General features: G+C 36.4%; 1 protein-coding gene across 2 annotated transcripts; it reads right to left on the bottom strand.

The window, feature by feature from the left end:
• Nucleotides 1-32,526: 32,526 nt before the first annotated feature.
• Nucleotides 32,527-139,238, bottom strand: LOC131070904 (PIGF/3-ketodihydrosphingosine reductase fusion protein). 2 transcript variants are annotated; one of them, XR_009112421.2, is made up of 9 exons: nucleotides 138,861-139,238; nucleotides 138,655-138,720; nucleotides 138,485-138,527; nucleotides 137,872-137,926; nucleotides 137,585-137,633; nucleotides 117,035-117,102; nucleotides 116,202-116,310; nucleotides 33,679-33,863; nucleotides 32,830-32,963 (listed from the first exon to the last, which is right to left on the bottom strand). XR_009112421.2 is itself a non-coding variant. In XM_058006576.2 (8 exons), exons 1-8 carry the CDS (start codon nucleotides 139,017-139,019, stop codon nucleotides 32,850-32,852), a joined length of 663 nt encoding a protein of 220 aa, XP_057862559.2. In that variant the 5' UTR covers nucleotides 139,020-139,233; the 3' UTR covers nucleotides 32,527-32,849. The 2 variants fall into 2 exon arrangements, 1 of the variants encoding a protein (XP_057862559.2); XM_058006576.2 differs by lacking the exon at nucleotides 33,679-33,863 and having other exon boundaries at nucleotides 32,527-32,963; nucleotides 138,861-139,233.
• Nucleotides 139,239-144,179: the final 4,941 nt, after the last annotated feature.

Here is a 144,179-nt window from a genome sequence, read left to right as displayed (position 1 = left end):
GAAAGATGTCAATATGTCCTACTGGGATGAAAAAATGAAACTAAGATGGAAAGGTCTAAAGATACCCCCCTTCATTAGTAAAGGCCCCCCATCAAATTGGATGTTACGTAAGGAATGTAAGTGGCTTCCTCCTATTGGCAGATGGTTTAAATTAAACTTTGATGGAACCTCGAGGGGTAACTCGAGGAGAACGAGTCTTGGATGCAGCCTTCATAATTCAAATGGGGATGAGGTGGCCTATATGGCCCTCCCCTGCGGCAAATGTACAAATAATGTAGCAGAAATGCAAGCACTTGTTGTAGGAATAAATCTAGGTATTATACTCAATATTAAAAGGATCATCATTGAAGGAGACTCAGCCATTATCATCAATGCCCTTAGAAAAGGGGCAATGCTTGATTGGAAGCTAAATGCCTCTCTAGCTAAGATAATGACAAACATTAAAACATTTGACTGGGTCATCTTTAATCATATCTATAGGGAAGGCAACAAAAGAGTTGATTCCCTCGCTAACATGGGAGCTGATGGTAAGACAATAATCCATGTAGCTCTTAGCATTAGTCCTTAAAACAATATTTTACAACTAAACACAAAAAATATAAATAGTTTGCATACCACATGATAGTTGTCACATAAGAGGCTCATATACATAAAATCAGCAGGAGCCAACCCTACAATGAAATCCTCAAAATCCTCTGATTGAAATCATCTAAGGCTCCATAGTAATTAACTAACATACTTGACAATTTTATCAAAACCTTCTCATACACAGAAGACTACAAATATTTAAACCATAATTAGATAAATAAACATACACACTTATATATATATATATATATATATATATATATATATATATATATATATATATATATATATATATATATATATATATATATATATATATATATATATATATATATATATATATATAAACACACACACACATATATATACAAATTACATCCAGAAGATTAATATATATATATATATCAAAGGATGTATATACATATATACTATTCATATATATATATATATATATATATATATATATATATATATATATATATATATATATATATATATATATATATATATAAGTATGTATATATATAGATATAATATAAGATATATATATATAGATATATATACACATACACATACACACACACACACACACATATATATATATAAATATACACATAAATATACATATATATATGTGTGTGTGTATATATATGGATATATATATATATAAGTATATATATGTATATGTATATATATATACATATATATATGTATATATATATACATATACATATGTATATACATATACATATGTATATATATATACATACATGTATATATATGGATATATATATACATGTATGTATATATATATACATGTATATATATATACATGTATATATATATATATATCCATATATATATATATATATACATGTATATATATATATATCCATATATATATATATATATACATGTATATATATATATATCCATATATATATATATATATATATATATATATATATATATATATATATATATATATATATATATATATATATATATATATATATAACCCGAAACCAATAATAATAATTAGTAAACATTATCATATTTTAAATTTACACAAACAAAACCAAAACATACCTATAGAATATTTTATCTTAAACTTGAATAAATTAAATATACAGATTTATCAAGATTTAAGGAATAGATATCAATCATAAATACTATGCCCAGAGGCTTATAAGTCTCTCATCTCACGGAACAGAGGTCAATTATTAACTTAGCAAGCGGGGGTACTCATTTCTAAACATAGCAATTATATAATAATAAACCCCCAGATAGGAGTGCTTGATCATCAAAGCATGTATGATCCCTAAGAAATCCTGACCATTATGACAAGTCAGGGCTACGGTGTGAGGCATACTCATTTGATCATCCGCCAAAATTAATCACGGATACTCAACACAATTTTCTCACAAACGGTGCATCATTTAAGGATATGCACTATTTCTTAACCAATAAGATTCATCCAAAGTGGGCTATGGCTCGCATGTATTTAGAATGAATGAGTAAACTCAGAACTTTCACATCAATAACCCATTCGGCTATTAAACCAAGCTTCAGGTTAAAATTAAGAAGCTCTGTAATCCAACAAAGACCTAGAATTGAGGAATAATAGGTGATGGATACCCCAATCAAATTATGCAGTTTGAAGAGGCAAATGGCTTTTGAAGGGGCTATTACCAAAGACCATCTCAAGCACATCATGTGACTTCCCCATACCTTAGTGATTGATGTGGTTGAGAACATCTTGGGCCCGGACTTTCTCACAAATTCAAATAGAACTAGAGCTAACATGGATGTGGCCGCCATGTTTCTTGTTGTGACAGTTACATCCTCCAAAAATCGCGAGGATACAGGTGCTCTATGTAAAGAGGTCTTCATTGCCTCTATCTTAGGTGATCTGGAGCGGGTTTTAGTCAACATTGACAACGAATGGACTATCCCAAGGCCGCGAGACTATGATATTCTCATTCGAAACAACAGGTCGGTTCCTAGACTCCCTGTCATCTCCACGGATGGTGATCCCTTCACCAGGGAGAGGATTGAGGCAATCAATAAGAATGTCAACTTTTTGCTCTATTTATTTCAGGTGCGACACCCTCCAAAATCTACTTGGTTTGAGGACCTCCTCAAGGCTGAGGGCCTGGTTCTGGACGATGAGAATGCTTCTACCATGCCTTCTGGGTCGGAGTGAGTAGGCTCGGCCCTCGGTGAGTGCATGGGACCATTTTTGATAGTAAAACAGAGTTAATTTTGTATGGGATAATATTGTCATTAAATGTTTGGATTATATTGGTGATCCAAGTAGATTACTATTTCTAGAAAAATAGGTTTAGCTAACAGAGACCATGGCGAAGATATTAACTAGTATCGAATCTTAAAACCAAACTTAAGCGACCTACATGACATTAAATTAGTTTGATTTAACTGTTAATTCTAAAAGTTACTAAGACTAAATAGGCATGATGGAATATTTGTTTATATAGACATACAGAGGGGAAAATATATTAGCATTATGTTTTGGATACCTAGCAATTCGAATATATACTCTAGATATTTACAAGTATCTGGATGCATGCATTTATTGGTATTTATTCACATTGGTGGAAATCATATCGGGTAATATTGGCTTATTTTAAAACATTAAACACTGGTTGTAGTACACAAGTGCCAGTTGCTGAAGAAATCTATATTTTGATGTCCTTATGTCATATCTTAAGACTATGGCTTATATGTGGCAAAATGCAAAATTCGGGGTCTGGACAAAGGTTACATCCAACCTTGAATAATCATATACTTCGTCATCCTCTCTGCTATAAATTTACAGGGAAGGGGAGGTTGGAATGACCGAATCTCATTTACCTACTCTTGTTGTTGTAGCCTGGATCTTATCCTTTACTAGGGATAGCATCTAGGAGCAAAAACAAGAGTTGGTAAACTAGAGATTCATTGTTTGGATGGGTCAATGGTCGATCATGATTGGGCCCTGTTGATCACTATATTTGAAAATAAAAAAATATATAAAAAAATGTATATTCCCATAGGCGTGAAGACTGAAAGATGTTTTCGGCCAACAAATTGTATCGAGCACTGCAAAAGAAGTTTCATCGAAAGAGTATTTTCATCGAAATGAGGCATGTAAAGCACCGAACAAAAGTATTTCGGCAAAAAGTCACTTTCGATGAATGTAGAAAATCACTCATCGATACCCCAAGTTTCATCGAAAAGGTAAAAGCAAAAAGCAAAAAGGGGCAAAAGGTGATTTCGAAGGAATATCATTACCGAAGAAACTCATAAAGCACTCATCGAAATGCAATTTTTCATCGATAAACATGATGTCGAACAAAGGCAAAGTTGTTTCATCGACAAAGAGGGATATCGATGAAAAAAGGATATCGATGAACATACATAGGCCTTCACCGAAGAGAGAAACTCACCGAAAGAGTGATTTCGATGGAAATTGCAAGTGACTTATCGAAAAAGAGGTCTATCGATGAAAGAATGATTTCGATGAGTCTTAAAAGCGGCTTCTCGACATGAGCTTTTCACCGAGACAATAGTATCGAAGAAAATGAGCTTTCGATGGAAGATTTAAACACTCGGCCGAAGACAAGGGTTTCATCTATAACTTGAAATATGAGCATTTTGAGCGAACTGTACTTCCCACGAAAGAGTTAAAGGCCCAATTGAAGAGTGTCACATCTGCAATTAAGTTTAAACACTTGAGTAGCCGTTATAGATGCAGAACATTAACTGTACACAAGTTGCCCATACAATTATAGTTGAACTGAGTGAATTTTCGTAAGAACCAGATCGATGCTAAAAGATTGAAAATTGCGAAGAACTTGCGGAGACTTGCGAACGATAGCCAGAAGAATTGAGCATTCTTCCAAGTAAGTGTTGTCTCTCATATTTACTGTAATTATGGAACCTTCATCTTCTTCTTCTAAAAAGAGTAGGAAAGGAAAAGAGCTGAACCCTGAAGAGAAGCCCAAGAGACAAAAGAAAGAAGGGAGAGCTCTGACTCGGGATTTGTTAGACCAATGTCCATCATCTAGCGTAAGGTCTAAAAAGATTAAAAGTGAAGAAGAAGGATTAGAGGATAGATTTGAAAATCTAGGAGACATTTGGACTGAAATCAGAGGGCATGAGTTATTCTTATTTGGCTACAAAAGAAGGGATGCACCAGAACCCATAAGTAATCTATGGAAGAAGAACTTAGGCAAATTGGTAGTCCCAAATGTGTTTGTAGATGTAGAATTGATGAAAGCTCTGGTAGATTGCTACAACCCAAGAACCAAAACCATATGTGATTACAGAGGGAATACATTAGTAGTAATTAACAAATAGACTATTGATATGGTCTTTGATTTGGACTGGGAAGTAGAGGAGAATATCGATATGAAGAAACTTTCACAGGAATTCTTTAGTTTGGAAAATATCTACAGGACTTGGAGACTACCTGTTCACAGGCCAAAAGTGGGTAGGTCATTTGTTCCGTTTGGCAAAGATGACAAGGTGTCGTTTGATGTCAACCACTTCCATCCATATTTCAAGTATACATATTATGCTGCAGCCCAAGTACTAGGCCTGGAGGCTCATCCACTCATGGATATTGGGGTTATGGTTTTGTGTGCTGACTTACAGTCAAAAGACCCTAGGTCATTTGATTTTGCCACTTATGTTGCAGATGCCTTAAATCATGGATTAGAAAAGATGAAAGGGGACCTTGTGAATATTCATTTTTCATTGTACTCCTTGTTAATGCATATCATTCTTTATTGTGGACAAGAAATTAACTTCTGGTCAGATGAGTTCAGCATTAGATCTTATGATGAGAATGGTCTGAAGAAGCCAGTTCAGTTATGGGTATCTGCATGGGACCAGAGGTTCATGAACAACCAATATTGGCACTTTCAAGAATACTTTGTGAAACCTCTTAGTGCAGCTTTTGGGCAACACAGGGATTACACTTTGTCCCCTGAAATCAAGAGGTTCCTCAGACCAAAGGACTTCTCTCCAGAGTCACAGATTGATCATAATTGGGGTGATTGGTATTGCCATGATAATCACACAGAAATAAGGGTATTTGGATATGAAGGGCAACCCCACATGCTTCCGATTACGGTGCCAAACAGGGTGGCTAGCCTTGAAATTATCAGACAATTATCTATTGCCAGTGCTAAGCATCTTACAGACTTCGGTAAACAATCTATTGTTCCAGGTTTATTAGTCTTCTCTGATTTCATTGTTAAGAGTTCGAAAAGTTATCATTTACTTCAGAATAAATTAAACTATTATGGCATGACTCTGGGTGAGCCTAGGGAAAACTTCGATCCTGAAGGATATATAAGAGCTGCCAGGGCATCACAAAAACTCAAAGCTGGAATACATGTGGCCAAAATGCCAGATGACCTGATTAAGAACCTTGAAAGAGAGGAGGCCAAAGCTTTGAGAGAAAAGAGTGAGTTAGTTTGGGAGGCTTACAAATGGAAAAGGGTTAGGGGAATGATAGATGGAGACCTAATTGGAAATCTCCAAGACCCTCTGGAAGTAGCTAAAAGGCTGCTTCAACATGAAGCAGAAATTATGCACAGAGTGCCTTCGCACGCAATTCCTTCATTTCATTAATACTGAGAAGGACAGTCAGCCCCTAGCTCACATGTCACCAAAGTCGACTGCCAGTAGTATCCCACCTGATTCTCCTAGGGAAGATTATCCTCCTGGTTTTGAAGCAGAAATGAATATGGACACTGGCGAGATTAACATCAAGGATGTTGTTGATATCAGAATGACTGAGCATGAAGACTTCGTTGCTGATGATGGATTTGCCTCTTCTAGGGAGTTCCTCTCATTTTTGTACCAATACAAAGGAGCTCATGTAAAACAAAGCATGGCTGGAAGACCAGAGGAGGAACAGATGAAGACGTTACAGGATGAAATTGATGTCCTCATGAAAGACATGACTCCTGAGAAAGGGAGGAAATTATTAAAAGAGGCCGGTGTAATCATCTTCTCCGGTTGGGATATAAATTCAGCACTTTTATTTGATGGCTTCCTGAAGAAGCAAGATTTGAATCAACAGGTGATGCCTCAGGAGATTGACAAATTGTTCTTAGGCTTTGGATATGATCCAGACAAGAAAGCTCTCCTACAGTGGGCACTATATCCAAAGGGGAAGAGGCCTATCATTGTAGACATTGAAGAAACCTTCGGACACCTCATGGTTCATCAAGTTGGGAAAACTGATCCTAGGGTCACTGCAAAGCTCAACCTGGATGTTGCAAGATTGAACCTAGACCAGACAGAGTTTTTGGTCAGAGAGAACGTCACATATAAGGGGCTATATGAAAAATCTAAAGAGGAAAATCAAAATTTGCAGGGAAAAGTATTGCAACTAGAGACAGGGACTCCTATTAGCGAGTACACCTCATACCCCGCGGGACGTAGCTTGGACGATGTCTCTGATGCTCTGTACAGGAAGTATCAAGCAGAAAAGGCAAATAAACGCGCAGACAGTATCCAACAAAAGATGAACAAATTGGTCAGTGATATCATCGGACATCGGTTTAACACCATGCTCTTACAGGTTGAACCATATTGGAAAGTATACAATGGAATGATAAAAGCGTTAACAGAGCATGAGAGGTTAAAAGCACGACTACATGAAGTACTAAACAATGTCGATGCCATGACACCAGAGGAAAAAGCCAAGGGGACTGCGTATATGGAAAACCATATCAAACTTGAAGATACGCTGAGAAGAGATTTAAAAGAATTGGATGATGAGAAACCCGTTGGAATGCCTTCCGTCTACAAAGAAGGAGAAGTGATATCCCTGGAGGATTTGCAAAAAGAGCTCATCAGCGTCAGGGATTGGGCCTTGTCAGAGATAGATCGAAGTAAGGATATGGCCCCTACTGTTAACCAGATAATATTCAAGTATCTGTCGCTGGGAGATGAATTGAAGAAACAAATTCCTCGAATCAAAACCTTCAAAGACGATGATTACATTCATCATTTGGGGCTCCTGAATCTCTTTTTGCTTAAATTTAGAAATATTCAAATTAACGATTAGTATTGTGAAAAGTCGTGTCTCTTCGTGAAAAGCCTTCATCCTCATATATATATGAGAATGATTTTTGTAATGTAAGGTGATAGCGATTAGATAAGAAGAAGATGGCGATGTATGACAGCTTGTAAGTTTTACAAATTTCAATGGAATACATGATATGAACTGTTGATTTTCTTTGCGTATGTGTTGTGGATTATTACACTTTGTTTCGGCAATCGTCTGTTATATTATCTAAAGTGATAAGGTTATTCATATCCTTGAAATCAAATCTGTGCTTCATATTATAACGTTGAAACAAAAAATTTGCTTGCGAATTGTAATTGTTCCTTGCAGTACTTCATTGATTGATCCCTTAAGGGTAGGGTTAAAATTCATTCAATCAACACATGATATAAGCATCCAAATTGATCTCAAAAGAAATAATAACCGACAGGTCTACAAAAGGGTGGATTAAAAAACTGTCTCACAAGCTCGCATAATAAGTCTTGAGGAAAGTACAATGACTCTGTAGCCCAAACAGCAAAGAAGGCACTGGTCAAAATAGATTACACTCATCATTATATTTCACCATTTGTTATTTTAAAAGCAAACAGAAGTAATTAGGAAACATAGATCGAATAGCTTCTACAACAACAATCTTGAACTCATCTGCTGTATCTCCATTCAAGAAACTTATGCCATTCTAAGACTAGGAGATATCAGATTAAAACACTAAATCTGCTATAAAAAGCATTAGCTGAAGGAACAACTAGTGAGTAGGTATACCCGCCTAGGTCCTGCAGAGCCTAAAGTGAGAGAGTTAGTAACCAAATAGGTTCACTCTATATGTTGGCCAAGTCAATTGGAGGGTTTGATCATAGGAGTTGGCATTTCCTTAGAACCTATCCAATCTGTTGATTTGAGACCCAACAGATTGGCGACTCTGCTGAGGAAAAATCATTAAGACTCTGTTGTGGGATAGAACTCAGAAGAAAGAAGTAATTTATGTCCTCTAAGAAAGAGGTGGCGACTCTGAATTAAAAAAATCAATGCACGGAACAAGATCAGTTACAAAAGGACAATCTTTATCCCAATTAAATTTCTCTCAATGAAAGAACAAAAATAAAGAACCCATGAATGATTCCATGAGAGAAAGATACAACCAGTATAAACATGAAAGTAGCCAACATTCGCCCTTAAGAGAACAAGATAGAACAACAACTTCAAGCCCGGTGAATGAGGATTTGGTTGCAGCATATAAAGCTCAAAAGGGGCGATGCCAAATTCCCCCTGGTTTTGAAAATCACGAAGCACGGTCCAGACAATACACACCACCTCCAAGTATGGCAGACCCTGCAGATAGATTTACAGATTTAACTAGACAAATGATGGAGGCAGCTGCTGAGATGAGAGATTCAGGAAGGACTCAGGAATGTTTGGAGCTGTGTGCTAAGTTGGGCATAAATGTTGGTGAGGATGACTTTAATAAAGATGTAAACAAATACAAGAAAACATATGCTCAAGGAGTGGGTAAAACAAAGGGTAATGATTTCAAAGCTTATGAGAATCCCTTGTTTGGTAGCAGAAGGGATGATCGTGTGCAATCAAGTGCACCACCAGTCCAGCAAAGTTCACATACTCATAATCAGTACCCACCCCCTGGTCAATTTTATAACCAACATCCACCCCCTACTCAGTTTCAATATCAACACCAGAATCAATACCCTCTTCCTTATCAAAATCAAATACCCTTATATGGTAATGTGAACCAAAACTTTGGGAATCCTCATGGAGGGCATGGACTAATAAATATGGAGCAAATGAGGTAGTTTGATTTTTCAGGAATGATAGTGTACCCATATCCTATCCCAAATGAAATTAGGACAGCAATACCAAAGTTCATAGGAAGCAATGCAGTTTCAGGTGAGGCTCACTGTAAAGCTTTTGATGCAGTAATTGAGGATTTTGGGTTACCATATGAAGATGTCAAGATAAGGTTGTTTATGCAATCATTAATAGAAGGTGCAAGAGATTGGTTTAGGACGTTGCCTGATGCATCCATTAGAGATCTTACAGGATTCAAAGATTTGTTCCTTGAGCAGTATGGAGACCATAACAGCCCTGAGTTTGCTTTGCACGAAATCATTAGTATAAAGAAGGAGCAAAATGAATCAGTGATAGATTTTAACAAAAGATTTAACAGGGTTTTAAACAAAATCCCCAACAGGATGAAACCAGTACCTGAGGTGAGCATTCTGTATTATATCAATGCTTATGACAGTAAAACAAACTATGAGCTAAGAACCAGAAATCCTAGAGACCTCCGGGATGTTATGAAAGATGCCATTGTTATAGAAAACAACAGAAAGGCTGCTGGTAAAGTAGGAAAGAGAGAGGATGCAAGGTTATACAATCCTAGAGCACCCAAGGCTAATAGAGATGAAGATAAGCTTGACAAAGTTTTAAATGCCCTGAAGGATTTATCTGTAAGAGTAAACAAAACAGAGAATTAGCAATACTACCGTCCTGAGAGACCTAGACTACATGACATGCCTTATAACACCACATGGAAGGATGGAAAACCAGTAGACAGGAACCACAGAGACAATCAACAAATTCCAGATCCTTTAAAAAGAACAGTAAATTATGCTCAAGACGATGACATGTGGTGTTATGCTTGCAATATGCCACACGCTTCTTCTTTGTGTGCAGTAGCAAAAGGATTGCAAGAGGAAGAGGATAGCTATGAAGAACATGTGGATGATTCAACTGTTAATATGATATCATTTAGTCAGGAAGGAAGGTCAGATTCCATGAATATTGATCAATGCTCCGTCTTGCCTGTGACCACCAGCAAAAATGAAAGTGTTAAGCTCAGAATCCCTACTGAGGAAGAAAAAAGAAGAATTACGGCTTATGTCGTTGCACAAGCAAAAAGGACTTATGATTTAAGGAATAGGGTAGTGAATCCAGAGCAAGGTAAACCTACTAGTCTTTTTATGAAAGAAACTGATGAGACACTCAAGCGAATAAACAAAGGAGCTATGACTAAGGAGGTTGTACCAAAGAATAATAAGAAGGGTCCTAATGTTCAAAAGGAAGAAACAGTAAAACTCCCTTCATCACAACACTCTACCTCATTTGATATCTCAACTGCATTAACACAATTAAAAGTTTCTGTTCCATTGATGGAAATAATGAGGTTTCTTGAGTATAGAGAAAAAACTTTGGAGATGATTTCAGGTGTCCAAGAAGAAAAGACTAATGAACAAAAACAAGAGGTCCCAACAAGTGACAACAATGAACAAATGGCTCCAGTTATATACTTAGGGTCCACTATAACTAAAAACCCAACACAAGTAGACCCATTTTATCTCACTTTGGTGATAAACAACAAAAGGGTGAAGAATTGTATGATCGATTCAGGGGCAGCCATAAATGTCATGCCTGTTGGGGTAATGAAAGAACTAGGATTGGAAGTTGATACTACCTTTGGGAAATGCTATGCCATGGACAATAGATCAGTCCCAGTGGTTGGTATCATGAAGGATGTAGAGTTCAGATTAGCAGCCTGTCCAGAAGCATCATATAAAACAGATATCACAGTGGTAGATGTTCCACCAAACTATGGAATGTTGTTGTCTAGACAATGGTTGAATATGATTGGTGGATATGTGCAGCTAGATTTTTCATATGCTACAATTCCAATAAATGGACAGGAAATAAAAATTGACAGGGAACCTCGGTCCACATATATCATAGAAGACATGGAAGAAGCAGTGAACCAAGTATGTTTTTTACAAACTGATATAGACAACTTCCAGGTATAGTTGACAAAACCTAAATTTAAAGAGTGGATCCCCATTGAGTCATGTCTAACTGAAAAGGATGGTCAGATATGGAAAATGTTCTTTGATGGGTCTTGTAGCAAGGAAGGAAGTGGGGCTGGGATCCTTTTTATCTCACCCACAAGGGAAACTTACAAATATTCTTTCAAGTTGTTATTTGAATGTACAAATAACATTGCTGAATATGAAGCTCTACTCACTGGTCTTAACATAGCAGTCAAACATGGGATCAAATTGATAAGTGTTTTTGGTGATTCAGAATTGATAGTCTCACAAGTAAAGGAAAAATATGCCTCAAAACACTTAAGACTGAAACAATACAGGAATGTTGTGTGGGATACCATGGAGCTTTTTGATGCTTTTCAGATAACCTGGATAGATAGGTCAAAAAACATCATGGCAGATTTTTTAGCAAATATTGCATTAAAAGGCAATGATATAACGCTAACTGGGATATCTGAAGTAGAGATGAAAGTAAGACCATCTGTTCCTAACAACTTGTATAATTGGCAAGTGTTTCAAGATGATGCAGATCTGCTGAACTTCTTACAGTGTGTTGATCATTATCAGGCTCAAGCTATAAATTTTAATGACTTTGTGGAAAAAACTGAAGGTAAGGAAACTTTATTTGGACATGAAATTATACAACTGAAGTCAAATAAATTACCAAGAGGCCTAGTAGCATTAGAAAGAACTTTTAATGCTCAAGATGTGATTGAAACCAAAGGGTCAGCTGTTAAAGAGAGTGATGTTGAACAAATCAACCTAGGGAATGAAGGAGCCCCCAGAAATGTTTTTATTGGAAAAAAATTAACTCCCGCTATGAGGCAACAACTGATAATGTTGCTAAAAAGATACAAACATGTGTTTGCATGGTCTTATGAAGATCTCAAAGCTTACAAGGAAGATCTCTTTCAACATGAGATACCACTTAAACCAGAAGCTAAACCATTCAGACAAAAGCAAAGACCTATTAATCCAACATTGTTACCAAAAATGAGGGAAGAAATTATAAAGATGAAAGACGCGGGAATAATTGAACCATGCAGATATTCCACATGGGTTTCTAACTTGGTACCAGTCAGGAAGAAAAATGGGGATATTAGATTATGTGTAGACTTTAGAAATTTAAACATATCATCTCTAAAGGATAACTATCCATTGCCAAATATGGATAACATGCTGCAGAGGGTAACAGGGTGTGAGCTGTTGTCTATGATGGATGGATTTTCAGGTTACAATCAGGTGAAAGTTAGAGAAACTGAGAAATATAAGACAGCCTTCACAACCCCATGGGGCACTTATCAACCCCATTTTAATTTTTTTTATTTAGATTTAGAAACTAAAATTGAGGAATCTGGTGTGAATCAGGTTGGATGGGAAGAAGCTAACTTCAGTATTGAGAAAACAGCATGGTACACTGATATCATGTATTACCTTAAGCACTTAAAATGTCCAGATGATATGACCGATAGTCAGAAGAGAGCTTTGAAGCTAAAATCAGCAAGATATGTAATTGTCAATGGGGACCTATATTGAAAAAATAGAGATGGGATATTGTTATTATGTCTAGACAACTACCAGGCAGACAAAGTTCTTCATGAAATGCATGATGGGGTTTGTGGTGGCCATTTCTCGGCTAAGACTACGGCACATAAAATATTGAGAGCTGGATATTATTGGCCATGTGTCTTCAATGATTCTTATAGATATGTCAGAAAGTGTGAAGCTTGTCAAAAGTTTTCAAACAAAACAAAGTATCAAGGATCACTCCCATTGAGACCAATGTTGGCTGAGGAACCATTTCAACAGTGGGGAATAGACTTTATAGGGGAAATATCAGAAAAGTCCAGTGGAGGACACAGATGGATATTGGTTGCTACAGACTATTTTACCAAATGGGTGGAGGCAATACCTACCAGACAGGCCACTAGCAAGGTGGTGATAAAATTCCGTATAAGATTTTATATCTCTTTATTTATGATCTGTGAGGATAGGTCTCACAGGATATTTTATTGTGGAAATTTTCTAGCTTGACAGATAAAATTTCATTTGAGATAATTGACTGAACGATACTAACAAATCTGCCAAGTGTTTGAGAAACTAACCATGCAGGACAAATAGGTATATCTTTGGGCAATTAAGGGATACTATATACAATCAAAGAACAACTTCAGAGCCAAGCCGCAGGAAGTTGAGGGACAAATGATTATTGAAACTTGTAATTTAGGGCTTGTAAGGGAGGGGGAAAAATAGAAACACCCTCCCACCTGCTCACCCTGGCCTAGGGTGATGATGTGTTATTAAAATCTGAAACTATTGTATATTTAGATAAGATTAGCTGGACTATGGTCTCGGGCGAGGCCAAAGGTTTTCTCGCCTCCACTCTTTCCTATCGGCACTCGCACAAGTGGAGTAATGTAAAATTTCAAAAATGATTAATAAAATTCTTGGCTTCGGCCTCTTACCGATCAAAAAAAAAAAAAAATGTTATGGGGAAATTGTTTTATTTAATTATTTTGGGGAAAATTGTATTAATTAAATTCCTTGGAAATGGATTTTTAAAAAGAAATTTATTGATTTTTATGCTATTGAAATTCTGTTTTTTTTTTTTTTAAATTATTATAAAAAAAAAAAGGAAATAGTGGGGAGGCGGAGCCTGCTACCCACGGTAGCAGAGGCTACCCAAAGGTAGCCGCTGCTACCATAAGGTAGCAGCACTACCCAAGGGCAGTGGTTGCTACCGTATGGTAGTACCATATGGTAGCAGTGTTACCGTAGGTAGCATATGCTACCATATGGTAGCTGGTAGCCTAGCTACAATTTTAATTTTTTTTATTTTATTTTTTTATAAACAAAAAAAATATATTTAGATTTAGATTTATGGATATAAATTTAAAAGTATAGATAAACTTAGATTATTAAAAGTTTTTTTTTTTAAAATATGCTTTGGGGTAAATATGATTTCTTGTAAATTTTAAATATTGAAAATTGAAAATAAAGTTTCTTTAATTATGTAGATTTTATTTTTGAAAAGAAAATCTTCAATTTAGTATGCAAATTGTATTATTGAAAATTGAAATATTCTTTTAGTGTGTATATTTTAAATATGATATAATTACATGGTTTATATTTGAAGAATATATACTCATGTAATTATATTATATTATTATTATATATATTCTAAATTGGAATATAATCTAGGATATGGATACCTATTTACTTGGAATATTTGGATATTGTTCTCAAACATATGACTAGGGGAAAACTAATTCAATGTGATAAATTTAGCTTTTATGCAATGGCAACTTGAAATTTTCTTTATGATAGAGTGTATTATCTTATTTTCTGAAATAACTTTAGTTGCGAGTTATTTATGCTCTTGGTTGTTTTATGAAAAGATTGTTTGTTTCAAAATCTTAGTGTTAATGATGTTTTCAGTCGAGCGTTATTTCATTGCAATTTTGGTTGTGCTGTCATCATGTCATTTATGGATATATCCCCTTGGTCAGGTGTTGTTGTGTAACCTTGTTGATATGAGCCATTGTGTGTTTTGTTCCAAATGGTCAATCTTGGGTTAGTGATTGTGTATCCTTCACATGTGGTTTGTCAGGATTAGTTATGGTTGTCTGTTTCACCATAGAGTTCTCGTAGAGAGACCTTTCCTGTTAGTGTCCTATGAGAGAGAGTGGCTTTCGAGCGGGGGCCACGCCCGAAGTGGATGGCAGGATAACCCCTCGAAAGTTAGTTAAGAAGTGATAACCTAATAATTGATTAGGGGGTGGGTAGATTAAATATTAATTAAGATAATGTGCTTCGCACATGGTTGAGTGCTTGTATAGGCTCAGGATGTGGTGAGAAGGCCTGGAATGGAAAACCTATCACTTTGTCTTCATGAAAGGATTGGTAGGGTCTGCATGAGGCTTAGATGGAGCCGGAGGTTCGGAAGAGGTTACTAGGATAACCTAGGATGGTGGCCAGGACCTATGGAGGCCTACCAGGTTAACCACCTTAAGCCATGCGATGACACTCTCTCCTTAGAGTCACTAGTGTTTGTGAGTTGAGTCACATGGATTTTTGCGGAGTCATGTTGTCCTATCATACTTGTCTTATTTTGCTTGCTTGAGGGTCTTCTACTATCTCCTAGCAGGGTGGGGTGGTTCCATTTTGGGATCACATGGTCGGGTGGTAGTGCCACTTCCCATTGGATGTTCTAGATTGTATCTTCAGGCGAGGAAAGGCTTCCCTGGTGTTTCTTGGTTTGTGGTTCATGTACCAGCTCATGTTCGTGATCATTGTTCAGTTGAGACCTTGTGGTCATTGTATCAAACTTTTATGTAACCTTGATATTGTAACTTTTGGATTCCATGGTATTTTTGGAAGCCATGTATTTATGGATATTGTAATATTATATCGGTGAAATGTATGTTAATTCAGTTGCTTTGATCTTATGTATAAATGAAATATGGATAAATAAATGCATTGGAACACTTTGATTCTTTCATTATGGAATTTAGATGTATGTGTAGGTTTATTCTTAAGCATTTAATTTACCTAATTAAATAAACAATCGGATTAACCATGGTGTTAATATAATCTACGAATTAATCTTCGTTGGTAACCCTTAGGAAATCATGTGTTGGACTTCTGTTGTGTTATTAAACGTGCTATTGTTATAATTAATGCACTTAATCTTTAAAAAAAAAAATATTTCACCCTTTAGTTGCCTAGTTGTGTTGTTTTTCCTTTAGGGTTTCTAACGGGGCATTACATATACTTCCTTCTGAGTTTCACATGGAATGTACAATAACATCCTTTCTCATAAATATAGATATGGACTACCACCGTTTTCATGTATTTCATACCCTAAATACATAGTTTGTTGGCCTTGACCTATGAACAAATAAATTATGAATGCTTGTTCTTGTCCTTAACAATGCATTTCATGTGGATTAGGTAGCTTAGACAAACCTCTACTATTGGCAATTGCATGGGGACCTTTCCCACCTTTTCACAAACCTTCAACGTTTGATGGCATTCTTTGTTCTCTTAGACATGTCACTTTAAATTTGTTATCTCCATTGATTCTTAATATCTATCAAAAGTACTCATGACCTCTTTCCACTACTAACTCATACCAAAAGACCATATTTCATTATACCACATCCCAGACATGCTTAAAGAACATAAGCTTTAACTCCAATGGTATGTAAGGAAGGATTAGGGTCAGTCTCTATCAATTCTCCATTATTGATTATTTGATAAAAATGATTGTTAAAGATGAACATTTTCAACATAGTGATGAGCAATATGTTCATCAAGGGATTTAAATATCTTACCTTCTCAACGCTAGATCCAAACTTAGGTAATGCAAGATGGTTCACTCTATTGGATAATTGTGATGTTCAGAAACCTTTGGATACAATTTGCTAATCCTTACACCTGGTCATCCTCATAGGGTCTCAACAATATTAGGGTTTGGTAGGGGCTTTTAATAGTTTGGACTGCTTCTTTCATATTCACAATAAAAGAGACATGTATTTCACAATAACAAAACTATTTTACTATTTAGACAATCTTCTCTCAAATTATACTCTCTCCATAGTTCTTGAGCAATGTTGGCCTCCTATTAGCCTCTCATAGAGTCATATGGATGAATTTATATGGTGCTCTATAATTTATATAGTGTTCAATATTCTATATTTGACAATAACCGAGCACTCTTCAGAAAATTGGTAGTGAAATCAATGGAAGGTTTAAATGATGAGTTCTCTTATTCCCCATAACCTTCTCTCATCTTTCATGAAGTGTCAACTTTTGATAAAGATTTTAATGATTTCTTAAGACTCCGTAGAATATTTAGAATACCCCTATGGTGATACAAACCGGTTGTCTTGGCATTCCTCTAATAGCTTCAAAAGATCTTTGTATGTTTGATATATATACAGGTGAAATTACATACCACTTGGAGCATGCATCTTACCAAACTTTGAATGCATGGAGGAGGTGTTTAAGAGTCCCTGGAACCTCTCCAACCTCCATGCAATTTTTTATATCCTTTATGTGGTCCTTTAATGTGGCTCTTCAAAGAAGTTGAGTTTTCTCTCCACACTAAAGATGGAAGATGACTCTTCCAATGCCAACCAAAACCCTAACAAACTCAGAGAAAATGTTGTTTTTTTCCTATAAAATTAGCATGGAACTTATTGGATATTTAAGAGTTTTCTTTTCCTTTGCCAATTTCAATTGCATAAGAATTTTTACAAATCAGTTATGCCTTTATGAACATGGTTTAAGAATCCTAAAACCTATAACCAAGGATGATATTGTATGCCCGCCAAAATACCCTAAACAAACTAACCATCTAATATGCAAATAGAAAAAAAAAAAAAAAAAAATTAAAGCATCACTTAATGCAACATATTCAACTAATTTCTCATGTGCATTTACCATCCATTAACAAGATATGCATGTTTTCATCATGAACATGAACATAAAAGAACTATACGCAAGAGGAAATAAACACAACTTTGTAGTTAATCTTTCCTTAGGGTACCTCAACGTCATTACTTACAACCTCATCAAGATCATATCCATATAAGCATAACATCATATTTACTACCATGATCCAATGCATTATAACTCAACTAACCTTTCTCTTTTCATGCATACATAAAATACCTCACTAGTCTATCTATCATGAATAGATCCATTAATAATGCAAATCTCATTAAACCCCTAAGATTCGTTTTAAAACACCACTTCCAAATGTTCCTAATCCTAATCACTTATTCAACATCCTAACATCATTATTCTATTTATAATACTAATTACCACATTACTAATCCATTTCCTTAATCATCATAGACATTCCCATAACACTAAATGCATATCTATAGAACCAATTCCATTAATGAGCATTATCCAAGATACAATAAGAATACATCAATAAGTTCACCTAATATATCATCCACCATTATATATGAATACTATATCCATTTACATCAAGGAGCATAGCTCTCAACTACAAATACAATTACATCATGAATTCTACACATACATATGTCATATGAATCATATACACTAATCTGCTACAAGCATCCATCCATAGCTGAAGAGATAATAATTCACATCCAAGCACAAGAGCATCCAACGAAGAACATCCCAATGGAAGAAGGCATCAAACCACCCAACCATGTGGAACCAAAGGAACCACCCCCCATGCTAGGAGATGACACAATATCCCACACACACACTAGATCTAAGATAACACCTAACAACCAAAGGATAACACTCCATACATCACGTGGTTAAATCAAATCTCAATATAAATATAAGACCTCCAAAGGCTTCTCACAAAATCAAGACTCGAGGTGTTAGGGTCTACATGTAGGGAAGGAGTGTCATCGCATGCAATCATGATGGAAACCTAGTATTAGAATTTATGGAAAAACAACAATCTGATAAAGCACAATCCCAACTCCAAGCTCCAAAACCAAAAATCCCAAAAACTTCAAACAATGCAAAATTTCTCCAGCCAAGCCCACACCCAACAATCTCAACAAGACCAAATAAATAAAATTCCATTCAAAATTCATGGAACATGTTGGCCAATCAAAAGTAATTAGAAATATAATATTTCATACCAACCCCTACCCAAATTAGAGGTAAGAAAAATCTAATATCACTTAATTTACCCAAATGTCTCAACCAATAATAAAAATAGGGTAGGTAGGGCAAATAATTAAATTATAGATAAATAATTAAATCAAATGAGAACGTGGAAATTAAATAATAATAACAAAAAACTAAAATATAAAATTTTAGTAAAATAAACCCAATAAATCAAAAGCCCAACCAAAATAATCCAAAATAATATATTTCTTACCAACAATCTTGAAAATTAAAACAACAATAATATAAAATAATATTATTACAATCTCCAACCTCACAACCAATAATGAGAGGGTAGGTAAGATAAATAATAAATAAATAATGAGTAGGAAGAATAAACAATAATAAATAATAAATAAACCCATTAACCAATAAATAAAATAGAAAGGGCTAGTAAATAAAATAAATCAAACACCCAATAAATGTTAAACCACAAAATAATATAAATAAATAAATAAACAATAAATAATATATTAATTAACCTAAAGGAGTAAAAAGAGAAATAATAATATAACCTACTCTGTTTACCTCCTCCACCTTTTCTTGTATTTGGCACATCATTCCAGCATCAGTCATTTGGTCCATCTGGTGGGAAAGAAATAAAAGAGTTTTTAGGAAAGTGTCTTTGTTTGTTGATAAAGTTTTGGAAGTCATTGAGAAATCAGTTTCAGACCTAGTTAATGTTCATGTTCAATACCATTTTAACATTTCTTCATTATTTGCGTCTTGGGATTCTTCCATTATCAGGAATTGGAAGCACATTTTATCACCTTCTAACTCCAACTTGTCATCTTCTAATAAATTTATTAAGGTTGACAGATCTAACATTTCATGGCAACCCCCTCATCGATATTTTGTCAAAATTAACTTCAATGGTTCATCAAGAGGAAACCCAGGTGACTCAGGGGTTGGAGTTTGTATTAGGGATCATATGGGCAATTTAAAAGTATTCAAATCTTCTGTATTTTCTCCGGGAACTAATAATATGGTAGAGGTGCAAGCGTTATTGGAAGGATTGATCCTTGTAAAGAAATTGGGTTACCTAAAATTTCATGTTGAAGGGGACTCCTCTCTAATTATTAATGCCTGCATACAGAGGAAAACATTAAATTAGAGGATCAACTATATTCTCGGACAAGTTTGGTCTCTGCTAGATTCATTCGAAGCATTTCATATTTCGCACACTTAGAGGGAAGGTAATACGATGGTGGATATACTTGAAAACATGGGTTGCGATGGTCTTCAAGTTGAATTGATCAAGGACGATCACGAGTTAAAGGATTTTCCGAAATTAAAAAACATTCTATGGGATGAGATTTCATGTGTGATGAGAAATGGTAACCATCATGGTTAATCACTTAAATGCCATTTAACTTCACTTGCAAGAATGATTTCGAACCAAGGTGAATTAATCGCTTAGCACGGCTGCATGTGCAAAATATATTAAATTAGTTCATCGCCAGCTTTGCGTACATGACTATATCCTTGGCGCGTGTGAGATGTAATCTAATAACACCACGTTCATGGTTTAGTAAAGTTGTCACATGTGAATTCTTGCAAGCAGGAAGAGTTCATAATTAGAACATAGACGGACGGGCCAGCTACTAAACATCACTTCTTCCACCTAAAAGGCATTCTTCCCTCGCAAGCTAAACTGGTTTGTGCATAATACAGGCTTTGAAGAGGGAAAATAGATTAGGGCTTGTCGAATTCAATGGAAGGAAGATTGCAAATGGACTCTTCTTCTGCAACATGTCGCGAAGAGCACACGGAGTATTTGTCATGCAACTACAAAGTCTTATTAGCAGTGGAATAGTGGGAGAGACACTTGACGAAGCACATTACAGACGTTTTTCTGGGACAAGTATTCCAAATTCAATCATACCAGATCAAGAGGAGCATCAAGCGGGTGATTGGTGAAGAAATCTTCTTTCCTCGGGCCAGACAAGCCATCTTCCCTTCACAACTTATCTCTATTTTCTTGTCAAATGCTTTTGACTTGCTCCAACCCCTTTCAATGCTTGATTTAATTGTTGCCAAAGTTGTCAAGCATGAATTTCTGCCTGGTAATAAACTTCTCCTTGCAGCCCAAAGATATGACTTGTGGGAGGGTAACGCCCACATTGGAGGCACTTTCCCACGGCATTTCCTCCTATCTATACATGTCTTTGTGTCAATTTATGATAACATTAAACATACGCTAGAGATGCAGAACTTTTTTAATATCCAAAGTGCTTTGGATAGACACCGTAGGGAAATAGGGTAGGACTTGGTTACTTTGGTTAAGAAAAAGTCGAACGCCCTGTTAATTTTGTTGAATGCTGAACCTCCCGAGGTGAATCCACCCCTCCAACCGGTAGTGTCAGATTTGAATGTTTCCTTAGGACCTGTGTTATCGCAGGGCTCCAATGAAGCTGCAGGGTCAGCTCAAATTCCACCCATAATCGACAAGGGCATGGTGCAAGAACATCAAGATGAAAACGTCTAGCCAATGCATGAGTAAACCAGAGGGTAGATTCCGTACGCGTTTTGATGAGAATAACTATGGACGTCGGATGGCTCTTCATTTTCAAAATTGTTGAGGATGGCCAAGTTGCGAAATTATAAGCCTACGTGCAATATTAACTATCCCAGGTAATAGGTGTTGGTCTCTTTGTTTATTTTCACCGATTCAATAGAACCGGTAGTAGAGAAATTTTGTTAACCAGCTAGGTTGAACCGGTAATGGAGGCTCTTTTTGAACCGGTTAATATGACAAGCATTCCGGTATTAAAGTTTTGGTATGATACATCCAACAACCGGTTGTGGCAGCTTCACTTGGTCTCTTCTTTTATTTCCATCGGTACAACAGAACCGATAGTAGAGACATTTTGTTAACCAGCTGGGTAGTACCGGTAATGGAGGCTCTTTGAACTGGTTTTTACCAGTATTAAAGTTCTGGTATAATACAACCAGCAACCGGTTGTGGTAGCTTTACTGTGTTCCAGTAACCAGAATCCTGCTCCCCAAGTTTTCATGATATCCGGTTGTGAGGGTATTTTTTTAAAGTTTCTTCTAGATTTGTCTTATCCCGCTACTCTCAACTTCGGCCTCTATGAGGTTTGTACTATGGGTGGGTCCTATTTTTCCCTTGGATCTTTGGGGGGTCCCTTCTTATAGCCTCGACTTCTCTTTTCATTGTATCTAAGCAAGGACATAAGGTTTTCTTCCTGATTCTTTCCCTATTGAGCTCTTGAATCAGTTATCTTATTAATATATATATCAGTGGCTTGCCACTTTTGCCAATATATATATATATATATATATAAAACCAGCGAATTAATTAAATAAACCAAGGCACAATAAAATATGAAGGCCTACTTAAATATTAAACCATAAAATAATATAAATAAACAATTAAATAATAATATCTCACAAGCACAACTCCCAAGAGGGTCAATCATAACAAGGGGTAAGTAAATAAATAAATAATAAACAAATAATAACCAATAAATAACCAATAAATAGATAAACCAACAATAAATAAATAGATAAATACTAAACAAATAATTAGTTGTACTGATAGATATAAATACTCGAACCAATATAATAAATAAATAAATAATTTTTTATGCATAATTATAAATATCAAATACTATAATCCATAAAATGAAATTAATAAATAACAATCTCACATTAATATTAAATATTGATATCAACTATTGAATTAATTTATGATTATAAACTATATGAACCAATTTAATTAATTAACCAATAATCACAATACCTCAAGACAACCCAAAATAGGGTAACATAAATACCATAAGACAACTCTAAACACAAAACTAAGACTGGTAGGATACCAACTTAAACCTAGAGTGTAGAATGGGATTTCATGTCACCTCCGATCAGCTTACCATTGAGATGAAGACAAGCTCAGACCTGTGAAGCCAGGTGGAATCGATGTCTAGTACCTGCAAACTTGTCACCACTAGTACATGTACAACAACATATGCCATAACATATATCATGAAATAGGCAGACAAGTGAAGGGGAATCGCAATGTCATATCATACTCATGAATGAGTGGTATGACATCGTACCTATCACAAATGCAGTAGAAGGTAGTCATGACAACCAAGCACTACCATCATCATCATGTCCAATATAAATATGAAATAGGGTTAGTAAATAATATGATACCATCAAATCATCTTAAAATAGACTAAGCTATATCAATATGATCCATTGATGTACAAAAAGGCAAGATGAATCAAGGAGGGGCCGTACAGATATCCTTAGTAAAACCTTGTAAATTTCTCTAGGAATCTATTAAACGAAGGTACACATAAAGCATACCAAGTATTGCACTTAGAAGAGGATTTGAAGAATACATGGTTTAGCTAATCCCTAAGAATAACAAAACTAAATTTGAAGCCCATGAAGGACCTACAATGGAGGAGATCAAATAATTTATAAGTGGAGTTAGAAGCTCCACATCAATACTTGAAGATGTCCACTTACTAGAGGTAGAAACTAGAAAGGTACACCCCTTCAAATTCGAGATATATTTTTTAATTACTAATTAATAGATGCACCTAGAACTATGAAGGCAATGGGCATGAATGATTCTAACTCTTGGAGAGTTGCTATGGAGTGGCTATGGATCAGGAGATTTATGCATAGAAGAATGACATGTAGGACATAATATCATGCCTAATTGACAAAATCAACTAGACATAAATGTGTGTTCAAAAAGTTTGGCTCTAACTGGAAGTGTTTCAGAAAATGAGACAATGTAGTGCCTTTCCATATCGCACTCTTTTATGGTACTCGTGATTGATACTTATGGCTTTATTTATATTTCGGATGCCTTTTAGTTTCATATTAGACATTTCATATTGACAACTGATACATTATGGTTTTATGTGGATGATGACATACTCAAGACTATTATGATGGTGGGATATATCTTTGGTTATTTATGTGCACTCATTATATGCATATTAAGGTTTATATCTGGTTATGATGATGTTGTATGTGCTAACCCTACTTAATGCTTTATGGGATATGATGATGTTATTGAGGATGATATGTTGTCATGATTGTATTATTTTTGTGGTCATGGAAGAGACGATGTTATACCACTCATTTATGAGCAAGGTGTGATGTTGTGATTCTCTTTCACCTATTTGATTATTTTATGTTATATGCAAATGTATATATTGTTGTATAGATGATGGCGTTGTGCAGGAAACAGGTACTAGACACCAACTCCACCTGGCTTCATGGGTCTGAGCATGTCTCTAATCGCAATGGAAAGTTGATCGGAGGTGACATGGGGTCTTATCACACTCTAGGTTTAGTTGGTACCTTGTTAGATCTAGAGTTTTGGCTAGAGTTGCCTTGATAGGTGTATTTTATTTGATCTTATGTTGGGATGTTTGGTGGAGTGTGGTTATTAATTATTTATTAATTAATTGACATATATATTCTATTAATGATAAATTAATTAAAATGGTTGGTATTGATATAACTATAAATATATTTAATTATTCAGAATTCATAATAAATTAATGTTTATTTTGTGAGAATTATATATAGTTGAGCATTTATATTATTTGTGCATTTTATTTAATTGATTATTTATTTATTGATTTATTTTATTGGTTAGCCTTTCTATCTATTTGTTTTATTGTTTATTTGCATACCCTTTCTTGCTATTGGCCTTTGGGAGTTGTATTTGGTTAATAATATTATTTTATCTCAATTTTGTGGAGAGTTGGTAATCTTATTATTATTATTTTTATTATTTTTAATTTTGTGTGTGATGATGTATGATTTTTGGGGTAATTTTAATATGGAGAATGTCATTGTCGGGAGGTTCCTTCCAACTGGAGAATTTTGGGATTTCTAAATTTTGATCTTGGAATAGATTTTTTGTGAATGCTTGAGGATTGAAGATTGCTTTTCAAAACTGGGATTTTGGCTATGATTGTGTTGGAAGGATTGGCTAGTTGTGGACTACTTGGCTTGGTTGTGCTTTCTCTTCTGCAAATTTTCTTTATCTATTTCTTCATTTACCAGGTCGGTGGTTTTGAATCCCATCTTGTGCAGTTTGATTTACAAAAAAATTGTATGCATTGTCCTTGTTTAGAGGGAAAGTATGATTTTTGTGTGTTGGAAAGATGTTTCTATGCATTGTGCAATATTGTGGTTTTGGTTCTTTTGGTTTAGGTTTACTAGTATTATGAAGCCTTTGGGTCTTTTATTGCCATGTTTGCATTTGATATTTTAGCTTGAAGGTTTTTTTTGCTTTCATTTCCTTGGAGGACCTTACTTGTATTGCATTTTTGTGTTTGATTTCAATACTCGAACTGTCGAGAATAAAAGTATTGTATGATGTCAAAAGATATTTGTCTTTTGATATGGTTTATTTGTCTTCCTTTCCATGCTTGTAATCTTATACTTGGGTGTTAGTCACCTTTCTGTGTCCTTGATGAAATCGATATGTACTTTCGAGTCTTTCATAAACTTAGTCGATTATTTTTATTTGTGTTTGTCTCATTTTTTGCTCTTTGTTGCATATGTGCCATTGTGGTGAATGAATGTGCTATTTTATTGGTTGTATGCACTATTTTACCTTTGTGTCGCTCTAAGAGTCACAGGCGCTAGTTTGAGAGATGAAAGTGCCAGACTAAATTTCGAATGTGTTGTTCAGCGTTGTGTTCGTGCTACTATTTCGGTTGTATGCACTAGTCCAAGTTGCAAAGGTGCCAGAGAGCTTTGTATATGGGGTAGAAGATTTTGTGAAGACGTTAGTCAAATGTATAAATGCACCAAATAATTATGTAAAGGAGTTGTCCTGTTGTTTTGTCTTTCCAATTGATTTTTTGTGTCGATTTTGCATTCTGTCAAACTAGAGGCTTGATTTTTGGGATTTCTGTGTTTCCCTATGACGTGAATTCCAACATCGATTTAATTGGTTTGAGGATTTTGCTTATTTTATGCATTACGGTTTGGAAGTTTGATGCCATGTTATTGAATTGATGGAATCTCATTGTGGATGTTTTTTGATATTGAGTTTATTGGTTTCATGATTGAATTAATATATGAAGTTGTTGGATATTGGCAATATGGATTCAATTGTGATTATGAATTAGTTTTGGATATGGAGCCTTTGGATAGATGTCTCACGTGGTTCTTTGAGATTTTTGTATTTTATGCTTCATACCCATAGGTTTAGGACCGTGTTAGGGGGGAGTGGCTTCCAAGTGAGTGTCGAGGTCTAGGGAGGGACTGCCTAGAGAACCTTTGTAGTTGGGTGTCAAGTTCTAGAGACCACCTGGAAATCTCATTGGAAGTTGTTTATTAGCAAGTGATAACAATAATAAATTGATTTAGGGGTTGGTGTAGTTTTCACATTAATTAAGATAATGAAATTTGTGTGGAGCCCACTCATGGCCTAGAGTGGTAGTTCAAGCACAGGATGAGTAGGGATGGTTTTGTTGGCATGACTATACTCCCTTGTCTTCACGAAAGGCTGAGTTGGTTCCGCATGGGTATCACTTGGGTGTTGGGATCTAGATTTATCAGGATAACCCTTATTGATAGCATGTGATAACACTCTTTCCCTATAGGTTTCCTACTACCTTAGCCTTGTGTTTTGATGGTAGCCTCTGGTGGTTTTGTGATTTATGGTTAATCCTTATTGTGCATTATGTTTATATCATATGATGTTCTTGTTGTGAGTTAGTCTTTTGTTTATGTTCCTTAGATGTTAGGTGTCAGTCTAGGTTTAAAAAAGGTGTGGGACCTTATGTCATTCTTCGTAGCATGGGGGGTGGACCTTTTGGTTCCACATGGTCAGGTGGTTTGATGCTTTCTTCCATTGGAATTTTCTTCGTTGGATGTTTGTACCTTGAGGATTCTTTATCTCATCAACTTGTGTTTGGATTCTTGCAATAGTTACTATTCTATTCTCTATGATTGAAAGACATTGTTGCAATATGTAATTGGATAATTAATCTTGTAGCTAGGGTTTATGATTCCTAATTAGAGCAGATTATGTATACTTGCATTGACCGTCTATGTATTAGATGTGACATGTAAACATGTAATGATGATTTATGTGGTTTCTTCTATCAAGAAATGGTTCATGATTATGATATAGAGTTGTATGGAATATTTAATTGTTGAGAATTTTGATAGGAACATTTAGATTTGGTGCATTAAAATGATCCTACGGATTTAGGAGTGATAATGGGTTGAATTTCATGTATGCATAATAAATTAGTTATATGGTTACTTCATAAGTTTTATGAGATGAAACGTATGTCAGGTTAAGGAAAAGAGGAAATCATGTATTAGTGTTACTATAGTTTATATCTTAATGTTATGTTAAGTAATGATTTTGAGTTACCCTAGAGAATGTGAATTTATATGTTAGAAGTTATTTCCGCTTGTGCATTTATGTTTTATGAGATCATGTTTAATTAATGTATGTGTTTATTTGAGATTATTGCGTTGTACTAAAAAAAAAGAAAAAAGAAATTATCTCTATTTTCTAGTCAGGTGGTTAGTTTGTTTAGGGTATTCTTGGCAAGCATTATAGACAAGATTAGTTAAGAAAGGATATATATAATTTGAGGCAATAGACTTTGGCAAGATTTATCCCTAGTTGTTAAGTTGACATTTATTAGGTCCATGTTATTGTAGAACACAGATTTACTATTGAAAGGGAGGGGGGGAAGTGGGTAGGTAAAGTTGTAGAAAATAAATCTTAAAACTTTATCCAATTAATCCTTTTGTAAAATTGCTTTTAAATTGAAACTGAAACAATAATTCAAAGCAATCACACATGGAAAAACTGCACAAGATTTGACTTAAAAACCCAAGATGAGAAAAACAACGGTCAGTAATGTTGCTAGGATCTAATGTCCTAATCCAGCCTAACAATAAAAATCAATTACAATATTTAAGGACAGTAACCCTCAAGAGTCACCAAACCCCTTTCGTAAGAGCACCAACTCTTTCAACACCTAACTCCACAATCTGAGCACCAACTCAGCCTTGCAATTTGTGAAAAAACATAATTACATCATTACTGAGTCAATTATAATATCTTCATATTGACATCAGTAAATATCATATTAAAGTCAAATTGTCGTAATCTAATTCTTTCCACTCTCCGATAAACTGTATAAAGTATCAAAAAAGGCCAGCAAGACTGAATAGATTTAAAAACTGATTGCAAACTATAACAATATTTGTGTGTTTCAAGAATAGTATAAATAGTGATATATAGAATCGTAGTCAAAGTAGCTATCAATCTGAAACCTTCCTCTGATCTGACAATTTCCAAGAGTATAATCTGAACCACCAAATGTTATAATTTCAACTTGTTCAATAATGGAACTCAAACAAGTTTGTTATACCTGACTTGAGGACAAATCAGTACAGCATATTCAACTCAAACGTGTTCTGTATGTGAGAAATTCTGCAACAACGAACCTCCAGCAACAACTCAATTTTGTATTCTAGAAGAATCAAAGTTTGCCTAAACATTTCAACCAAATACAAATATTCGAATGATATCTGGTAATGTCTCAAATAATTGATCGTTTGTATCTTTGAAAACAAAAATGCCTTGCCACGTATCTGTCTGAAGTTCAGATTATCTAACTTACTTATTCATATTTGAACATGTACGGCATCATATTGGAAGTGCAGATGAACACACCACACACACACACTAATGTATGTACCGTCTGACACAATTTACATCAATGACGAATAATGATTGTAAAATCTTTTCATTTAGAAATAAAATGAATAGATGCCAATGCAACATTTTTCCATGGTGACTTGGATGAAGAGATCTATATGGTATAACCATAGCAATATGTTGAAAATGTGAGGTTACTAGATGTTAGAATATTTGATGATAACTTGAAAATAAATCAAACTTACAAAAATATTTCACCATTTAATTCATTTAATAATTCATCAACAACAAAAATAGAAAACTAAAGCATTGCCACATTTATGACCACCAATATTACAATGAGAAAGAATTATTAATTTTATTATGAATTTGGATAGCAAGCAAGTAGATTGAAGAGAGGGACATTATTGGATGTTAAGGATCGCCATCTTGCAAGAGATCCAAATTATTTTTCTCCAAGGGCACTTTTTCCATCTACACGAGGTTTCTATTTCAAGATTTTTTGGATCCACTTCTAGAATCATTTTGTCTATATACATCCAAAGATGATTCAATTGTTAGCATACAAAATTGGTATTTTGGTATTTATTGTCAAAATCAATTTTTATTTAGATTGCTCTTGGGGTTTCTATGCTAGTGTTTGTATGTGTGCATCATATTTTCCCTATGACTCAATCCATTCAATCTTTTCTTGGCTCATAGATGCAATGTGTGGATTTCAATAGCTTCCCTTCAATTGTCTTCGTTGTAATTAGATAACGCACAATAAATCAATGTGCTCTTCTTTTGAAAAGTTTCAACATAGCGACGTTAATATACTAAAATAAGTACTAAAAAAAGGGAAACCAAATAAGGATTCCATTTGGAGAAATCATGGTCATTTCATGGCTAGTCAAAACTCTGCCTTTGGGGAGCCCTCAATGGGTCATGTTAATTAGATAATGGAAATCCCCCATTAAGTGTCAATAGGGTGAAATATTTCAATGCTTTGATAAAGCAACATCTTGTTTTTGTTTGAGGAAGGTGTGGCTCAAAATAGGGAGTTGTTTGTTCAAGTTTTTTCTTTGGTAGGGATTGATTGGGTGGTATTGCCACCACGAAGACAAGGCTCTAGAAAGAACATAAGCAACAAAGGATGCACAAGTCAAATGTTGAAAGACTTCAAATTGAAGCTCATAAATAAATAGCTAAGGTTCCCAAAATGATGTAGGGACTCCTCTCTATCAAAAGTGGAAGAATGCTTCTTCCTAATCAAGGCTACTTAATTTGGGTTCTTGAATTTTTAATGGTAACTTTCTCTTATTTATTTTTACTTGCTCAACTCTAGTTTGTATTGCAATCTTAGGGATTGCAATCTATCAATCGGATACCTCTATGTATTACAATCAGATGGTGATTTATCCATTGGTATTTTCGTACACATGGATGGATTGATTGTATTCTTGTCTCTTTTATTATGGAAGGCCCCATGAGATTTGCTCATTAAATTATCCAAAAAAAAGTCACCATGTTGGGTAGTGATGCTTGTCCTTCTAGAAGTTAGAATATATATCAAATAATGAGAAAACTTATTACTAAATTATTATTTTCTTTAAGTTATTTAATTTTATTATCATTACTTGTTGGAATCGGCTCCTAGACCATTACTTCATATTCAAAGCTTTCATTTCACTTAAAGGAGCTAAAAAATGCAAAAATATGGTAACATCAAATTTGCCAAAAAAAAAAACCTAAGAATTTTAAGAATCACGTCTAAAACTATCACTTATATGACTCAAGATTTGCTCTTGATTATTTGTCCCTTATTGAAAAGAAATGGACCCTACTCAATAGTTTGTATAAAAAGGGAGCTTTTAATTATTTGATTTCTAATGAACCACATCCCTTCACACCCTATCTTCTCCAACCGATGGAGGAATCTATTGTTTCATCTCTTTGACCAATGCATTAAAGATTGAATCAAAAGGAAATAAAGTAGTGCTATCAAGAGAATTAGTATATGCTCTCCAACTATTAGGCACCATCTAATGTGTCCAACAATAGTGGAAACTATGGCTAAAGTGATTCTACAATGGACACTAAATGCAACCTAAAATAGGATGACAATTTTCATTTCAATGCATTATCACCATCTATTTGGTAATAGAGTGTAGACCACACCACAAAGCCCTACATAAGTTGTTTGGACCTTAAAGCTCGTCTTTCTTAAGATGCAACCATACATTGTCTCCCGCCTAGAAACTAGCGAGGGATGTGATGTTAATCATGTCATGGCTTGTATATTTCATTGGTTTGCTACAAGGCATTATGAACATTTTGTTGCATGTGTTGAACTCCTGAAAAACTTGTAGACTTATCCAATTCATTTTCAAAATGTGGTAATGTTTCATCCAACGCAAAGACAATGTTACATGAATGAGTACTAATGGTTAGATATAGGGCAAACTTAATCTAGACTATCTCATGGAATCATGAAGAGTTTGATTGTAGTTTTGTTGATCCTAGAATAAGCTCTCATCCCATATATGGGGATGCTTCAAGCCAAAAACAGACACAATAATGCAATAAACAACCTTCACCTACCTATTTGTCTATGGATGGAATGCTGTGGATTTTGTCGACTTTGTGTCCATCCTCAACCAAATAAATATAAAAAATGGCTTGTAAAACTATTGTTTGTATTTGAGGCAATGTTTGTGTCAAGCCAACCCATATGTTTTCAAAAAATAGCTTAGCAATGTCTTCTTCAAAGACCCATTTCTCGTGGAGTATTAGAACTTTCATCCTTGAACCTATGTCAACACAATATATACACAACAATAACCATGCTTAGGCATGAATAGACACAATATGAAATTCATATGAACAATCTACCATGGCTTGTCAATATTTTCCAAGAGTTTGAACCAATCATATTTTTGATTGATTGGTTTTGCAATGGCATAGGCTATGTGAGATATGATGTATGACACCATCATATTGTAATTCTAGTAAGTACTACTGCAAAACTATTGTTGCATTCTCTATTCCTCAGCAATCTACCACCCAAGTCTAGTTAGCTTTCAAATCATCTTCTAAAACTCAGTAAGAACACATATATGCCCAATGTGCCATAAGATTACATTCTCCATGACACATGGAAACTGTTAAAGATGTTAGGATCTCTAGAGTATGGTTGAGGCCACTCTGCTGTCTCATGATTATAGGAGTCCACAACTATTGTCAAGGTACAATTGACAGATGTCTCGGCCAGTCAACAAACACATTGGTATTGGGGTCTCATAAGCATTTGTTTCCGAAATTATCGTTTATTAGTAGCACCTTTTCACATCTAAAATAGACAAAGTTATCGCATTCATCCTTAACAAACAGACAACTATGAACTTAAAATCCAAGTAGCCATGATACTAAATAAACGTTGCTTCCTTCAACTAAACTCGGTACATTTTCTTTCAAGGCAGTTCTCTACACTTTTAAAAAACTGAAAAGTTTTGAAAATGGATGCTTCATAACAGTAAACCTTGACCTTAATAACTTGTAAGGAAGTTATTAAGTTGGAATTGCTCCATTAGGGGCCCAAGTGTTAGCTTGATACAAGAGGCCACTAATCATAGAAAAGCATCTTAAAGGATATATACCAGAGATTCCTTAAGAATGTTTTATTGTGTTGATATTGTTAAAAGGATTACATTTTGTAATCTTAAAATGCGTAATCCAATACAAATATATATGATAAATATACTGGATCTAGCCTTCATCAATCTAAATAATAAACCACTGATTTTGTTTAGAAAGGAACAAAACAACAATTATAAACATCCCTCAATAAAAATATATTACAGCTATGACCTCTTCGCTTGTTGCTAACGACTTTTACAGTAAAAGAACTTAATCTTGTTTTAGCTTGTGTCGAATCAACCCAAAACTTGTTTACTGTGAAACATGAAGGATACATAAAATGATATAATTATTCAGTCTTTCCACTTAGCCATCTCGAATACAGAATACTGGCAACTCCCGATGCCATCAAACCCAATAAGTACCCACCTATCATACCATAAGTCACACATATTGGCCATTCCTGCAAAAATCAAGCTGAGTTATGATTATTTTTAAATTGCACAAGGACTTATATCACTAAAGAAAGTATTTACAGTTCTCTTGTACTTTTCCCTTGCCTTTATTATATCCTCTCATAATGCACTACAGTACAAAATTCTATAACAATTTCACAATGTGCATCATCAAATCTCCCACTTCCTCAATTCATTACTCTGGTGAGAAGGTAAAGACAGCGTATATTAAAAAAGAAGTGTTCTAATGGTCCACTAAACTATCATATGCAATGCTGAAGTGTATCATGTTAATGCATTAGTAGCTTCTGCAAGATAAGACTTCTCTAACCCGTTAATCTCCTTTACTCTGTTATGGTTTATTCATCTATGCTATTAGATTATCTGATTTATGCTTTCCGAACTGAATATGTTTATCAGATTGTAACATTGATCATGATTATGATATTGGCATTGGATAAAGATGGATTAGATCGACGACTTGCTTAACATAGTTAAGCATCGATCTAAATGCTATCGGGCTAATAACCCGATAGCATATTAATGTTGATTCATTTATGAATTGGCATTAATATGCTATCGGGGTATTAACCAGATAGCATATGTAATGCTATTTGTTATCGGGTTTAGTTCATACCGATAAACATTTATAATCGGGCCATTAACAAAGCATCATACCTAACACCGTTTCAACCGAGTGTTTAAGTATTAAATGTTAGTTACCAAACATAACCGAAATCGGGATGTGCAATATGGAAAGACACCGATCAATAGGTGCCTTGATCGGTCATGTCTAAAAGACATGACCGGTCAAGACATCTATTGACCGGTCTTCTAAAACATATAAAGCCCAACATGAATCATTTGGAGAAGACATATAAAAATATTAATGATCTCTCTCCTTCAGCCTGCAACAAAACAATCAGATTATCAGACAATATAATCATATAAAATTCTCACATATATAATTTGTTCTTTTATTCCAATTGAATAAAACTTTACATATCAGTAAGGTTCAAATGAAGAAATTAAAAAGCAAATATTTCTCGTCACATTGGCAAAAAGTCCAAAGAGATGCCCTAATCAATTTAGTACTACGGGAACCAAGAGTGCAGAAAGCATTGTACTACGATCAGAAAAACAGCATTCTTGGCATATCTTCTTTCCACAATTAGGCATCACCTTAAATTCAAACAAGAAAATTGCGAAGAATTCTTCAATTTATCATTTGATAAAAAGTGGATGTTGAAAGAAAAATGAACATTGTTTGTTCAATTCATTGACAGGCAGTTAGTTGTTGGTAGACAGTTAAATAGGAGTTAGTTTCTATTCAGTAGTATTTCATTTGTATAAATGTACATTTCTCCTTCCATTCAATGAACAGAGATTTTGCAGAGCCTTCCACAATTCTGCATCATTTTGTTGTTAATAGATGATCTGCAGATCATTATTATTTCTTTGATGCTCTAAAATTCCTTCAATTGGTATCCAAGCACAGGGAATGGTTGATGTAATATCTGATCTAAATGGGCAATTAATTTCTATAAAATGGATAACCAAATTATTTCTTTCATGCTCTAAATTTCCTTCAATTGGTATCCAATCACAGGGAAGGGTTGATGTAATATCCCATTTCAATGGGACAATGAATTTTTATAAAATGGATAACCAAATTATTAGACCACAGCCCTTTAGGAATAGCTGTATCTAAACTTGCTACTTATTAAGCACAGATATGAATGTTGATTGAATCACAGCTTGCTTAAATGAGTCTCCATTGGTAGCAAAGGGATAGGTTCCTGAAAACCCCCAACCCTTCTCGTCAGCGATAAATCGCTGATTTGCCTTGTGGATGTAAGTTTTCTGCCTAACAGTAATTTGACTTCAATCTATTGTTAATTAATGATTTACTGGTTGTTGAACAATGATATGTCACCAGTCTTTGATGTGCAATAAGAATTACGAATCTTGTGATGCATGGAGGATAGTTGTGTCCCTTTTTATAACTTTCCCTTGGCTGGATTTGATATCAAATTCAATCGTTGTCCCTGCAGGTTGGAATTCAAACCAAAAAACAACATAAACTGTACTCTATGACTTCTGCTCAAGGGATAACATGATCAACCAGCCTGCACAATAAATTTGTTTAGAATTACTGATCTATAATATGCAGTGTTGCTTCATTCTTGTATATTATCATCTTGATTATGATGCAGATGTGCGTCACTGGGTATAGGATTGTTGAAAAATATCGATCTGCCTGTTACATGAAACTCAAATGCAATCCCTAAGTGAGTTTGCTCAGTTCTGAATCAGGGGTTTTCATCCACCAATTTAGTAATGGATATTAGGAGATGTTTGTCTTCTAATTCCAGAACTATAGGGTTTCATCCTCAAATTGATGAAGCGAAGTTCCATGCTCCATAAGGAGTAGAAGTCACATAATAAATGATCATGCAAGGATCTCTTCAATAGATTATTTCTCCAGGAATCATAACTCCTCAAATGCCTCTTGATTAATATTTAAAATAAACTTTAATTCCTTTAACTTCTGCAATTTCTTTCTGTAATGTCCCCTAGCAAATTTGCCCAAGAATCACATTTGCAACAGGTTAGGGTTACATCTTTCCCAAGAAAGAGATCTCTTTAAACAATACAATGCTGGATTTGAATCCTGCAACCATAACCAAGGGAATATATATATATATATATATATATATATATATATATATATATATATATATATATATATATATATATATATATATATATATATATATATATATATATTTCCAATTATTAGGGTTAGACAATGACACATAATATTCATATAATATCTATAATATTATTCAAACACATTAGGGTTTTGGAGAAAGAGACATGATAGGTCCGCCCAAAGCAATCTCCACACTAAGCCCAAGAGTGGACACTTGCCCTCTTGGCCTCGGTGGGCAAGCAACATAGACTTCCACTGGGGTGGCCAACTAAATGGGGTGCTTGTACCTGCTTTCCCATCTACGTCTCATCCCCCAAAAGACAATAGCCATTATTGTAGAGTCGGAGAGAAGATCGTAGTGGGGGTTTCTTGATTGTCCTATCTAAGCCCAAGAGTGGATCTTTGCCCTCTTGGCCCTAGGGGCAGGCAACATGGACATACCTAGGGTGGCCTACTTAGATGGCAACCTTCTAATTCCCCTCTTTCATCACCTCCTTCCTTCCACACATGATGGAGGTTTCACACAGAATTATTGCAGACATATACATTCAATAACCAATCATATATATGAATATATAGATAGAGATAAGCATTGACAATATATATATGAATTCTGCTGATTTGTGAAGAATTTGGAGATGTGTTAGAACAACATTTTTTCTAAAGCAATTATCATCATCTCATCGCCAAATCCAATTTGAGGGATTATATATTGAGTTTAAGATTTTTAATGGATTTTGAACATAATCTGGAGCTGAATCTGAGTTACCCCAGCAGAGTGCCACATTAAGGAAGTAAAATTCAGACATTTAGGGCACTTTATCCGTCAAACCCTAGCCACTAGAAATTTCAAGTATTGTCCTGCTTATTTTAGATAATAATTACCAACATTTGAAGCTAGATCTGAGCGACATACAAGGAAGGATCACCATGAAAATCAGAGAACATTTTTAGAGCTGCACTAACTGTTGGGAGGCGTATCACTATATTTTGACTGAGCAACGAACCCAGGAAGAGTGTGTACTGATCTGGGTGGCAGATTAAGGCAGTTCATACCTTATTAATGTTGCTGCAACCCTGTGAATCACAGGGACAACACATATTATTGCTGTACATCTCCTGTTAGTTGGGACAGTCTGCATCAATTCATAGTAGCAAGAGGCAGCAACACTTTCAAGCAGTTTGTGAGTGGGTTTGGTTATGTACAAAATTTGAAATCATATTCTGTATAATAAGACCACACTTAATTATCATTGAGTAAATTGGTAGTTTGGGATTCATAAGTGGTGTTCCTTGCTAAATGCATCTCTGTCATACACATCCAGCAGCAATATACCATTAAATTTTTACTCTGAATTTGATAGATTGCCAGTCTATGAGGGTTTTATGATAGCTGTCAACAAGTTTGGGTTGATACAAGAAATTCCAGTAATCTATTGTGTGATCAGCATTGTAATTTATATACAGTTTGTTGTTGGGACAATATTTGTCTCAAAAATCCAAGGAAAAAAAATCAAAATATTACAAAAAAAACTAATTGGTGGACATTACAAATAAAAAAATGATTTTTTGACAAAGGTCGAAGAATTGGTTAATCAAAAGAAGCTTTTAGGTGAAAAAATGAACAACCAGCATGTTATTCAAAAACAATTAGGGAGTTTGATTCCTAAATCCAGTGATGTTGTTTCCACAATTGAAATCTCAAAGGATCCCACAACCATGGAAATTGATGAATTAAGTAGCATTTTATTAACTACTGAGGAAAGAACAAAAAATAGTGAAGAAAGTCTAGAGTAGGCATTTATGTCTAAGGACAACCTAAGGGATTAAAAAACAATTTTTCTAAGGGTTATCACAAACATGAATAAGAAAATGACTCGCATCCTGAAAAATAGCATAGAGAAGAATCTAGTGACACCTATTGATAAAGAGGTAATAAAAATGAACACAAACAGTCTAGTCACGCCTGTTGAAGAAGAGGTTACGAGTTCCAAAGTACAAGTAAAATTTCAAAGGCAGAAGCCAAGGTAGAAGCAAGGAAAGTAGTAGAGACAAAAGGAATATTCAGTGTTTTCACTGTAATAAGTTTTGTCATTATAAATCAAAATGTTAGCATAAACAAATGCACCTAACTCCATAGAAGATATACGGAATTTGTTCATTTCTTATATAAATATGAATGTCAATAGACTCCTCATCCATAGTTGGACTACTCGTCGAGTTTTCGGTGATTTTTAAAAAACTCGCGAGTATTTTTCCCTAGCGAGTTTTTACAACTTTAACTCCCCAAAAAAACTCGGCAAGTCAATGAAAAAAACTCGCCCGCCAATGAATAAAGGCAAAAAAGGGCAAAAATGAGTTTCATTTCATCATTTTTTGTCTTGTATTTTACTGAGTAGGGGAAAAACACTCCCAAACACTTGCAGACCGATTTCCATCGATTTTTTTTTTTAAGACAGCCTCATTCTCTTCATCAAAATATAACATTCAAGTATAAGTCACATTTCAATATGTCTTTTTCCTTTATGTGACTTATACTTTAAGTTATATTTCATGTATATATTGGCAGGATGTTTGAGAGTGGTTTCAGATCTCTAGAAGTTATAATGAAAATTCTAAGTTTTAGAAGATCTTTTAAATTTTCAAACAGTCAAATTTCAGTAATCAGTATGCTCCTATCAACATTCTCTCGCTCTCTCTCTCTATCTCACTCACTTTATCTACCCCGAATTTTAGACCTATATATCTCCCTATCACTCTTCATCTATCCCCCTCTCTACCACTATCCATCTCACTCTCTCCCCCAAGATCTAGACCTATCCCTCTACCCCTCTCTTTCTCACCCTCAGACCCCTGTGAGGGGTGCTACCCTCAACCTAATTTTATTTTGCAAATGCTTGGTGGCAAAGTTGGGGTGGAAATACCCAAAATCTCAAAAAAATTGTCCTCAGAATCTTATGTCAGCCTTGTAGTTCATCCAATTGTGAGTGCAATTGGAGCTTGTTTGAGGCCATCCACACGAAGAAGAGGAGCAAGTTAGCTCAAAAACACCTCGATGACCTTGTCTTTGTGCAATATAATCTTCGGTTGCGCATAAGGAAGGTAGAGGAAGCACCAGCTAATCCAATTGATTTGGATGATATAGATCCTTACAATGATTAGACATCGCAAGAGCAACCTCCATTGTTTACAGAGGATGACATCAATGATTTTGAGAGGCAGGCTATTGAGGAGGGGGGTGGATTTGGTTTCACACTGAATGACATTGAGGAGGGTGAGGAGTCATTGCCAGTGCCAGGTGCAGCTAGAGGTAGAGCTACATCCAAGATGGCCAAGATGAAGGACGAGCCACAGCCTGAGCCAGTCATAACGAGCGAGGAGGCACAATCATTCCCACAGCAAACTTCTAGGACTAGACCCTCTGGTTCAACCTCTCCCCTAGTTTTTACTAGAGCTAGGAAGAGGAAGATGTAATTGTATATATTTATTTACTTTTAGTTCTACAAAAACTATTTACTATTTTTCTTCCAGCCATCAACATTCCTCAGGAGGATGAGATTTTGCACCCACTTTGCATTCAAATATATCTAGACTCAGCTTGTTTCTTTTGTGTTCTCATTTATTGACTCATGGGATGCATCTTCTCATTGAATTTTGCAAAAAAAGTGCATTTCTAATTAAATTTTAGCAATTTTCTAAGTTCCTGAGTTTTTTGCCAAGTATTGGCCAAGTTTTTCCTGAGTTTTTTTCAGGCCTTGGCGAGTTTTTGGTTTTGAGTTCAACTATGGTCAATATAGATATTTTGTGGTATATTGATTTGGTTGTTCTTCACACATGACCTCTAATGAAATTTATTTATTGGTTTAGATGAAAAGCATAGTAACACAACTATATTGGGGAATAATTAGTCACACTGTACTAAAGGAAAAGACGATATTGCAATTACTAACAAACATGATAAAGTAAAGCATATTTCTGACACTTTATTGGTTCCTTCTCTAAAAAAGAATTCGTTGTCAGTTGGTCAAATACTAGAACAAAATTACCAAGTCATTTTTTATAGAAATGGATGCATAATCAAAGACAAGTCACATAGGCATGTAGTTGTTGCACAAGCCCACATTATAGGTGATAGAATGTTTCCTCTTTATTTTCCTCCAAGCAATAAGGCCCTAAGCAATACTAAAATTCACAAGAGTCGTTTATGGCACCAAAGGTATGGGCATCTTAGTTTTGGTGGCTTGATTTTACTTAAAAAAACACATGGTTGAAAGATTGTCATGCATTGATAATAGATAAGGTGTTTGTGAAGAATGTATTTTTGGGAAATAACATAGAGCCACTATTCCAATTGGTATGTTTAGATAGGCTAAAAAACCTCTTGAAATTATTCCTACTAATTTGTGTGGTTCTATGGCAACACTTTCTCTAAATAAGTCTAAGTATATTTTCTCACTTCAATTGATGATTTTTCACGTAAGACTTGGATATACTGCTTAACAGCAAAATCAGAAGTTTTTGACAAATTTGTTGATATTAAGAAAATAGTAGAAAATCAAAGAGTCACTATGTAAAGTCATAAAATCAGATAACGGGGGAAAGTATAAGTCACAACATGGGATTGAGAGAGATTTCACCACTTCCTTCAATCCACAATTCAATAATAGGACTATTTGTTGAGATAGCCAAGATTATATTGAAAGAAAAGAACTTGGATAAAAGTTTTTGGGCAAAGGCAATCACTACAGTAGTCTACTTGTTAAACAAAAGTCCTACAAAAGCAGTTCATGCCATGACTCGTGAACAAACTTGGTTAGGATTTAAGTTATCAATTGCTTATCTAAAGGTATCCAAATTAGTGCTTCCCAAGGATGCGTCCCTTACCCTAGAACCCACATCCCTTGCAGGGGACATTTCAGGGACCAGGGGACACCTAAGAAACATCCACTCCATGTCCCCTTTCTTCGTCAAAAACAAGAGATATTTCGAAAACGTCCCAAAATTGCAAGGGTATGCCAGGGGACGGCTAGCCATCCCCAGGATGGCCAGGGAATGTGCAAGTGTCCCCCAAATTTCCTGAGAACGGCTAGCCATCCCCTATGGCCCAACAATGTTTGAACTTAACTTTAGAAAAAAGCATTCTACCATTGATTGGTGGTTCATTAGCAGCCAGCAGACATTTAAACTTGAAAAAACACTTAGCACTGGGCTGCAACACAAGAAATAATTGGGTAGTTGATAAAACAATTGTCAATGGAAGTGTTTGTTGGTCGTAAAATGGGCTTTGTACTACTTGTTAAGCTATGTTGGTTAAGTATGTTAGTGTCGTCGAGGGTAGTTGTCTGTTGCACGACGGTTCCCCACAGGTGGTAACCACAACCCTCAACCGTGTCTTTATATATGCTCTTGTGCTTGTTGTTGGATACACTGATGGAGAGAATGATTATTGTACTAGACATTTTGGCATTAATGAAAGCATTACTCTGAGTTTCTGGTTACCATTCTATCCTATGGTTATCATTTGACTGTTGATATGCAATATTAATAACACACCCCACGGGGTAAACAGTGTTTGGCTCAAGCTGTAGTGTGCATGATGTTGTTCGTTGAAACAATTTTCTATATATAGTAATGTGAATTTGGTAACCACACTAGGAATTCAAGAGTGATCAGTCACTTCGACTTCTTGTCAACTAGTTAGGTTGTATTCACACTTATTTTGAAAGGAATAAAACAAAGAGAATGTACAAGGAATTACATATCTAGGGGGGCAATAAAGGAAGTATTAATAAATGCACATATAAGTAGCCCATCTTTAGACATGTCGATAAAGTTGAGACTTCTGATAGTAAAGAACAATGTTAATACAGGTTCACTTTCCACCTTTTTGGAACATTTTGCTCCAATCAACTTTTAGGAAATGATAATGTCTACATGTTTCCAGGACGACCACAATGATTCATTGCTTACCTATAATGTGTCAGCATGATGTATTGAAGAGCACATGAATATACTAAGGGGGTAGGGGGGTGGGGGTGGTGAATCAATATATTAATAAAATTTTCCCTTTTTAAAACATGACTAAAGATAATAGGATAATGCTTTATAAAGCTTAATCAACACATGCAATATTTAGCAAACAAGAACACCAAAGAACACAAATTTACGTGGAAACCCTAATGGGAAAAACCGCAGCAAATAAATGCTTATATATATCATCTTTTACCATGTTTGTAGGAACCAACCTACTAGAGGCACCAACCCCTAACTTAATTTGTGAGCATCGACTCCCACTTCTGAATTTATAGGCACCAAACTCAATGCAAAATTCTGCTATAATATGCTTCCACAAATCTGTCAAAATTTGATCATAAGTCTGCTATAGGATGATCACAATCATTTTTAATTCTTGCTGTCATTCCCTCATATATTCGTCAAATCTGATATGATCTTTTCATTTACAACCCTCTTAAAATCAGGTGTATATATACTTGATTGTCTTAAAGGCACACACTTCTAACTCCATTTGCAATTTCTATATATACCTTTACATCTAAGGGTCATACCCTTTTGAAAAAAAAGGTTTCATTTAGAAGACATATCTTCCCAGTTTTCAATTTCACCCCTTCACTTAAATCATATTCTTTTCTCTAAACCGCACCTCGTGAAAAAGAAACATTACTAAATCAAATCGCAGCTTTTGAGGAATATTAGTCAATACCATAAATCGCACCATTTGGTAAACATAATAAAATCGCATCCTTTAGCAAAATGTAATGGTTCCTTGTCTTTATTTCTGACGGTTGCTTTTTCTTTTGTCATTTTCTTCTATATTGTCCTTTTCTGGTTTTTCCTTTCATAGTATGCTGTAGGATATTTGTTTGCATTCTTAATTAGTGTAATAATCGCATCTTATGAATTCGCAGCCTTCTCTCTTTGTCGGTATGTATTTACACGACTCTAATGAGTTGAATATCTTGGAAAATACTGCTATAAATAAAACAGGTTGATGTATTTGGTATAAGGAAAATTGCTGCATAACAAATCTGAATTTTTTTGCTGATGTTAATGTAATCATTAGTCATTTAAACATTAACAAATCTTCAAGTTGTTCATTTAAGCATATAAACCAGTTGCTGTCTTTAGTAAAACAAATATGATCCTTAATAAAGTCTGATCGCTGTCATATATAATCTTATAAACCATTTCTCGGGCAATGACATTGGCTTGGATTGTGGTGTAATCAGTTTACTCCATATGATGATGGTGCTTCTTATGTTTGACATCATGAAATCAATGACAACTTTCTAAAAAGTATAACAATTTGGACACGCTGGGAAAAGGAAGGTCAAAGAATCGAAGATAATCCTCCCTTCTAGCCCTGGAACTAAAGAAGTCAAAAAGAAATCCAAGGGCTGCCCTCTGTCAAAGGGTAAAGCTCTCGACTCAGAGGCCCCCTCGATGGATAATACAAACCAAGCTTCCCAGTCTCCCCTGCACTTGTTCAATTCTTACCCTTCCACAGACAGGGAGAATAGACCTTGTTTTCCGCTCCATCTGAACCCAGATTCTCCCCTTTTGAATTTGGACCAGGAGTTCCCCAATGATGTTTTGGCCATTGCAAGAAATGGAGCGGTCGACTCTTTCCAAATCATGAAGTCGGCTTTCTATGAGATAAAGAACCTCAAAATAAAACAGAGGGCTATCGGCAGCAAAATAGAAATGCTGGATATTGGCAAACAGGGCACTAAAGGCAACGAGCTATGGACTGAGGAAGAAAAAATTACAATCATTGATTGCCTCACTAAAGCTGTTGAAGCTCTGGATAATCTGAAAAAAGACTATGAGAACAAGATTGCTGCCTTTGAGAAGAAATTTAAAGGCATAAAAGATTCTCTCCATTCGATCATGTCTCATAGCCATAGTGTTATCAAATCCACAGCCGAGAGTATGAGTACCATGGTTACAAATATGGAAAAAGGTTACCAAGGCAAATCCACAGCCGAGAGTATGAATACCATGGTTACAAATATGGAAAAAGGTTACCAAGGCAGCCTGGTGGTGGAGTTGGACCTGGAGAAGGAAAAAGGCAATGAAGAGTTGTTGGGTCCTAGCAAGAGGACTCAGGCTAATCTGAAGAGGAAGGCAGAAAGACCCCTGCAGGAGATCCAGGACTTCAAAAAGGTTGCTCAGAATATGAATCAGCTTGAGGCAAAGGTCGCTGAGACTTTAAAGACTTTGGCTTAAATTTCTTCGGTCCCTGTCTGGTTTTTTGTTGGCACTGGGCTACCTTGTTCTCTGTCTATCTCTTTTGGCAGCATTTTGTCTTTTTTGTAATGGTTTTCATGTCCTATCTTGGTATTGACCATTTGTAAAGGGTTTTGGGTCCCTCAAAACCTGCTTTTACCGTAATCAAAAACAATTTGGACACTCGTAGAATAAATCAAACAGAAAACATGTAACTAAAAAGGTAAGGAAACATGTATATCAAAACAGCAGAATTGTTTCATAGTCAATTTCAAGGGAAAAAGAAATATATTCAAGTTGAACTTGCAGCCTTTGGGTATTTTTTTATAGTTCTTATATAATATATATGCACATTGACAATGAAAGCATTTAAATTTTGTTAATTTGTTTGTCAATTCTCATGTGAAACCTCAATTCAAGTCTCCTGTTATATATTAAGCTTCTATAATATCTATTATGAATGCTTTATCAATGTTATAATTGAAACTTCTCTGTCTTACAAAATTTTCCTATTATTTCATAGTCGTCCCCTAAAAAAATGGCTCAAAATTACCCCCATACCAGAAACACATACTGCCATACCCTGTTGTCCCCATCCCCGAAACGTGGGGAAGAATGTTGATTTATAGCTAGGTCGGACCCCTTGCTTGGGCCAACCTAGTTCTCTTAATTGGTAATTGGCCTTTGGCCTTAGCAATTCGCCATTTCTCTTATCGAGTCCTATCTGGGCGATTTATGCCAAATACATATGTAACGTGTTGTGACTTGCATATAGGTCATGACCTATATTAATGTATAACGTGTGGACCTAATTCAGTTTGGCGCCACCTCTAATACATTTGATTTATGCTGGCCGACTTGAAGAATTAAAGGTCAAGTCACCTATAAGTACAAAGTACTTATCATTGTTCATCTCGTCTTCAATGAACTATCTCTGCAATACAACAGCGCACATCTGTAGATGCACAGCGAACACCCTTGAAGGTCAGCGAACTCCTTCCAAAGGGCAGGGAACCTTCCTTTCTGACAGCAGTCTTCACTTGAAGGTCAGCGAACTGTCATTGAAGGCTGTGGACATCATCAGTGAACTTCATCTTTGTGACAGCAACATCTGCAGATAAGTTCACTATTACAGTGTGCCCTAGCTGGAAGATATTACTGTGTTTAGTTTGCTGATAGCTTCAAGTGTTGAAGCTCATTGTAAAGATTCAATTGGTTATTGTTAAATAAAGATCTGAGATATTATAGCTGGGTTTTTCACCTCCAAGAGGGAGGTTTTCCTAGGCTATAAGCGTGTTATGTGTGTGCTTTATTTTAATTTAGTTTTCTGTTCTATACTGCTAATCTGATCACTAAAAACTATCAAAGCATAGATCTAGATGTGTTGCTTATGTACACATACCAAAAGAGAATAAAAAAGGTCCAATTTAGATGATAAGAGCTTAAAACATAAAATAAAGTATATAGCTTATACAATCTTGTAAATAAGAAATTGATAATAAGTAGAGATGTCATATTGGATGAAAGAGCACAATATACCACCAATGGAAAGGATAAAAACGCTATGACTGATTTAGAAAAATCTAACCAACCCATGAATCATGTAGAAGAAGAAGTTTCTCATCCATCTGTGGTTGGTGAAACAAAATTAGTTGACCCAATAGAACCTAAATCCTTCGATGTTGCAGACAAGGAGATATCAAAAACATTAAAAAAGTGAAAAACATTGTCCCCTAACTCTTATGTTGGATACTAATTATGAGAAGATGACAAGGTCACATGCAAAAGCTAACCGTTCCTTAATGACAGAAATCATGCAAACTACTGAGACAAAAGAAATTGCCAGTGTGTGTGAAAAAGAAGGGTTGAAGCCATGAAGAGTGAGATAGCATCAATTGAAAGAAATGGCACTTGAGATTTGGTCGAGCTATCTCTTTGGAATGCTACATGTTTCCCAATAGTTACATACATCATTCAACATCATTGTCTTAAATTAGGTTATTGAAATTAGAAATATAAATAATGCAATAAATAGCTAATTGAATTGAGGGTTCACCCTCACTTCTTCCCTAATCCTACGGAAGATGGTGGAATTACTGTGCTAGGGTGCTTGGAAACAGTCTAAGAGCAGGCTCCCTCGAGGTTTCTTAGGAACACATGTTTATGCCAATCTCAGGACTCTCCCTCAAGGCTTCAGAAATATATGTCCTTACCAATCTTGGGATTTACCCATCTAGTGACTGAATTACTCCACCTCTCCCTACACAAACCCCCTATCCCAACATAGGCATTAGCAGGAGACTAAGGACTGGCCTATATATATAATAGTCTTTCGTGTACTATGAATGTATATTAAATTAAGTATGACTGTCATACATATTGCAGTCTATATTAATATTTAATATTACTACTAAATTCTGCATAAGAACATTATCAGGCTTCATATATTAAGCATACATATTCAGAACGTCCCCATGCATACCACCAAGAACAAAGATGTTACTGCCTGTAACTTAATAACAGTTCTGATCTGATCTGATTGATGGTGTTGTCACTGGATGCTTTGATTCCTTTCCTTTATATCTCTCTATGTGAGGAAGACGTCACACCTCTTCATCATGTATGCCCTTTGGCAAGAGACACACCCTTTCACCATTAGCACCCTTTGAAAAAGTGCAACTCTTCATTATTTCTACCCTTTGAAAGGGACACAATCAGATCTGCACTTCTTATTCAAATCAGATCTGCACTTTTGATTACCAAATTATCCCCCTTCTCAAATGAGGTTCTTTTCTCCCTTTTATATCTCATGTTTGAGGGAGTCACAACTTTTCCTTCCATGTCTTTTGACCATTCATTAACTTCATTAAATTTTAATTATATTTAATTATATTATTTTAGATTTTAATTTAAATTTTATTTTTATTCTTTTGTATTTTAATTTTATTATTATTATTTATTATTAAATTTCATTTCAAAGTGGGGATATTACATTGTAGGTACCAAGTGAATATATAAAACAAAGTACAAGTCTAATGATAGTATTGACAAACATAAGGCTAGATCAGTAGCCAAACGATACACTCAACAAGAAGGTATTGATTATAATGAGACATTTTCTTCTATTGCATGGATGGATACTGTTAGACTAGTTTTGTCTTTAGTTGCTAACATGTTTGGATTGTTTATCAAATGGATGTTAAGAATCATTTTGCATATGATTATATTAATGAAGAAATGTATGTCACTCAACCTCAAGGCTTTGAAATACCTTCCAAAGAACATTTTGTTAATAGGTTGAAGGCCTTGTATGGTCTTTAACAAGCACCAAGGTCATTGTATCCTAGAATTGAGTCCTACCTCTAGTAAAACGGTTTTGTCAAGAGTTAATCAAATCTAATCTATCTATATCAGGCATTCTAGTAACGAGATTCTTATCCTAGTTCTCTATGTGGATGATCTTATCAACACTAGGAACAATTCATCCTTGTTTACAAAAATTTTAGCAACTATGGTTTCTAAATTTGAAATGACTAATAAGTCTACCATGGTGTCTCCCACTATTTTAAAACAGTGGATAGTGACGAGATTCTTATCCTAGTTCTCTATGTGGATGATCTTATCAACACTAGGAACAATTCATCCTTGTTTACAAAAATTTTAGCAACTATGGTTTCTAAATTTGAAATGACTAATAAGTCTACCATGGTGTCTCCCACTATTTTAAAACAGTGGATTGGTTTCTCAATCTATTTGACTACTACTCAACCAAATATCACATATAAAATAACTTGGTCTCTAGGTTCATGTTGAAACCTAACAAGATACATTGACATGTTCCAAAGAAAAATCTCAAATATCTTTGAGGGGAATTGCATTATGGTCTCCATTTTCAACATTCCAAGGAGAGTACATCAGTTCGATATACTAATTTTGATTAGACAGATTCTCTACAAGATTGGAAGTCTACTTTTGGTTATACTTTTAATCATAGATTACATACTTGATGAGTCACTAAGTACTCGTCGAGTCTTTTTACAAAGCTTTTTGAAAAACTTGTTGCAGTTTCAGCAAATACTCACCAAGATTCACCAAAAAATCGACAAGTTTTTACATTTAAATCGTGCCAACAACATAACAAAATATAGAAAAAAAAATGTGGGTTAGAAATTGCAAAAACTTTGCTTTGTTTATAAGCATTGTTTTTTGCCTTCTATAATATTATGAAAATGTTGTGTGCCTTTGCTTTTTGACTTTATAACTATGAAAATGGTGTGCACCATGAATATTTGTGTGGTTTTGAAAATCTTCAATTGGGTTTGGTGACAGGGGCTCTGCCCCCACAACCTCACCCTATATTGTTATAGGGAATGCACAAGGGGCACAGCCCCTAAACCCTACAAGGGGTGTTGCCCCTTGACCTCACTAGGGGTGCTAACCCCAAATCCCCACCAAACTTATTTAATATATTTTGTAGCTATATTTTGCATAAAATTTATATTTTTTTCAAAAATTTATGTTCTTTTAAAGGTGCCAAGTTTTGCCAAGTTTTTCTCAAGTACTCTCCAAGTCAAAAAATTTTGGCTTGTCAAGTACTCTTCGAGTCAAAGTTTGCAAACTATGCTTTCGGTATTAGCTTAGCAATATTTCCTTGCAAATCCAAGAAATAGCCTATTGCATATCTTTTTACTACAAAGGCTGAGCATAATGCTGCAAATTTTGTTTCTTATTAAGTAACTTGGTTGAGGGATTCATTATAGGATATGTAGCACATCAAACATGGTCCAACTATCGAAGTATTATTCACATATGAGTAAGAATCTGGTATTACACAAAAAGATTAAGCATATTGAGATCGAACACCACTACATTTGTGAGTTCATTCATCAAGGCTTGGTTCAACTTATCTATTGTTCTACAAAGACACAACTCGATATCTTCACAAAGCCCCTTGCTCATGATCAAGAGCTTTGCTTGGTATTTTTTCCCAATATTCATTATGGAGGAGAAATGACAAAATAATGAACATCTATTTTTGTTTTGCAGCTTCCCAATATTCATTATAGGGGAGAATGAAAGAATAATGAACATTGTTCGTATATTTCATTAACAAGAAGTTATTGTTAGTAGAAAATTAGATAGGAGTTTGTTTCTATTCAGTTGTAATTTATTTGTATAAACGTACATTCCTTCTTCAATTCAATAAATAGGGATTTTGGAGAGCCATCCACACTTTTGCATTGTCTAGTTCTTCAAAAACGTATCACAAAATCCAATCGACTAACTTGATTTGTATTATGAGAAAAATTTATACATAAAAATAAAAATGACCGTGCATTCACAGTTTCAACAAAATAACAAATAAAATCTTGAGTTTACTAATAAACAGTAACAAAATAAAACTAACAATACAAAGTTAATGATGGAATAAGCCAACATTCCCCACTTATTACATCATTGTTTTAAAATACTTATAAGAGAATCCTGAAAAGTATCAACTATCAAACTTCACACATCCAAGAGGCTTGGTGAAGATGTCAGCACATTGTTCTTGAGTAGTGCAAAATTGGAGTTGAATGTTGTTTTGTTGAGCATGTCTTATGAAGTGGAAGTCAACTTCAATATGCTTGGTTCATTCATGAAACACTAGATTGAAAACAAGCTTGAGAACACTTTAATTGTTACAATAGATGATTGTGAGTTGATTTTGAGGTACTCCCAATCCTTCTAGTGCGACATAGCCAAATTGCTTTGCAAACTATTAAACTTGTTGCACAATATTTTGTTTTATTAAGGATCAAAAAATTGTGGCTTGTTTCTTACTTCCAAAATAAATAGGATCTAAACCTACGAAGAAAACAAATCCAAATGTTGATTTCCTATCATCAAAATAATATGCATTTTTATATACTGTCAGGAAGAATTGATCATTACTTTTATATTCCAAACCATGATTCATCATGCCATGTATAAACTTTAGGACCTATTTTTCTGCTTTCCAATGAAACATCTTTGGTTCTTGCATGAATATTGAAAGATAATTAACAGCAAAACTAATATCTAGTCTAGTGTAAGTCAAGTAAATCAAACCTCCAATAATCTGTCGATAGAGAGTTGCATTCACCTATAGAGATGAATCCGAAACAGATAACTGCAATCTTAAAACCATGGGTGTAGACATGGGTTTGGAATCCATCATTCTAAACTTCTAAAGCAAAGTCTTGGCATATATTCTTTGTGATGCAAAGATATGGTAATTTGTTTCCCATACCTCCAATCCAAGACAATAGTGTAGTAGCTTGGGATCTATCATATCAGATGCCTTAGTGAGATAATTTTTGGTCGTCTCAACCAATGTTTCAGAGTTGCTTATGATAACTAGATCATCGACATATTCATTAATAATGGCAATCTCCCCCCCCCCTTGTTCCTTGAGGTAGAGATTTGGATCATATAGATGCTTGCTAAATCCATGATGTAGTAAATATTCATCAATTTTAATATATCAAGCTCTAGGAACTTATTTGACACCATAGAGAGACTTTACAAGTTTGCATACAATTTCTTCTTTACCAAGTACAATGTATCCCTCTAGTTGGGTCATATAGATCTCCTCATTATAGTCTCCATTAAAAAAGGTGCTCTTTGATCTAATTTCAATCCAAATTGTTCAGCCAAAGAAAAATCATTTTGATTGTTTAAATCTTTGTTGTGAGTGCAAATGTTTCCTCATAATTAATCCCTTCTTTCTAAGCATATCCCTTGGCTACAAGTCGAGCCTTGTACTTATCGATACTATCATCTGCTTTATACTTAGTCTTGAATATCCATTTACATCCAATGGCTTTCTTACCTAGTGGTAGATCAACAAGTTCCCAAGTCTTGTTTTTCATTAGGGATTGATACTTTGCATCTTAAGTTACCGGAATCTTCCCCTTGAGCCCCCGGTCTTGGTCCGGTTTGAACTAGAACCGAGTTCATAACCAGTACTCTTTTGGGTTCGGTCAATCTGTTACATGTATCTTCGTGACTAAATGATACATGTATTTCATCCGTCTGGATATCAATACCTATAATTCATCGGAGTTTGTTCTTTGCCATTTCATCGGTTGATCATTTGCTTTGCATATACCATGGTTGTAAGGCTAAAGAAACCTTTACAAATCACACCCAAAGCCATCGGTTTGGCGCAATCAAGCATTTCATTTGCTATGCTTGTAACAAATTACTTTTTCAATGTTATTGTTCTTCTATATTAATATTAGTAATTTTTATATTTCAATATTATATTTATATATTTTATATTACAAATTTTATATTTCATATATTTGAATTATATAATAATATATATTATATTATAGTATATACTATTATATAATATAGCATATATATTATTATTATATATTAATATAATATTATATATATGTGTGTGTTTGTGTGTGTGTGTGTAGTTTTTGTTCTAACGAACCCAAAACCCATTTCAAAATTTTGCCAAACCAGCGAACCAGGTTCTCGAACCCGTGCCCAAACCTGAACTGGCAACTTAGTTTGCATCCATAGCCTCTTTCCAAGGCTTTGATTCTAGTGCTTCCTAAACATTAGATGTGTTGATGGCTGAATTGACACATGCAACATAGGCAAAGAAGGGTTACTTAACCTCTCCTGAAAAATATAGCAGATCTAGGATCTACCATCTTCCAAGATCTAAAGACTGGGTCACAATTATGTTGTTTTATGCAGTGGTCAACATGGTCTGTTTATTCAAGTGGCGTGCTGGTTATTTCACTCCAACACTTAAACGGTTATCCAACTTAAATCTGCTTCTAACAAAGATTTTAAAGAAACTCAAAAAAGATTGAACAAGGCATGCACAAAAGAATGTGATCAACATCCAACCAATTAATTTTGTTTAATCAATTATTAAAGAGATTGTAAAACAATTAACACCCAGATCTGTTTCAAACACAATCTACAGCATTAAAAGTGTGAAATCCAAAGGATTTTAAAATTCACAAGAAATGCATCCATTCAACTTTGATTACCATATTACATGGGCAAACCAGAATTAAATTTAACAATCTTAATTAAGCACAATATATCTCTTCAATGAACAGGGAAATGAAATTAACAAAGAAGAATACTGTCACATGCAAAGGAAAACCAAGAAATTACAAAATAGATAAGCTTGCATCTTTATTAATCTTCAAAACATGTTAGAAAATCCAACATGAATTCACTAGAAATTCATTGTTCTACAAAATTCTCAGATTCTCAATACTAACTAGAATCCTATAGAAATTATCATTGAAAATGCTTGAAAAATATTCTCACTATGGACCTCCAGCCTTAACTTCAACCTTCAGAAATGGCCTAGAGTTTGCATTTTATAGTGCTCAAAAAGAAGGAAAACCCTGCCCAATACAAGGAAACTGGGAGACAGGTCAGCATGCAAGTTGTCGTCCAAGAGTACGTTCTTATTTTACCTCTAGTTCCCAAAAAATCATCAACCAGTTTAAAATTTTTATTTCCAATTAAGTCAAAGAATTCAAAAGTATTCACTTTATGACCTCAGCAGACTTTAATAAGAATAAAGAATGTGAAATTGAAGAATATTCCATTTTCAAAATTCAAATCATGGTCGTTGCATTCCTTTTTTTGTGTTTATACTCCAGGAAATTAGCCAAACAAAGATTCAACATGTCCACACTTGGCCCATCATTACCCAATCCAATCTGAATTTTAATTTGTTGAAGCCCTTTCTTATGCTCTCTAAACCCTGAGTCAATTTATCTATGTCTTCCTAGGCTGATTTGATACTCATTTTGAGAGCTGCAAACTTGTCTAGCAAATCTTCATCTATTCCCTTTGCTGCACTATACTCCCGATTTGTCTTCTCCTTCCAAATAGCTTGTAGAGAACCCAAGGAATCCAATTTATGCTCACTTGACAAAAACAGGTCCTCACCAATCACCTTAGTGACAGAATTTTTAAAATAAGTGTAGACACTAAACAACTCTTTTGACTTCCCAAAAAGGAAAACTCTATACTTTGCAATTCATTCTCTTCTGAAGCATATGATATTTACACACTTCTCTATAAAATGTATATCCACTTCCCAAAAAGTCTGCCCTATCTAACTCTTTAGGATCCATTATCTAAAGTTCATAAAGAAGTTGCATTTATCCATGTATCCATAACATTAGATTTTCCTTAATTGCATAGAGTGAATCCACCTCCTCTTTTGCTATTAGTATTGGTGTATCAAGAGCAACTGTATATTGTCTAACCAGAGGTGTTGTCAACACAACTATTTCATCTGAGCCAGTTGAGCAAAATCCCACAAGGACCTGAGGACTTTGTCCTAATCTCCTCATCCAGCCCAAATTCCTACCCCCACTCTATTTACCTTTCTTTGTCCGTTGAGATCTCCAATACCGCAAGTATCTTAAGACTTTGATCTTAATGTCCTCATCTACGCTGCTCTCCAGCTCCTGCTTTCTTTCTTCTCCTCGGACTTCAAGTTTCAAGAAGGATATGGATGTTTTCACTTTGGTCCTTCCATCTACTTTCCCTCACTCTCACGTGATCAACCGCATTAATGGCAATCCTATCAATCAAAAAGGGGCTATTTGATCAATTTTATTGATCATTCTAAGCACTTAATTACTATGAATTCAGTTTTCTAGAGCGAATTAAGCCTTCAATTCTCCCGCAATCAACAAAGAGTGTGAATTGGTGATTGTGCGTTCAAGGTCATGATTTCTTTGCCGCTATTCTTATCTATTTGCACCCATCACCTTTCTTCTCGAGGGAGCATTCGAACCAAGTTGGTTTCCTCCTCTTGGTTATTGTGCTTCCTTGCGTGGTTTTCCCAACTTGTTTGTTTGCTTTCCCTTTTGCGGTCTACATTTATTGCTTTTGGCTTAGGTTTGTTAGGGTTAATTTTGGAGATAGGTTAGATTTTAAATGCCATAAGCAGCATTACCATGACCTTCATGGCATTTGTGCCCTAGGTTTTAGAGTTAGACTCCCCAAGCAAATTTTCATTTGCTCCATTCGAAAGTTCGGGTTCCGCCTCGATCTTTTTAGCTGCCCTTAGAGACCAGTTGAGACCATGCCCTAGCAAGAATTCGATGTTTCTGAAGTCACAAGCTAAGGTCCCTTTGGGATCTCGGCTCCCAAAGCGATCATTAGATTTAATTAAATATAATACCTTCCTCACGAACTTTTGAACTTTGGAGGGATATAAGCACCAAAGGCATTAAAGTGAATGAATCACCAATTCAATCAACCTTCTTGGAATAAGTTAAAGTTTTTGAAAATCTCGTCGAGACCTTGAGTCCCCAAGGGCCTTCATCCCAAAGTCTTGTAATGCTTGGTCTATCCAGGGATCCATTGCTCGCTACCAATATGAAAACCCTATCCTAGCAAGATTTTGGGCCCTAACCAGATAGTTGGCCCATAAACCTAACTTATCCCCGATCCATCTATCCTCTCACGACCCGAACTCCCACCATGGTTTTAAAAGGGATAGAAATTAGCTTTTTTAAGGGATTCTTCTCGTTCCTAAAGGTGTTTTGCTTTATTACAAGTATCCTAAATGTCTCGAGATAAAGAAAAATTGGTAGGTGAGGAAGTAGCTCTTGAAACTAAGAAGATAGAGAGGAAAGGAAAGAAGGCAAAGACTAATAAAACTCCTTTAACCATGAAGTACAAATTTCAAGGGGTTCCTAAAATATCAAAGTTCCTAACAGAATTGCAAAACATTACAGACACTAAAATTGGTCACATTGACCTAGATGCTCTAGACAAAGACATATTTCGAGACAACACCACTCCCAAGTATAGAAGGATTGCTAATTCTGGACAGACGCACAAAAGAAGTTCCCCTTGTTGTCTAGTCTCCAGAACTTATCTTGGCTATTGCTCATAAATAAAACCCTGGAATAAGGAAATGTCAAGACCCTAATGGGATAGAGATAATAGACATCACTATTGCCATGACCAGAACTGAATTTGATCTCCATCCACATAGGGAACTTAAAATGATGACAAGGGCCCAACTAAAATCTATGTATAAGTCAAATGAGTTTAATCACTTGAGGCGTCTCAACAAGCACTAGCTAAAAACTAATAGGAAGACAATGGCAAAGTTGCCTATTAAATTAACAAGAGAAAACTTTACCCTAGAGGTAGCAAACATTATAACTCTCTTGAGTGGAGCAATGGGGAAAGAAGAATCTAGCACTTATGAGACATGGATGTTTTTGCACATCAATGTCATCCTTAAGGAGACAAATTAAATGGATTGGGGTTAAGTCATTCCAAATCAACCTCATGCCCAATTAACCACTATAGTCGATGCTAAAAGATTACATATGTCCTCATATTTGATTTCCCTAGCAACAAGGATAGCCTACTTCCCAAAGCTTACCAAAAAAGGGATCAAGGGAGAAGGTCAAGGATAGAATAAGATTTGGAAATGCTACCCTTAGTTGGAGCACAAAGAAGCAAAGGTTCATTTCAAAAGGGTCAATGATGCTTTCTTATATGCCATAATCAATCAACCTTCTAGAGATGCAAATTATAGAATGAGCCAAGAGGCTATGGCATTGATAAAGGGATGGGGATTCTGGTATATCAAATTCCCAGTGTCAACATAGATCAAGGTCTTTGGTTTTACAAAAGAACCTTTCCTCTTGCAAAGGTGCTGAAGCAACAAGATAATATTAATGGAGATTGCCAAACAAATAGTGAAGTTCATTTGATTCTATCTTTAAAACACAAGGTTGAGGTGAAATATTAGGTTGGAATTCTATGAGTTTCCATCTATACAAGTGACAACGACAATACTTGATGAATTGGGAGCTTTGAATCTTAAACCCTATGTGGCTAGGGATAACTTTGATATTGCAAATAACTATATTCCCAAGACATGATGTTGCACTTGAGGACTTTTGGTCTAACCTACAAGATGACTTTGAAGTTTGAAAGAGGCAGCATAGCAAGTTGATAGCTTATCAAATGAGAGAATTTGGTATCAAGGAGCGTATTCTTGAAGAGTTCTCTAATGAAGGAGAAATACTAGACACTATGTATGCAAAAGACAATTGCCACCAGAGCACTCGACCCAATAAACTGGTCAAAGAAAGAACAGGTGTGTATTGACACAATCTTGGAAAAAGTGATTGATAGGAGCTTGGCTTGGATTAACCTCTATCTGAAATCTGCTCAAGCTACAACAAAAAGGCAGAAAAGAAGGCAAAAGAAAAAGACCCAAAGCCAAGCCAAGAATTAATTCAGGAAGTAAATCATGTTGTCAAGCAATCCCAAGTGCTATATAAAGTTGTAGAGGAAGGGATTACTGCTGGGTTAAGTGCAGTCGCAAGGACCAATATTATGCCGCCAAGAATAGCCATAGATATTACACCTAGGGAAGGGCAGGAACAGGAATAAGAGCAAGCTAATACCCAAGAAGCGGTTGGAGAAAAAGAAGTTGGTGTTCCACCTCCACAAGATCAACAACAAAGGCCACCTTCACCACCTGTAGAATCAACAAAGGATGAATGTGATTAGATGAATATAGAACCCAAATTCTCTAAGCCTCCCAAAGCAAGTCAATAATTTACTGAACAGGAGAATAGCCAAGGTCATCATGATAAAGAGGAAGAAGAGGTGTCTAAAGATGATGAAGAAGAAGATGAACAATGAGAGAAAGATGCTTTTAATGAAGGACTAGATTAGTCCAACTTGGTGCTGACCTATGAAGAACAATAGAAACTCATAAGTTTAGTAGAAGGATAGCCCAAGATGAACAAATTGGCACTCACACCTCAAAGACATCAACATCTCAAAAAGCCAATAAAGAGGCAGTAGCTCGTTGTCAGGACAATTATATGGCTATGGAAGTAGAGAAACTTAAGCCCAAAAAGGGTCCAAAACTTTGCACTTCACAAGAATTGAAATGATCTTGGAGAGAAGATAGCTGAAATAGAAATTCCTATGGTTGATAAAGATGACAAAGAACTCCTACCCGTAGATTATCAGTTAACACAAAACAATTTGGGTAGCAAACTACAAGGGAAGAAATTCCTTCTTTTGAGTCAGTTATTGGAAATATAGTAACAAGGATGCATAAGGATCAACAAATGAAAGAATAACTAAAAGCTCAACTAGCTTAGATGAAACAGTTTATCAAGGAGTTGACAACAACTTTGGCCAAACAATAGACAGTTGTTCCAATTACACCAAGACTAATAGCAAAATAGGAGATGGATTCACTCTATGCAATGAAGGAAAAGGCTAATGTTATGGATGCATGAGCCATGGTTCTTTCTTTGTTGCTTAGGCATGTGCATGTATGTTGTGCAACCAAATACATGAAGATGAGAGGTAGATGGCTTTACCCCTGTCCAGGCTTCTTATAATGTGATGCCATTAAGTGCTTTTGTCAGCGCACAATTCAGAAGATAAACCAATGTATACACAACTTCAACCCGATATGCATGTCCCAAGTGAAAATCCTTCAACATGCTATGTACCATCTCCATGATGTGATTATGTCATTCAACAACTCCAATTTGCTAAGTTGTGTATGCTGCAATCAGTTGGCATCGAATTCCATTTTCCTTCAAGTAGGTGGAGAGTTCTAGGCTGGTGTTTTCCCCCTCAATCTGAGTGGAGGACATGAATATGATGATTAATATTTTTCTCCACAAGAGTGTCAAACTCTTTGAAGTAGAAGAAGGCTTCATCTTTACTCTGTAAGCAATATACCCACATTTTTCATGTATGATCATCAACAAAAAGCCAAAAGTATAACGATTGTGACTAGGTGCCATAGGCCTACATACATCGGTATGTACCAGCTGCAAAGTCAAGAGCACACGCTTATACTGAGAAGGGGGGGCTGAAACAATATAACAACCAATTTAAATTTTTTCAACTTCAATCACAAGTATATAACTTATCTCATTAACATATTCATTGCACCAACATTCATATGTGATTTAACTAATATGAACACAAGTAGAACACAAGATATATACATGGAAACCCTTACAGGAGAAAACCACAGCAAATTAATGCTTTTATAAATTTCTTCTTTTACAATGTTTGTAGGCACCAACCTACTAGAGGCACCAGCCCCTACGTTTTTTTGTGAGCACCAACCCACTAGAAGCACCAACCCCCAAATCTGATTTTGTGAGCACCAACCCACTAGAAGCACCAACTCCCAAATCTGAATTTTGTGAGCACCAACTCCCACTTCAGAATTTGTGAGCACCAACCCACTTCACATAAATCTGATTTTCCACCTTGACAATGTTGCTATGACAACAGATGATGGACAATTTGATCTTTTCAATACTTATTCTTCTCTACTTAGATATGCTTATAATATTTTTCTTACACATATACTCTTCCTTCAAATCTGCATATATTCCTTTTCAGAATTGCATATACTTTCCTTTCTAATCAGCATATACCTCTCTTGAGATCTGTATGCACTTCTTTAAATCTGTACATTGTATATCTGTTACACAACACATCTCTTTTAGATCTGCATATGTTCCTTATGCACTGCCTCTTCTATTAATGTCTATTGCGGCCTTCATATAATTCTTTTTCTATTAGTATTCATTGCTGCAGTTCTTTATTTTCTTGTAGAATGATCTTTATTCTTTTTATTCATCAACACCACATACACATATATTTCTTCTGTGTCTGCTCTTAGAAAACAGCCATTATATATTTCTTTATTTTCTTCTAAAATTATCTTTTTTTATTTACACACACTTGGTGTAGACTTTCAATCTGTCCCTTTTTTTTCAAAACTCTTTATATATGTTTCACGGACCCTTCCATGAAGGATTGTATCCTTTCAAAGCATACCGGTTGTGACTTATATTGATATCATCGTGTCCCTTGATAAATTTAAACAAATTTGTAGTATTAGTTTGAGACGTCATTAACACTTGTTGACTTTATTAACTGCTGCATACATGCTGGAATATAAACGCTGGTCATATAAATATTGTCTTCGTATACTAAGCAAATCCTTTGGCAATAAAGTCGCTGAGTTTATATTCATTTTAGATCGATGCATACTGTATTAACTTGCACCTTCGTTTATCAGATCGCATCTTATGCAAATTAATACTAAATTAATATTTTGTAATTTCCCTAATGAATCGTGGCATATCTCAAAGATGGTCATAATAATAAAAAAATCGTTGTCTTCTCAATGTCAACCTTGTCATAGCTCTCGATAGCGGATTCTCAACCCAGATTTTTCATGTCCATGCTGGTAAAGCGTAAGAGCTGAATATGGAGGAGACTCAACTCCTATGTCCTTCCTATTGTGACGGCGCCCAGCACTTTCACTTAATGTTGACGCCAACCCTTTAACGTCTATGGTATTCTTACAATTCTTCCTTCACCCATGAATATGCCCCTACTATAATTCATAAATGATTTTCATTCAATCTGCCATGTATTGTTTGTTCAAGTCTGTTTGATCACTGGAATTTGGGCCATTAATTTAGTCGCTGAGTTTGGAAATAAGTCGCTGCTATCCACAACTTGTTTCATCGATGTATTAGCAGATATAGTCGCTGCCATTTATTGATCTCTTCTTTTTATTCTCAAGTTGCTGATATTAATGTGTGTAATCATTGCATAATTCGGACTTTATTAGTGGTAAGAATTATAATCGCTGTTCATGTTTTCCATGTGCATGATTGTTCATAATCACTTCAAAATTACTTCTTTCACGAACTTTCTAATTTGTAATCTCTGAAACCTCTCCCTCATGCTGTATTTCAATCGAGACATGTACATCAACAAAATCCTCTTTTACTACACACCTGTTTCTCTCATAGCTATTGCGACAATAATGGTTTCAAAGTCTAACTGGCATGATGAAGCTCTCCACGTGTTTGCGCTTGGAGTCTGGAGATGTGTAATTCACAGCCTGCTCTAAATTCTGTGCGTACCAAGGAATTAATATCATTTGGCTGTAGAATTTGTATTGTCCACAATATCCGGTTCAATCAACCATTTAAAATATATGGTGGAGGTATTATAACTTTAAGTCTTATATGCGAATGCAGATACCTGATGTGAAGTCTTTATTCCTTCAATATTATTGGGAGTCAACCACTTCACAACCGGGTTTGTTTCATCAGCTACTTCGCTACTGTTCTTTATTTGAAGATCTGCAGACACATCAATTTACTTCACAACTTGGCATAATCTCTGGCTTACTGAAAATTAATCTTTGTCTTTGTATACTCTTTAACGTTCCTTCAATATTAATAATTGTGTCTTGTGAAAATAATAGTTGTTTGTCTTCACACCATTGTTATGGCTTCAAGCACTTCATTCTTATCAAGTAAATAAACCAATCAAGTGTAGAATGATTATTGATATAGCAGTCCAGTGTTCCACGGACGTTGGGGGCGGGGACACGGGGGGACACGGGGACAGGCTTCGGGGACAGGGGGACAAAGGGAAAAAGTTTCGGGGACCGGTTTTGGGGATGGGGGGACTTGGGCCTGGGAGGGGGAAACGCGTTTCCGTGGAACACTATGATATACTAAAGAATCTTCTCAACTAAGCATACTTGACAATACACTTTAACAAAGCTCTTCTTGACATCAATGACAACATTTCCAACACAAAGGTAGACTTGCATGATACTAGGATAGAAGGGTGCTCGATGTTGTTTTCTAGCAAGACAATTGAAAGAAACAACAATTGACTTCTCAAGGGAGGGAAACTCTTTGACCATGCTTTTTTTTACTACGTGTAAGCAAATAACTAGTGCTCAAATGACCAAATCGATGATGCCATAACATGGCAAGATCACTATCCGTAGTCATTAACGCTTGATTATTGTCATTTATATAAAGCCTAAACATTTTAACAATTTCAAAGGCACTTGCAACAATCTTTGAACTTTAAAGCAACAATTTTTGAGCTTTAGTCTTATCTCAGATGAGACATATCATTTCATCCTAATTTTTACCAAATTCAATCCTTTGATTGTGGTCAAGAAATTGATTGGTAGAAAGAAGATTTTTGGTAAGTCTTGGCACATATAAGACTTCAATGAGCCTACAATAATGTATGTCAAATTGCAAGGAGATTTCACAAATACATTGGATGTCATAGGTGGTATCATCTCCAAGAGTGACTTTACCATGATTGGGTTTCAACGTGAGAAACCATTCCTTTTGTCCAATCATGTGCTTGGTAGCACCTGAATCCACATCAAATAGAATTTGATTGTGAATTAAATTCACTACTGTGAACAAAAAATACATATTCTTCTTCCAGAGTCTTCTTCTTCAACAACATTGCCATGTTTCTATTTGTTCTTCTACTTCCATCAAGTATTGCCACTTTGAAATGGTTTCTTTTGATGTGATTAGTTGAATGATCCTTTGGCCAAGAAGTTGTACCAACATGTTTTCACATCATGCCCAATTCTTTCACAAATTAAACACTTCTTCTAAGATCACGATGAACCACCAGATTTGGGAAGTCCACTAAACTGCTTCTTAGGCTTCTTGCCTCTGTGGTGTGTGCTCATTGCATGATCTTCCTCACCAATATCTTAGCTTAGAGACTCTTTTTCCTCAAGTAGATTCACCAACTTCTCAAAATTGGAAATTTGTTGTGTGACATTTAAAGTTGTCACAAACACTTTTTATTTTGAAGGTAGTGCTCATAGAACAATAGGCACCAAAACTACATCTTCAATTATTTCACCCAAGGCTTTCAAGGAAGCTCTCAACTCAAAATCCTTTTGAGAAAGGATTCCAACTATTCTCCACTCTTCGTCTTCGGGCTACGTAGCTGACTCTGCAAATTCAATATCTAAATCTGATTCTTTGACTCATACACTGTCCTGAGCTTGTCACATGCATCTTTGGTTGTGGACGAATCTCGGATAAAGGGCTGAACTTCATCAAACATGATAAACATGATGATCAATTTGGCCTCTCTATCAGCCTAAACAAGTTTTCGTTGCTCATCAAAATCATTCCCAAGTCGTGTTGTGGTGCCACTAACTGTGTGCCAAACTTCTTCAAACTCAAGTTGATTTTTGAGTTTGGTATTCCATGTGTAATAATTATTCTCATGCAATAACTAAAAATCTAGAAGGGGAAATTTTGAACTACTTCCCAATTAGTTAGCAAAATAAAATATTATCTCATTATATTTCTCGTCACTTGGATCAATTATATGCCATAAAGGAGAGGATAATATAGGATTGACACCAAAAATAAACCATAATGAATAACACCACTTTTTTCCATTTTGTGTTTGGTCAATAGTGCAAATCATAATTGTGTTGCCATCATAGCTAGAGTTGACATATACCCTTAATGAATAGATTATCACAATCATCGAACATAACAAACCTTGATTGAATAAAATTGCAGCAACAATTCAAATATCTAAGAAAAATCAATTATCTGAATTCTCTAGCACAAACTGCTACTTAATTTATAATGACTAATCAGTAACTGGAAATAAAATTTATTAATCAGATAATTGCAAGAGAAACTCAATAGTTTTGAGCCTGTGGACACTTGAACCATTTTCTAGCATTCAAAATTTTGACCTCAAGAAAAAACTTGTCCTCCTAGTCAAAAGGACACAGAAAATACTAAGAGGGAAAGGCGGTATATCAGTATTTTGAACTTTTCAACACATCAAAACACATAAACAAAGAGATAGAATAGAGAGAGCAAATATCAACAAGGAAAACACCAAATTTCACGTGGAAAACCCTTTCAGGTAAAAAATGACAACAAATTAATAGCTTTCAATTACCAAATGAGCACCAACCCAAAAATACATTAGTGAGCACCAACCATCCTCAAAGCACCAACTTCAGTTTTCACACAAACTCAAAAATGCACTGAAACCTGAAACAATTCTTGACTAATTATCTGCCGCACGTTGAAGAAGACCGCCAAACATTATCCCGTGCCAAAAGGAAGATATTGAATAACAAAAAACATTTTCAGCACTTGGCATGCATGCTCGACTCAATAAACTCTCACAATTTAGAACCCTTAGAAAGATTACAAATGATTTGCTCAGTCAAACATCAGCAGATGTGAACCCTTAAACATTTCACTTAAATCATTAACTCAATATATAGTTTGTCCAAGACTTATATGCACAAAAAAAAACTTCAATCGTTGTTCCTAGAAAATGATCAAGCCAAAATGATTAGCCATGCCCAATATTATAATTTTTGTTTCCACACAAATCTTTTCTTTATACACCCAGCTCCTTTGATCCCACACAACTCGAAATCACACACAGATCATAAACTAATGCCTGCCAATCCTTAGTTGCTTAGCACACCGATACCTTCATGCCTTGGCATTGAACATCTCACCTCGAACCACTTTCAAATCTCATACATAGTTCTTTGACATAAGTGACTCCATATGTATGCCCACACGCATCAAATCATCCCTAAGATGGCCTCAAACTCTTCAAGAAGCTCACATGCATACCATCCTTCGACATAATCACACCATCAACAATATTCCTTCGCACAGCTAACAATGACAAAAACCACGACTCCCCAAAATGCCCAGCAATAACAAAAATAATCATCATGCTAGACTATATTAAAAATGACTTCATCAAGAAAAAGCTCGGTTGAAGAATCTTTTAATTAACTTCAGAATGGCTCTTTTAATACAGAGGAAAAACATTGCAAAAATCTGAAGCCAACCACCCCACTCAGGAAAATGTTACCAAAATCTGAAGCTATCACACTAAAAAAGGATGAATGAACGAATGAATGAATTTGTTTCAAATTAAATCGTCAAGCAATAACTTCTGAAACCGCCCAGAGTCGTTGAGTGTATGTGGTGAGTACATAATTAATTCAACCATCATACACCTATAGCTGCCTTCCCTGCTATTAACAGGTTGCAATACTCAACAAAAATGGCAATAAGAAATTGAAAGCCAAAATCCTTTCATCTCCCAATCATAACACCTCATATATTATTTAATTGAAATTCAAAGGCTTGAAACGCCAACATTAGGAATATTGGCAAAAATATCATCCCATGCCAATTCTTAAATTTGTATCTCCAGTATAATTCCGCCACTCACAAATGTTTCCACCCTACTATATTTAATGAAAACGTGCCTCTAGAATATAAGCCGGCCTTTTGAGAATTCAACCGATTACATGTCAATCTGACTTGGCACAAAGAAGGGTGAAGTAGACAAGCAATCAGCATAAATAGACAACCAGGCAGGTCAAGCATACAACCAAGCAGCTCAAGCACGCAACCAAGTAGCTCAACCAAGTAAGCAACCAGCTCAAGCAAGTAGCCAAGTAGCTAATGAAGATCTGATGAATAATCAGCAACTTGACAAGTACTTCATTCCAATTCTCTTTTTCAGAAAGCCAAGCATAAAAAACAATGTACCATAGTTCCTTGTTACTTTGAGTAATCCTCCAAAATTTATATGACCTTGATCATCAACCTTTAACATCAATGACAAAATATTCAACACCTAGATGGATCTGTGTTAAGCACAAAGCTGCCTAGAAGGTCAACTCGTGACTAGATCCTTGTGGATCCTCGACCTACACAAAAGGTTGGCCTACATAAAGTAAAGTGTGGCCTGCACAAAAAGATCAGCCCAACTGATCTTGATGCTTGTGGGCTCAATCCCTGCTTTGAGGATTCGATGTGACTGTTTCAAAATTCCATTCACGGGTCTCTCACTCATCCAAACACCTTACATGCAAGTCTACATTAAATTGTGTCTTTGATGGTTGGTTTAAACATGCCTCACACAGCTACAATGCCAATTGGGGCTGAGTAAAACATAGATCTGGCCATTTCAAACCTTGTGCACCTTTCCGCAAGTTCTTTGCTTATGGAATTCATATCTCAATAAATCATGGAAAAAAACTTACAATGTCATATCAAATGCACCTTACCTGAAAAGATCTAGCAAACTTCACTTCCAAAATACCCTCTAGTAGCCAATAACCAATACAATCATTGTAAAATCCAACTGTTCTCTGCCATACTAGTCAGCATCAAACAAAAAGAAGCCACATGACCCCAAAAGAAAAGGAAAAGATACTCAATACCCCACAAATGTAAAGCATGGAAACTGGTAGGGGAGATTGGTCTTATGTGTACGAGTCTATCTTCAATTCCCTCCCTTGAGCAAGGATTCTTCAACGCAGCAGGGGTCTAGAATGTGCTGATTAAAATCTGAAGCTTAATGTGCATGGGCACCGTCCCATCTTTCTCAAAAATCTGTCTCAGAGTACTGTCACCACCAGTGGCTTGATATGCTAGTACGCCAAGGAAAAAGAAGAAAGAACAAGTACAACCCTTTCTGAAGGAATGCAGCAGCACTTTAGATGTCAACGACCAGCATTGATCAAAACTGTTTTGATACCAAATCAAAGAATCCAATTGACCGACTTGATTTGTATTATGAGCAGAATTTATACATAAAAATAATGATGAACCGTGCACTCAGGGTTCAACAAAATAACAAATAAAATCTTGAGTTTACTAATAATTAATAAACAGTAAGAAACCACAACATATATTAACAAAATAAAACAAATTAATAATACAAAGTTAATGATGGATTATGCCAACAAAATGATCTACAGATCATCATTGTTTCTTTGATGCTTTAAGATTCCTTCAGATGTAACTGTCTAAATACAAAGATGACTCAAGCTCCTAAAAACATACTAACAATCTATTTTTATCTAATAAAATATACATTATAGATAACTTAATGTATGTGCATTAATGATAATGTGGATGACAGAGATGTTGAATCTCACAATAAATCACATACACGTCTTTGTGGGGGAAATTGAAACTATTGCCACATCTTCTCCCCCACCAATTGCATTTTTTAATGCAAAGATATCAAAAAATAACCACACGGGGCCATGTACATTGTAGCAAAGACACCTAATCTTGTAGGTCATGGTATTCTTGAAGATGTTGCAAATCAATACAACACATGTACAAAAGATTTTCTAGTCAATACAACTTTCAAGACAGAATCTAATGCTCATTCAAGTGTTTCTCTAAAGACTACAGATGAAAATTCGATTAATACTTATGGTAGTCATCTTTCCATTTAAGTATGGACCCAAAGAAGTCCAAGTACTATGCCATATTATTCTTGCATCCAATAAATTATCCATATTACTTGGTAGACCATGGTTACAACAATTGAAAGTACTACCTATAGTTGTACACCAATGCATTAAATTCACTCGTGAAGTGTTGTTAAGATTCCAATAGAAAAATGTGAGCAAAATACAAAGTTGGTTCAATTCACTTTGGACACAGACATTTCTTCTCCAACAAAAACCTCTATATGTGCCTAAAGGTCTTTATGAAGTATACTGAGAGAGGTTACAAGAACATAAAAAAATGAAATCACAAACAAAGAACAAATCATCCCACCACAATCACAAGCAAAGAATCAAGAAATTTGACTAAGAAAAGAAGTGCCTAATATGACACCAATCAACAATGTGTTTAAGTAGAGTATAAAGGATTATAAAGATGAAACACATGTAATAGGAAAGGCATGTAAAGAAGAACAAGAGGCAATGACAAATGATGACAAATATGATGATTAAGGTTGGAATGAGGACGATCTTTTGGAGGATGAGCATGATCCTCTAAAATGTGTTCAATAATAAATGTGCATTACACTTCAACCTTTTTTTATTATGTGTTGTATGTTGTGTTTCACATGCTTATTTCATCTTCTATACCTTGTTTCATGTTTACCTTTCCCCACTTGGGAGTTTTTGCTTCTTCCCCTTTTTCCTAGCTTGACATATTTTTCTCTTATACTTCTTGTCATTTGACTTGCTTATGCATATATCCTCACTTGACTTGCTATGCCCTTGTGTTTGTCTATATTTGCCTCTTTGATTACTTATTAATTCATTGTCTACTTCACCTTGTGCATCCTTATGCCTATTCACTATTACACTTATTTATTCATGATTTATGGCCCATGCTTTAACATTTTGTTCTCTCATTTTGCCTTGAATGCTTCCTGATTTTTATGGTTCTATTCTCATGTTTGCACATTCACCAAACTTAGACCACTTGCTTATGATCCTCATGCTTTATCTCATATCACTTTTTAAGAGCCTACATTGTCCTATCATGCTCCTATAGTTATCCAACTATAATAGTGGGTGGAAGAATCATGCCTTCCCTATTCCACATTGAGCCCTCATTGTTGCATCTTTATATTAGGGGAATCATGCCTTCCCTGTGTTATTTGTGCTTTCATCTCCTTATCCTACTATTAAAGCTACCTCTTTAGATTTGGGTGACAGCTTGCCTTTTGCACTCTTTCTCATAATATCATTTACTTTACACAACTTATATGCTTACATGCTTATCCTTGGAATCATTATCTTTCATGTATTAATTTTCCCTCTCCTCGAATTTGTTGCACATGATGTATGCAACCAATTAGAGTGGCAAGGGCAAGCAATGCAACGGAGTGGGCATACGTTGCAACTTCCTTATATTGAGTTTTCAAGTAATGAGAGATGCTACATAGTGACTCACCACTATATTCAAAGAAAGCTTTTATCAGATGACATGGCAAAGTCTTGTTAGACAGTTCAGATAACCGGAAGACAACTGAGAGTGGGGGGGGTGAATCAGTTGTCACAAATTATAGGAACATTCAGCAATTAAAACTTTATTACCGGAACCCAAAACAATAATACCGGAATAGCAGTTAATCCAATTAAGCATAGACAGTAATCACAAAATAAAAGCCATCCACACAACACCAAGATTTAGACATGGAAAACCCGATAAAGGGAAAAACCACGATGGGAAGCCTACCCACAGTCAGTTAATACTTTTGCAGTAAGTATGTGAATTACAATGAAGGGGCCTGCACTTGCAGGAAGGCCAACAACCTAGAGCACACTGCTCATCACAATAAGGAGCCTCACTGACTACATATAAATCCATACTACAATCCGAAGAAGTGTTGAACTGCAAAAGATAGCATCTCCTATGCCAGAGTACAGTTCCAGTTAAGCTCAATACTAGAGGACAAAATCCTCTTACATAAACCCAATTCGATCTCCAATGATCGACAAACTCCTTTGCCTGAATGATATGACATTATTCGTACATTACATTCCTTGACCATGACCTCTTACATTAACCATGATGATCTACAATGACATCTTACATCTATTTATACAAACCCTCGACCATAAACAATCAGATCGGCCACCAAATAATAAACCGATTACATAATTACAAACCATGTCGGCCTTGGACCAAACAAATAATATCAACACATAAGACATCCCAAAAATACATCAATAGGTCCTATCTACATGTTACATTAAAGTTGGTCCATAACCTAGATCAACCGGGACCAAGTATAGGTCCACACACTTCAGCAATGATCTCCAAATGCCAAGTCTCGAACATGATTACCAACAGCATCCTGAAACTCTATCAGAAGCTGCACCAACATCACTTATGCAATTCATCAAAGATCTCCACCAAAAGCTATGTCGATGAAACCCTTGCCGGAACCAGAAACCAATCTTCTAAGCAAGCAGAATAGCATCCAATCACCAGACCAAAACCAACTGACCAAATATGGGTATAAGTATCATGAACAAGCCAATTCCATCACCAGATTATAGTAGAGTCTGTCGGATCATGTTGGATCCAAGTTAACCAGAAACTACTCAACCTACCGGGACCAGAAGGGTGTCGGTAAAGCATCCAAACAGCTAGTGTTGACATCAATGCAACACATAATCAATTCCACCAAATGGCCAACAATCTCCCCCTTTGGCATTGATGGCAACACTAGATGTGAAAAACATCTAAGTACCAAGAAATGCCAAACAAGTCTCCCCTTGTGGAAGACAGCCAACAATCACCTACATATAACTCTGAATATCAATATCTCTCCCCCTTTGACTTTTACTTTTTCACATCAATATCACTTCCCCTTTGACATCAATGCTAGAAATCTGACAAGATTATCAAAGTAAAATCATAAGCCTCTGAATCACAAAGCTGACTACTCCCCCTGAGCAGTAGCATCCCACATCAGTGCCGGAATGAATAGTATCTCAGATAATGCATGTTAGACTGATGCCAAACCACATCAATCAAGTCTCTACCGAAGGGGCAGAAACTCCCAATCTCTCTCTCAAGTACTCAAATGATTCCTTGGATAAAGGTTTAGTGAAAATATCTGCAATTTGTTCTTTAGTGTTCACATAAACCAGTCTAACTTCATTTGCTTCCACCTTCTCCTTCAAAAAGTTATACTTGATAGATATGTGCTTTGTCTTAGAATGAAATATCGGATTCTTTGATATATCAATAGCAGCAAAGTTATCACAGTGAATAACTACCGGTGCATCACAATCCACCTTTATATCCTTCAACATTTGCTTCATCCATAAAACTTGAGTACAGTTAGTAGCAGCAGCAACATACTCACCTTCAACAGTAGATAAAGAAGTACATGATTGTTTCTTGCTGATCCATGAAACCAACTTCTTTCCAAGAAAGAAAGCTCCACCGGAAGTACTTTTCCGGTCATCAACATCTCCAGCCCAATCAGCATCTGTATATGCACATAAAGTAAAGTTATCATCCTTAGGGTACCATAAGCCATATTCTAATGTACCTTGCAAGTATCTAAAAATCCTTTTTACCGCCATCTCATGATTTTCTCTAGGATCACTCTAAAATCTTGAAACAATACAGACAGCATTCATAATATCACGCCTAGTCTGAGTTAAATAGAGCAGCCCTCCAATCATAGATTTGTATCTTGTAGGATTTACCGGTGCAGAAACATCTTTTCTTGTCAATTTCTCACTTGTAACCATAGGTGTCCTTACTGGTTTAGAATCTCCCATACCAAATTTCTTCAACAATTCCTTAGCATATTTAGTTTGACAGATAAAAATACCTTTGTCAGTCTAAGTAATCTGCAAACCTAAGAAAAATTTCATCTCACCAATCATAGACATCTCAAATTCTTTCTCCATATTCTTAGAAAATTCTATGCATAACTTATCTTCACCTCCAAAAATAATGTCATCAACAAATACTTCAACAATCAATATATCATCATCAGTGATTTTATAATATGAATTACTGTCCGCACTGCCCTTAGTAAAACCAAGCTTCAAAAGATATTTATCCAACCTTGCATACCAAGCTCTAGGTGCTTGTTTCAATCCATATAAAACTTTTCTTAACCTGCAAACCATATTTGTATCATCTGATAGTGAAAAACCATCAGGTTGCTCAATATAAACTTCCTCATCAAGATCCCCATTCAAAAATGCACATTTAACATCCATCTGATAAACCTTGTAGTTTTTATAAGCAGCATAGGCAAAAAATAATCTTACAGCTTCAATCCTAGCTACAGGTGCAAAAGTCTCTCCATAATCAATTCTTTCCTTCTGATAATATCCTTTACAGATCAATCTAGCCTTTTTCCTTATAACTTCACCATCCTCATTCAATTTATTCCTAAAACTCCATTTACTTCCAATAACATTTTTATTTTTAGGCCGAGGAACCAAAGTCCATGTGTTATTTTTCTCAATCTGATCTAATTCTTCTTCCATAGCTTTTAACCATTGTTCATCTTTACATGCCTTAATTACTGATACCGGTTCAACTTGTGAAATTAAACATACCTCATTAGTTGCTAGTCTTCTTGTCATCACTCCATTGCTCTTATCTCCAATGATTTGATCTTCAAATTGATTCAGTTTCACATACCTAGGAGTCTTCTGACTCTCTATTCCTCTTCCTTGTTCTTCAGTTATTGTAGAATTCTCTAATGTTGCCGGAGTAACTGGTTCAACTCTTTGTTCCGATAAAGGTGCTACCGGTTCAAATATAATCATTTCCACTGTCAGTTCCTTCTCATAAACTTTGATTTGACTTATGTTCAACTCATCTACTTTGACATTAGCACTCTCCACAATTCTCTACAATCTCTTGTTATAAAATCTATATGCTTTGCTTTCATTAGAATAACCAAAAAGTATGCCTTCATCACATCTAAGATCAAATTTCCTAATAGTATCATCTCTCCTGATATAACATTTACTACCAAAAATTCTGAAATACTTAACTGTAGATGTATTGCCAAACCATAATTCATAAGGTGTCTTACCGGTTTCTCCTTTGATATGTACTCTGTTGAATGTATAAACCACTATACTCACTGCTTCTCTCCAGTGGATATGAGGTAGATTAGCTTCTATCATAATTGTTCTAGCAACATCCAAGATAGTTCCATTTTTCCTTTCCACAACTCCATTCTGCTGAGGTGTCCGAGGAACAGAAATTGTCTTCTTATACCATGCTTGTCACAAAAGTTATTAAACTCACCGGATGTGAATTCTCCACCATGATCTGATCTCAAACATTTAATCTTCAATCCTGTCTCAGTTTCCACTTTAGCCTTAAAGATTTTAAACTTTTCAAATGCTTCAGATTTTTCTCTCAAAAAAATAACCCACATGATTCTAGAATAATCATCAATGATTAGCATGAAATATCTATCACCATGAAAACTTTTAACTCTAGCAGGGCCACACAAATCAGTATGAATAAGATCAAGAACATCATTTGATTTATCTTGTATGCTCCTAAAAGAAATTCTGACCTATTTACCCAATTGACATTCTTTACATACCAGATTATAGGGCTTCATAATCTTAGGTATATCCCTAACTGCCTTAGTTGAACTGATCTTCACAATGCAATCAAAATTCACATGACACAGTCTTTTATGCCATAACCAACTTTCATCAATCTGTGTAATCAAACATGTCTTCTCACCAGAGTTCAAATGAAATATATTACCTTTTGTTTGTGTCTGTTGCAATCTCCAAGCCACATCTATTAATAATTTTGCATTTTCCATCCTTGAACTGTAATTGAAATCTCTTATCTACCAATTGTCCTACACTCAAAAGATTATGCTTCAAACCTTCAATGTAATAAACATTGTCAGTATTGTTCTTACCACCCAATGATAAAGTTCATTTTGATCATGCATGCCTTGTCATCTCCAAATCTAACTACTCCACCATCAAATTCTTGCAAAGACAAAAACTTCCCTTTATCTCCAGTCATATGATGTGAACAGCCACTGTCATTTACTCATTCATCCTTGTCATCAATTTTAGCAACAAGTGCCTTCTCTTCAAGTACATTCTCTCCCAGTGCCGAATCATCTTCCTTGATAGCTAGGAACACCCATTCCTTCCCAATGTCGGATCCACTAGCAAAGTCTTATGTCGGTTCATCATCTGAATCAGTAATGCCTTCCTCAACTACTATGTAGCATGATTTATCTCTGTTTTTCTTATATTTATACTTGTTATGATATCCAGGGTTAGGCTTAAAATGATCTTTTAACTCTTTCTTCAAATCTTGAATTCCTTTCAGGACATCTAGATGCAAAATGACCAATATTATTACATGCAAACATTTAAAAGGTGTTTTTCCTTCACACTTACTTCCTACCGGTCCTTTCGGTACTCTTCTAGTAAATAGTGTTTCAAGTTGCTCAAACTCATCATCTTCTCTCTGCATATCTTCTAACTCTTTTTCATATAAAGTTTTCCAGTCTTGCTTACCGGTTGCAGATGTAGATGAATGAAAAGCAAGTTCAGTCTTCACAACTCCAGAAGGTCCAAATTCCTCAAACTCAAAAGCAGATAGTTTCCCAACCAAAGTATCTTTGTTGACAGATGTATTAGCCATTGTTCTCAACTCATTAATAGCAGTAGCCTTCATTTTGTAAGTCGGTGGTAGGGCTCTCAAGACTTTAGAAACAATTTCATCTTCGCTCAGAATTCCACCACAGCATTGAATTCCCATAACAATCTCATTTACCCTTTCCATGAATTGAGTAATCCTTTCATCTTCTTCCATCTTCAGGTTTTCATATCTCACCCGGTAACCATCAAGTTTAGCAATCTTCACTATAGGGTCACCTTCATTAAGAGTCTCCAACTTATCCCATATAGCCTTTCCAGATGATTTGTCTATTAATCCCACTATTTGCTGATCAGAAAGTGCACACAAGAGGGCTTCTCTTGCTCTACAATCATTCTCAAGCTCCTTGTCCAGGTTTGTCGGAGGAGGATTGTCAAATCCCGGATTAGAGGGTGTGACACCATTCTATGTGATTTCCCAAATCTCCTTGCCAAGACATCTCAGATGAGTCTCCATCTGAATCTTCCATACTGTGTAGTTTGTTCCGTCAAGCCTCGGAATATCCCTTAGAAATATAGCTCCAGAAGAACTGGATGAACTTGAACTGTTAATCGCCATAGGATCTTCCTCAAGCGGTTAAGCTTTATGCAGAGAGGACCAAAGCTCTAATACCAATTGTTAGACAGTTTAAATAACCGGAAGACAACTGAGAGGGGGGGGTGAATCAGTTGTCGCAGATTACAGGAACATTCAGCAATTAAAACTTTAATACCGAAACCCAAAACAATAATATCAGAATAGCAGTTAATCCAATTAAGCATAGACAGTAATCACAGAATAAAAGCCATCCACACAACACCAAGATTTATACATGGAAAACCCGGTAAAGGGAAAAACCGCAGTGGGAAGCCTACCCATAGTCATATAATACTACTACGGTAAGTATGTGAATTACAATGAAGGGGCCTACACTTTGCAGGAAGGCCAACAGCCTAGAGCACACTGCTCATCACAAAAAGGAGCCTCACTGACTACATATAAATCCAGACTACAATTTGGAGAAGTGTTGAACTGCAAAAGATAGTATTTCCTATGTCAGAGTACAGTTTCGGTTAAGCTCAATACCAAAGGACTAAATCCTCTTACATAAACCCAATTCGATCTCCAATGATCGACCAACTCCTCTGCCTGAATGATATTACATTATTCGCACATTACATTCCTTGACCACGACCTCTTACATTAACCATGATGATCTACAATGAGATCTTACAGCTATCTATACAAACCCTCAACCATAAACAATCAGGTCGGCCACCAAATAATAAACTGATTACATAATTACAAACCATGTCGCCTTGGACCAAACAAATAATATCAACACATAAGACATCCCGGAAATACATCAATAGCTCCTATCCACACGTTACATTAAAGTCGATCCATAACCTAGATCAACCAGGACCAAGTATAGGTCCACACACTTCAGCAATGATCTCCAAATGCCAAGTCTCGAAAATGATCACCAACAGCATCCTGAAACTCTATCAGAAGTTGCACCAACATCACTTATGCAATTTATCAAAGATCTCCACCAAAAGCTTTGTCAGTGAAACCCTCGCCAGAACAGGAAACCAATCTTCTAAGCAAGCAGGATAGCATCCAATCACCAGACCAAAACCAACTGACCAAATATGAGTATAAGTATCATGAACAAGCCAATTCCATCACCAAATTATACCGGACCCTATCAGATCATGTCGGATCCAACTTAACCAAAAACCACTCAACCTACCGGAACCAGAAGGGTGTCGGTAAAGCATCCAAACAGCTAGTGTTGACATCAATGACAAAACATCAATGCAACACATAATCAATTCCACCAAATGGCCAACAAGTCTAATATACCACACAGCATCACACCATATCACTTCTCATACATGCAAAACTTCCTAACCTTACTACTCATTTCACACTTTTCAATTTCCTATATAGTTAAGCAAGTTTGTATAGTGTCTATTTCATTTGTGATTTAGAAGCTACTCACTGCATATTCTTTCTTTGTTTTTTGAGTTCTCAAGAAGCATGCATTCCACAGACAATGAACACATGGTGATATCTAGCAAGGTCCATCAATTTATATGGACCTGGTATCCTTTTCTAAGTCTATATATTTACTTCCATGCATATTTGTGAGTGCTCATTTACTTTGAGGCATATGATCAATTTAGGATTCACATGCATCTCAAAGTGGGGGGAAAACATAATGGTGAAATTTGTATACCTATACCAGTTTGCATTTAGTCTTGTGCCCATTTTGAGAAAATGTCTTAAGGAAATTATACATCAACAAATGGTGCCATATTGTATGAAGTTGGACTTTTTCGGCTATTTGTCACCCCTATCCATTTACAATCTTATACTAATTTACATACATTTGACATTACCCCATCTATAATCACACATATTCTAGTATTTTGCCCATTTACTATGCCTATTATTGCCCACATGCCAAAACATTCATTTCCCACACAAATATTATTGTTCCCTAATTCAAAAATTGTCAACTTCTTCCCATTTAATCCAGCCGTGAGCTGACTTAGTGCACATCTTGCATGGTTATAGCAATGTGGTGGTATTTAAATGTATTCACTTGGACATTAATTCACATCTCATAATCATTTTGAATTCCAAGTGCATACAAGGCACATTCATTGTAAGAACACTTCAATTAAAGCACTTAAAAGAAACTATTTGCATCAAGATTCACATCCTAGAACATTTGCACATTTGCTTGTTGTTTGCCAAACTTTGCACAATTGTAAAGATGGCCACTGCCTAGGTGAGCTTGAGCCTATCGATCAAGCGACCTCCCTAGAGTATTTCTAAAAACCACCAAACCTTAACAATCAATGAAGAGCAGATTGTGAGGCAAAGTAAAGAACATAAGTGCAAAACTTACTGAATTATACATGCCAACCACAACACAAATATGTACCTATTGAAGTGATCCATGTTGTCTTAACAAAACACCCCAATTCTTTTTTAATTGAGGACCCCCTCTTCAAGCTCCAAAGGTCTTCAATGCTTTGATTTTGTTCTTTTGTCTATGGTCCGTAATTCATACTCATTATGGATGTTGACCCTTGGGCCTAACCTTCATGTTAGTAGTTATACTTTTGGTTGTTTGTTCTGCTCATGGAAAGTTCCTTGCATATACAATAAGATGTTTTCTTTTATTTTTGTCAAATCCTTTTGTTGTAAGTCTCCACACCTTCTGGCCATGTTTATAAACTTGTCCAAGTCGTTTTTCCTTAAGAGTTTAATTCTACTTTAGTTTGATTTTATTGTTGAAGACTTTGATTTAGTTCCCAATGTATTGTCAATTTTTGGCAATGTTGCCACAAGGATGATACAAGTAAACTTAGAGGCGCACAACTTTGCTTTTACAATTTAATCAGCATCCATTGATCTCAATGTCTTTTTGCCACACCATTGGATTGAGTCGCCAAAAAATGAGCTTTCCTTTATGTCGGTTCCCAAATCAACAAATCATTACACTTTAAAGGTATGCCAAACCTTATTTTCAAGTATAATGGCGGATTTAGCCAACGAACAAGAATTAACCAAGAAGGTTAATATCTTCTGCTCTATAGGCTCTGCTAAACCTTAACAGGTGAACAAATATCACCTTTATTTATTACTTCTCAAAGATTATATGGTGATTTTAAGAAAACAGGACCTCATACAATTCTCAAAGGTTTATTCAATTAGAACCTTGATTCAATTATCCTTTTATCTTCTATTATCCACAGGCATGACGTGAAAATAGAAAAATAGAAATAAACTAAATACTACCAATGTAATTCAAAATAAAGGTTGTTTTATATTTTTATCTGTTTTGGAGCTGAAACCAATCGGTGCCTTCTCCACAAGGCAACTATAATGTCCCCTTTTCCGCTTTAGTTTGTTTTGGGGATTGTTGGCCAATTCTGAGACCCGTTGATCAATCAAAGGCAGAACTAGGGTTTCCTATTTTATAGGAGGATGCTTTGGCAGTTTTGGTAGCTTGCATGTTGGAGTTTTACAGTTCTGATTTTGGATTCCTTCTGGGTTTTCAGAGAGCTTCGCAATGGTGTGACATGCAACAGAATCTGAGGAATTTTGCGAACTTACTATTTTTAGTAAGTGGGGGCGAAGACAGCTTATTTTGGGGGGTTTTTCTGTGTTTTCAGAGAACCTCGCGATGGTGTGACATGCAAACGAATCTGAAGACTTTTTCCAGACTTACGATTGCTTAGAATGCAGTTAAAATGCATTTGGACACTTGCTAATTTTAGCAATGTGCTATTTATAGTAAGTACTATTTTTAGCAGTGCTATTTTGGCAAGGGTTCTGCAGCTCAGCTCAGTGGTTATTTCTGGCAGTATTATTTTTGGTAGAATCCTATGTTCAAACTCAGACCACTATTTTCTACAATGCAGTTCAGTTCCTTGGCCCCAGCTCTTTTTGGCAGTATTCAGTATTTGGAAAGTATTTTTAATACTTTAATAATTCCCATGGCCTAGGCATAATTTGTGTTATGACTTAAAGGGGTCGACATGGTGTTTTTAATTAACTTATAACTCAAGGCAAGTTGGACGATTTTCTTAGTTGGATTGCCTAAGTTATATGATTATTTTAAAGTCATTGTTGAGCACTCACTTTATACATTATTGGTATTTTTAATATAGTGACTATGCTATGCACTTCGGCGATTCGGGAAGGAGATGAAATGAAATGTAATGCCAACGCCAAATTAAGATGAAATGAATTTGCATTTGATTTGGGCGCCATCTAGAGTGAATTTGAATTTGAATTTGGCCTCTAGAGAGGTTATAAATAAAGGCCTTGGGCTCTCATTTTGGTATCCATTATTGCTATGATAACAAAGTGTTGTCAAAATACTGTCAGACTCTTGCTTCGAGGGATGCATACCTCCTAGTGCTTTCAGTTTCGTGCTTAAGAGATAGCGCCTAGCTGAATCTATGACTGTTTCTCATCTAGAAGAGCAGATTGGGCTCAATGAAGATGAAGTTTTATTGATTTCTGATTTTGGGAATGTTGTTAGTGTGTTTCTAGGTTGTTGTTTTCCAGTGTAGCTGAAGCGTGCTTTCGTTTGTAGCTCCTTGTGTGTGTGTCAGCTCATTCTGGGTGTTCGATTTGTTGACGTATATAACTATGGGAGTCTCCTTAGGAAGCCGACTTCACCCAGATAAGCAATTAGCCTTCGATTTTGCTTATTTGTATCGGTCGATTCTAATTAAAGGAGCGATTATTTTCTATTTGTTTATTTGTATGAGCCGACTCTAACAATGGTAGTGCTTCATGTTTTATATTATATAATTGTGGCCGACTTGGTGAAAGTCCGCCACCTTACATAGAGTCACCTTGTTTCAAATAGCCGACCCTTGTGAATGGTTACCTACGGATGGGTATAAATATAGTTCGGTTCTTCACTTTTGGCATCGCTCATCATATACAAAAGTTTGAATACAAACAACATATCCAACATACAGTCTATCTGCATTATCCTAAATAGTAGTGCTCGGCGGAGACGATAGCAGTATATCATCTATGGTTGGGAAGGCAACAATGACTTGTGTTATTGCCTATGGTTAAACGAGCACACCCTTCAACATGGTATCAAAGCAAGTTTGGTTGTTTGTGAAGAGCACTCAAATACACTGAGAGGGGGGGGTGAATCAATATATTATAGAATTTTACTTTTTAAACCAAACTGAAATAATGCTGTAAATTTAATGAATCACACATACTTATAATGACCACAAGGAACACAATATTTTTTTCTCGCGGAAACCTAATGAGGGAGAAAACCACGATAGATGAATGCTTAAACAATTTCTTTTACAATATTATGTAGAGGCACCAACCCACTAGAAGCACCTGTTGGGACTCATTAAATTTGAGTCAAGTTTAGAGGGCGATTTCAAAATTTTGCTCTACATTTCCAAATGATCATAAAATGAGTCAGTTTGAATGGCCTAGTTAGAGAGAGGGTAAAATGGAGCCAGTTGATTTTCAAAGGGTAAGGCTCGGGAAATGTGTCCTACAGCTTTCATTTGGCCCATGCAGTGTGTTGCAACTTTCAAATTTCAGTTTGGATCAATTTATCAGGTACCCATTTCGACGGGTGAGCTGAAAGTGCATTTTGGGCACATATGTAGATTTTATTGAGTAGCCTACTTTGAGTGCTTATATCTTTTGCCCTGTTGATCGTCATGAAGAATTTCAAAATGGATTCAATTATATGCATAAAAGTGTGCCTCCATGAAAAATTTCAAGTCTTCATGAATCCATTTGCTCAGTTTACCAAGCTCGATCTGTTTGCAGTTGGTGTTGTTTGACAAGTCCCTGTTTCAGCACCTAGTCGGAGCCCTGTTTTGAATAAGTGTAAAAGTTGCCTCAGTAAGTGTCATGCAAAAATGTTTGTTCCGGGCTATTGTTGGTATAAAAAGCAAGCTATGTTTTCAGTTTCAAGCTCCTGCCAATCTGTTTAGTCGGTTTTCAAAAGGGTTTCTTGAGCCATCTATTTCAATGTTCTGTACTTTCATTGTCGTATCAGTTAAAGTAGCCATTTTCATGAGCGCACCATTTGCACCCAGTTAGCTTCCCGATCGAACTGAGTATTCAAAGATTTGATATGTATTTCAAGGTACCTATGTCTCAGATTTGAGGGTCTACGAAGATCGTTTGATATTTTTAAGATAGGCATCATGTGTTGCCTGAACATTGACTTCATCAGGTCCGCAGTGCCGACAAAGCCAGTTGGTCATTTTCGACAATTAATATCTCTTCACTCGGGATTCGTTTTGACAAACCGTTTGGTAGAGTTCATGCTTGTATATCAAAGTACACGTCTGTCAGATGGCGAGGTCCAGAAAGGTGTTTTGACCGGTTTGAAAATTACATCTTCGCGATTAAATGCGAAAATGTGGCGCAAGTGCCTGAAAGTTGCAAAACTCAATTTGGTGATCCGAAAATGATGTCGATCAATTCCAGAGGTAAGTTTAAGGTTCCTGAGGTATCTCAAAGGTCAGTTGCATGAAAACGAAAAAAAATTTAGTCAGACCCACTTTGGGGCCCGACCTGGCTCATGCCTGTGCCGTATTATTTTATTGGCGACTTGGCCCTATGAGCATTTCCATAATAATATTGACATCCATAGTTGGAGTAGAATACTTGTATGTTTCCCACCAGAGGATAATGCAAAATGGGAATGCCTCTTGTAGTCAAAACAACCAAGGTATTTTACGTGTTCATGGTAAAAACGCAAATACTAGTGCAATTTTGAAATGGGATGTGGCAAGCAATGGAAATTCATCACCACTAGAGTTAGAAGGGCGACAAAAGCAAATGGAAGTGAGAATCAAGAAATTACAAGAACGGGAAAGGAGCTAATTGATTCAGCAAATGCAAAGTTGCAATTTTAGAAGGAACAAGAGTTGATTGAAATTGCTCAAAAGGAATGCAGTGTTTTAAATGCAGAGAAGGAAGGGATGTTGATGGAGAAGACAGAGTTAAAAGAAACCTCAATGAGAAGAATGCATGTAAATGTTTATTGTGCTTGTAATGTGTAGGAAGTTTGGAGCAGATATAGAAGCTTCTAGCAAAATGAAATCAGCACACCCCTCTCCCACGTGGAAAATGAAGCTGGCAGGTCACGTGGGGGGTTTTCAGACTGCAGCAAGTGCAAATTAGCACCCCCTCCTTCACCGTGGTGTAATGCCAGGAGATAAACCCCCCATTCTGGTGTTGAAAGGGCATTAAGATTTCTTAGTTAACACAATTCATAAAGCATGAAACTCCAGACTATATAAATCATTAGGCAAATGATATTGGCATACATGGCATTTCAAACTCAGAAACTTTCAAATGTGATTGGCATTTTAAATGGAGAGGAGGGGCATTTAGAAATTTGCAGCAAATTCCATTAGAAAGTGTATTGCCCAAATCCTCCCTGCTATGCGTAGTATGGTGAAAAGGCAATCAATGAAATTTCAACCAAATTCATTGCCATGTTAAGGCAGCTCCTCCCTGCGTGGTATGAAGAGGAGACATTGCAAAGATCTCTCAACCAGACAAATCCTCCCTGCTCTGCGTGAGCTTGCTGAAAAGGCTTTAAAACAAGTTCAAAGAAATATGCCCTGCGTGGAGGATGAAGAGGGCAGCGTTGAAATCTTGAATCAAATAGCAAAGTCACGTGGTTGAAGGGGCTGCAGAAACTTTTGGCAGATGCAAACAAGGTTTAAATTAAATTCCAGCATCCTCCCCGAGTGAAAATAGAGGAAGGCGTTCGAGTTTCAGACCAAAGGCGCCATTAAAGCTCAAGGGAAAAGCTCAAAAAAATGTTGCCAGGCTAAAATGTATTATCCCACATTTGCTGGGCAAGCGAACTTTTTGATATTTATAACTAAGGCTCTACAGAAGTATAATGTCAAAGCTTAAAGGCTTTTGACGGATGATGTTGGCTGGGCCCAGGCAGAGCCCACACGCACTGGCACGTTTCTCGAGGCGGCCAAGGAGGCTGAGTGGCGACCAAGTGGACCCCATGCAGGCACGGATCCCGAGGCAAGCGAGTTTTGCAGAGAACGGACAACTTAACCAACGAGCAAGTTGTCAAAGATCTATGGTGCTCGTTGATTCACGAAGGGGAGATGCTCGAGAGTTAAGCTTCGCGAAATAGCAAAAAGCACATGCGAAAAACCAAGGTTAAAGATCCTGCAGGTTCAAGATGATTCGACGGCCCGCGTGATTTCGAAGCCCGAAGATGCACGCCAGTTAAAGCTCCGCGAAATGGCGAAAGGCAGGTGGCAGGTCCAGGTGGAGGTCCAGCTCGCGGGTCCCATCCAGTGGCACTGAGGTGGTGATGACGTGGCATTCAAATGGCAGTCCAATGGCGCATAGGTGGCGGTGACGAGGCAATCCAAGTGGCGAATCAGTGAGATGTCAACGAGTGGACCCTATCGGCGAATCAGAGACCGCCACGTGGCAGGGCGTCAGGCCAAAAAAGGGTGAAAAATCAAAATTAAATGATATAGTTTCAACTATAGGAAAAAATCGAAAAATTTAAATGATGGATCCATATTCAAGATTAATTCGCCCAGAGGTCCATTTTTGCCCAAAATACCAAGTATTATATATCAATGGAAAACTCTCGGGGTAAGGAATCGAATCATGCAGTTAATTTTAACAGATATGGGATATTTCGAGAGCAATTTCCACAGGAAGGAAGGAGTTATTTTTGCAGTTAAGGAAAAAGAAGACACTTGGCAAATTCGGATGAGATCTAATCTTTTTCCCTCCTTATTCCAATTTCTTCTCAATTGTAAGGGTTCCACAATTCTATGAGAAGTGCTCCAGATTTCATGGCTTCCAATTCTGAATTGCTTGACCCAAATGTGTACAATTCTATGGATCTTTTCAGGGTATAGAGGTTACAGTGCAGTGTTGTAGATGTGTTTTTTTGTTGTAGGTCTTACTTGTGTTAGGCATGAGTAAATTTCCCATAATATTGTCTCTGTGCATGTATTTCATTGTTATGAATTGAATCCTCAAGGAGGCTATAATTTGTCATCTCAAGGAGATTGTATGATTGTTTGTAGGCATTCTTCAGTGAAGAGTTTAAATTCTATAATCAGTCATAAACAATGGAATGTGTCCCAGATCTGATAATTTTGTGAATAAATTGAGTAATGCATTAGTATAAGGTATTAATGCAGGGATATCTTGCAAGGAAAACAAACTTGCAGCTATGGATGCACATTTGCAATTCTTTGTGACTCTGTTGCCCAATGAACAAGGCACTGGTCTTGTAGATTTGGGGATAGTTTCAGATTAATTCATTTAAAGAAAATCTTTTCCCTTTATGTTTAGGGGTTTGTCTTCTATTCTTTCCAAGCTCTATTTCATCCTATTGTTTGTACAGATCTAGCCAATTTGTAGTGTTTCCTAACTTGTTGAGCTTGTGAAATGATCTATCTGCCTATTGTTTGATGCAGTTATAAGTGTGTAATGGGTCAATTTCATGCATCAAAAGGGTGTCCCCCCCTAGGTCTAGCAGAACCTGAAGTGCAGGAGGATCAATTAGGGTCCTATGTTATGTTGTCCAAGCCCTACAGTGTTTCATTGATTGAGATTGGCTTTTCTAATAGATTGATTTGCAGGTGTACTTGGGTTAATCATTTTTGATGAACAACAGCACCAACTCCCCAAACTGTTTTGGGAGCACCAACCCACTGGAAGCACCAACTCCCCAATTCCAATTTAGTGAGCACCAACCCACAAGGACAAAGCACCAACTTCACCCAGTTCTGATTTAAAAATCAGTCACAAATCTGATCACAATTTTCACATCAAAGTGAACAATAATACTGCCCCTAAACTGATAAGATGATCATTGATCACAGCAATTTGGCACATATATGTCAATTGAAATTTCCCTTATCGCACATTCTTTTCACCAGATCTACCTCTATATATAGATCCTTTTTTTCTGTTATATTCTCAGCAGCATAATAACACCATGTACCTTCTTCTGAATAATATCAGAATTATTATATACTCCACATATCACACACTTTCAGATTGGTTTTTAATACCTCTTTATATCTTACACATACCCTTTCATAGAAGGGTTGTATTGTTTTCAGATTCAAACTGAATCGTATTATCTTGGATTATCGCAACCTTTCATTGAACCGCTGCCTTCAGCTTATCATAACAAACAAATTATGTAGTTAACATCGATAATAAGAAATATTGTGTCATTATCGATTTTTATTAAAAAGGTTATACCCGAATTTCTTTATTTGGTCAACCTGACTTCGTTAGATATGATTTGTTTGGAGAGTAATACAATGTTTCGATTAAGCCATATCATACTTTGACAGGTTTGAACATTACGTATCATTTGATGATCATCTTTCATAGAATATGACATCTGTGTTGATGATCTTCCATATAGAGCCGTGTCATCTCCAGTATTACCGTCACCAAAAACAAGTCTACGATAGATGAACTTGACCGCTGACTTTATCACCAACACATATCGTTCTTTCTTCTATTGTTTTCGACCCAGATGAGACTACGAGCTTGTATTATTAACATTTCCTTTGCTTTAACTGTAGCTAAAATCGGAGTTTCCTTCAATCCCAGTTTTAATGTCATTGGACTGCTTCAGAGTCTATGTATAGTGTTTGATTTTACCATGGTCTTTAAATAAACTCAATATGTAGCTGCTGTTATTGTATATATATTTCGGTGTATCTATACTTGGTATATATAGCTTTATCTACTTCTATTATGTATATCTGTATACATATTACTGTGCTGTCATCATAGATGCTGTATTTTTTCTGTATGTATAGTTTTACTGAGTGACTGTCATTGTTTATGCTCTGAGTATATATAAATATATAATATACTCTGTATGATTGTAGAATATATGGCTGTAATGAGAACAGTGAATGTTGTCATAATACACATGACCATAATGAATGGTATGCTGTTCCTTTGCATATGACTGCTGTTTTATGAAGTCATTTTATTTCTGATTCGATTCATTATATGTATACTGAAATATAATTATATTCTGAGTATACAATCAGACTGCAAACCCTTTATCAGATTTAGAATGGCATCAATATGTAGATTAACTACTGTAGTATTAACTACAGTATGTAATGTAAAACATCTTCTGTCGTATGTTTCAACAGAGGATCTCTTAGCATTATATTTTCCTCAATGTGTTTTCTGTCACAGTGACTCTAGACTTAGTTGTGCAATAAAATAGATTCAAACCAACATCCAGTGATGTCATCCATCTCCATGATTTCTTTGACATCAATGACAATATCTCCATCAGTTTGCAGGCTTTTATTGACTGGTTTCTAGATCATGGCACCCCCTGTGTGCCCATACACACGACATTAACCTGCCGCCTCACCATTGCCATTAGCGGCACCCTCGACCTGCAACTTCACTCAGCATTCTTGGCTCCCCCAGTGCACTCACGCAGGCACATTGTCTGCAGCCACGCTTCAACATTGTGGCAGATTGGTGGACGTGCACCCACAATGCATCCACACACACAAAATGCTTAGAAGCGGGGGTCGATTTGAGCATGGACGCCCAGGCATAGGTCGTGGCGGTTGAAGTATTTGGCCTAGCAATGCAGCAATCAAAGGCTTTGTATTTGACTCGGATCACACAAAGTGCAGAGGAAATTGGCCCAACAGCGCTCCATTTGGTGAACAAGGGTTGTCGGGAAGCACGCTGCTCGCACACAGGCAGAGCAATCGGCAACTTGCAGCAAGCAACTTGCACCCTTAAATGCCATCGTTGACCACCAAAGACAGAGAACCAAGTGAGTGCAGATGTTTTTTATGGAGCGAGGAGAGCGCCATTGGCTCAGCTCTAGTGGCGTAGCCCGGTGGAGTAGTTTGGACCAAGCACCAGCATGACCAACGTTGGAGCGACCAAATTATCTGTCCTTCCCTCTGGTTGTTTGATAGCCTACATGCTATTACCGTGAGCAGAAGCGTGATCAATCTGGAGCAGCAAATTATCCATCTCTTTCTTCTCCGCAACAGTCGCTGATTCCTATAGGTATGCAGCAGCGCTCAATTCGCAGTGAAGTGCCATATGACCCACACTCAGCTAGCAAATTGCAGGTATTTTCCAAAGTCACTCAGTCTGTCCAACCTACTCAATGTTTTTGCAGACTGGACGACGTCGCAGAAGTGGGAATGAGATTAAGGATCTATTCGAGGAGTGGCAGAGAACGTTGAATGAGGTAGGGAAGCCTAACAAGCCTGATATTAATGCGTACAATCACTACCTACGAGAGAATTTGATGACGGGCGCCTCCACTGCAGAGTTGTTGGATCTGGTTGCACAGATGGAAGTGGACTACGATGGCCTCGTCCCTAACACTGCCTCCTTCAACTTGGTGCTTAAGGCCATGCACCAGACCCGTGAGCCCCTGGCTGTTGTCAAGCTGATTGATTATTCCATAACTAGATCATATAAGTTCACGTTCATGTTGGATGGATTGGAAATGGAGTTCTGGAAAATCCTTCTTCAACTATAAAAACAAAGGATGTGTATAATCAGTTTTTAATGCAATTGCCCCTTGGTTGAATAAGCAATAGCAAATCAAGGAACACCGTCACTGAGTTTTCTGCACGTAGGCAGACTAGTCCAGATTTTGAATTTGATAATCGTAACAGTAGCATTAAGAATATGGATATGGATCCTAAAGGCCTTGGGACCGAGTAATGTAATATGAGTGATGGAGATGGGTTATCAGGGTTGTCATCAGAGGATGGGTTATCAGGGTTGTCATGAGATTTTAAAAAGCCCTCTCATTTGGAGATTAATTTACAGGAAGAGTTTGACATAGGCTCAAGTAATAGAGTTGAAGGTTTAGCAACCAGCAAGGGACTTGAGCCAAAGATATTAAATCCTGTAGATGAGTCATTGAAGACTTCTAGTGCCATAGGGATCGAGGATCCTGGTCATGGAATATCTGCAGTCTTTCAAGTCTGTAGAGGAACAAGTGTTCCTTAGCAGCATTCATATTCCGAGCTTAAGAGGGAGTCTAACAAACCATTTGAGGCAACCTTGGATAGGGAGGTCAGGAGATTGATGCAAGAACTTGAAGCTTCAGAGGGAGCCACATCATCATGAGGATTTGTTGTTAATGCATTCTTCTCTGCGAGAGAGAAGTTTGAGGTGCAAGCCCTTGTTAATGCATTCTTCTTTGTGAGAGAGAAGTTTGAAGTGAAAGCACTTGTTAATGCATTCTTCTCTGTGAGAGAGAAGTTTGAGATGAAAGCCCTTGTTCCACCCTCTGGGAGTAACCAAGGTGGATGTCATGTTGAGGACTCCATGACAACATCACTTGTGTTTATTCACCCTCTGGGAGTAACCATGGTGAACATCATGATGAGATGACGACATCACGTTGAGTGACTCCGTGATGGGCAATTGTGTACATATTCATTTCCATTCATGGGAGTAGCCATAATGGATGTCATCATGTTGAGTGCCTCCGTGATGAAATATGTTCCACCCTCTGGGAGTAGCCATGGGGGATGTCATTCCATGACACAAATATCAGGAAGGACTCCTCCCTAGCTAAGAGGGAGTGTTGAAAAATATAGCTATGCGAGTCTCCTTAGGAAGCCGACTTCACCCAAATAAGCAATTAGCCTTCGACTTTGCTTATTTGCATTGGCCGATTCTAATTGAAGGAGCGATTATTTTCTATTTGTTTATTTGTATGAGCCGACTCTAACAATGGTAGCGCTTCATGTTTTATATTATATAATTGTGGCCAACTTGGTGAAAGTTCGCCACCTTACATAGAGTCACCTTGTTTCAAATAGCCAACCCTTGGTGAATGGTTACCTACGGATGGGTATAAATATAGTTCGGCTCTTCTCTTTTGGCATCGCTCATCATATATAGAAGTTCGAATACATACAGCATATCCAACATACAATCTATCTGCATTATCCTGAATAGTAGTGCTTGGCGGAGATGATAGCGGTATATCGTCTATGGTTGGGAAGGCAACAATGATCTCTATTATTGTCTGTGGTTAAACGAGCACACCCTTCAACATGATTGTTCAATTCCTATGCCTTGGGCGATTCATTCTGTAAGTTTTTGTTGAATATCTTTGAGTAATGTATTTTATATTGCAAATCGAACTTTTTGTTGTAGAAGCCCTATGCTGGGAGATGTTTGGATTGCGTGTTATGTTGAATATGAATTGTTAATGTCTTTTTCTCAGTTTTGCCTTAGTCGTTGTATGTCTTAGGTCCTTTGGGGTGTGTTAAGAGTTTGTTTGGGTGTGTTCAGAGTGCGATTGGAGTGTTTTGTGGGGGTTATGTGTTGCTGGTCTGCATTTCCAGCCTGCTGTGCACTTATATCAGATTCTGTTTTTCGAGTTTGAAGTTGGTATTTTGGTGTGTGAGTTCATTGGTGTGGTGAGAGGGGTCTTGGTGATTAGTTGTAGTTGTTGGTCAGGTTACTAGCACCTGAATATCCATTATGATTCATATTGTAATGCTGGTTAGTAGTACTAACAGCAATTTCTCTTGATTTCTCTTAGTCCTGCTACATTAGTGGAAGAGGTTGGCTTTGTCGCCTATCTTTGGACAGAGATTTCTAGTAATTCTGAAAATCCATATTGTGCATTGTAAAGCTGATTAGTAGTACTAACAGCTATCTATTTTGGATTGTTGCTCTTAGTCCCACTGCATAAGTGGAAGAGGTTGGCTTGCCGCCTTTCTCATTTGTTGTAACACAGTCCTCCCGTTGAATAAGCGGTTGAGTTGATTGTAATTTCATTTTTAGTCCTCCCACTGGATAAGTGGTTGAGTGATTGTTGTTACTTTCAGTTCTTGTAATATTTTAATTGGCTGGTTGCACTGCCATACTGCTACAAAAGTTTCTTTCACCTGCTGGATAAGCGGAAGGGGCTGGCCTGCCACCCAGTATTGTATTTGAATTATCATTTCCAACAATTTATTGAGTTAACGATCCCCTTAACACCGTATGCTCTCACCCTCCCATATTGGGCTCTCGGTGATCAAAAAGTGAAAGGGTTACTTTCAGAATTTCCTTTCTGCGCAAGTTTGATTATCCTAACCTTAACGGGTGAATCTTGCTGTGTTAAAAATTGAAAAAAAATTAAGGGGAATATTTCAGCAACGGAGTCTAACCACAGAATCAATACATGTTCCTTCAATGGTGGGGATCTGTTGACGTGTATTTTGTACACCATCATACACAAAATAAAATACCTAAAGGCATCTTATGCTCTCTTGAATAAAGTCTCTAACTGCTGAAGGTTCGCATGAAGGATCAGTTAGGATGACTCCAATGTTCTGGTTAGTAGGGTCTCTACGTGTGGATAAGCTCCAGCGGTATGATGTGATTTGTTGTGTCCTCAAGGGGCCTTACACTCCGAAAGTCTTACTAAACTAAAGAAGTTTTTCAAAAAATAACAAAAGGATAGGGTTTGCAAGAGGTCTAATCTAATCTAACCCTAAGAATGACTTCATGTGGACAAGACTTGGCAAGATTCTACCAACTTCAATTTCGCCATAAAATAACAACTCAATTGAAATTGATGCGATCTTCTAAGGTAACAAATGATTTTCAACGCATCAAAGATCAAAGACACTACCACGAAGGTACATATCCAAGATACAATAATGATTGAAGGTTAAGTGATTCAAATATCTCCAGTCGACCACGCAAGGCATTCCTACAATCAGCAAGAAGCTAGTGGTTTGGATTACGAATCCTACCAAAGATCAAGTCTCACACTATGTCCTTCAAATTAACACACTACTTTGATTGAGCATGATTCAAATGAATTGAACAACCATGAAGATAACCAAGAAAGTTGCAACAAAACACCATAACTTCAATATTTCATTGATTTCAAAGTCATCATGTACAACAATTGCTTGAATTCCTTTCCTCAAACTCAATCTTGCTACAAAAAATAAATTGCTTCTAAACTCTAATCTCTCTAATACATCAAACTCTCTCTCTAATCTCTTAACTATCTCTATTACAAATGAAATGAAAATGAGGGTATAAATAGCATCCTCAATTACAATGAATGGTCCAGATTGAAAGCAGATCAACGGTCAAGATCATGACACCTAAACCCTAATTAGGGTTTGTCACAAATAGCCTCCTTTTATTGCACAACATTAAATGCATAGCCAATTATAAATTTGGCACGAAAATCTAGGAGACATAGACCAATGGCAATTAAGGTGCCATGTCATCTATAACAACCTCTCATCTAGAATCTTATTCCCTTTCCAATGTTCCTTTTTAGCATATGCAATGAATCTTGATACGATTCCTTCAATCTCAGCAATTGGAATCTCGGGAAGATTCTTCATACTTTCTTCCAAGTGGATGACCTGATCGAATGCATCTAGAAGAGCTGCGTCCCAAGTAGATTCAAGTTCCTTTGTTCTTTCAATCAAGAGCATGGTGGCAAACATCTGATCATATTGCTCATCTGTGATATTAGTGTCCTTACAAAAGATGACCTTGATTCTATCCTCTAATTCCTGCATATCCACATCTGTCTCGACCTCGATCCTCCTGCCAAGAATGGTACGAAGTACCTCAAATACTCTGTCCTGGATCGGATTGATCACCTCCTCAACTTGACTACATCTAGTACTGATGTCCTCAAAGAAAACACTCTTCATATGGAGTAAGGTTGACCACTGAAGCAAACTGTGAGGTCCTCCATCCATGATCTTTTCCTGCGCTAAGACCTTCCTTGATGTGTGTCTAATTACTTTCAAGACAGGAATGATAACATCTTTGGTATGAGCAAATGCGGCTACTATTATCATCAAATTGTGGATTATCTCAAGAACCTGGATAGCTTGATGAATAGTCTTCATCATCCTTGTTACAAATTCTATGGCAACTGTATGAGATTTATCCATCCAAGTACTCGTACGCTGGACCATATTCCTGAATCTTTCTGCCTCATTAATTGATTGAAGTGGAAGTGCCTGCACTGGTGATCTGGCTAGATCCTGACGTCCCAAAGGTTCATTGAGATGACTGAAATATGTCCTCCATGCACCGACCTCTCTCTCAAGCTTTCTACTCTTCTCCATTTCTTCTCTAAGCTTGTCCTTCAATGCCTCAAAGGAATCTGTGGCATCATCTAGTGTCTGCTCAGTTGTGGATGGACCTAGCTCAAATGTCTCTACATCATATTCCTCTGCTAGGATCTCACCTTCGTACTTGTCTACTGCCGGTGTAGCTATCTGTAATTTTCTGGATCCAGTCTCATCTCTAATCATCTTGGACATCTTGGTAGCCTTTCTCTTCTCTGTCACTTCCTGGGAATGTCCAACAAGGCTCTCTAAATCAATCACATTGTCTTCGTCCTCGATCACAATCACCTTCGTTAATCTTTCCTTCAACCAATCTGGGATGGCTGATCTTGTCTCTTTGACCTGTATTTCCTTATGCACTATTTCTTCTTCTCCGTGAGGAGATGTTACTTCGTCATTATTCTTGTCTTCATGTAATTCATAATCTTGGAGAGATCCACTTGGTGACCCTTGAGGTATCTGTCCTTCTTTATCATTCTGAACCATCGACTCCATGGATTCTTCCACTTGAAGTGTCCTCTTCTCTGGTCTAGAAGAAGTACCGGATGAACAATCTCGGCTGGCCCCTTGTTTCTTCTTGGAAGATTCTCTCTTTCCAGGTCTTTCTTTCCTCTTCGAGCCTCTTGGAGTCTTTGACGTATTCTTCAATGTCTTTCGCCTTAATTCAAACTTCACGTTCGCACTCCTTAGATGATGTTTACGCCTTCCTTTGATAAAATGAAATTCGCACCACCTTGAATACAATTCGCACCTCTCCCTTGTCTTCCTCCAATCGCATGTAAAGATGATTAAACGATGATGTAAAAATGCAATCTTTCATCTCCCTTTATAGGCGCTCATACCACAATTACCTTGAGGCCGACTTGTATAAAATTAGGCAATTTAAGATGATTTTAAATAAATAAAAAAGGTCGACCTTATAATCCAAGCGCTCCATTTGATTTTTTATTAATTAATAATTAATTAATTGCCATCGTTTTTTAATTAACAAATTCGATTTTTTTACAAGGCAAAAATAATTAATTAATATTTAGCGCAAATTTTAAATGCTAATTTAATTGAATTTTTAAATTTATCGAATTTAGCATTTAAAATAAATTCAAAAAAATGTTTGCTTTGGCGCCAAAATTTGAAGATGAAAAATACAAACCTCATCGCCCTGGTCCCTAACTGAGGGACAAGAGCGAAATATCAACTTGGTCTTGGTTCTCGTGCTTTGGACGTTTAAAATCTCCATCCTTACGTTGAAACTGGCGTTTTTGCTATGAATTTCGAACTTGGGTGACTTGACTTTGCAAATGAGTGCCTCTTGAGGTGATATCGCTCTGGTCCCTTGGAGAGGGACAGGAGCGATCCCTATGTTCTTACTTGAAATTCTTCGTTCTTGATTTTAACTCCTCATTCATTGCCTTCCAAACGACGCTTTAAACCCTTTGCAACTTTGTTTTGACATGATCTTCGAAGGATAACAAGTATTTTAGCAAATATCGCCCTGGTCCCTTGGTGAGGGACAGGAGCGATCCTGGTGTTTTCTCCTTGACCTTTGTAACTTCAAACTTCAATCTTCATTGTGAGGGATAAACAATGTTATTCTTTCATTCCACTCTCATTTCACTTGACTTCTACAAGGCATATTCGTTATTTGGAAGATTATCGCCCTGGTCCCTTGATGAGGGACAGGAGCGATCTTAGTGCTCTAGCCAACATTCTTCGTACTTAACCTTTAACTTCTCGTTCATTGCCTTCCAAACGACAATCTTGATCTTGTGCGACCTTGTTTTGACATGCTTTTGAAGGAAAATGAAGGATCTTGTGAGAATCGCCCTGGTCCTTGCCTGAAGGACAGGAGCGATATAGCTTCCTTGGCTCAATTGATAATCTTTCGACGTTTGAAACCTTTGTATATCATCCTCTTAAGACACCTTAGACCTTTTACCACCTCGCACAACCTTGACTTAACGTGATTTTTGAGAGATTTGGTCAATATGGTAAATATCGCTCTGGTCCCTGACTGAGGGACAGGAGCGAACTTCAATGTCCTGGGCTCATGCTTGCTTTTAACAACTTGCCATTACTTTCATCGTGTAAAATGAAGTCCTTTGATCCTTCTTGGTCGCTTAATACTTGTTAAACTTTCAAAATCTAGGCCTTTATGAAAATTTCGCTCTGGTCCCTGCCTGAGGGACAGGAGCGAACTGGGTGTCTTGGTGTAATTCCTTCAACATTGGCGACTTTGGATACTTCGTTCTTCATTGAGATGCCTTAAAACGTCCTCACCACCTTGTACTTCGTCTTGGAGTGCCTTGAACTTGGAGGAAAGGCAATATAACCATCATATCGCCCTGGTCACTGACTGAGGGACAAGAGCGATCTTACTCTTGTAGGCTTCATCTCACTTTGCTAACTTCAAAAATTATCTTCAATGGTCTTGTAGTGCTCCGTTTCACTCATCCATGCCTTGGAATTTGCTCTTACTTGGCAAGAAATTTGTCTAAGGCAAAAATCGCTCTGGTCCCTGACTGAGGGACAGGAGCGAACTTAGGCATTTGGGTCCCTTGTAGATGTTTTGTAATCTTCAATTTGTCTTCAACGGGTTCAATTCACCTCCTTTCTTGCCATCAAACTTAAAACTTACTTGATCTTTGTTTAAAACATGCCTTATGAAGAATTTCGCTCTGGTCCCTGGGAGAGGGACAGGAGCTACAATGGATTTCGCCCTGGTCCCTGACTGAGGGACAGGAGCGATTATGCATATTTGGTCCACTTTTCTTCATGTTTGTGCCTTCAAATTATATTCAACTGGTAAAATGCATCTCCTTGGACCTCTTTAAATCGTCAAGTTGTTGAAATCCTGCAAGGACACAGCAATGTCTGATTTTAAGCTCCGGTCCTTCACTGAGGGACAGGAGCGATTTTGCTCCTACAGGCCAAAATAGCATTATTTCACAAGTTTAATCACTTCACAAGGCAAAAACAAATCATTCCCCATGCCCAGGATCAAATATCAAAAAACTCAAAATTTAGGTCAAAATTACTCAATTGAATAAAATTCATATTTTCATCATCAACACTTAGACAAATTAAGACTCTGCACTCAAAATTCCAATTGAAAATAGACCATTCTGGCGAATTCATTCCATTCAAAATTGCATCCTACAAAAGGAAGCCTAAAAAGCTCTCAAGACTGACTGGACTCTGGCCTGAAAAGATCAAAACGGAAACCCTAAGGCTTGACCCTAATCCAGACAACTGACAAACTACCAAAACCCTAAAAAGCAAAGCGAAAGGCGAGCAAAAACGAGCAAAAAGAGGGGGTCCCCATTTTAAATGGGGCGATATGTGAAATGGTCACAACAGGATCCTAGTTATTTGGTACTGAATTAAGTTTATGCTTGACAAAAACGTGCAAGCAGCTCTATCATAAAACCCTTGATCCAAATTGAATTCCTCTAACCACTGCAATCTATTCAATGGAATTTAACTCCTACTTGAGGAAACCCATTAAATAAAACCCACAAAAAACATAAAATTGCATCGACAAATCAAATATATCATTAATATACTGATTCATATGAGAAAGAGAAACACAAATTGGAGATGGCCAAATGATGTCTATTCATTAATTTCATCAAACAACTGAAACCAAAATAGGAACACAATATCACTGCAAGTTCTCCATTTTTGTATAAAAATCTTTTACAACATACACCCTTTGCCCCAAAATAGAATTCAGAACCCCTCTATAAGGTCTTGGTTTCCTTCTTATAGAGACGAAGGAAGCAAAAACAAGCTGCAAACTGTTTACATTCAGTTATTAGTAAACAACAGTTCAACTTCCCAAAAAGACAAACCCCATAATACAATATCATTTAAAAGTGGTGCCAATCAGACTTATTGACGCTGAATATATACGACCGTTGCAAATCTGAAAAGAGCACTAAAAGACAAAGTGGACAATAACAAATTTGAAAAGGGAGAAGAAATGATGAATGCAAGTAAGCTCTCTTTTCTTCAATATTCTAGCAAACACCCTTGACCCAAAGGTCTGGCAAGGTTCTACATTTTGCACAGCATTCTATATTGCATTCACCATCACACCGCTCAAGCAATGAACAAGTTGAGTTGGGAGAGATGATCAATATACCTTTGGGTCGCTACGTGTTAACTGTGGCAAGGATATCTTTCATTGCATACTCAAGGGCAAACATCCCTTCAAGTTGAGAATGAGTATTATCAAGCACCATCTATGAATCATTGATAAAATCAAAAATCAAGAGCTCGAGGCAATAATTGAGCCAATTCATCTTTCCATCTACTCTGCTCCTTCAAATCACCATTGTCATCAAAGAAAGTGGGAAAAGGAATATCCAACGACTGCTCAAATTCACTAATCTCTTCAGTAAGCACTGCATGAAATCTCTTGTGCTTGTCTACCCATCCATCCATAGCCTTTAACACAGCATCATCAACATCACCTTTTGACATAAATTCTTCCCTCTTTGATACTAGCCTAACCTACAACTTGTTATGCTCTTTGAGTGCACTGTAAGTCTTAGCATGGACAACCCAAAACCTGTCAGCCCATGAGATTACATTTTCAAATCTCTTCTTTACCAAATCTAAAACAATGCTAAACTTAACAGTTTTCGATTCTGCACTGAATTGTTCCTTATTCTTCTAGAACTTATTTGCTCTATCTCTCCAATAGGTGCTTTCAATTGTCATCTCAAGCAACCTATTATCATGATCTAACACTTGCTGGAACAAGCCTGTGGGATAATGGAATTGGTCTCTCAAATTAGCAATCTCTTGCTTCAATTGGGTATTTTCTGCAACATACCATCTATTTTCTTTAACCAATTTTTCAACATGTGCTTTGGTGAATTTAGCAACAGTAATATTTAGGTCAGCAGTCTCCACCAGATCTGTGTCACCAAGCCTTTGCACAAGAAGCTGTCCATATATTTTACTAGAATCTTCAATAGTCAATGGTCTCTTACCAGGTGGATAAATGACCCAAATAGCCAGAGTATGATCATCAGGATTGAATCCTAAACCTGTATACACTATTCATTGCCTCTGCACTCAATCTTATTGCCATTTTTTGACTTGATCTCAGACTATCAAATGCCACTGCACGGTTGAGATCCCAACCTAGAAGAATAATGACACCTGCTTCTTGTAGCAATTCTCTTCCCTTTTCTGGGGTCATGTCTTTCACCTCCTCATTTACTTTGTTAAGCAATTGTTGCTCAACCTGTTGTTGATTCTCAAGACCAATGTCCTTTATCTTATTTCCGACCTATTTTCCTTTATATTCCAAAATAAAAGCTTTAAATTTAGAAGAATTTACAAATGAATCGTCAAAAATAAAATTTCTAGAAACAATATGTCTGACATTATTAGATGATTCATTAGAGGGCTCAATTTCAATCATTCTCCCATCCTCATGAGGACTATACTCTGCAATCAATGGTTTAACAATTTGATGACACTCATCATTGTCATCACCTTCCTGTTCTTGAGAATCAACAACATCAACAAAGAAACTTGTTTCTGGTGTGGGTTGTGGAGACACATGGCAAATGGGGGGAATATTTTCTACTTCCATTACTTGAATATCATCATCATGAAATTCTCTCCCTCCTCTTCCGAAAACATGAGGGAAACTCTAGTCAACTCAAGCTCGTGTTGTAGCATCATTTCTACCCTTCTAAACTGGTCTTCTACTTCAATAAAAGCACCCTGATATAAAGGATTGTGCCTCATTTTCCACTTCTCAGCTATCATAATCTTATTATACAAGTCAATTCTTCGGACAGCATGTTGCTCATCCATATTCCTTATCAAATCATCACCCACAAAGAGCACATGATGATAACCACTGAGCTTCTGTGCCATCTTAGCCTTATTAATGAAAGACTCGGGCTTAAACCCTTGTCTGGCCTTGCCAAACAGCAAACCATAGTACTCAAGCTTTTTACCCACAAGGGCATACCCCTCCATAGCACAAGCTATGAAGTCTCCAAAACACAATGTAACTGGTAAAAGAGATTGCTTCAGATGAGATCTCAAATGCATAAAATCAGCATATGACAACTGCCTAACAATCTCCAAATATGCCACCCTATCAGGAACAATTTTTGGTAGCAGATAGGGGGTTCCCTCAAAACCATACACCTTGATTTTGGTGTAGTCCTCGAAAGCATACCAATCTCCCCAGTTCTAGTCAATTTTTACCCTTGTCTCATAAGCCTTGGGCCTCAAGAACTTTTGAATAGCAGAGGACAAACAATAGTCACAAGGGTGACCAAGCTCAATGTATATTTGCTTTACAAAAAACTCCTCAAAGAATGGGACCTTTTGCACCTGCTGTCCCAAATAGCAGTCCACATTTGAACAAGTCTCAAATTCCCATCATCATCCTCATCCATGATTTTCAATTGTGGTTTCCATATATTCTTTTCAAATTCCCATCATCATCCTCATCCCTGATTTTCAATTGTGGTTAACATATATTCTTCTCAAATTCCCATCATCATCCTCATCACTGATTTTCAATTGTGGTTTCCGTAGAGGATCAAGTGCATTAACAGTGAAAAGTGTTTGAAATGTATAATTTTATCATCCCTCTTAATAGAGGCCAAACTCTTGTTGATCTCTGCTGCAAGAAAATCTGCATAATCAAAAGATCAAGCATCATGGCTCTGAATATCTACTGCCAACACAATGGCAGCTATATGCATTCTTGTATTGGCTTCCTAACCCAAGACCCGACACACAGAATAGTAAGTGTATAATATTCTTCAAACAAAATGACAGAAAATGGAGGTTCTTCTGAATCAGCAAATAATCTCAACTTATCATTTTCATCCCTTAGTTTGTGCAAGGGCAACTTCCATAATTTATAATCATCATCCATTCTACGGTATTCTTCGAAAAAATCCCCAATTCTCAAATACAAACCCTAGAATGCAATTCACTGCTCCCTAGTAACAGAAATCCAATTATAACACCAGTGCAAGCTTGAGCACTTACCTCTATAGTATGTTTTGATCGCCTTTACAATCTTCTAAGAAAGCGAATTCTTTTACCAAACACTCCTGCAGCTTCTTCTCAAATACCAAAAATATCAGCAGCACAATTGAGACGAAAATGGGCTCACAAACCACCTCATGCACCTCATTAATAATCATCCATGTGAGCATCAAAGTCGCCAGTTCAGTCATTTACTCACTTCAAATTTCCACCATTGATCAAAAACATCAACGGATATCGATATGATTTGAATTTTCCTCTCGACATGACAACCACATTAATCAATATCAATAGATCGAAGGGACATAAAAGAATTCCCATCCATAGATGACACACTCGCAGAGTACTTGGCGAGTTTCAAAAACTCGCCGAGTTTTTGAGCTTTGCGAGTTTTTCTGACTTTAACTCGCAGAAAAAACTCAGCTAGACTAAAAAAAGAGGCCCAAACATGTCAAAAAATTATCAATTTTTGTTTTTTCAGGTCAGTTTTGTTGTTTGTAACTAGGATAATGAATGGGTTCAGATTGCCTTAAAGGCAACATCTGAACCCACTTAGGACTGGGCCCTATCCTAAAGGGTAACGTGCCCCAACATTAAGCCCAGCCCTATCCTAAAAACCCCACGCTACAACAAATATTGGCGCCCAAATTAAAGGAGGCCGACTTGCAATAAAACAAAGTTAAAGATGCATATAAATATAAGACACCTTGCAAGTCAATATCACTCATTCATTATTCAGCAAATTAGCTCTGCCTGAAGAAGTGCGAACTTGCTCTTGAGGGTGTGAAATTGTCCAGACTTATGCGAACTAGTTCTAGAGGACAAAGGCAATTTTGGTACAGACTTGAAGAAGTGCAGATCTGTCATTCATGAAGGATTCAGATTTGTAAAGGGAGCTAAGTATTGTACTTTTGCTATCAAGAGAATATATAATCTAACCTAAGGGTCTTTAATGCTGGGTTTTTCCTCCTTAGAGGTTTTCCCAAGGTATTTGTGTTTGTCTCTGATCTACTTCCTTCATTTCTGATTTTACTGAATTATGACTTATTAAAATGCTACAAATCTCATTACAATCTAGGGCATAATTAAAGGATATAAATTTGTTTAACAAACCTAGGGTATAAAATTACATGGTATCAGAGCCAAGGTGTCACTAACTTCTGATTTTAGAAAATCATTTGTTGCATATAGCTGCTGTGTGTTTTCAGATTAAAATGTCAGGTTTGAAGGCTGAAGATAGACTTGAGGGAGCCATTGATTTTGCTGCTTGGAAAGTCCGTATTCTATTGATCCTTGAAGAGAATGATCTGCTGAAATTTGTAGAGGAAGAAAGGTTGTCTCCTCCAGAAGATGCTGAAGAGCTGAAACAGTTCAAGAAAGATTCCCTCAAGGCTAGGAGGATCATAATTGAATCCATCAAGAATCATCTTGTCACTGTCATATCAAAGTTTGTGTCTGCTAGGGAAATGATCAAACACTTGGAAGGGATGTATGAAGTCAACAACCTCAGCAGGGTCCTTACTCTAAGACAGCAGCTTCTTCACATGAAAATGAAAGAAGAAGACTCAATCATAGCCTATTTCATGAAGATCAATGAACTAAAGGACAAGCTAAGCACTGTTGATTGCCAAATCTCGGATAAAGATCTTGTTATAATTGCATTAAATGGTCTACCTGATGAATGGGAACCATTTATTCGTAGCATTGGTGGAAGAGCCAATCGTCCCAACTTTGAGCGTCTTCAATCTGATTGCATCGAAGAAGAATCTCGAATTGAGGTAAGAGGAAAACTCAAGAACTTTCACAAAGATAATCATGTTCTCTTAAGCTAAATCTAGGAAAGGTGGACATTGGAAGAAAGAAAAGAGAAGCAAAGGTTTCAGATCCTCCTCCTATGATCCAAGGAAAAAGTCAAGACATTCCTCTCACATTCGTTGCTTCAGATGTGATAAGTATAGTCACTATGCCAGAGATTGTCAGAATGACCCAAAGGAAAGGGAAGCCAACTTAAATGAAGTTGCCGAACAAAGTGAAGATTACCTTCTTATCTCTGCTCTATCTAGCAATGTTCCCACGGACAGCAATACGTGGATACTTGACAGTGGTGCCTCTAGACACATCTCAGGATTTCATGAGCATCTCTCAAATCTGATTGAAAAGGAAACCAACCTTCATGTAGTAATCGGTGATGATGCTCGATACTCGGTAAAAGGTTTTGGCACTACCTCTTTAAAACTAGATTCTGGTATTTCCTTACAACTATGTGATATTCTCTTTGTACCTGGTATTAAAAATAATCTTATTTCCATTTCTGCCTTAGAAGATAAGGGTTTGCAAATAGCATTTTCTGAAGGGGAAGTACTCGCTTGGCCTAAGAAATCTAATTTCAAATCTGCTCGTATTATTGGAAATAGATGTGATAGTTTATATAAGCTTGCAGCTAATCCAATTCAAGCTCTCATTCATGAGACCCCTGAATCATGCGAGCTATGGCATAGAAGATTGGGTCACCTACACTTCCAAGCTCTCCCCACTCTCGGTAAAATGGTTAAAGGTATGCCTAAACTCAATTTATCTCATGATGATGCTTGTAAAGGTTGTGCAATGGGTAAGAATGTAAAGAATCCTTTTCATAAAAGCAATAGTAGGGCTAAAGAAAGGTTAGAACTTATTCATTCAGATTTATGTGGTCCTATGTCTGTAGCATCTCCTAGCAGCTTCCTATATTATGTTATCTTCATAGATGATTTCTCTAGGAAAACATGGATCTATTTTCTTAAATCCAAAGAGTCTGAAGAAGTCCTAAATAGATTTAAAGAATTCAAAGCCTTAGTTGAAAATACTACAGGAAATAGAATTAAAAGTTTGAGGTTTGACAATGGAGGTGAATACACCTCAGGTAGTTTCTATGACTTTTGTGTTAAAGCAAGAATTAAGAGGGAGTTTTGCGTTCCCTACAATCCTCAGCAAAATGGAGTTGCTGAAAGAAAGAACAGGACCATTGTTGAAGCTGCAAGAGCCATGATCCATGATCAAGACCTACAACCTTTTCTATGGGCGGAAGCATCCAAAACAGCAGTTTATATTCAGAATAGATGTCCTCATCGCGCCCTAAAAGATGTAACTCCTGAAGAAGCATTTACAGGAATCAAACCTGACATCAGTCACCTAAGGATATTTGGGAGCCCAGTGTATGTCCATGTGCCTAAAGAAAAACGAACCAAGTTGGATCCATCTAGAAAGAAAGGCATCTCAGTGGGATACAACAAATCTTCCAAAGCCTTCAGGACCTACATTCCAGGTCAAAGGTATGTTGAGGTAAGTAGAGATGTAACTTTTGAAGAAGATATTGCTTTCAAAAGATCTAAAGGTTCATTATCCAACAATAATGATATGGTGATTGAAAATCAAGATTCAATAGTTGATGCTAAACCTGAGATACAGGAGGAGTCTACTAACCTTCCAGATCAGGAAGTTCAGAATGACCCATCAGAACTGTTGACGTGTATTTTGTACACAATCATACACAGAATAAAATACCGACAGGCATCTTATCCTCTCTTGAGAAAATAGTCTCTAACTGCTGAAGATCTGCGAAAAGGATCAGTTAGATGGACTCCAAGGTTCTTTTAGTGGGGTCTCCACGTGTGGACAAGCTTTTTTAGTGGTATGATGTGATTTGCTGTTTCCTCCAAGGCGTCTTACGTATTCAAAGCTCGAAGATTTTACTAGTCTAAAAGGAACTTTCAAAAAAAATGGAAAAGGACAGGGTTTAAGGAAGTCTAATCTAGCCTAACCCTATGAACGACTTAGCATGAATGAGATTTGGCAAGACTCAACTAACTTCAATTTTGCCATAAGGTAACAACTCAATTGAAATTAGTGCGATCTTCTAAGGTAATATAATGGTATTCAATGCATCAAAGACCAAGGACACTACTACGAAGGTACATATCCTAGATGTGAAAATGCTTGAAGGTTAAGGACTCAAAATGTTTTCCGGTCGACCACGCAAGGCGTTCCTACAATCAGCAAGAAGCTAGTGGTTTGGATTGCGAATCCTACCAAATATCAAATCTCACACTTAGCCTTTCAAATTAACAAACTACTTTGATTGAGCGTGATTCAAGTACATCCAACAACCATGAAGATAACTCAAGAAACTTGCAACAAAACACCATAACTTCAATATTTTATTGATTTCCAAGTCATCATATACAACAATTGCTTGAATTTCTCTCTTCAAGACTCAATCTTGCTACAAAATAAAAATTGCTTACAACTCTAATCTCTCTATTTCACTCTTAACTCTATTCTCTATTGACTATTATAAATGAAATGGAAAATGGGGGTATAAATAGCATCCCCAGTTACAATGAAAGGTCCAGATTGAAAGCAAATCAATGGACAAGATCATGACACCTAAACCCTAATTAGGGTTTGTTACAAATGACCTCCTTTTTACTGAACAACATTAAATACATAGCCAAATATTAAATTTGGCATAAAAATCTAGGAGGTATCAACCAATGAGAAATAAGATGTCATGTCATCTGTAACAACCTTTCATCTAGAATCTTATTCCCTTTCCAATTCTCTTTCTTAGCATATGCAATGAATTTTGTCACGATTCCTTCGATTTCTGTGCTTGGAATCTCGGGAAGATTCTTGATACTCTCTTCTAAGTGGATAACCTGATCAAATGCATCTAGAAGAGCTGTGTCCCAAGTAGGTTCAAGTTCCTTTGTTCTATCAATCAGGAGCATGGTAGCATACATCTGATCATATTGCTCATCTGTAACATCTGCGTCCTTGCGAAAGATGATCTTGATTCTATCTTCAAATTCTTGTAAATCCACATCTGTCTCGACCTCGATCCTTCTGCCAAGAATGGTACGAAGTACCTCAAATACTCTGTCCTGGATCGGATTGATCACCTCCTCAACTTGGCCACATCTAACACTGATGTCCTCAAAGAGAACACTCTTTATATGGAGTAAGGTTGACCACTGAAACAAACTGTGAGAATCACCTTCTAAGATCCTCTCTTGTGCTAAAATTCTCCTGGATGTGTGTCTTATAACTTTCAAGACAGGGATGACAACGTCCTTGGTATGGGCAAATGCAGCTACTGTTGCCATCAATCTGTGGATTATCTCAAGAACTTGGATAGCCTGATGGGTGATCTTTGACATCCTTGTAACAAACTCAATGGCCACCGTGTGAGATCTATCCATCCAACCACATGTACGCTGGACCAGGTTCCTGAATCTTTCTGCTTCATTGATTGATTGAAGGGGCAATGCCTGCAATGGTGATCTAACTGGATCCTGACGTCCCAAAGGTTCATTGATGTGACTGAAATATGTCCTCCATGCACCGACCTCTCTCTCAAGCTTTCTATTCTTTTCCACTTCTTCTCTAAGCTTGTCCTTCAATGCCTCAAATGTGTCGGTGGCATCATCTAAAGTCTGCTCTGCGGTGGATGGTCCTAACTCAATAGTCTGTATATGATAGTCCTCTGCTAGGATCTCACCCTCATATTTGTCTGCTGCCGGTGTAGCTATCTGCAGTTTCCTAGATCCAGTCTCATCTCGAATCATCTTGGACATCTTTGTAGCCTTCTTTTTCTCTGTTGTCATATGTGAGCGTCCAACAAGGCTCTCTAAATCAATTGCACTGTCCTCGTCCTCAATTACGATCACCTTAGTCAATCTTTCCTTCAACCAATCTGGAATATTTGATCTTGTCTCTTGAACTTGAATCTCTTTATGTACTATTTCTTCTTGTCTGGGAGGAGATGTTACTTCATTATCATTATCTAAATCATAGTCTTGGAGAGATCCATCGGATGAAACATGCTGTGCCTGTTCTTCCTCCTGTCTGTCATTCTGTACCATCGACTCCATGGACTCTTCCACTCGAACTGTTCTATCCTCTGGTCTGGAAGAAGTACCTGGTGTTTGATCTTTGTTAGCACCTTGCTTTTTCTTGGAAGGCTCTTTCTTTTCTGATCTTTCCTTTCTCTTTGAACCTCTCGAATGGAGATTGCCCTCACTGGCACATCGAAGGTTACCTTCACCTGAATTCCTAGGATTAGGATTGCCTTCACTAACACTGGCTCCACCTTCGGCTGGCCTTTCTTCCAAAGTAAAAGATATGGCTATGCCTTGTTCTCTCAACTTCTGATGCTGAACGTCTACCCATCTGCGAGTACAAGACAAGACTGGTGCCATCAAATCATCTAAATCCACGGCCTCGGGCTCATTCCAATTCAAACTTATTGTTTTGCTTTCTCTATCATATGAAGATTGGATGTGCCTGCCGTTGTCCTGAGCTTGGTCGGCCACTCTGTAAATCTTACATTTCCTGATGAAATCCAAAGGCAATCTAGAATGTATCTTTCGTTTTACTTCGAGATCATCTAGGAGATTCATCATAAAATCTTCAATTTGGTACTCATGTCTAAATCTTCTACCGACCGTCTCCTCTAAATGTCCATGTGGATCAAAACTATTCCTCCAAGCAAAAGATGAAAAGGATACAAGGCTAACTCCTTCTCTGCGTCATCCATGGCTAAGACATTAGGACATACCTCAACTGAATTACCCAAAATAATAGGTACCTGAACTCCATTCTGATGTCTGTGTCTGAATGCCTTCACATATGCTGCCAACTGCCTTGTTACTTCAAGTAACACAATTCTATCTGTCGGGTACCTCGGCAACATGTATGGAGGTAAAGGACATCCATACACTCTAATGTAAGTGAACTTGGGAAACTGAATGAACCAAGCACCGTACCTCTTGATGAATTCCTGGGCATCCTGAGATAATCTGTTGTGAATCCCTCCTTGCAACGTCCTTGTGATGTTCATCGTGAAAGTATCATTGATTAACTTGTAGTTCTTCCCTGGTGGATGATGCAAGTAGGTATAGGATTCACAAACTCTGACCTCGCCGGGTCCTCTTCCAATCACTCCTCTGTGAGGTAGTCCTGCGTACTCAACGCTCCTGATTAAGGCATAGATGACGTATGAACTCATGTGGAAGGACTTAGTAGCCCTGAGTCTTCTCAACTGTACGTCTAAGCAATGGCTAATTATCCTAGCCCAATGTATTGTACCCTTTCCTTGAACAATCACCTGGATGAAGTAAAACATCCATTTCTCAAAATAGAAGGCATGAGGTGCTCCTGTAACTCTGTTGAGCATGGTGATCAAATCTCTGTACTCCTCTTGGAAATCAATCCTGTGTGGTGTGTTCGGTACTTTGCTCAGACGGGGACGACTCTTAAGTAGCCAGTTCTTGTTGATTATGCTTAGGCAAGCATCTGGATCATCATCGTACACTGATCTGGCTCCTTCAATGCTCTTGTATATCATGTCCCTGTGCTCTGGAAGATGGAAGGCTTCACTTATGGCTTCCTCTGAAAGGTACGCCAAAGTGTTTCCCTCATTGGACACAATTGTCCTGGACTATGGATTGTAATGACGGGCACACTCGATCATCAACTCGTGGCATTGAATGGCTGGAGGAAAACCGGCCGCCTTAATGATGCCACTCTCTATTATTCTCCGGGCGACAGGTGATGGCTTGCCGATGTAAGGGACCTCTTGGAACTTCTTCGTGCTAAAGTTCCCCAAGTTGGTATCTCCAACGTTGCTCCACTTGGACACGATCTTGGTCTCCATTTCTTCGGTCTTCTGATCTTCTTTCATGAGAGCCGAGCGACTGGTGGATGCTCCCGCCTTTGGGGTCGCCATACCTACACAACATTTCATTATAAGAAATAGATTTTGCAATAAATAACGTAAATAAGAGAGATAAATTTTAGGAAACCTCATGATAAATCTCTAGAGTTATCATTTCCTAAAATACAACGATTGAGCCAAGAGAAACTCAAGAATCAAAATTTCAAAATTTGAAATATGACGATGAATGAATAAAACAATAACAATTAAATCGCCATACCTCGACAGAGAGCTAACTCTAGAATGCAAAAACAAAATTTGCCTAGGCAAAATTTGAGGTATAAAATAATCTTCAATATGATCTCCTCAAATTTGACTTCGCCACCTCTGGATAGAATGTGATCTTCACTTATCGCCTTGGACGTGGTCCCAAATGGATCTTCAAATTCGCACTAACAAATCTCCAAGTCCTTAGCAAATTCCCCTTTGGCGTGGTCTTAGATGGATCTTCAAACTCGCATCACCTTTTGATTGCTTACGCCACCTTTGGTTTGCATTCGCACCTCCCCAAACACACTTCGCACGCCTTGCACCACCTTGGGAATGTCTACGCCACCTTTGGTTTGAAATCGCACCACCCTTGGATGAATGAAACTCGCACTACATTCGTCTCTTCTCAATTCGCATGAAGGAAGTAATAATAATGATGTAGAAAATGATAATTCTACCCCCCTTATATAGCGCTTGCATCCTTCATTTACTAAGGCCGACTTAATAAAAATAAAACCATTTCAAACGATTTTTAAATGATTTGCAATGACATAGCAAGGCCGACCTCCTTAAATGAGCGCTCAAATCGATTTTTTTTTATTAATTAAATAATTAACTATTAATGCCTTGCGTTTTTTAATTGCAAATTTCGATTTTTAAATAAGGCAAAAATAATTAATAAATGTTAACGCCATATTAAATGCCAATAAAAAATGGATTTTCAATTTTTTAAATTGATTTAGCATTTAAAGAAATTCAAATTGTTTAATTTGGCGCCAAAATATGAAAATAAAGGGACGTACCTCATCGCTCTGGTCCCTTGGAGAGGGACAGGAGCGATCCATGATTTTGGTCTAGATTCTTGCATTTTTGACCTTCGAAATATCATTGTAAGGCGAACAACATCCATGCTCGTGTCCTTTGCGCTTATTTCCCTTTGCTTTTATTATGTGTTTGGATGTATTAAAGGGACCATCGCCCTTGTCCCTTGGAGAGGGACAGGAGCGATCCATTATTTCTCCTTGATCTTGGCGACTTTTAAACTTCGATCTCCTTTGCAATGACCTTCAAACGTCGTCCTTCGCATTTCCTAACCTCATTTCGCCTTGATCTTTGAAGGAACGTGAGTGTTTTGATAGTATCGCCTTGGTCCTTGTCCAAAGGACAGGAGCGATGTTGATTTTTCCACGTTCACTATGCATTTTTGACCTTCGATCCTTCATTGTTATGTTTTCCAAACGCCATCCCTTGTCTCGCTTAACCTTGCCTTGTTTCGATTTTGGAGGAATATGAGCGCCTTAGATAGGATCGCCCTGGTCCTTGTCCAAAGGACAGGAGCGATGTGGGGCCTTTACACCATTTGGCGATGTTTGGACGTTCAAAACTCTTGTTTATCACCTTGTTGTCATACCATGGACCCTCCAGAACATTGCAATATATTGTCCTTACGTGAATTTTGCATGAAATGATCAATACGTCTAATATCGCTCTGGTCCCTTCCTGAGGGACAGGAGCGAAGTTCATTATTATGTGCTTGTTCTTGTTTGTACCAACTTGCAATCAACTCCATTGCGTGGAATGACGACCTTTCGACTTTCTTGGTTGCTCGAAACTTGTTTGCCTTTTGAAATCTACGCCATTATGTAGGTATCGTTCTGGTCCCTTGGAGAGGGACAGGAGCGATCTGGGTCTTAGAGCGCAAATCCTTCCATGTGATGACCTTTACAACCTTGCGCTTGATGGAAATGCCTTGAAATGTCTTCGCCACCCTTCGTCTTGACTTGGATCGGCCTTGAACCTTGGAGGAACGACCTTGAACTTTGGAGGGACGTATCATCACCATTGTATCGCCCTGGTCCCTTGGAGAGGGACAGGAGCGATCCTCCCTTTGTGGCCTTCATCTTACTTTGCCAGGTTCCGAGTTTATATTCAACGGATTCGTCCTTCTTCACTCTATCCGCCCATGCCTTGACATTGTTTGTAACTTTGCAAGAAAGGCAATTATATTAAAAATCGCTCTGGTCCCTTCCTGAGGGACAGGAGCGAACTAGGCATTTAACACTGGTATGGACGTCCCAAAAATCTTCAATTTATATTCAATGAGCTCATCTCATGTTCTCCTTTGTTTTTGAACGTAAACTTACCTTGACCCTTGTCTGGATTTTGCAAAATGGAGGAAATCGCTCTGGTCCCTGGGAGAGGGGCGAGAGCTACAAGGTACCTCGCCCTGGTCCCTTGGAGAGGGACAGGAGCGATTTAGTCAATATAGGTCATTTTCCTTCGTTTTTTGCATCTCAAATTATATTCATTTGGCAAAGCATCTTCCTTTGGGCGTCCTCAAATTGTTAAGTTATCAAAATCTTGCAAGGACAAAACGAAATTTGAATCGTAGCTCCGGTCCTTCACTGAGGGACAGGAGCGATTTTCTTCCTGGAGGCATTTCTGTGCTCATGAAAATCTTCAATTTATATTCAATGGAAAGATCTCGTCGTTCTCCATCACTTCAAACGTAAAATTTGTTTGGACTCTGCAAGGATGATGAGATATTTGAAATTGAGCTCCCGTCCTTCACTGAGGGACAGGAGCGATTTTGCTCCTACAAGCCAAAATAACAAGATTTTTCACATTTTAACACTTCACGAGGCGAAAACAAATCAATTCCAATGCCTAGGATCAAACTTCAAAAAAGTCAAAATTTGGTCAAAATATTCAATCAGACAAAAATTCTCATTGACGATCAACACTTAGACAAATTTAAGCTCTGCATGAACATTCCAATTGAAAATTAGACCATTTTGGCGAAATCATTGCATTCAAAATTTGCATTCTAGAAAAGAAGCTCAAAAGCTCTCAAAAATGACTGGATTTTGGCTTGAAAAGGCAAAATTTAAAACCCTAAGGCTTAGCCCTAAATCCAGACAACTAACTAACTAACAAAACCCTAAGAACGAAAGCGAAAACAAGCGAAAAAACAAGCAAAAAGAGGGGGTCCCCATTTGCGATGGGGCGATGTGTGAAATGGTCACAACAAGAACCTATGCACTCCACCGATATACCTCAGGATATTGTGGTCTACAAGAAGAGACCACTTTGGGTTAGAAACACGATTCAAGATGCTGAAGGATTTGCTGCTCCCAGAGGAACCTTTAGAAATAGCAAGAGATTCCAAAATCACGCCAACTACATTTCTGTGATGTGCAATATCATTGAGTCTGAACCTCACAATGTCGAAGAAGCTATGTCCCATCATGCTTGGAAATTAGCCATGGATGAAGAGTATGGGTCTATAATCAAGAATGATGTCTAGGACATTGTACCCAGACCCAAAGGTAAGTCTGTTGTTTCCTCTAAATGGTTGTTTAAAATTAAACATAATGCTGATGGTAGTATTGAAAAATATAAAGCTAGGTTTGTAGCTCGTGGTTTTTCTCAAAAGGAAGGAACAGATTATGAAGAAACCTTTGCCCCTGTTGCTATATATACTTCTATTAGATCTATAATAGCTATTGTTGCAGCCAAAGATTGGGAGCTGCATCAAATGGACGTTAAGACAGCCTTTCTCAATGGTGTCATTGAGAGTCTACATTGAGCAACCAGAAGGTTATGTAATCCATAAAAGAGATTCTCATGTTTGCAGGTTGAAGAAAGCCTTATATGGGCTCAAACAGGCTCCTCGTGCTTGGTATGAAAGAATTGATAAGTACTTACTAAGCTTAGGATTTTGCAAGAATGATGCTGATGCTAACATTTACTTGAAAGTTTATAATGATGAGATGCTTATTTTAGTTTTGTATGTGGATGATTTATTTCACTGGTGAAAGTAAATTAAACATAAGATGTAAGAAGGAATTAGCCTCAGAATCTGAAATGAAGGACTTAGGTCTAATGCATTACTTCCTAGGGTTAGAAGTATGGCAAAGATCCAATGAAATTTTTCTAAGTCAAGGAAAATATACTATTGATATTTTGAAAAGATTTAGAATCATAGATTGTAAACCTATGCATACTCCTATGGAATCTAACTTAAAGAAGTTAAGCTTTTGTGCAGCTAACTCTGATTTTGCAGATCCATCTGAGTACAGGCAGTTGATTGGTTCCCTGATGTACCTAGTCAATACTAGGCCAGATATTTGTTATGTTGTGAATGCTCTCAGTCAGTTCATGAGCTTACCTAAACTTGTTCACCTGGTTGCTGCCAAGCACATTCTAAGATACCTGTGTGGCACGATTGGTTATGGGCTGAAGTATTCACTTAATACCTCAATTCTCTTGGAAGGCTACTCAAATTCAGATTGGGCAGGAAGTGTCAAGGACAGGAAAAGTACTTCAGGTATCTGCTTCAACTTGGGCTTTGCAGTGATCTCTTGGGCATGTAGAAAGCAATCTTCGGTAGCATTAAGCACTGCAGAAGCTGAGTACATTGCCACATTTGTTGCATCCAGAGAAGCAGTATGGCTTCGCAAGCTCCTTGTTGGATTATTTGGTCAAGCTAGTGTTCCTACCACCATTCATTGTGATAATCAAAGCTGTATAAAGATGTCAGTAAATCTTGTATTCCATGATCGGTCCAAACATGTGGAAACTCACTATCATTTCATTCGGGACATGGTGCAAAGAGGCGCCATTCATCTAAAGTACATTAGCACAGATGAACAGATTGCGGACATCCTTACCAAACCTTTATCCAGAGTGAAGTTCAAATACTTCAGAGACAGACTTGGCGTTGTGGAAAACGGAACCCTGATTGAGAGGGAGCTTCAATCTCAGTGACTCTTCTACAGCACTTTGAATAATTCTTTGCTTGTGTGCAAGAATGAATTATGTCCAATCTATGCTTGTGTGCTAGATGGATAATTGTAATTATGTAAAGACCCACTTATGTATTACACTTCTATGCTTGTGTGCTAGATTCATTCTATGCTTGTGTGCTAGATGGAACTCTAAAGGTTCAGATCATGTATTCTCTTCTTCCCTAGTTAAGAGGGAGTGTTGTTTGTAACTAGGATAATGAATGGGTTCGGATTGCCTTAAAGGCAACATCCGAACCCACTTAGGACTGGGCCCTATCCTAAAGGGTAACATGCCCCAAGGTTAAGCCCAGCCCTATCCTAAAAACCCCACGCTACAACAAATATTGGCGCCCAAATTAAAGGAGGCCGACTTGCAATAAAACAAAGTTAAAGATGCATATAAATATAAGACACCTTGCAAGTCAATATCACTCATTCATTATTCAGTGAATTAGCTCTGCCTGAAGAAGTGAAAACTTGCTCTTGAGGGTGCGAAATTGTCCAGACTTATGCGAACTAGTTCTAGAGGACAAAGGCAATTTTGGTACAGACTTGAAGAAGTGCAGATCTGTCATTCATGAAGGATTCAGATTTGTAAAGGGAGCTAAGTATTGTACTTTTGCTATCAAGAGAATATATAATCTGACCTAAGGATCTTTAATGCTGGGTTTTTCCTCCTTGGAGGTTTTCCCAAGGTATTTGTGTTTGTCTCTGATCTACTTCCTTCATTTCTGATTTTACTGAATTATGACTTATTAAAATGCTACAAATCTGATTACAATCTAGGGCATAATTAAAGGATATAAATCTGTTTAACAAACCTAGGGTATAAAATTACAAGTTTCATTCTCTTCAACAAAATATACACATGAAATATAACATTCAAGTATAAGTGGCATTTCAATATGTCTTTTTCCTTTCTTATACTTTATGATACGCGATGCCCCTTGACCCCAACTTGGGGGCGCTGCCCCCAAACCCCCGTCGAAAAATATAGGAGGAAACTGCGCTGATGGAAGTAGGGAAAATTTAACCTCTGAGTCTGATTATGCTCCAAGTCCATATAACAACATAATTAGCATTGAAGAAATCTTGGTATTATACATTTTAGAGTTGAAAGTTTGAAACTATGAGTATGAATGATGAAATTTCAAATATTGCGCGTTTGTAGATCTCCACCAAGATCTAGACCTATCTCTCTACCCCTCTTTTTCTCACCCTCAAACCCCGGCGAGGGGTGCTACTTTCAACCTAATTTTAATTTGCAGATGCTTGGTGGCAAAGTTGGGGTGGAAATACCCCAAATCTCAAAAAATTTGCCCTCAGAATCTTATGTCAACCTTGTAGTTCATCCAGTTGTGAGCACAATTAGAGCTTGTTTGAAGCCATCGACACGAAGAAGAGGAGCAAGCTAGCTCAAAAACACCTCAATGACCTTGTCTTTGTGCAATATAATCTTCGATTGCGTGTAAGGAAGGTAGAGGAAGTATCAGGTGGTCCACTTGACTTGGATGATATAGATCCTTACAATGATTGGACATCACAAGCAGCCTCCATCGTTTTCTGAGGATGACAACACTGATTTGGAGAGGCAAGCTATGGAGGAGGGGGGTGGATTTGGTTTCATGCTGGATGACATTGAGGAGGAAGAGGATGAGGGTGAGGAGTCATTGCCAATGCCACAAGCAGGTGGAGACATAGCTTCATCTAGGATGGAGGATGAGCCAGCCATACCGAGCGAGGAGGCACAGTCACGCCCACTACAAACTTCTAGGACTAGACCCTCTAGTTTTACCTCTCCTCTAGTTTTACCTAGAGCTGGGAAGAGGAAGCTGTAATTGTAATTTGTAATGATGTATTTACTTTTGGTTTTACAAAAACTATTTACTATTTTGCTTCCAACCATCAGCATTCCTCATGAGGATGCGATTTTGTAGACACTTTGCATTTAAACATATCTAGAATCAGCTTGTTTCTTTTGTGTTATCATTTAATGACTCATTGGATGCATCTTCTCATTAAATTTTGCAAAAAAAATGCATTTTTTATTAAAATTAAGCGTGTTTTTACGTTGCCGAGTTTTTCGTCAAGTTTTTCCGAGTTTTTTCCGAGTTTTCCTCGAGTTTTTTTCCCAGGGGCTTGGCGAGTTGAGCCGAGTTGCGAGTAGTTCAACTATGTTCCCATCGATGTAATTTTATTACCCCAATGAACTGCATTTATTACCTTAGCCATCTTTCAAGCCCACACTTCATTGTTCTTGATCGATAGATCAAAGGGACATAGAAAAGGTCCCATCGATATTGTTGTGTCTCCTCGATGCACCTTATCCATCACTGAAACCACCGACTGAGCCCACATTTCCTTCATGATCGGGGGGTCGATGGAACATAAAAAATAATCTATTGATATGCCAAATCTCTTCAATGACCCCTCTCGCCAAAGTTGTTCTTATCACACATCATCGAAGGATCAGTGAGACTCAACAACTGTCCCACTAATGCAAAGCAGTCCTATCGATGCAATGGGCTCGCCAACCTTTCAAACTCCTTTGGACTAATCAATGGGTCGATGAGACCAAACAAGACTCCCATTGATACCAAGAACTCCTATCGATCACTTAGTCGCACTCGCTCGTGACTCCATTCTCCATCGGTGGGTCAATTCAACTTACCAAAGCTCCCATCAATACAACATAGTCACACCAATGGACACGCACTTAAAAGACAATTACGCATGCAATGATCAATGCAAAGCAAGTTGTTCATTTAGGACATAAGTTACTTAAGGGGTTGAACACATGTAATACAAAGGGGAAATTTTAACCACAAACCCTCTAACCAATAAGAAAATAAAGACATATCATAAGAAAATTTGACCAATATGACATAACAACAAAATGCTTTTTACTCAAACTTTAAGCGCGCGAATTAATAACAAAATAGAGGAACATATGACAACAACTTAGGGTTCAGGGCTTTACAAGAAGGAAATATGAAACCATATTTTGACAAATTTTACATGTTCTAACACTTTATACGCATTCACTTTTATTCTATTTCAATGTCGACATATGATAGTCAATCTCTAAGCTCTTAAATAACATAGAAAATGAAGGTGATCATTGGCCTAGTTGGTCTCCTATTACTTTTCATGGAGCTGAAATCGTCATTTAAATCAATTCTAAAACATGTTTGGCATTTGCCTTGCTTTTGTTGCACTTTTGTTATACTTTTACATGGAACCAAGATTGTTAGTCTCCATAGCACTTAAGTCATTTCCGATGATGCAAGTGTTTACCAGCATCCACTATGTAGCACTGCAAGCACTAGCTTAGCTAGTCTCTCTATATCCTTACCGATGGCCCATGGCCTTATGTGTGTAGTGTTAAATATGCCTGCTACATTTCATAATTTTGTTCACCTAAACCCAATAGGTGAGTGAACTACCCTTCACTTTGCACCACAGCCAATGTGCTTACACCAAGAATTTAAAGGTGGGCAAATATTGATTGTTGAATATGCCCAAGTTTTAACGAAATCGAAAGGCTATATACTATAAGCATTGGATTTCTTTCTTAATGAACCACTTCTACAATAAACTTGTTTGCCTGAGTTATTAAATAAAATAAAACATTAAAATTATTATTGCTCAAGGGTCTACATGTTGCTCTAGAATTAAAAAGGCATCATTAGATAATGCACAGCTTAACTCAGCTATAGAAGCCTTGTTTGTTGAATCTTGTTAGCTTTTCCCAATTCGTGGTATTGTGTCCCTATTTAGTAGTCTAGGTGTGTTTGGGCCCTTAATTTAATTTAATTCATGTGCCCACCTAGTCTTAATTAAAACAATAGAGAACCTAGTGTATTTTGATCTTATTGATTAAAATGAGCAAAAGTACAACTGTAAAATGCAAATGTTTAATAAAGATCTAATGAAATGTTTCCACATTTAGTTTAAAATATTGACTAACATGGGTTTTGTTTTGTTCATGAACACATTAGATAAAAAGTAAGGGAGGTTCTGTCTTAAGCCACATATCAGCTGTGTACTCAAACGGCAATTATAAACCCCACACAGCTTATCTCATGCATTGAACCCTTCACCGATCAAAAGGCAATTTCCCAACACCGTTGATTCATGACAAATTTAGCTAATATAAAATAGGAATATTTGCTAGGCCCCGCTCAATATAACACATGAACATTAAGAAGAATCCTACATGGAAGGACGCGAACGTACAAGATGTTGCATGATGTTGATTGAAATATATCTTAACAATTCATGTCGCTTGAAAATTTTGCAAAGCTGTAACACGGCTTACTACTAGCAATTAGATCAACTCTCATCAATAGTTGACATGTATAGAAGAATAAAAATTCTCCCACCACCTATTCGATTATGTGTTGTATCGTTTTATAGAGTTACCATGTCACCTTGCAGCTATTTCAAAGTAAATTCACCCATCCCTGACCATAATGAAGGTCCTTGTGAACCTGGCATGAATTCTTGAGCACTAAGAACGCCAAGCTTGGAAGGCATCACAGAAATATTATAATTAGAGGCCCATACTTTGATGCTAAGGAAAGAATAATAAAGAATATATAAACCCTTGACCAAGGAGAAGATATATAGAGAAGATATTTGGTTTTTTGGACAAATCAGTGTGAAATATCGATGTAACTGAAATGATCTTTTTTATATTGGAACTAAATTTATACATGCACATGAACAATTTAATGATTTAACTATTTCTTCTTGATTGATTCAACTCTTTTATATGCAAGATTCTTATATGATGATCAAATCACCTTGGGCTCTTGCACTTGGTAGTGGATGCTTAAATGAGGCAATTGTTAGTTGTTTGGTGCTAACTTGGACCTCTCCTAGAGTTGTGCATAGTTGTTACCAGAGGCTTGGAATAACCAATTTCTTGAGATCATTGAGCAACAAAGTGCAACTAAGAGACAAAATTAAATTCATTGGACTTTAAATGCGATAATGTCTATTCGAATCTGATTTGATTCAATTTCAGAATCAAGTCCTGAATTGGTGGAGGCTCTGCAAGGTTCTTTTGAAGAACTTGTTGCAGGATGAAAGAGACATTTGAACACCAAGTTGCCGATTGTTGTTAAGGTGGCTGGGAAGAAAATGAACATCAGTCAATGCCCATGCCAATTGCAGACTTCAAGAACAAAGATCTTTCAGTATCATCTTGTAGTGAGCAGAAAATAGAATCTCTTCTGAAAGAGTTTGTTGCATCAAATGTCTTACGGTGATAGTGAAGCCAAAATTAAATGCAGTAAAAGTACCACAAAGGAGCCTTGATCAAATTTTCTGAGAAATCAAATTTGTATTAAAAGTTTAGCATCTCAAGAGTCTTGAGCAATAATTGTTGTAACCAACCAGGGGAATGATGGTTTGCTATATATATATATATTAGTTACTCTAGCCCCCTACTATTCTATGGGCTCCCCTACAATTCTATGGCGGGAGGGGGGCTAGCAGGCCGGATCAGATGGTGTCGAGCCCAGGTTATGATATCCCACCTGCTACAGAATGAGGGTTAGCTGTCCAACTCTAATGTTCACGCCCACCCAGAGCCAGTTCAGTTAGCTGTCCAGCTATTAGCTGTCCAACAAGGGATATATATATATATATATATTGCAGTGAAAAAAATACATATTTAGTACTTTTTTAAAAATACTAATACATTATTATGTCTCCAAGCTCAGAACAATTGGTCAAACAACTTGGCCTATTGGGTTGTCAATGTTCCATCAGAAAGAAGTCAAAATAAAATTACCAGTGCCTTACGTCTTATACTATGCTACATCTATTTATGAAAACGGGATACTCTCATTTTTATGCAATATGTAAATTTAAAAATTCAGATGCAAATGATCATCTCACCTGCCATGGCCTTTCCCAATCAAGGGGCATTGGCCAAGCCCCAAACCATGCACCAATAACAGCTCCATATGCAGGAAAGCAGAGCGCACAATCAATACCTCCCAAAAGTCTGCAAATTCCTATCATATGCTCAGTAAGTCTATTATACATGACTAACTAGACTAAAGTTTGTTCAGAAATTTGGCTACTTCAAAAAATACATCTCAATGAAAGTGAAAGACAGTTATAAACTTGCCAACAATTTAACCATTGCACATAAAAAACAGAAATATCTGTTCTCTCATAATAACAGCTCCATAAGCAGAAAAGCAGAGTGCACAATCAATACCTACCAAAAGTCTGCAAATTCCTATCATATGCTCAGTAAGTCTATTATGCATGACTAACTAGACTAAAGTTTGTTCAGAAATTTGGCTACTTCAAAATATACATCTCAATGAAAGTGAAAGACAGTTATAAACTGGTCAACAATATAACCATTGCACATAAAAAACAGAAATATTTGTTCTCTCATACAATTTCCACCAAAATCTGTTTACCTCTGCACAACATAAATAGTGATTAAGGAAAAAAATGTTTTGAAATTTTGAACATTGAATGATACTAGGAAAAAGATTGGCGTCATATACATGGAATTTAATAATTTACACTTTGAAGAACATATAATTTGCTGCTGTCCATAGCTCATACGGTGGATAATTATTTTAAAGCACAATCACTGATTATGCTGCAGACTTAAAACTTAGGTTTCTCAAAAGAAAATATGCAATGTAAAACAGGCTTGTGAAATTGACGTATAAGAAACAGGAGAACATCAATACAATCATACTGACTTGATATGGGAAAAAATGCGCTGCCAATCTGGCCATGATATACCAAAAACGGTAGCTGTTGGTCCAACCTGCCAAATGCCTCAAATTTATTAGTACTTTTTTGGTAACCACTACAATATCTACTTTTGAAATTTTATATTTTCTATTGATTAAGAAATCCTCTATGCAAGGCATCTAAAGGTCATTTTCAAAATGGTAGATTTTAGCAGTGTAATGATGGTTTTTAAGAATTTCATATATAAATATTTCATATGTGCTTTGTGCCAAACAAAAAAGAATGAGGAGATTAAATGTAAATGGAGATAAGTATTCAAGTGTTAAATGATAGTTTTGATTCTTTGAAACTATGAAATGAAAGCAAATAGGTCTGAAAAAAGCTATACCATAAGAAATGGAGGAGTTAGAATGGAAGAAGCAACCAACAAAACAGAGACACGGGCCAATTTATGTGCATATTAACTAAAGAATGTCACTGAAAAGAAACCTTCGAGGTCAATTTGTGTAAAGATGGAAACACCCCACTCTCAATGACAATATTGATGTCGTATAGAAAAATTCGTACAATTACATCAGTCACTCTTTATGGCTTTTACAACACTCATGTTTCAACATTGCTATAAGCATTCTTCTGAAAAACTTCCCTATTTCACCTAGAATAGTGCAGTCCATTTATAACTCTCATGTCACAATGTACCAAGATTAATATCACCCTTCCGAGACACCCAGTAACCTTAGTTTGCACCAATAAGGGGAGTAAAACCTTGCAAGAGGTGGCATACGATATTGTTAATGCATTGGAGACACGAGGAAATCCTAAGATTTGGAAAGCATCATAATCATGATTTGTCTTTATTGTAAATTGCAATGCTCTTTCCTTTATTGTACACTTGGAATTTATAAGTTATGAACAACATTATACCAAATTTTCAGGACAGGCACAACAGTTGTTGGGAAAATGCATTTCCATAATGAACATTTGAGGAAGCCATTTTTTAGAGGACGGCTGATTGAAAAGAAGAAAAGGAAATTTTAAAAACAGGAAATTTCAAATATTCATATGACAACATTAATAAGACATTCATCATGTATATTATAGAACCTTAAAACAGAACATTAGAGTTGAGTTGAGATTTCACATGAGAGTTAACAAACAAATTAATAAAACTTAATGGCTTTCATTGGTAATATGCATACATATTGTTATTATTATATAAACTTACAATAAAATGCCCAAAGGTCACGAGTTTCAACTACAAATGACAAAAACATAGAAAATCCGTTGCTGCCTCTAATCAACATTTGCCAACACTACATCAAAATCGAAGTATTAATGAATTATTTCCACCATGAGGAGTTCCCTCATCCAATGCAACCCCAACCAATCCCTTTTGTGTCTCCCCGTCATCAACCTATGTGGCATCTTGGGATCAACATCCCAACGTATGGCTAGAGTCTATCAATCCTAAAGCCACATGGCACCATACACAACCGCTAACTTCTTTACTCATTGAGAAGTAAACCATTCCTCTTGACTATTTGGATGAAACTATATGTAGACCAATTCCTCTCTGCAGTAGAGGAACTCGTGACCTATAAAAGGAGGTGAGTGGCAAGCATCCTCAACTCTAATGCATCCATGCCATGCCATGTCCACCATCCAACAAGCTCAATTGAATTTTGAACTAATGTAGTTATATCTGTCCTCACCTTTGGTTTGCTAAATGTTGGACCATGGAAATTGACAAAGGCTAGCCACTATGGTCACATTAGACTCCTCATCAAATAGCAAAAAACCACAGCTCCATCACAGTATGCTCACAAGGCATGCACACACACCAATAGCAGATTTAATAGGACATACACAAATTTTTATTGCATGTGTTTAATCTTTCAACAAGATAACAATACATAAGGAGACTTTTTCTTTTCTTTTTTTGTTAATATTAACTTACCAGCCAAGGAGGCATTTATGCAAATTAATGGAATATTCTTTTGTGATGACTTCCTCTCTTCGGCTTTTGCCCTTGTTTACCATGATTACTGCCCTACGCCAAAACTTTCGAAAATGTTTGATGAAGGATATGAAAGGATTTTTGTATGGCTAATTAAATTGTGCTAGGTTTTCTATATGTGTATATCTGGGTCGTTGATTGCATCAGGTTAATCACTTCTGCCATTGATGTCCTTTATTTTGAACCTGTTAAAAGCATTTGATTGCATCAGGTTAATTACTTCTTCTGCTATTGATGTCCTTTATTTTGAACCTGTTAAAAGCATTCAGTGTCATTGTGTTTACAAACCTGTGTTAAAACAATTTCACTGGCAATCTTGTGGAAAGGTCACTATTCGTTTATAATCAAGAAACCCTACGCATAAATTGTGTTATCTCTCCACCTGCATTTGCACTGATATGATTAATAAGAAAAAAAATATAATTAACGACTGCAACTTTCCATGTGAAAATGTGACTTACAGTTTTATAATGATTTTTTAGATCAATTTTATTTTTTTATTATCTACATTGACAACTAACTATGCAAGTGTGAAAAAAATCATTGACACTCTCAGGTTGAAGAGAGAGTATCATCAAGGAAAGGGTTCTAGCCAAAGGAGGTAACTTGTCATGATGTAATCAACACATACATGCACTTAGACGCATGTAGTTAGGTTGCACGTGTGTGAATAATATTAGGACTCGTGAATTCATACATTTTAATAATTAAATTATTTTGTGAATGATGCGCACACACATATAATTGTATGAGAATAAATCCCTTTATATAGATCTTGGCTAGTTAAACAATTTGGAGACTTTGTGTCTTCATTAAGTCATGGCCAAAATTAGCACAAGAATGTGCTACTTGTTGATATGTAATTGCATTTAAACATTCCACATCAAAATGGGCCCCAAACTTAATGGAAATCAACATGAGAATACAAATTTCAATATACTAATATATGTGTGTATAGATTAACATATAGATATATATATCTATATATGTACACATATACACACAGTAGTTCCATTGAGCACAGGAATGATCTTGCACTGTATGGATTCCACTAACACAAACTTCTAGATCTATTACAATTCCAAGATATTCCTGTGACTGTGACGTATCAATTCCTATTTCTTCAATAACTATAATCTGCACATGTTAAAATTACTTATTCATCATAGTTCCCATAGCTAAGTGTTATATATCAGTTGCATTTAAATTTGCAAAAATCATTTAAATTATCCATTCCCAGCTGATATTAATTAATCTAGGCTAATTCATGCTTGCTTTGAGTGCATTAAACTTAAAGCTTTTTAAAAATGTTTATATTGGAAACAAAAGAAATAAAACCCAAAAATATGAAGGTAAACTAAAAGACAACCCGCATGCTTTGTAAATGCTTTCAGAATTTGCATGCATGGTTAGTGTGGAGGCAAGATAGTAAGGTTGTGAAACCTGGCCTCATGCTTGCCAGCTTCATTTGGGTTAAAAAAAAAGTTTCAAGGGATTTTCAGAAAGGGGATTATTATCAAGAGGAGAAGGAAGGGTTACAGAGAAGAAAGAAAGTGATGATTTTTATTTGCCTCAATTGCATCCTTTGATTACACACTACAGCCTTATGGTGGTTCATTCCTTGATGAGATCTTGCAAAAGAGAAGCGATATTTATGTCCCTCCATGTTCTATTTCTATGAAAAAACTCATATTAGATTGTGAATTTCATGTTTGAGAGTGGGACAAACTTGTTCATTGCATCTATCCATGGATCATAAATTTGTGTTTGTAAATATGTCTTTGCATGTTGATCTGGTACATATAATAGTTTGCAAAACTATTATACTTGAAGACTTGGATACAATCAACAAATACAGTTTTATAAGTCTACGAAATTATGATATGCCTGTAAGACAACTCTCTCTTGAATGTAACCAAAAGACTTCAATAGATAAATAGACATTATATTTAAACATGGTTTTAATATTCTTAAAGAAATGTTAACCTTGTCAAAAACTGCAAATTTTTGTTGCAGGATGTTGAGATAGAGAATGATATAATGGCAAACTATTTTATCCAAATGAAGTCTAAACTAAAAAGAGTAGTTCTAATTTGTTTCTGTTTTGTGAACAAGTTTTCTGATCGCCAAAAGGTTTAAGCATGTTTTTCATTTGGAATACACATTCCTTCTGAGACACAAATTGATGCTCAACTACTATAAGCCTGATATACATATTTGTGCCTCATCAATGTTCCTTATAAGCTTAAGCTGCTCTAAAGTTTCAATAACTGTTACTTCAGATGTCTAAGATCTTGAAACTTTAGTCATCTGCCTTTGTCCAAACAAAATTCCCATTATCTTTCATTGAAAAATTCATGAAAGTTGTGACCTTGGTAAATCCCTTATAAATTTAGGTTTAAAAAAAAAATCCATTTCATGGAAACACCTTAGATGAACCTTTCTTGGTTCTAGAGCCAGTCCTCTATATAAAATTACTTGGCCGTATACTAACTTTTGCTGAAAATGAGTCGCCCAATTTGGCATATGACTTCTTTTCTTTCAAACTGTCAAACAAAGCTCCCAATTCATCAAATGTTTAGGAACTTGATTAAAAACCAGAATATCATTTAAATAAATAGCAATTCATTTGCAATTGAAAAGACGTGATACCTCATTCATAAGATGCATGGGAGTGGTAGGTGCATTCATGTTATGACCTTAACTTGTTTTAGTGTTAGTTTATACTAGGAAAATATGAATTCAAAATGTGTGCTATAGAGAAAAGACACTTTTTTTTGTCATGACAATATCCTAGGAGTTTCAGATAAGTTTGTCATAAAAGTCATCAAGCATAAGTTAACAAGGAATCTTATTACAGGAGTTACATATAGTAAGGGAATTATAAAACATCTTTTGTCAAGGATAGTTACAAAAGTAATGAGGAAGCTATACAACATTTTAGGCGTTATGAGCAAGTTCATTCCACGTTACTAGCATTAATTCTAACTTGGAACTTAATTATAACATCTTAACAAAGGTACTTAGAATTAAGATAGACCTATCAAATTGCTGTTCCAGGTAGAAAAATAATGGACTGATTGCAAAGAGAACTGCTCATGTGAATTTGGGTTTCTTGTAAAATGCTTTATGGGTTTTGTTCTTTGCTCTTTCACCTTTTCTAAACCATATTAAAATTTTATATTTGGCCAATTAATGAAGAAGTAATGACCGTTAAAAGGATATCATATTTCACTACAATCTGCAAATTGGAAACTTTTAATTGATTTATATGTTGCAAATCACATGAAATCAAATGATATTTATTATTATTTATAAAGGTATTGTTATACATGACTAAAATTATTAAATAGGCTACAATACCTTTACTGGATGTTTTTCATATAAACCCGGTGATAATCTACTACTAATTATGCCATGAGGAGCAAGTAAAACCCTTTGTTCCCTATATCTCCCAGTAGTGAGTAAATTTAAAGAGCTATGTTTGTGTGGTGAATTAGCTTCCTTTGAGGACTAATCAGTAGATGTTATTACCCTAAAAATATGTTATTTAAGTTATACTTAAAGGACTAAATGTCAATAACGGACTTTGCATCTGTATATTGTTTTGTCAATCCCCTTGAATGTCAAGATATCATACTGAGATGATCATGACATTTATGTTGTAATCATTGATTATCATTGATTATCATTGATTACACTCAAGTGTGTTGCTTGGGTTGATATACATTCTCTCTCATAACACATGTATCAATAGACATGTGTATAATATATATGTTGTATGAGCATATAGGTATGCTAGATTGTCATTGATTTACATTGTACACCAGATTCCTTCTTGCATGTTACCACATATTGCTAGATCTTTTGTGATGGGTCTGCCTACTCCAGTGAAGTAGCACAAAGAAGCTGGCGCTCCATGGGAGGGTGAATATCACCTCGATGATGCTCGCTCTCTTCCACTTCAGACTATGAAGAAAGGAAAAGGAAAAGGTTCTATAATGCAATGTTAATATATTTATTTATCTTGTTACCTACTGATTTAAGAAGTGTAGATGACTCTTATTTTATTGCTTATACTCATCATTTACAGTACTACAGTTCTGAGCATAGCTTCTATGATTAGATTTGTCAAGTGTTTGACTCTTTTGACTCTGATAACCATTATGTTCATTTTATTCATTAATTTCCATATTTTATTAATGATTAATGAGTAGATGTTACAACCTAAGCATGTTGTCAAATGTGCGATAAATCTCTCCAAGACTAGGAGAATTTGTATCAGCATATCTTATAACCCACACAGAAGGTGAGATGAAGGAGCAAACATATCTGCAAACAAGTTACATTCATTAAAATTTCAAAAAAGATTAAGACTTATATGACAAAAAGTGAATGATGTTACAAAGAATGAAAATAATGTATTGTAAACCCAATATCCAAATCAATCACGATTTTGGATCCTCTATGTACAGATGCATCTCTCTTGTGTGATTTTAATTAGGTTCATTTATTTTGCCTGATATGTACAAATGATTAAATAGTTTGCCTTATAATGTTATGCTTCTGGATTACTAAAAAGTGGAAAATAATTATATTAGGCAAGTAAAGTAACTCAGGAGAAATACTGCATCTTATATTGTGAAATATCTCTTTGAAAATATCTAGTTTGAATGGGAAAAGAAAAAAATGGTTTTTGTTTCAGGTTTTGATCATAAGAAAAAACTGATTTTCATTTCACGTATCTTTTCATTACGCAACTTTCATTTGGGGCAAAAATAAAGAGAGCGACATAGAGAAAAGAATCCTTTCTTGAAACACCTACTTGCTAAGAGACTGGAAACAATTTGTTTGAAGATTGAAAGCTTAGATTATGTAAAGATTTCTTGGTTTGCTTTGTATTATACGTTAGCAAATTCCCTACTTGTCACCACTTCTTAGAGGTATCCATCTTGTTGTTTCATTTGCAATTTAGTAAGAATTAAATGAAATCGATTGGAATTCATGATGCAAGGAATTAGTCATTGTCTTGTTTGTGCAAATGGCTTTGATTGAATTTAGGATTAGAATTCATATTCGTGGTGTTGGGTAAATTTTTATTTGTAAATTTTCAATTTTTGAAAATGCAAATTTGTACCCAAACTCTTGAAAAGAATTCTTGAAAATTGAATGATTGCATATTTGGGATGTTGGATAGATTTAGAACAAAAGGGTATAACTAGAATCTCAATTAAAAAAATTTCTTATTCTTTGTGTAAACATTGATTTCCTCCAAACCTTGAAATTTTCTTGTAAAATTTATGTAACTTGAAAAATGAAATCCACTTAGAAATCGGATCAAAATATTTTTGAATTTTGCAATTGTGTGTTTTAATTTATTTTAAATTTGAAAGTTCACCAATGGTGGAACTTGGATATTGAAGGATTTTTTAAATTTCTTAGATTATTTATTTTTAGAATTTGAAACTTTGGGCTGTTATTATTTTGGGGCATTACATTTACAAGTTAAAAGCATTTCATAAATTAACAATTTAATAATTTAATAATGAAATCTTAATGATGAAATGAAGCTAGGCATCTCCTTGATGTACCTTTCCAAATCAAGCCCTTGGATTTAAATTTCCCTCCAAGTATTTAAAAATGTTTTTTATTTATTTTTATTTTCAGGATTTAAAAATGCTTTTTTATTTTAATAATAGTGTTTAAAACACATTTTGTTATAATTAAATAATATTATTAAGTTGCCCACAAAATTAGAAATTACCAAGACCAACTCATAATAATATTATTAATTATTTTAGTCCAAAAAAGGGGTATGAGAGTCCACCCTTCCCATAATTGCTTTCCCACAAGCGATTGCAAACCCGAAGGCTCGAGTATCACTATGCCAATATGATAAATGATGTTTTAGTCCTATACCTATCAAATAAAACAACTTCTGCCAAAAAACACCATGCAAATTCAAATGCTCAAATGCATTCATGTCAACACTATGATCATGCTATAACATCTAGCTCCCATATCTGTCAAGTTGACCAGCTATTGCCAAACATCTCTATGGAGCCTTCTACCACCATCACTCACTTTCTTATGCAATCTATGAACCTTGATCACCTCAAACAATTTGACCTTCAAATGAAAAACAAGAAAGAAGTGTGTGCAACTCTCAACAACATAAATACAAACCTCTAGGAAACCTCTGATGAGATCTCAAAAAGTCTCCTTCCAATCCCAAGTAGAATTAGACAAGGAATGCAATTCACTCTCAAGATGATCCTCTTTGATTTGATGATTCATGAAAATATCTGTAAACTCCCACAAAATCAAAGGCTGCCACACATACTCACCACTGTGTTTTTGTTGCACCACTTGGCTCCTCCTCAGTGACAAAGAATCCAAAACACTTATTAGAGCTTCACAACCAAATCCTTGAGTTCTAAAGGACCATTCAATGATGTTGCAAATTATGCCTTCCAAAATATGGTGCATATCAAACTATGTATGGGCTGGAAACAGGTTACTGCAGCCATAAATCACCTAGAGTCTCACCCAATTCAGAACTATGGTGGCTGGTATGATTGTTTCCTTCAGCTGAAGCCTTCCACCCACATCATCGAACAATGGAACTCCCTTAAATTTGCAAACTTGCACCTATTTATGACTGATAATAGCCGTTTCAGACCTGATATTTTCAAGACTAGCAGCATATCAATGGTACAACAGCTGCATAACTGAAACTCCCTTGCAAAAATCAAATATATGGGCAATGTCGAGGCTAGGAACAGCCATACAAGGACTGAAAATTCAAAATACTCCATTAGCACTCACAAACTGAAAATTCCTCCTTCCCATAACAGAAAACAACTGTAACAGCATTTGTTTGAGTGCAAGCAAAGTGATGTGGTTGCTGATAATGCCGGTGACAGCAGCATCAATGCTGAAAATTAGACCCATGCTAACCTAGGTGTGCTCCCTCTACCATTTGACGGTAGGATACTATCACCACTTGCATGCGTCATATCTTGTTGATGATTCTTCACACAAACATCCAGGTTTGGAGCTACTCTATCATGCTTGTGCTGCACTACCCTATCTTGTTGATGATTCTTTTTGTGCTACTTGTGGGTCTCTGTATTATTTCTGACGTATTAGGAGCTGTTAATTTTTAGCAATCAGATGTTAATCTTAAATAATCAGCTTATAACAGAACAGTAACAGCAATAAAAACACAAAACAAGACACACCAATACCCTGGGAAAACCTCCCTCTTGGAGGTGAAAAACCTAGCCACAAAGTACAATGTGTATTATCTCAAATGTAGGCAATTACAAGGCAAGTGTGCTTATCTCAGATTGTTGTTCAACCAGCAAGATAGCAGATCTGAATTCCACTTTATATGATAATGGAGATTGCAGCCCTTATCATCAGCATCAAATTCGCTCAAGGCAAGTCTTCATTAGCTTCGCAAGATCTTGATAGCATCACCTAACAACCAACCTTCACACAATGGATGAGGAGCACGTTCGCACAAGAGAGAGAGAGAGATCGCCAAAAATTGGAGAGCAGATTACATGTGTTGACAGCCTTAAGAATAATTCGCCTTGTATATTAATTGATTCATTATGTTGTGCAAATGACTTGCTTCTATACTTGACTTGTGGTGTCAAGTCTCAAGTCGGCCTGCCTTGTTAATTTAATAATAATATTATGTATATCGTCCAAATAGGTCTTGACCTATTAAGACGTTATTGCTTGATTGCCTTTACCACACACTACATGAGTTTGGATCCAGCCCAATTACATAATCGCTCAAAATACATATTGGGCCTACCCTATCTACAAGTTACATTCAATATAGGACCACAAGTTACATCACCCAATTAAAGTCAGACCAAATTACAAGTTACATTTATAGTGCCTGTCCTATCCACAAGTTACATTTATATATAGGTCTTGCCCAAGCAAGACATAATTACAAGTTACATGTATTTGGGCCCAGCCCTAAGTTCAATTTACATAATAGATAATACATGTGTATTTTAATTGCCATTGACAACATTAAAATACAATAGATAGGTATCCGAGCTAGCTACTATTTCAACACTCCCTCTTAGCTAGGGAGGATAGCTGCCACTTGTCATGGTCCATTCATGACCTTCATCTTGCATTGCCCGCAAGGATGAATGCATAAGCTCCATAGAGTATACCTGCAATAAAACACATAAATATCATGAACTCATTTCATGATGTCCATCTTGCATTGCCCGCAGAGGATGGATCCACCTTGCATTGCCTGCAAAGGGTGGAAGAGGTCTTACACCTCAGCGTTTTCCCAGAGAAGGATACACTGTCACCTTGCATTGCCTGTAGAGGGTGACTCCACCTTGCATTGCCCGCAGAGGGTGGAAGAGGTCTTACACCTCAGCCTTCTCCCAGAGAAGAATACAATGTCACCTTGCATTGCCCGCAAAGGGTGGAGGATGCAGTCTAAATTGCATCAGTAAGATTGAGACTCCCTCTCAGTCAATGTTGTGTTCACCACGATTCCAAGCTTCTCTCTAAAGTACTCAAACTTCACTCGAGCTAGAGGCTTGGTGAGAACATCTAAAACCTGTTCAACACTGTTGATATATTTCAACTGGATGGCACCTCTTTGTGCCATATAATGAACATAGTGATAATGAGTTTCCACATGCTTTGACCTGTCATGAAACACGGGATTATTAGACATTTTTAATACAACTTTGATTATCACAATAAATAACAATGGATTCCCAAGGTTGTCCAAACAACCCAGCAAGAAGTTTGTGAAGCCAAACTGCTTCTCTAGTTGCCACTCTTGAAGCAATGTATTCAGCTTCTGCAGTACTCAATGCAACTGAAGACTGTTTCCTACTGGCCCAAGAGATCATAGCGGAACCCAAGCTGAAACGAATTCCTGAAGTGTTTTTCCTGTCAATAACACTTCCAGACCAATCAGAATCAGAGTAGCCTTCCAAATTGATCACTGTGTTGATTGGATACTTCAGCCCATAGCCAACTGTTCCACGCAAGTATCTTAGGATGTGTTTGGCTGCCACCAAGTTAACCTGCTTTGGCCAGTTCATGAGTTTGGCTAAGTGCACTCACTGCATAGCAAATATTTGGTCTAATGTTAATTAGATACATCAAGGATCCAATCAACTGCCTGTACTCTGAGGGATCTGCAAAATCAGAATTAGCTACAGAAATACTCAACTTCTTTAAGTTAGTTTCCATAGGAGTAGACATAGATTTACAATCCATCGTATCAATGACATATTTTCTTGACTAAGGAAAAGATCTTTGCCATACTTCTAGTCCCAGACGATAATGCATTGGGCCTAAATCCTTCATTCCAAATTCAGTGGCTAATTCTTTCTTGTATCTAATGATGAGACTATCTCCAACAGTTAGAAATAAATCATTCACATGTATATAAGAAACAAAATTAACAGTTCACTATTGAGTACTTTTAAAATGAGGATTAGAATCAGCATCATTCTTGCAATATCCTAAACTAATCAAATACTTGACAATATTCTCATACCAAGCTCAGGAAGTTTGCTTGAGGCCGTAAAGAGCTTTACTTTAATCTGCACACATGAGATTGATTCTCATAACCTTCTAGTTATTCAATATACACAACATTTAGAAAACAGTCTTTATATCTAACTTCCAGCCTGCAACATTAGCTATAGTGGTTCTAATATTAGTATATCTAGTAGCAAGAGCAAATGTTTCCTTCTAACTATGAGCTACACATCTAGCTTCATATTTTCAAAAACTTCCATATGGAACTCCCTCTTGATGTAATCAAATCTCATGAAGATTGGATAATATAAGAATCAATTAAGGAAGGCAGCCATAAATCAAAGCTGAGAAATGCCAATCTTTTCTTTACTTCGCTTTTACGAAATACACCTATAGCAGAATCATTATGATCAAGGCATAGCTTCAAGTGAAGAAACCAAGTCCCCTCTTAAGCTTGAAGGTATGGTAATTCAAGAAACTCTTGAAGAGAAGCATTAACATGATTAAATATCCCAATAGAATGAATTAACATGTAAAGTAACTTATCTAGTCTTCCACCATTGACAACATATGCCAAGATTGCTCAAAAGGATATTGTCAACCTATGATCAACTTCAACCATAGTGTAAAGCTACACAACATTCTAAAATTGTTTTCCATAGTTGAATAACAGAGAGTTAGCTATATTAGAAAACTAAGGCAAGTGTATGACTTCAGAAAACATTTTACAAAATCCATAAGCAAGGTATATAAGCCTAATTGTCTTTCCAGCCAATGCGTAAAATCAGATATGAATATCGACCACTCAAAAGGATACACATTGTAGTTGAGCACAAGCGTATGATCGAAAGCCAAATTCAATAAGTTAGATACCTCATTCATCTTAGGTTTCATCATCAAGAGAATACTTACTTCAAAGAATGTAATAGGCAGTATGCTTAAATTGAAGAGATAGTGTCACAATGAATATTATGTAAGGATGATGAAAGCCATGACAGAAAATGCGTTAGAGCTAAAGGCAATCCTCTACACAAGAGGAGCAGAGCAAGGTTATAATAACAACATAACAAAGAACATGAGGGCCTATTATGAAGAGCTGAAGAGAACCAAGTGTTACACAGTCACAGCCCTACATGACAACCTTATCCAAACATAAAACAGAACAGAAAATGCAATCCATACGATGTTAAGAGATTTGATGCAAATCAAGAGACACACCATAAAAGTATATAATTCCAGAGCAGCAAGACTATTGAGCATTTCAAGACTTAGATAGAATATAATGCATCAAAACTATGCAGCAAGTATCATAAGGGATCAGATCATAATATGAAGATAGTAAGGTCAACATTGGGCATAGATACTAAGTAGGATGTCTATCACACCAATGACTGAGGTACCATGTTTCTGAATCTCCTATAAATTTATTCATCTTTCTATTTGTGCTTGCCATCATAATACTCCTAGATTTATATCTGAATACACATGTTGAAGTCTTAAGATCCAAGGATGTATTTAGATCAATGCATCAATTTGGATCACCACATCAAATAAGTTGAGAGCTAAACATACTTAAAAAATAGAGAGTAGGGCATAACTATCTTCAATAGTTCAAACTGGTTTAGAACAAATTCTTAACACAAGAACAAAGATCGAACTAGGGTGATTGTTCCAAACCTTAGGAAGAAAGTTAGGCAATACTAAGATCTGAAAACAAGTGCACAAACCGACATATGAAAGCACCCTCAGATGAAGTAGTTAACAAGCAAGAGAACCTTGTGCACTAGATAAGACACTAATAACAATAAGGTAATCGGATGCAAATCTCCAACCAAGTGGACCCTATAATGAGAATAGAGGAATGAGAGCACCTGAAATCTTATTCTTGCTATCGTCCCATTGATGCCTTTAATTTGTTAAGCAGACATTGTTGTTGAACTTTTTGATTCACGGTAGACTTCTTGAATTGCTTTAGCTCATCTATATCCGAAGGCTCAGTCAGATCCTTATCTTTCACAAACTGTAACAGACCTTCCATAGTGTAAAATTTAGGGCACCTTCAAGTCTGTCCTTGACTTTCAAACCTGTAACCATCTTGCAAAACTAACAACAAACTGAAAGTGAAGGACAACTAATAATCCGATTATTTAGAATGAACCCAAAGCTCTGATACCATGTTTAGACATGGACCAGCTAGGACTCGAACCTAGGACCTTCCATACGCTGCTGGAGTGCTCTACCACTGAGCTACTGGCCCCTCTTGGACCAGTCCATCGTTGGTCTAGGTGTGGCTTATTTCCAACACCAACACAAGCACCCCACCAAGTAAGGACTTCGAGTGGATGTCCATGTTGCCTGCTATTGGGGCCAAGAGGGCCAAAGTTCCGCTCTTGGGCTTAGTGTGGGATGGCTTCAAGCAGACCTACCATACTTCTTCTCCCACACCCTAATGTGTTTGAAATGATGCTATAGATATTATATGAATATCATGTGTTATGGGCTAACCCAAATTGTGGGTATATATTATTTAGGTGTATATGTTTCTTATGTTATTATTGCAGGATTCTAATCCAGGATCACACTTCAAAGAGATATTTTGCTTGGTAAGAAGTAACCTAACCCTAATTTGTTGCATTTGTGATTCATAGGCAAATTCTAAGACCGATCAAAAAGGGGACATCACAATTGGTATCAGAGCATCTTTCCTACCATCCTGTGAAGGGTAGTTGATGCAAACAAGCCAAAGGGCTCAAAGGGCTTTAGAAAGAAAAAGAAGAAGGCTTGTGTCTGCCAACCATCCTACACCAAATAACACCATAGGTGAACGATTGAGCAATGAGTTGAGGGCCTTCATGGAACAAACGGCTCAAGCCACTCAAGCCATCATGGAACAGAATGAGAGGAATGAAAGAACCGACCAGCTTCTCCTTCAAACCATTCAAAATATAAGTAGCAATAATTCTTGACCTAACCAAACCCATGGAAAAGATACTAACTCCAACCACTCTGAGAATAATAATATCTTCCCAAGGACATTCAACATTCAACCCTAGGCCAACAAGACCTCCCTTCCTACCTAGAGAGGAACACATGGAAGAAGAAGAAGCAAACGATCCACCCATGGATGATGTTAATGAAATTTTAAAAGCATGCTCTAGACTTGACCCCGAATTACAAAGAGATGCATCTTTTAGGGAATAATGTGATGCCAAAATGAAAGTTGCCACTAATAAGAAAGGGGCAACCAGATAAGGACCTGAAGGAAAGGGTGAGCAAGATAACCCTTCTTAGCTTTGATGGATCGGGAAAATTCACAGCACGTTCATGGGTCCAAAAGTTGGGCACTTATCTTTCACTGAGCCCCATGACGGAGGAAAATGCTACCAAATTTGCAGTGCTCCATTTGATGAAAAGAACCCATGAGTGGTGGCACCACGATCTTATTACCCAAGGTCATCAACACATAACCACTTATGATGAATTCACACAGGAACTCGTCAAGAGATTCAATCAAAGACATCTACAATGGTACTTCAAAGAATTAACTCAACTAAAGCAACAACGAATTACTGATGAGTTTGCCACCGAATTCCAAAAGTTGGTTGTCATGGTACCAGAATTATCTCCAAAGAGACTCACCTACCTCTTCGTGGAGGGATTGAAAGAATCAATCCTGAGCATAGTAAGTGCCATGGACCCAACAAACCTAGAGGAAGCCATTTAAAAGGCAATGAAATTCGATACTCCCTCGTCAAAAGATAAGCCCAAAGGCCTTGCACCAAACACATACCCTAAGTATTCCCATAAAGAAGATAGGCATGAGCAAGAATCCCAAAAAGGAAGACCATGTTACCATTGTAAAGAGCCATAGGACCGTGGGCATGTGTGCAAAAAAGAGAACATCAAAAAACAATGTGAAGACCTAAGAAGGAGGAGCTTCTGCTTCTTATGTAAAGAATCATAGGAACATGGGCACATGTGTGGGAAAGGGAGCCAAAACCATAAATGGAAACAACATCCAATAAAGAAACAAAGGGAAACCCAAACAAGAAAACAAGGCATGACAATGGAAATCTTAAAAACCTACAGTCAAAAGAAGGGACTATGAAATGGAGCTTTGTGGAAGAACCAATCTAGTATTACTAACGCCCTCTTATCCTTAAGATCTAGAAACAGCGTCTCCACAATAAAACTTGTAATGTGTCAAGCTTGAAATCTCTTTATAAGGCCCCAAGGTCTCCTTATCAAGTAAAGGGGCAGCATCTTCATTAGACTTTGCAAGAATACGAGAATAACAAGAGTGAACCATAAGGAAATATGAATTTGTTTAGGAGAGAACACTTCATTTGAAGTCACAGATGGTGTCATGCTTCTAAATCCTAATCTCAATACACAAGTCTTGTTGTTAAGAGATATTTATAACGTCAAGCAAACGGTGAGACAACCTAAAGTGATGCTTACAAACCATACTCCACCTAACCAATGGAAATCCTAGTGAAGAAAATTGTCTTTTCAAAAAGACTTCACAATTTTCTTTGTTAATCCCAAGCAAACATTAATGTAGATAAACAAGAATAAGAAGAAATTTTCAACCATTCGAACCTGAAAATTGCTTGAGGACAAGCAAATTCAGGGAGGGTGAACTGTCATATCCCTGACCTGACATCCATTCACAATAAAAAGCTGTGAATGAAACAGTATTTTCATATAATCCCAATCGCCTGTAGGAGTAGTTGATGCAGTGATTTTTCAGTCATGGTTGAAGACAAGGTCCTTTTAGCAGTGAAATAAAGACAAGGTTCGATTGGTAATGAATTGGAGAAAAGTTCAATCACTCTTGAATCATTCTCACGAATGATACATTAAATAAGGCATAACTAATTTTGGTTCTTAACAAATGGTCTATTTAGAGATGCTGGTTTCCATGAGGCATCAACCAAGGGGCACATTCCTCCCAATCATTGAAACCTTAGAGAAGGGCACAACTCTCCAATAGTTATCAGGAGGTATAAGAGAACCGTCCACCATCCAGGCAAAGGGCAGCATCAAACAAGAGAATAATCAGATAAATATATCCTCAGCCTTCAGATTTACAAGTTCAGCAACTACAATCAATAGATAGCAGTCCACCATCTATTAGCAGGTATTTGAGCATTCAGCAGGAATAAAATAATCAGATTCACATTGGCTGATCAAGGCCTATTATAGCCAATATCTAATAATCTGATGCAACTTGTGTTGTAGTATCTATTCATTAATGTATTGATTGCCAATATTAATCTCTTGTATAAGTATACATGTATGATAAGTTATTACCTACATCTGATTAACACATTTGTCTGTAAACCAACATCATGTATGGGAGGAAGGAGGCATATGGGAGAAGGGATTGCCATCTAGGTAGGGACCCCAGATGGATGTCCATGTTGCCTGCCACCGGGGCCAAGAGGGCCAAAATTCCACTCTTGGGCTTAGATGGGTCAATTAAGGAACCCCCATACGATCTCCTCTTGGACCTGCAGTGATGGATAATAACCTTAGAGATGAAGTATGGATAGGGAAAGCAAGTACAAGCACCCCACTAGGTAAGGACCCCAAGTAGATGTCCATGTTGCTTGCCACTAGGGCCAAGAGGGCCAAAGTTCCACTCTTGGGCCTAGTGTGGGATGGCTTCAGACAGACCTACCATACTTTTCTCCCACACCCTAATGTGTTTGAAATGATGCTATAGATATTATAGGAATATCATGTGTTATGGGCTAACCCAAATTGTGGATATATATTATATAGGTGTATATGTTTCTTATGTTATTATTGCAGGATTCAAATCCAGGATTGTTAATGTTTGTAGCTTCAGTCAAATGATCATTTAGAATACATATAATATATGTTGATTAATAATAATATATTATTATGTTATATTATTATATTATTATTAATCATATAAAATTTAATATTCAATATTAATCTATTATATTATTCTAAATTAATAATTGATTGATGAAACATTATAATATTAATTAATTAATTATAATTAAAGGACATGCCTCTCCAAAGGAATATATATAGTATAATGTTATTCAATTTGAGAATACATAGAATTCCAAGAATGCAAGTATCAGATTGAATCAGATATATACATTAAAATACATCCAATAAAACCTGGGAAAATCAACATGGTATCAGAGCTCAGGCCTGTGAAGTTTAATTTGGAGGTTGGAGAGGGTTGGAGAATTCAGTTGTTTCTAGAATTTTCAGTCTGAAATATGCCATTGTACGGCCCTTGGTTGGCCTCAAAATGAGGAGTATAATATATGGATGGAAAGATCTGTGTTTCTAGTTTTCAAATATGTTTATCTCATCAAATTTGATTCAGTTTTGTGCAAGATATAACGACTTTGGTGCAGGTCACTTGAAACCCTACCTAGGGTTAGCAGTTTTGGGAAAATTTTCATAACTTTTGTTTTAACCGTTGGATCTGGCTATAACTTGGAGGAAATGTTTGTAATAAGATTTTCTAACATCTCACCGAAGAGATTGGATAAATTTGGTAAATTGAAAAAGTTATTAACGACTACGTGTGGCAGATCATAATGAAAGTGTTGATCAAAATTATGAAAATGTTCTACATCATTCAAAGGGAATTATGATGAGAGATGATTCATGCGTGATATTTCTTATATGGGCTCACCTTATGAAAGGAAATGTTTTAAACTTAAGATAAGTATTCCATGTTTTATTAAGGCACATGAATTATTGAGTTTGTAATTTATGCTATAATATTGGCTAGTAAAATCTTGTATGCTTCTATCATTGGTATTTTTGTTCGAGATAATTTATGAGCTATTTGTAATCTCTCTCTGACATACCTTCAGGACGAAAGCACAATAAAATTTAATTAAAGGGAGAAATAAATTGATGCTTATAAATGAATTGATGATTGAGACCAGATGCAGAGGGAGTCTAACATTTCAAAAGAGAACAAGAGGTTGATACAAGAACTTGAGCTTCAGAGGGAGCAGATGGTTCAATCAAATTGTAACAATTTCGATTATAGTGATTGAGAGGGATTTTCACTATTGAAGGTGAAACACTTATGAGGTAAAACTTGATTCAATTGATTATTATACTAATGAAATCATTTAATGCCTTATGGGCCTTGTGTAAATCATAAGGAAGTGACAACTTCCAAATGATTTCCACTTGTATTTTTGAGGTTATTGGAAGGTGAGGATCTTACAATAACTTGAGCTTGTGGATAGAATCGCCGACTGAGGCAATCCACGTAAGAGCTCGTGGATTTAATCGCCGACTGAGGCAATCCACGTGAGAGCTCATGGATAGAATCGCCGACTGAGGCAATCCACTTAAGAGCTTGTGGATAGAATCACCAACTGAGGCAATCCACGTGAGAGCTCATGGATAGAATCGTCGACTGAGGCAATCCACGTGAGAGCTCATGGATAGAATCGCCGACTGAGGCAATCTCCACACTAGAGCTTGTGAATAGAATCGCCGACGGAGGCAAATTCACACCTTGAGACTATGGTTCCCTGTGATGAGCATCATATGGTTGATGCAAATACTCCCAATATCATGAGATGATACTTTTGAGTTATGGTGAATATCATGTGCCTTGATATTCTTGTTTATACCATACTTTTTGATATCATAGTGAGATAATATTTTCTTTATTCCATAATTAATCTAGACTTAATGCATTTGCATTGATTTTATCTTCCCTAGCTAAGAGGGAGTGTTAATTATGTTTTGTGTAGCTATGGTGAGGGCCATAAGTGTTGACATGGGAGATCACTACACATTATGTCTGATCATCCTCCCTAGCTAAGAGGGAGTGTTAATGTTTGTAGCTTTAGTCGAATGATCATTTAGAATACATATAATATATGTTGATTAATAATAATATATTATTATGTTATATTATTATATTATTATTAATCATATAAAATTTAATATTCAATATTAATCTATTATATTATTCTAAATTAATAATTGATTGATGAAACATTATAATATTGATTAAATTATTATAATTAAAGGAGAGACATGTCCGTTCAAGGACATGCCTCTCTAAAGGAATATATATAATATAATGTTATTCAATTTGAGAATACATAGAATTCCAAGAATGCAAGTATCAGACTGAATCAGATATATACATTAAAATACATCCAATAAAACCTGGGAAAATCAACAAGGATCACACTATTCAAAGAGATATTTTGCTTGGTAAGATGTAACCCTAACCCTAATTTGTTGCATTTGTGATTCATAGGCAAATTCTAGGACAGATCAGAAAAGGGACATCACAATATAAGTCCAACAATGAATCACCAGACACGAAATTGAATCAAAATAGTGTGAAACTACATGGTTGAAGACATACATTCCAGTTCAATCAGGGAATACTTGAGAAACATTTTGAGAAGCTCATACAATGTGATTATCAATTAAACTTGCTAAGCAAGGTAACCGCCAGGCAATATAATATGACAGATTTTGCAGATTTCAGTTTTAATGATAACATAGTAGACAAACCAGACAAAAACAAAACTGTTCTTGCACTCTTTGGCAGGAACTTCGCTGCTCTGCCACACTTTTTTATTTGGAAGTTTCAACATATAATAACTTTTTAAAATCTAGAAATGATATGCATGTATTTTAGTTGATGATTTCTACATCTTAAGCATAACTTTGCATTTCGTCTCCAAAGCATCCTAGTAAGGTAGTGAAACACGTGTTTTGCAAGGTTGGTTCTAGATGATTTTATACTGTACCAAAAATGTCAGATGGATCAACCAAACAAGAGTTAGCCAAGACAGAATTCTAAGTCATCATAGTTCAAAAGCATTATAACGTATCCATTTATCTACACTACTAAATTGTGTCAAGTGCCCTGTAATGGCTATCTAGTTTCTAAACGTGACTTAAGTTATAAATACACTTAATCAAGTAACATACTCACAGTGAACAAAGACATTAACAACGACCAGTGTAGAGTCCTTGCAGCATACCTGCATTTAAAGGCATAACATAGCCATCAAAATATGAAAAGCTCATACAACAGAACTGTTGCTACAATCTAGTCAATCATATAATTAAAAGCTTAATTTGATTGTAAATTAAAGGAAAAATGCATAGAAAAGAATGTCTTTATAGACAGGCAAATTCACTGGATACAAAAACCTAATGATATTCAAAATATTTTTTTAATATAATAGACTTCAAGACAGCCAATGATTATACACTTACGCAAGACCTAGAGGTGCACCAAAAACAATTGCTCCAAATGCATTCACTAAAGCACCTGCAAAATTGTAAGGTTAAAATCTGAAAAAACTCATTCTTTCGGTTTTATGGTTTCATGTTAAATTTCTCTTTATTAAACAGTAACTCAAAACTACAACAAAAAATAAGTTGAATTAAGAAATGTATTTCTGCAGTTACTCAAAATCGTTGTAGTACAGTCAATCTCACAGCCAAGCAACGTGCATTCTCCATGACATACTAGAATAAAAGCACACATTTGTTCATGATCCAAGCTCATCCCGTCTTCAGAGTGTAGAATCAAAACCGGTTTGGCCTAATTATTGACGGGTGAGCTTCTTTCAATTTAAATCTCGAAACTTGCAAAGTAATAACACGCACGAACACCTCAGAAATAAGTGCCAGAGACAGAGCAGATGACAAATATATTTCTTTAACATGTCACCCAACCCCAAAACCTCTTTAGTCAGCTACATTCATCAGGAATAAAAACAATGCCTAAACTAATAAACTCATATCCAAATTCCCTTCATAAACTCAAAGCCTTGTTATTCTAAGCTAAAGAAGGGGAATTTAGATCACCAAACATAGTGCTCACCTGCTGGTATGCTTACAAGGCCTCGCCCAATTGCCCACCATACCTGTCATACAGCCCCATGTAACCAAAATTCCAGAATATTGCACCCAACACAAAAAAATGGACAGAATTGTAAAAATATACTGCTAAACTCAGCAATTTTTTTAATTTAGACCAAACAAAAAAATTACCGAACAAACTTGTGGGTTAGCCCGGATTCGGCTGTACGCGAAAATCACAACAGGGCCTTCTACTGCCTGGCGAAAAAAACAAAAATTTGTAATAAGAAAATAAGGTATTGGGTGTTCACACTCATTCTTTATAGTGGCTACTCCACTATGGTATAGTGCAGCCAAGACTTGAGGTGGGGGGAAAAATGAAATCTCAATTAACAAACCCATAAGAAGCCAATAGCCTTGACAGGTTGGTTGATGATATTCAGTCCAAGCGTATTCTGAGAAATGAATAAAGCTGAAAGCAAGGCAACCCCACATAATATATGTACAGTCATAAGGTCATTTCTTCCGCTGCTGCGATTGGTAGTTTTTATTGCCATCGCAGCTCAGAAGCTTGTTTTTGGTTTTTCAACCTTTTTAACGAAGCTTGCATGGAAGTAAGTGAATCTATTCTCGGAAATTTGAAAAACTAGCAATTCCGCCTCAAGATGTAATGGGGACGCCCAATAGTTTAATACAAGGTATGCATGCTAGACTTATTAAAGAAATGCTCCTCAAGAGGGATGCCTCGGAAACATTTTTGAAGCACGGTAGAATCGAGAAGTAATAGTTGAACATGAATTAATGATTGATATACAAGATATGTTTGTTAGATTTATTAAAGAAATGCTCCTAAGAGGGCTGCCTTGGAAACTTTTTTGGAGGGTAGAATCGAGAAGTAATAGTTGAATATAAATGAATGATTGATTTTAATATTTTCTATGAGACTAAATTGTTTATGAGATCGAAAAATTATATGAGATCAAGAAAATATCTTTAAATTGTCTTAGGCTCTTTTTGATGTCAGATATAGTACTATTAATTTTTTAGACTCTTCTCAATGTCGGATATACTCTTATTAATTTTGACTAGGAAGTTGGTCATCTAGGTAATCCTATCTTCCTCGAATAACTAGTACATGTTGTCAACCAAGTTGTTTTCATATTGAGTACGGATATCCTCATAAGTTGTGCATTCAATAATGAAGTGTCATTTCATTTCCATTGCCCCCTTATTGCAAAATATGCATGCTCTTTCTTCCTAAGTTTCCCTAGGTATCTTTTGCCCATCAATCTCACACCTAAGATGATGCTAAAAGATAGGTTGGTTATCTTCAAAAAGGAAAAATGCTAAAAAACAAGTTGATTTCATATCAAAACATTCTACAATTGAGCATGGTGTTATCCTTAGGTTCATGATCGAAAAAATATGGAATACCCAAGGTGATGAGACCTTTTTCTATTTTGTAGACTTCAAAATATCCTTTGACACGATATCACATGATAAACTATGGAATAGATTAGATGAACTAGGAGTTCCAAATGTGCTTAAGCTACAATGCATAGGATCTATGAGCATATCAAGGTGAAAATTAGAATTACAAATGAAATTTTGAAGTGTTCAGGTAATGACATTTGCGGCAAACAAGGTTGACTGTTTTCCCCAACTTTGTTTGGGTTATACATTGATAAATTAGAAGTGTGGTTCAATAAAGCTAGTGGGGAGGGATTTTAATTGGCTAAACATGTAATAAAGTTACTCCTATATGCAAATAATCTCATATTAATTGCTAAGATGACTTGTAGTTTAAGGGAACACTTGAAGGCGCTTGAAACTTTTTGTTAGGCAGTTCATATTTAAGTGAACACTAGCGAAACCAAAGTGATGATCTTCTCTTCACAAAGAAATAAAAAGAAATAAAATAACTTTCTTTTTGAAGGCAAACCATTGGAAGTAATGAATGAGTACAAATATCTTGGGCTCAATTTTCATAACAAGGTTAATCGAGAAATGTACAGAGCAAAAAGAATTCAAGGAGGTTGGAAAGCATTGTATTCCCTATAAAATAGATGTAGGAATGTAGAGCTATGGAATTGGAAAACCAAGAGTGTTTTTTGGTTTGGTGGTCACTCCAGTGATCCTCTATGGGTGTGAAATTTGGGGCAGCCACATGTTAAATTAGATGTGGAGGCAAATCGAAAGAATCCAAAAATATCCAATCTTAAGTAGTCTATAAATTAAAACCACTATTTCCTATGATATTTTATTGGCATAAACAAGCACCTTCCCTTTAGAAGAATCAATGATGGTCAAACTATTAAGTTACTTAAAGAAGAATCAAAATATGGAAAAACATCATTGAACTAAGATTATTATGGAGGAAGAGCTAACCAGAAGGAAGAACACATTAATGAAACAAAATGACAAATGGATGAAGAAATGGGACCTTGATATTCAGGAATACCCAAATGCAATGAGGAATCTAAAAAAATTATGAGTAAAAAAAACTAGGAACAACATAATGAAAAAGTAGAATGGGCAAAAAAAGTTTATTATGTCAAAGAAATTAACCCCATAGGAGACCATGAGGAAAAACCCTACATAGGAGTGAATATTAAATGGAAAGTGAAATTGCTATCCCAATTAGATTAGTTCTCATCACTTGAGGTGTGAAATAGGTAGATGGATGGTACCTAAAGAGAAGGGAAAAAGACAATGTGTCTATTTTGCAACATAGTAGTGGTAGAGATAGAATGACATTTCATCGTGGAATACTTAATGTATAGAGACATTCATACCAGTTATGAGGGTATCATGAAAGATGACAATTCAATCACATTAATTGGGGAAGCAAGGCTTGGAAAAACAATAAACTTATTTATCAAAATTCATTATCACAAAGCAAATAACAAATTGTTTAAGTCTTTGGTACCCTATTTTTGGAGGGTTGTGTGTTATTCTTGGGTCCCATAGGTTATTTTTCCTCGTGGATGTTATTAAAATATTCCATTCATTCATTTAGATATGTATGTTGCAAGTGAGATAGGGAAGACAGGTTTGGGTTGTGGTATCTGAGTACTACTAGTAATCTTAGGAGTGGCATGAGACGTGTCGATAAAAAATTTAAGGGAATGTTAGTATCATTTTCTTTCTGCATCAAACCTTTATTATCCTCGTCTTTAATTCCTTGAAATTTTCCATAGGCTAAAGCATTTTATTACTCCTAAATAATAAGCACATGTAACTACAACTTATAAATATAAGAACTACAAAATACCATGCAATATAATTTTATAATGAAATATCATGTCATATCAACATATGCAAATATATCATACTACACCCCCCAACAGGTAAAACCTTTCTGGCAAAAAGTTCTTAGGGCTTTAATGGAATATCTGACTGTGGATGGCAGATTTACGAAAATTTATAACTATCATTTCCCTGAACCACTTCCACCATGGGGCTAAAATATCCTTGCCCTTCTATTTAGCCTCCTCTCTAAACAAGAGCCTTGCCGATCATGCCAAAAAGCCCAGCTCCTATCCTTTAGCGCACCAGGGACTCATTCTGCTTATTTATGAACATATTAAGGATAAGGCTAGGGCAACCAAGGATGATCCTTTGATCATCAATGCTCATATATTTGAGAAATGCATAGATTCTGATTCGAATGGGGAGCCCAGCACCCCTACCCATAAAAAAAGGAAGGTTGAAACCAAGCATAAGAAAAGGATGTGCATTGTGATGAAGAAGAGGGAAAGGATAAGGACACTGATTCTGAAAATGGAGCCTAATAAGGAGGAGAATTATGGGGAAGGGGAGGAAGGGGGAAATTTTGAGAACCTTCACTCCAACCCTAAGGGCTCGGAAAGCGAGAAAGAGGCTCTAAATCCTAAGGGGGGTGAAAACCCTAATGCTGAGGAGACTGAACAGAGCAAGGACTCTGTGGATACCATCCTGGACACCGCCCGCAACTGCACCCTTGAATTCTTCAATTTTCAGAAGTGGGTTGTTGAAAACATCACCAGCATGCAGGGTAAGCAAAGGGAGCTGGAAGATAAGATCAATAAGCTGATTAAGATGTCTGACTCTGGGAAATAGAACGAGGAGACAGAAAACAGTGAAGCGGAGGAGGAAATGGAAATGGAGGACTGGCTGGAGAAAGATCTGATAAAAGGCGACCTGAAACATTTGGAGGACGTTATTAAAACCATGAAAGAACAGGTGGAGGAGGACAAAGACAACGTCAACGCCCGGATGGCTCGAAATGAGAAAGCATTGAAAAGCCTTATGAACCACAGCCTCCAGGTCCTAAAAGTCTCCTCCCATAATATGAATGCGCTGGTGAATCATCTGGAAAAGAAAAACCAGGAGAAGAACCTGGTAATTATAGAAGATGCTCCAACTTCCAGCCTAAACCACTAAACCCCTGGGCGCAGAACCAGGCAAACTACTGCTGAGAAGGACACGAAAATGAAAGAGAGTCAGATTGCTCAGGAAAACACTGACTCGAGGGAAGCGGCCAAGGCAATGATGCTCTTGGTGCAGAATGCAGAAGAAACCATGAAGAGTTTTTAAATTTCTTGTAATGCTGGGCTTGGGGTCAATTTCTTGTTGGCCTCTTACTGTCCTTTTCTCTGATGCTGGTTTTTTTGCTGGTCTTTTGCAGTTGTTTTGTTTTGTTTGTTTCTTGAATATCTTTCGAATGTAATTGGGTTTCGGGTCCCTTAAAACCTGTTTTTACTTAATCAAAAACATATGCAAATATTATTCACCTACATAACTTAAAACAACTATACCTACATCTAGAGATTATGAATATATCATTAGTATCTTAACAATCAATTCCAAATCACATCTATTTAGATTAACATCATACTTTTCACTAGTATAATAACAAATCAAAACCAACAAAGCTAACCAAAAAAAATAGTTAAATAAGGTGACATTTTAAACAACAATCTTACATGGATTTTTTAATTGCTCATTAGTTATGCCGAACTTGGCACATATGATCAAATAGCATCTCAAAATGATTTGACATTTAAAATAATTCACTTTACCATACTTTCACAAAGTCACACACACACACACACACACACACACACACACACACACACACACACACACACACACACACACACATATATATAATTTTTTAATCGCTCATTAGTTATGCCGAACTTGGCACATATGATCAAATAGCATCTCAAAATGATTTGACATTTAAAATAGTTCACTTTACCATACTTTCACACACACACACACACACACACACACATATGTATGTATGTATGTATGTATGTATATATATATATATATATGTATATATATATATATATGTGTGTGTGTGTGTGTGTGTGTGTGTGTATGTATGTATGTATGTATGTATGTATGTATGTATGTATGTATAAAATAATTCACTTTACCATACTTTCACAAAGTTACACACACACATGTATATGTATATGAATATGAATATGAATATGTATATGTATATGTATATTTATATTTAAAATAATTCACTTTACCACACACACACACACACACATATATATGTACATATATCTATACATACATATATATATATGTATATATATGTGTGTGTATATATATATATATGTACATGTACATATACATATGTACATGTATATGTATGTATATACATATGTACATGTATATATGTATATATGTATATACATGTACATGTACATATA

Source organism: Cryptomeria japonica, chromosome 1, assembly GCF_030272615.1.
Source record: "Cryptomeria japonica chromosome 1, Sugi_1.0, whole genome shotgun sequence".
Classification (NCBI taxonomy): domain Eukaryota; kingdom Viridiplantae; phylum Streptophyta; class Pinopsida; order Cupressales; family Cupressaceae; genus Cryptomeria; species Cryptomeria japonica.
The sequence above is the reverse complement of the archived record's forward strand: the minus strand, read 5'-3'. Positions and strand labels throughout refer to the sequence as shown.

Bases quoted from the DNA above. Each gene is read 5' to 3' on its own strand.
- LOC131070904 (XM_058006576.2), bottom strand. From the start codon at position 139,019: ATGGCAATAAAAACTACCAATCGCAGCAGCGGAAGAAATGACCTTATG. The intron at 138,721-138,860 runs GTTTGTTAATTG...TTTTTTCGCCAG, and splicing joins AGGCTATTGGCTTCTTATGG to GCAGTAGAAGGCCCTGTTGT. The intron at 137,634-137,871 runs GTAAGTGTATAA...CTTTAAATGCAG, and splicing joins GGTGCACCTCTAGGTCTTGC to GTATGCTGCAAGGACTCTAC.